Genomic DNA, 144,179 nt, shown 5'->3' with positions numbered 1-144,179 from the left:
TTTCCCCTTTCCCCTCACAAACTCTTATATGTAAATTTGTGTAACAATGAGGGTCTCCTTCCATTTCCATAGTTTCCCTTCTCTCTCCCTTTCTCTCCCCCCACTCGTCTCTGTTTAATGTTAATCTTTTCCTCATGCTCTTCTTCCCTGTTCTGATCTTAGTTGCTCTCTTTATATCAAAGAAGACATTTGGCATTTGTTTTTTAAGGATTGGCTAGCTTCACTTAGCATAATCTGCTCTAATGCCATCCATTTCCCTGCAAAATCCATGATTTTGTCATTTTTTAGTGCTGCGTAATACTCCATTGTGTATAAATGCCACAGTTTTTTAATCCATTCATCTATTGAAGGGCATCTGGGTTGATTCCAAAGTCTAGCTATTGTGAATTGTGCTGCCATGATCATTGATGTGGCAGTATCCCTATAGTATGCTCTTTTAAGGTCCTCAGGGAATAGACTGAGAAGGGCGATAGCTGGGTCAAATGGTGGTTCCATTCCCAGCTTTCCTAGGAATCTCCATACTGCTTTCCATATTGGCCGCACCAGTTTGCAGTTCCACCAGCAATGTACAAGTGTACCCTTTTCCCCACATCCTCGCCAGCACTTATTGTTGCTTGACTTCATAATGGCTGCCAATCTTACTGGAGTGAGATGGTATCTTAGGGTGGTTTTGATTTGCATTTCTCTGACTGCTAGAGATGGTGAGCATTTTTTCATGTACTTATTGATAGATTGTATGTCCTCCTCTGAGAAGTGTCTGTTCAGGTCCTTGGCCCATTTGTTGATAGGGTTGTTTGTTATCTTGTTGTTTAATTTTTTGAGTTCTTTGTATATTCTGGATATTAGGGCTCTATCTGAAGTGTGAGGAGTAAAGATTTGTTCCCAGGATGTAGGTTCCCTATTTACCTCTCTTATTGTTTCTCTTGCTGAGAAAAAACTTTTTAGTTTGAGTAAGTCCCATTTGTTGATTCTAGTTATTAACTTTTGTGCTATGGGCGTCCTATTAAGGAATTTGGAGCCCGACCCCACAATGTGTAGATCAGAGCCAACTTTTTCTTCTATCAGGTGCAGAGTCTCTGGTTTGATATCTAGCTCCTTGATCCATTTTGAATTAACTTTTGTGCATGGCGAGAGAAAGGGGTTCAGCTTCATTTTGTTGCATACGGATTTCCAGTTTTCCCAGCACCATTTGTTGAAGATGCTATCCTTTCTCCATTGCATGCTTTTAGCTCCTTTATCAAATATAAGAAAGTTGTAATTCTGTGGATTGGTCTCTGTGTCCTCTCTTCTGTACCATTGGTCCACCTGCCTGTTTTGGTACCAGTACCATGCTGTTTTTGTTACTATTGCTCTGTAGTACAGTTTGAAATCTGGTATCGCTATACCTCCCGATTCACACTTCCTGCTTAGAATTGCTTTTGCTATTCTGGGTCTTTTGTTTTTCCATATGAATTTCATGATAGCTTTATCTATTTCTACCAGAAATGCCGTTGGGATTTTGATTGGCATTGCGTTGAACCTGTAGAGAACTTTTGGTAATATTGCCATTTTGATGATGTTGGTTCTGCCTATCCATGAACAGGGTACATTTTTCCATCTTCTAAGATCTTCTTCTATCTCTCTCTTTAGAGTTCTGTAGTTTTCATTGTATAAATCTTTCACCTCTTTTGTTAGGTTGATTCCCAAGTATTTTATTTTTTTTTGAGGATATTGTGAATGGGGTGGTTTTCCTCATTTCCATTTCAGAAGTTTTGTTACTGATATACAGGAATGCCTTTGATTTATGCGTGTTGATTTTATATCCTGCCACTTTGCTGAATTCATTTATTAGTTCTAGTAGTTTCTTTGTAGACCCTTTTGGGTCTTCTAAGTATAGGATCATATCGTCCGCAAATAGTGATATTTTAAGTTCTTCTTTTCCTATTTTTATGCCTTTAATTTCTTTTGTCTGTCTAATTGCTCTGGCTAGTATTTCAAGGACTAAATTAAATATAAGTGGTGAGAGAGGGCATCCCTGTCTTGTTCCAGATTTTAGCCGTAATGCCTTCAGTTTTTCTCCATTTAGAATGATGCTAGCCTGAGGCTTAGCATATATAGCTTTTACAATGTTGAGGTAAGTTCCTGTTATCCCCAGTTTTTCTAGTGTTTTGAACATAAAAGGATGCTGTACTTTGTCAAATGCTTTTTCTGCATCTATCGAGACGATCATATGGTTCTTATCTTTAAATCTATTGATGTGGTGAATAATATTTATTGATTTCCGTATATTGAACCAACCTTGCATCCCAGGGATGAATCCTACTTGATCATGGTGCACAATTTTTTTGATATGCTTTTGTATTCGATTCGCAAGGATTTTATTGAGAATTTTTGCATCTATGTTCATTAGAGATATTGGTCTGCAGTTTTCTTTCTTTGAAGTGTCTTTGTCTGGTTTCGGGATCAGGGTGATGTTGGCCTCATAGAATGAATTTGGAAGAGCTCCTTCTTTTTCTATTTCTTGAAATAGCTTGAAAAGTATTGGTATTAATTCTTCTTTGAAGGTTTTGTAAAACTCCGCTGTATACCCATCTGGACCAGGGCTTTTTTTGGTTGGTAGTCTTTTGATGGCTTCTTCTATTTCTTCCTTTGTTATTGGTCTGTTTAAATTGTGTGTGTCTTCCTGACTCAATCTGGGCAGCTCATATGACTTAAGAAATTTATCGATGTCTTCACTGTCTTCTATTTTATTAGAATATAGGGTTTCAAAATACTTTCTAATTATCTTCTGTATTTCTGTAGTGTCTGTTGTGATATTGCCTTTTTCATCCCGTATGTTGGTGATTTGAGTTTTCTCTCTTCTTCTCTTCATTAGCATGGCTAAGGGTCTGTCGATCTTATTTATTTTTTCAAAGAACCAACTTTTAGTTTTATCAATTTTTTCAATGTTTTTTTTTGTTTCAATTTCGTTGATTTCCGCTCTGACTTTAATTATTTCTTGTCTTCTGCTATATTTGCTGTTGTTTTGCTCTTCCTTTTCTAGGGTTTTGAGATGTAGTGTGAGTTCGTTTATTTGTTGGTTTTTTCTTTTTTTGAGGAATGAACTCCAGGAAATGAATTTCCCTCTTAAAACTGCTTTCATTGGGTCCCATAGATTCTGGTATGTTGTGTCTGAATTGTCGTTTATCTCTAAGAATTTTTTGATTTCCTCCTTTATGTCTTCTGTAACCCATTGATCATTCAGTAACATATTGTTTATTTTCCATGTGATGCAGGATTTTTCCTTCCTTCTTTTTTCATTGATTTCCAGTTTCATTCCATTATGATCAGATATGGTGCATGGTATTATCTCCACTCCTTTATATTTACTAAGAGTTGCCCTATGGCATAATATATGATCTATCTTTGAGTAAGTTCCATGTGCTGCTGAGAAGAATGTGTATCCACTTGATGATGGTTGATATATTCTATATATGTCGGTTAAGTCTAGGTTATTGATTGTGTCATTGAGTTCTATAGTTTCTTTATTCAGCTTTTGTCTGGAGGATCTGTCTAATGGCGAGAGCGGTGTGTTGAAGTCACCCATAATTATTGTGTTGTGGTCAATTTGACTCTTGAACTTGAGGAGAGTTTGTTTTATGAACGTTGCTGCACCATTATTTGGTGCATATAAATTGATAATTGTTATGTCTTGTTGGTGAATAGTTCCTTTTAACAGGATATAGTGTCCTTCTTTATCCCTTTTGATTAACTTAGGTTTGAAGTTGATTTTATTCGATATGAGTATGGCCACTCTTGCTTGCTTCCGAGGGCCATGTGAGTGGTATGATTTTTCCCAACCTTTCACCTTCAGCCTGTGTATGTCTTTTCCTATCATATGAGTCTCCTGAAGGCAGCATATTGTTGGATTTGTTTTTTTGATCCAGGTTACCAGCCTGTGTCTCTTGATTGGTGAGTTTAGTCCATTAACATTTAAGGTTACAATTGAAATATGATTTGTACTTCCAGTCATGTTTATTTATTTATTTATTTTAGTTTGGCTAGTTTTTACTTTTTGGTTGTTTTCCTCCCCCTTTACTGAGATACCTCCCACTGTTGGTTTGGGGCACTGTTTTTCCATTCCTCTTCTTGTAGAATTTTGCCCAAAATGCTTTGCAGTGCTGGTTTTCTGGCTGCGAAATCTTTTAGCTTTTGTTTATCGTGAAAGATTTTAATTTCATTGTCAAATCTGAAGCTTAATTTTGCTGGATACAGTATTCTTGGTTGGAATCCATTATTTTTCAGAGTTTGAAATACATTGTTCCAGGATCTTCTCGCTTTCAAAGTCTGTGATGAAAAATCAGCCGTTAACCTAATTGGTTTACCCCTGAATGTAATCTGCCTCCTTTCCCTCGTAGCTTTTAATATTCTCTCCTTGTTCTGTATGTTGGCTATCTTCATAATTATATGTCTTGGAGTTGGCCTATTACAGTTTTGGATGTTTGGGGTCCTGTAGGCTTCCAGGATTTGGCAATCCATTCCATCTTTCATCTCTGGGAAGTTTTCTAGGATTATTTCATTCAATAGGTTGTCCATTCCTTTGGCTTGAATCTCTGTGCCTTCTTCTATCCCAATGACTCTCAAATTTGGTTTTTTGATGAGATCCCATATCTCTTGGATAGATTGCTCGTGAGATTTAAGCATCTTTTCAGTATTGACTATATTCTTTTCAAGTTGATAAACTTTGTCTTCATTATCTGATGTTCTGACTTCTACTTGATCTAGTCTATTTGTAATATTCTCGTTAGCATTTTTAATCTGGTTTATGGTTTCTTGCATTTCTAAAATCACTGTTTGGTTTTTTTTTAAAGATCTCTATCTCCTGGTAAAGCTCGTTCTTTGCAGTTTGAATTTGTTTGTTTAGTTGGTTTTCGAAATATACTTTCAATTCTTGGATTTGCTGTCTCATGTCTTCTCTAAAATTCCGTTCCATCTGAGTTAGGTATGCCTTGATTTCTTTCCCTGTCCATATTTCTGATGCTTCTAGGTCCTCCTGTAGATTTAAGTTGTCCTGCATTATCTGTACTCCTTTTTTCCCTGGTTTTTTCATGTTGTTCACATTACTTTCCAGCTCTGTTTGACTGCTTTGTAACTGCTTTCTCCTATACATTTGTTTTGGCTTTGTTTATATCTGTTGTCTCTCCTTTGTGGTGGGAGATTATGCCTATAGATGTTGGGCTTTATTGTACTTTAGAGCTGATTCATTCAATTTATAAAGGGCTTCCGGATTTTGTATGCATATAGTGATTTGTTTTTTGTTCTTAGGACTTTAGGTTAGGTGCTATGAAATTATAAGGGTTAGTATGTCTTGGCTACTTTAGAAGATTGCTCTACTGAAGGGGGATGCTAACCGTCAATTGGATCAGGGTGTTGGTAGTAGCTAGGTATTTAGGAGCGCTATAGATGGCCTCGAAACATTCACCTGTTTGCATTTAGACAGTTACACGAAATGGAGGATGTAATGCTTGGGATGAAAGTTGGGGGGAAGGGGAAGGAAGGTGCTCTTGAAAAGAAAGAAGGAGGGGGAGTTAGATAGCCTAGAGGAGAATGGAAAGAACAATAAAACTTGGAAGGGGAGAGAAAGAGGGAAAAAGGGAGAGAAAAAATAAAATAAAATAAGGAATAAAATTAGGTCTTAGAGATCCGTTTTCTTCTCTTCCCGTAGGCAAAGCTGTGCCCTCCGGGCTGAGATTTGCCCTCAATGTGTCAACAGCAATCCCTGTAAGGCGGCTCCTGGGAGTCTCTCAATCCTGTTGGTCCAGAGCCGTTTCACTTCTACGGCCCCTCCTCCCCTTCCTCCTGCCAGCCAGCCAGGTCCTGTTCACCGGAGGAGGTTCTCCAAGGATTTGGTTACACTTTCAGCCCCTCTGGATGCTCTATTTCCCTAACGACTGAGCACTCTCTCTGTCATTCATCTAAGCCACAGTGCTGTGGAGCTGTGTTCTGGGAGTCAACAGTTTAATTTTTCCGGACCCCTTTGGTGGGCACACCTTCGGAGTCTGGCGGCTAAGACCATTGGTGTCGCCACTGGTGGTAATGGGAGTTGGGGGTCGAGGATCCCCTCTGCTTCCCTCAGCCCCTACAATCACGACCACTCCGCTGGCGGTAGGAGGAGTTGGGGGTCTGGAGTGTCCTCTGTTTCCCTCCGCCCCTACCGTCACGCCCTCTCAGTTGGCGGTTGGGGGAGTTGGGGGTGGGGAGTCTTCTCTGCTTCCCTCCGCCCCTACAGTCACGCCCACGTCACTGGCAGTATTGGGAGTTGGGGGTCGAGAGTCCTTTGGCCCTTACGGTCACGCCCACGGAGAGATTTTGAAGTTTCCCGGTTGTTTGTATCTGATGCCGGTGGGAGTCACACACCTGCTAAAGTAGATTCCGCTGGGAAGGAATCTCTTTGGCCAAACTTTGGTGACTTCCCCTCTCTGCTATGGCGGGCCCCTGCCTCCTTGCTGGAGTGTCCGAAGAGGGGGGTGGAACTGGCTTGTCTCTGGTCTGACACAATCTCTGGTTTTAGTTCCCAGTTCGCTATTTCATAAAGGCTTGGTTAGATTCCCTTCACGTCGTCTCGGGGGGGGGGGGGGGGGGAGCCGTTTGCCGGGTGGGCGGGGCCGTTCGCAGTGCGGGCGGGGCGTTAGCAGAGCCAGGAGGGCACAGGCCGTCTGCCGGGCCAGGCTGGGACCCTTCTCTCTGCCCCGGGCCGCCGGGGGCCGCTTGCAGAGCCGGTTGGGCGGTGGCTGCGGGATTGGACCTCTGCGCCCGCGTGGCCGGCCAAGATTCACTTGTCTGGGGCCAACTGTCACCTCTAATATAACTTACTAATTCCTGGCAGGTCTCCTTTCAGCGGAATTTTGCTAGAAGTTCCTCAGTAGGTAGAATGTAGCTGTTTTAATGGGTGTTTCTGATCCGGTTAATGTGGAGATACTGAAAGTGCTGCTTCCTTGCCGGCCGCCATGTTGGATCCTGTTTTTTCTTATTGTTCTTGATTTTGTTCCTTCCCACTGTGGTCGGAAGAGGTCAGGTTCCCTGGAGGGAAGTCATTTGTCCACATCCTTGCAAACTGGTCTTCCAGTCAGTGATGGAGGTCCTTTTTCTATGACCAGGTCCGAGACGGCTCCCCTCTCTGGTTCCCACCTCGAACCACCCGGTAGGGCAGCAAGGATTACTCAGGGCTAGCAGGAGAGAGAGAGTCAATTTTGTTTTTTTAACCTATGGCTGTTCAGTACCTCCAGTGCCACTTGTTGAAAAGCCGATCTTTCCTCTCTTTACAGAGCTGCCTTTGCTTTTTTATTAAAAATCACTGGAGCATATTTGTGTGGGTCTTTTTCAGGATCTTTTGTTTGTTTGTTTGTTTGTCTGTTCCACTGATTTCTCTGCCACTTTGTTTATTACAATATCCACATAATACATCTTAAAATTTGATAGAAGGATTCCTCCCACTTTATTCTTTTTTAGTGGGGGGCATACTGGGGATTGAACTCAGGAGCACTTGAGCACTGAGCCACATCACCAGACCTATTTTTATTTTATTTAGAGACAGATTCTCACTGAGTTGCTTAGCACCCTGCTTTTGCTGAGGCTGGCTTTGAACTCGCCATCCTCCTGACTCAGCTACCCGAGTTGCTGGGATTACAGGTGTGTGCCACCACGTCCAGCTCCCACTTAATAGTTTCCATTTTTCTTGTCTTTTTTTTTTTTTGGTCTTTCAAAGTAAACATTATAATAATGTTGTCTATCTCTAGAATTGATTCTTGGATTTTGATAGGAATTGTGATAAACTGGTTCATTGATTTGGGGGAAAGGACATCTTTACCGTTCTGAATGTATTGATCCAGGAACACAGTATTTAGTATTTTTATCTCTCCATGTATTTAGATCATTGGTTTCTTTCAGCAGCATTTTGTAGTTTTCATCAAATATTTATCAGGCCTCTATATGTTTTATTTTATTTATACCTAACTATTTTAAAGTTATTATAAGTGGTATTATAGTTTTAATTTCAGTGTACACATGTTCACTGATGGAAAAGAGAAAAACAATTGAGTTGCATATATTTATCTTGTATTCTGCAACCTTGCTGAATGTACTTGTTAATTCTGGTTCTCTCTCTGTCAATCATCTACCTATCTATCCATACATTCATCTTGATAGACAGTAGATTTTTTGAAATTTCTTCATAAACATCACATCCTGAAGCCAAGGACAATTTCACTGCTTTTCTTCTGATCTATGTGCCTTGTATTTTCTTTTCTTGTCTTATGGCCTTACTTAGATCTTTCAGCTTTATGTTGAATGGTGAGAGAGGGCGTTCATGAATGTTCCCAATCTTAGAAGCAAGGTAATAAGTTTTCATCATCAAGAATAATGTAAACTGTAGGTTAGATACAATTTTCTATCTAATCTTTGTTAAATTGAAAAAGTTCTACTATTTATTTTTCTGAGAGTTTTCATCATGGGTGTTGAATTTTGTCAGATGCTTTTTCAGTCTCCATTGATAAGATCATGTGATTTATCTATCTTTAGCTTGTTACTATGGCAGTTCACACTGATTAATTTTTAAGAATTGAACCGGCCTTGCATCTCTGTATAAACAACACTTGGTCATGATTACTAACAATTTCCATATATTCCATTTGTTAATATTTGATTAAAAATTCTTGGTCTGTATTTACAAGAGATATTGGTGTGACGTTTACCTTTTGTGAAATTTCTTTGGTTTTGATAGTAGGGTAATACTAGCTTTATGAAATATATTGGTAAGTGTTTCTTTTTCATTAACGTTTAGAGTAGATTTTATAATATTGCTGAATCTCTAATCTAAATATCTGGAGAAATTCTCCAGAGAAATTATCTGGGTTTAGAGATTTCTTTTCTGGGAAGCTATAAATTATGAAATTAATTTCCTTAATAGTTGTAGAGCTACTCAATTTATTTACTTCATAATGGCATACAAACTGCCATTAGTTGTAGAAGTTCATATTTTTAAAGGAATTAGTCCATTTCATCTAAATTGCCAAATTTACTTGTGTAGAATTTATAATACTCTCTCATTATCTTTTTGACACTTGCAAGAGTGTAGTGACATCCCTTGTTTAATTTTTAATATTTGTAAATTGTGTCTTCTCTACTTTTCTCATTGTGTGTATTGCCAGAGGTCTGCCAATATTATTGATGTTTTTGAAGAAACAGCTTTTGTTTAATTGATTTTCTCCATTTTTCGTTTTCATCTTCATTGATTTTTTGCTCTGTGTTATTTCTTTTTTTAATAATTCTATGGTTTATTTTGCTCTTATTTTTCTAGTCCTGAAATGGGAACTTAAATGATTGGTTTGAGACATCTCTTTTCTGATGTACGCATTTGATTCTCTATATTTCCCTCTCTGCATTTCATTACTCCTATGTATCCCACAAATATTACATTTTCATTCAATTTAACATATTTTTATTTACCTGAGACTGCCTCTTTTTATTGTTTATATTTAAGGTGTATGTCGACAGATGAGTAGATAAAAATATTGTGATATCTGCATATCGTGGAATATTACTTAGACAAGAAAGAGATCCTGCCATTTGTGATAATATGAATGAAACTGGAGCACATATGTCAAATCAAATAAATTGGACATAGGAAGAAAAATACTGCATGCTTTCACATGTACATGAAATTTAAGAAACAGAAAAGGTTAAGGCTTACTCTTTGATCATATATTATTTATAAGTTGTCAGTTTGGAGATGCTCCTATTATCTTTCTGTTATTGATTTCAAGCTGATTAGATGTGTTGGAGAATATACTGTGTATGATTTCAATTCTTTAAATTTTTTGAGACTTATATTGTGGCCCAAAATATATTATGTCATGGTATACTTTTCTGGGAAATTTAGAAAAATGTTGAAAAGAATGTCTTCTGATGTAGTTTGGTAGGGTATTCTGTAACTGTTAAATATATTCTGTTAGATGATAAGTGTTGTTAATTTCATCTGTATTCTTGCTGATTTTCTTTCTGGTAGTTCTGTCAGTTACTGAGAAAAGGGTATTGAAGTTTCAGTTATATTTGTGGACTTGCCTTTTTTCTGATTTTAGTTTTATCTGTTTTTACTTCATAAATTTTGCAGTTGTGTTTTTAGCTATGTACGCATTTAAGATTCTGTGTTCTTCTTGGTAAATTGACTTTTTATGATTATAAAATGTACCTGTCTGTCTTTGGAAATTGTCTTTTGCTATGAAGTCTATATTATCAAATATTAGTACAGCTAGTCCTATTTTCTTTTGATTGATATTTGCATAATACCTTTTTTTTCATTTTCACTTTTGACTTGCTTATATTGTTATATTTTAAAGTAGGCAGTATATAATTGGGTCACATATTTTGATCTACTCTGTAAATCTATCTATCTATCTTTATTTTCATTAGAGTTTTATGGTTATACCTAGTAGTTGGGTTCATCCCAACAAACTCACACATGCGTGGAAATCGATTTCAGTTCATGATCCCCCTTTGCCCTCCCCCATTTCCCTTCCACCCTCCCTCCCTTCTCCCATTGTTCCTTCCTCTAGTCTACTAGACTATCCTTTAGCTTTTCTATTAATTTGTATTTGATTGGTTCCTTATGTAATCTTATCTTTCCCTCCCCCTTTTCTTTATTTACTTTGGCTTTCGCATATGAGAGGAAACATTCACACTTTGAGTTTCTGAGTTTGGCAAATTTCACTTGCATGATATTCTCCATTTCCATCCATTTCTGCAAATGCCATAATTTCATTTTTTGTTAATGGCTAAGTAAAACTCCATTGTGTATGTATACCACAATGTCCTAATCCATTCATCTATTGGTGGGCATCTGGGTTGCTTCCATAATTTAGCTATTGTGAATGGTGCTGCTATAAACATTGATGTGGCTGTGCTGCTATAATAAGTCAATACAAATCTCTCTAATGATTGTATTTAGGCCATTTAAATTTACTATAATGAATGATATATTGCAGTTTAAGTCTGCTATTCTACGTTTTGTTCATTATTTCTTTTCTCTGTTTTCTATCTTTTATTGCTTAATTGAGCATTTTTTCCCTTCTTTGTATTTTGGATTCCATATGATTTATACATAGTGTTTTTGAGTCTCCCTGAGTATAATCCTTTTAGGTATTACATTGTATCAACATAAATTATCACAATCTGCTTATTGCTTATATTTTACCAGTTTGAGTGATGCGTTGAAATTTTACTCCTCTTATGTTCCTTTAGGCTCCATGTTTATAATACAGTTGTCTTAAGAAGTTACACAGCAAGCACGTAGAACCATGTTAGACAGTGTTATAATTTTTCTTCAATCATAAAACAATTTTAGAATCTTGAGGGAAAAGAAATCCTTATGTATACACCTGTATTTTTACCTACCGTGTTTTCATTTTTTCCCTGCTGTTTCGATGTGTGGTCTTCTATCACGTCCTTTGTGTTTAGAGAACTTCATCAAGCCATTCTTTTAAAATAGGTCTTCTGGTGATAAATTCTCCTTGGTTTCCTTCATCTGAGAATGTCTTGCTTTCTCTTTCATTCCATGGATTACAGAATTCTAGGTTGGAAATACCTCTTCTTCTAGCATTTGAAAAATGCTGTGTCACTTTCTTCTAAACCTGCATGGTTTACAATGAGAAACCGTTGTCATTTGAAAAGTTTTCCCTGCTAGGTAAAATCTAATTTCTTTCACTGCTGGTTAGGTCTTTCTTTTTTGTCTTAGTTTTGGGAATTTTGATTAAGCTGTGTCTTCTTGGTACGGTATTTGCTCAGGTTCTTAAATCATGGGTTCACGTCTTTTGCCAAATTTGGGCTTTTTTTTTTTTTTTTGGTACTGGGGAGTGAATCCACGGGTGCTTAACCACTGAGTCAGGTCCCAAACCCTTGGAATTACATTGGGTTTGCTAAATTGCTGTTACTACTTGTGATCCTCCTGCCTCAGCCTCCAGAGCTGCTGCGATCATAGGCATGCCCCACCACACCCTGCTAAGGTAGGGCACTTTTGAGTCATTATTTCTTAGAGTACTTTTCAGCTCTTTGATATTTCTCCTCTTTTTCTTGGACTCCAATGACAAGTACGCTAGATATTTTGTTTTAGACGCATATGTCCCTGAGGTCCTGTTTATTTATTTATTTTTTCAGCCTATTTTCTCTGTGTTGTTCAGATTTGGTAATTTCTTTCTGTTGTTCTGTCCTCAAGGTTGGTGATTTTCTCTTTTTCTTTTGTGCTGCTATTGAGTCCATATGTTTTTTTTTCTTTTTAAATTTTAGTTGTTATATTTTTTCCAGTTCTGAACTATCCATTTTGTTTTTCTTTTTTTTTTTTTTCATCTCTTTCTTTGATGGGACTTTCTCTTTTCACTGGGCTTCTCTGTTTTTATTTTTTTCAAGTGTTTTTGTAATTGTTCATTGAAACATTTTGATACCACCTGCTTAAAAGACTTTGTGACATAATTCTAACATCTCAGTTATTCTGGTGTTGGCTATTATTGTCTTTATTTATTTATTTCATTCTGATTGAAAGTTTCATGGTTCTTGGATTGTTGAGCGATTGTTCCATTGAAACCTGGTTGCTTTGGGTACTTTATAATGAGAATCTGGACTCCATTTTAACCCTCTTGTTATCTGACTTCCTCTGACACTGTCCAGCAAGGGTGGGAGGGAACACTGGTGTGCAACAGCCAGGTTCCCTACACCCACTCTGTTGACAGCTGTGTAGAGGAGATCTCATACTGCAGGGTGGGGTGGCAGGAGATCCAGCTGGCACCACCCTGGCCTGGGGAGGGGAGACCTCCTGCTGTGAGGTAGGAGTGGGAGTCCTATAAGATCTCCACTGATGAGGTGGGAGGGGTGGTTTATTACTCCATTATGGGTAGATGTATGTGTTGTCTCCACCTTCCACTGCCAGGAGGGAATTTTTTCTTTAGGCCAATGGCATATATGGCTACTGCCATCTGTCCTGACATTCCCCAGTGCTGTAATAACCTCTGGTTATCACATCCAGGAAGGTTACTCTGTGTCTTTCTTGTAACACTTGCTATTTAGTTCTACTAACATTATTTCATCTCTTCTGATTTTTTTAACTGTCCCTAGGAATATAACAAAATTTAGAGGTCCTTTCATAATACTACTGGCTGGGAAACTTGGATGCTTGTTGGGATAGCTTCATAGGAGTGGAAAAAACAAAATTATACACAGAAATCTCAATTTCAGGCCTGCCCAGAATATATGTGGGGAATGAAGGCTTACATAAAATATTCAGCTATGTAAAAGCTATAAAGCAATAACCAAATTCTTAGCATATTCAATTATTTAACCTTGATGAGTGATCTTTGTAATGACAAGAAAGAAAAACATGCTGCATATGTTTTGTCTATGTCTAAAAATCAGTAAAATATCCAAGATGACTGGGTTTAATTATCATTACTATGTGTATCTCTGCATTCTATTGAAAGATCAGTGATGTTTACATAAATAATAACATGAAGGAGTACACAATTCATAAATGTTAATATTTATCTCATAAAAGTTGTTTTTTGTAAGTTCACTTTAGCAACATCATGTTGTTAACATATGTTGTTATTATCAAGATTTTGACATAATCTGTGTTCTACTGACAACCTTTCTAGATGTATATCTGTATATTTATGCTTCCTGTATATATGTATATTTTTTTTAAAAATTCAATTTGGTTCAACTTTGCTGAGACAACAGCAACCAAATGGTCGATCAAAAATTTAAAGCAATACTTAGAGCAGACTTAGATCAGAAAATTAACACAGATTTTAATATATCATCTTTAAAGATTGCAGTGGTTTTGCCTACTGTGAATTATTATGTGGTATATCAGTTGGGGGTGGGCTTATATGAAAAAAAAAAACAAAACAGGAGGTGTGTGTGTGTGTGTGTGTGTGTGTGTGTGTGTGTTTATGGATCTCTCTCTGTCTCTGTCCCTGTTCCTGTCTCTATGGATTGTTCATAGATGGTAGGGACAAATCTCAAGTCCATAATGGGCTTTTTAGAGGCCAGAACTCTCAGACACAAGCTGAAGATGTAGTCCACAGGTCAAGTTTCTTTTTCCTTCTTCCTTTCCCTCTCAATCCTCCTCTTAGTCTTTCTTTTCCCTGTTCCTTTCTTCTTGTCCTTTCCTCCTCCTTTTCTTAAGAGTATTTTACTGATTGAATCCAACCCAACCAGATCCGTCAGATAATCTTTCTTGCTTCAAGAAAACTGAATACAGACTTTAATCTCATCAACAAAATACCTCCAAAGCAACGCTAGAGTGTGATTGAATAACTGAGAATTATAGCCTAGCCAACTTGACACATTAAACTTGTCATTACATGCAGCAAATATTAAACATATTTTGATTTAGTTATAGCATGATCATATATGCTAATCATATAGCACTGTCTCATATTGAAATTGTCACCATCCCTCAAAGCAACAGCTATAGTATATAGGATTAAACATAAATTCACAGGATTTTCATCAGGCCAGAGCAAGCTTTTTCATTGGCACTATTGACATTTTGGGCTGGAAAATTCTTTGTTATGGATTGTCCTATGTGTTGTTAGCAGAACCTGTTTCTACCCAGCAGATAGATGCCACTAATAGCCCTCATCGTTGAGACAAACAATGCTGAAAGTTCTTCAAAGGGTGAAGCTGCCTCTGGTTGAGAACCACTGAACTAGATGAGTTAAACCTGCATATATTTTAAGAATATTCCAGGTGTGGGTGCAAGCCTGTAATCCTAGTGATTAGGGAAGTTGAGGCAGGAGTACAGCAAATCAGATGCCAGCCTAGATGATTAAGTGAGAATCTGCTCAAAACAGAAAGTAAGGGGTGGAGATGTGGCCCAGTGGTAAAACATCTTTGGGTTCAATCCTCATTAACACACACACACACACACACACACACACACACACAAATAATATAAATTGTTTAATATTGCAAAATATCCCTCTGCCTCTGATATACTATGAATTAGAATATGAAGAGAATATAAGAAAAACAGTCACTTTTCAAGTGCAAAATGCAACACTCTGTCCTGAAAAAAAAAAAATCTATTTCATTAGTTAAGGAGGGTTTGACAAGATTATTATTAATGTCTTTTCTTTCCTGAGTACTTTGCTGCTCAGTGCTTTTTTTCTTTTTCTTTATAGAATAAATACTGTTTATCTATGTTAGATAGTTTTCCCCCCCTCTTGACCGACCTCACTTTAGCAAGTGGGAAAATTGAAGATTTTTACTTAGCAAAGGCAACAACTGTTATGGGAACCACAAAAGCCAAAAGAAACTGCTTCTTATTTACAATGGTGTTTAGTTGATTTTCTGTGGTCAGAAGTCCTTGATAGTAGAAAGGATTCTAGAATTCTGGTATTTAGATGGTTATGACATGCCAGAGTCACATATGAGCAATGAAGACGGGTTACCATATAGTCAGGGTTCTCCCCAGAAACAGATCCAATAAGATGTGCACACAGTCATCCCTCAGCATATACACAGGATACCTTACAGAAAGTCCCTTATATAAAGTTGTGTCACATTTGCATGTAATCTAGGCTTATCCTTCCACATACGTTAAATAATGTCCAGATCCCTTATACCTAATATGTTTCAGTACCATTACACCATACTGTTATACTGTATTGTTTAGGGAATAACAACAAGAAAAAAAGTCTACTTGTTCAGTACAGATGCCATGTGTTTTTGAATATTTCTCATCCCAACCCATGGATGCAGAATGGATGGGTACAGAGGGTTGACTGTGTAAAACTTTTGTTTTGGTTAATTTTCTCATGTGATTTTGGAGGCTGGAAGATCCAAAATTTGCAAGGTGGCACACAGGGTAAAGATCAGGGAATGGTCAATGCTCCCGTTTGAGTCTGAAGGCTATCCTCTGGTAGAATTCTCTTTTGCTCAAGAGAGGTCAGTCCTTTGTTCTGCTCAGGCCTTCACCTGATTGGATGAGGCCTGCCTACATGACAGACAGTAATCTGCTTTACTCAAAATTCACAGATTTAAATGTTAATCTCATCCAATACCCACATCCATAGAAATAACCCACATTACATTTGACTAAGTACCTGTGCTTCGTGGCCCAGTCAAGGAAAATTAACCATTATAATAAATTAACCATCTCATAAAATAAACCATCACAATTACCCTATAATAATTTAGTTATTCCTTGTTAACCTAAAGAACTCTGCATTGTGGGCAAAACTAAACTATGGAATCAGAGAAACTTCATTCTGAATAGGAGTTCTTCTGAAAAAAAAATTTTTTTTCAGTAAGTTCTTGGACAACTTCCTGGATCTCATTTCTTCATCTGTAAAATAGGCTTAATAATATTCACCTGCTAGGGCTGTTGTGGAGAACTGATTTTGATAATGTATATAAAGCATTCATCTCCAGCTGGGCTTTGGCCTATATTTTCAGCACTAATAGTTTCCTTTCCTTTCTTTTTTTTTTAATTAAATTTTTTCTAGATTTTTTTTATTGGTTCTTTTTAGTTATATGTGACAGTAGAATCCATTTTGACATAATTATAAAATTATTGAATATATTATGTTCTAATTCAGTAAAACTATGGAATGCTTCACAAATTTGGGTGTTATCCTTATGCAGGGGTCATCCTAATCTTCTCTGTATCTTTCCAATTTTAATATATGTGCTGCTGAAGTGAGAAATCCTTTCTTTCTTGAAGGCTAGGAAATTGAGTCAGGTCCAATGCATGTGGCTCCTGGAATCAACGTGTGCAGGAATCCTAATTTCTAAGCCCCAGTAAATTTACAAAGTGTGTTAATGCTGGTCACAGTGCATGGTGGGCATGCAGTAGAAGCTAAAACTTCGACTAGTGAGGAATGTAGAGTTAGGAGTCCTTGCTCTTTTTTCTTTGCTATGTACAAATGGGTCAAATAAAACATTATGGATATCAATGGAGACCTTTGTAAAAATTGCAGATTTGCCATTGATTTCAATTTAGCAAATTCATTCAACTCTCAGATTTCAAGGAAAATAAGTGGAGGAGGAACTGATAGGACAATTTGACATGCCTTGAGTTAGTAGGAAGCTCAAAAATTTCAAGACATTCCTAAAGACCCACTCCAAGGCAAAATTTTAGCATGGGAATTGCTTAATAATTTTTGACAATAATTTTTAATCTGTGTTTTATTTGCCTTTCTTCACATTCTTTGTGCATTTTGGAAAGCAGGTATATTACATTAGCTAGGTCAAAGTTCTGTGGAGATGAAAAAGTACACTGCATCTCAAACTTTGGGAATAAATTCTATTAGTCTTATTCTTCTGTTTTCTTCACTAATTGCTGAACTCCACTCACTTCAGATACTGAGTCTTATTCTCTTTTGTACTTTCAAGTCCAAGTCTTGCTGATAAAAGGACAGACTCAAATTTTGATAAATGAAAAAAAAAATAGCAATAGCCAACATTTGGTGGATGTCCAGAATATTCTAGGCAATGTTCTAGAAGTTTTGCATATAGTTGATCCAACATCCTAATATGCTTGGGACTGAAAGATTTTCTGGGATGCCATAACTTTGAGGGATGAAATTGGAAAGATCCCACACAAACTTGGACAATTTGTAATCCTATTGCATATCACACACATTGGCTCCAAACAATCTGTAATTTAGAGTCATTAAATAATCAAATAATGTAAATTATTAAAATATTGTCCTTAAATAAGAATATTAAAAGCATTTATTAGCTGTCTTCAGTACCACTGCTTCCTAAGGTTTTTTCTTCAAAATATACCATAGGCCAGGGTTATGGTACACTACATTTACTTTGTTAGTTGGGAATATAGTTAATGTTTGTTGGGGTTTCTCAGGCCTTTACCTACATTATCTTATTTAATTCGGACAACCCCTTTTTAGGGTAAAATTATTATTCTTGTTTATCAACAAGGAAACTGAGGGTCAGAGAAGTAAAATCATCCACTTCAATTTAAAGCCTCATGGAAAGGCAATGAATAGGCTTTGCTCCTTCTTGGGCTATACAAACCTGCCTATTGTCATGTATGTAATAACAGAGAGGACTGACATGACGAAGGCATGAAGGCATATTTAATATGCAGATGCCACGGGTTCTCCATTCAGAATCCGGCCTCTGGGCTTCTCCAGGTGAAGGGAATAAACTGTTCTCTGTGGTCTGAAACAGTTCAGAATTTAGGTTCTTCTTTGTGCTCTGAAAACAGATCTGAACAGGACCTGCATTCTGTAGCTTGGTATTTTAGTCTGTGTTTTTGCTACCGTGTCCAAGAAACATGACAAGAACAATTTTAGAGGAGGAAAAGTTTTTTTTGGAGCTCATGTTTTCAGAGATGTCAGTCCATAGATGGCTAGCTCCATTGCTCTGGGCCCAAGGTGAGGCAGAACATCATGGCGGAAGGGTGTGGAGGAGGAAAAATGCTCAGGAATCTTTCTTGATGAAACAAGACCCTTGGAATTTATATAAAATAATGTCATTATATCCCAAAAGCCAATCAGGAAGTAGAGAGAGCTCCACTCACCAGGGACAAAATATAAACCTCAAAGACATGGTCCCAATGACCCATCTCCTCCAGCCACACCTTCAGTTACTTCCTAGTTAGTCCATGTCAGGGGATCAGTCCACTGATTGGAAGTTAAAGTTCTCATAACCCAATCATTTCTGGGGCTGGGAATATAGGTCAGTTGGTAGAGTGAGCATGCCCAAGGCCCCGGGTTCAACCCCCAGCATCACAAAAATAAATAAATAAGCAAATAAACCCAATCATCTCTGAAAATTCTTGCAATGTCTAACACATGAGTGTTTGGGGGACACCTCATATTTAAAGCATAACACTTAATAGGCATGTAGCTTAGGGTGGGAGGTAAAGATTCCAGTTGCCATTCAATCAGAGTTTCTTTGTGTTGTGTGGGGAGATGAAATGCCCCAGCAGTCTATAGTCTTCCAAATGCACTTTGGGGGTTTCCCTCTAATTAATTTACTGTCTTTGCTTTCAGAAGTGCTTGAAGGTCAGAGTCACTGTGTCTGTTAGCCTGTTTCTCAGAAAATCCTTTGGGATTGTGACCTTTATATATAGAAAATGTGGTACGGTAGCCAAGACCCTTGTGCATGGAGATTTCCCAAGTATGTGACTGAAAGCTCAGCTGCTTGCTCTGAATCTATCACTGAATTTGTGCCAAAATCTTGTTTCCTACCATGGGCTTCCAGCCAATGACCGAGTGTGTCAGGGACACTAAGTACCGTTCCTACCAGGTGGTAAACTTTTCTGAGGAGCGATGTGGGTTCAAGGACTTCCCAGTGGTCTACCCCAAATCTTAAAGTTTTGTTGTAGGTCAAGTCTTCCTACCCACACCCTTCTATCTTCCCTCTTTTCTTTACAGGATGAGAGCAGAACTGCATGCACCCTCAAGGTTCTCTCAGTTTCTAATGGACACTCCCCTTTTCCCTAATAGACACTTCCCCCATGACATCTCTTGCATGTCTACACCCATCTTGGTGTTGATTGCTTCTCTGAAAACCTAAACTAAACACATATTGGTACTTAATACCTACTGTCTCCAGTTTCAAGTACTTAGCCAAACTTTTAATTTGAGACAATAGGAAAAATCCCATTTAACACCCTGTGGTAAGCTATGGGTTCAAATTTTAGAATATTGGGTTCAGTGCCAGATAACTCAAACCAAAACGTATACACACACACACACACACACACACACACACACACACACACTCATGCAAGGCAGGAAGAGTAAACTGGAATCAATAGAACATTTAATGAAAAAAATATATTAGTCTAGATTGCTGAGAAAATTCCACAGGTCACTTTGCCTGTATAAATGAAAATAGTACAATTATAGATGAGGATTTATTTGTGACTGTAAGCTCAGGTTCATGACTCCTGGGTTGATTTTTTCCCCCACTAATGTAGATCTTGAATACACCCCTTCATCACTCTAAATTAAGCTTTTCTCATCTGAAAAAAATATAAAATAATGTCATTATATCCCAAAAGCAAAGTCCTGTTCCTCCCATTTTGCTGATGACGAAACTAAGACTTAAAAAGAAGAATTTAACTTGCTCAGGTTAACCTAGGTAGGACACACATAGAATAAAAATTTAAATAGAAGGTTGGTGGCTAGATAGTGTTTGTTCTTTTCATCTATTTAGAACGGCACCCAGTAATCTTTACAGTATTTCCAATTATTAATTTTATGGATTTATACACTTGGAATTAAAAAATAACACTTTGTCTAAACCCATATTTTAACTGTGCATGGATATTTTCAGTTAGTGAAGGAAACCACCTTATTGGACCATTTTAGTTTATTTTTCATTGGCTGCTTTACTGAGCCTCAACAAATGTATTTGCTTTGCAGAGCCACCATGGATTAATCCTGAATAAGTAATTTGGAAATGTTTTTATTCATTTCTATGGAAACCATCTAGTTGGATTTTCATATATCAAGATCATAGAGATTTGTCCCAGTCCAATTGCAATCTTAGTTACAGCAGTGTTGGCTTACATATTAAGGGCATAGTTTTGCTCTGACGACCCTTCAGAAATCTGTAACTGGTGTGGAACACTGACACTAACAGAATGTGTCTTATGAGGTCCTGTGAGTTAGGCTTCTACAGATTAGTGGAATCTTTCTTGATGAAACAAGACCCTTGGAATTTATGAATACTATTTGCCTTTCCCATGCACTCCTTTTTTTTTCTCACACAATGATCTTTACCTGATTTTGCATTTTGAAGGGTCAAATTTAAATGCAAGAGTCTAATTGATACTGGAGGTAATGGATACCAGAAATATATTTCTTGACTTTTTGATTCCCAAGTAGGGTTTTTTTCCCCCTAAATGAACAATACTTCCTTTCTACAGACATGTCCTGTTAATTTGCAGAATATGTTTTCTGCTTCCAACATTACTTTATACATCATCGTCCTTCTTTGGCTTCTAGGACTTCTTGGCCCAGAGCATCTCTTTTCTCTTCAAGATTGCTCAGAAGGTTGTGTGTTTCTGGGAAGGTGGATCTTGGGGGTCATGCAGTGCAGACTTCCTGGTGATTGTGAACCTTTTTTATTTTTATTTTTTGTACTAGGGAGTGAAACCAGGGGTACTTTACCACTGAGCTACATCCCCAGTCCTTTGAACTTTTTATCTTGAGACAGCTTCTTGCTAAGTTGCTGAGGCTGGTCTTAAACTTGTGATCCTCCTGCGTTAGCCTCCTCCGTTACTGGGGATTATAGGCATGCACTACTTTGTCCAGCTTGATGAACCATTTTTAAAGAAAAATCACTGTAGGGGATGGCCTGAGGGTCTAAGAATCAGGTAGAAATTTAAACCACAGATACATATCCACCAGAATTCATAATAAATGTGCCCCTGCCTCCATCTATCTTTCTTTTTTTTTTTTCTTTCAAGTCAAATGATTTTTTTATACAAAATCATTTCTTAAAACATTGGTTAGCTATACCTGATTTATAACATATAAAATAGCATCTATAATGCCAAATATTATATATTTCCATGTGATACCATAACACAGTTAAAAAGCCAGCCAAGAGGCTTTTAAAGGGAGGAAGAAGTCTTGCCCATTATAATGAAATTTGCTTATGCCTATGGCATGTCTATTGGTTTTCTTTTGGTCATTTTTACATTTAAATTTTGTCTCCCATAAGCATAATAGAATAAGGTTTTTAACACCAGTCTAAAAATCTTATTCTTTTACTCAGAGTGTTTAGTCCATTTATCTTTAATGAAATTACTGACATAGTTGGGAGTACATCTCCCACCTTATCATTTACTTGCTATTTCAGTTGCTTTATATTCTCTTTAAAAAAATTAAGTAATCACAGCTCATTTTCCTCCAATTCATTTATTAATTTTTATATTTTTATTATTCCATAAATGGTTAACCTGGAGATGACAACATGCATGACAAATTATGATGTTTGCCTCTTTGCCAATATTGCTAGAAACTTAGAATAGTTGTATCCCATTTCCTACTCTCTCCTACCTTTTGGATGGTTCTTGTTATACATCTTGTTAATGTATTTTAAATTAACCAGAATTCACCATAATTTTGTGTGTGACCCATAATCAGTTGTCGTTTTGTATATATTTTTTCTTCTTGGGTTTTTTATTCCCTCCTGATTTCTTCCGTGTTTCCATCTGTGAATCATTTTCCTTTTACCTAAAAATCTCCCTTTGGTATTTCTTTTAGTGAAGTCAGTTTTTGTTTAAAATAGTCTTTTGTTTGTTTTCAGTTATGAAAGAATATTTTCTCCAGATACAGAATTCTGGGATGGCTTTTCTTTTCTTTCAATAGTTTAACAGTATTATTCCAATGTATCTGGCTTCCATCATTTCTGCTCAGAACTAAATTGAAAGCCACATTATTGCTACTTTGAAAATAATGTGACTTTTTCCTCTAGCTATATTTAAGATTCTTTTTTTTTTCAGGAATTTTGCTTTACTTTTTTTTTATATGGTACATTTCAGGACCACACTGTGTGGCTTTCTCTGTCTTTATCCTGCTTTGAACTTCTTGAATCTGTGTGTTGATATCCTTTAAGAGCTTTGGAAAATTCTTGGCCAATTCTTGGTCAATAATACTTTCCTATATTTTCTCTCTCAAGCTATAACTGTATATTTGGAGTGTATCTCAGAAGACTCTTTCATTTTAATATATTTCTTCTACTTTATGTTTTCTCTTTATGTTTCATTTTGTATGTGTTCTATCAATTTCTCTTCCAGTTCACCGATCCTGTGTTTCGCTGTGTTTAACTGATGTTAATGACATACAAAAAATTCTTAATTTAAGATATTACATTTATTTTAGTTCTAGAATAATGATTTAATTTTGCTAAAAGATTCTAATTCTGTGATCCAATTCTTTATCCTTTCATCCATCTTTTCCACATTTCCTGTATTTTATTAACATAGTGATCACATATTTATTTATTTGCTTGCTAATTTAAAAATCTGGAGAAACAGTGGGTCTATTTCTATTCTCTGTTTTATTCTGTTGATTACAGATCATGGGATGTATTCTTCTCACATCTAGAGATTTTTGGCTGAATGCAACATTTTGAACGTGAAAGAACTTTAGGCTCCAAATAATTTCATCTTCCACCAGAGAATGTTTCTCCTTTTATCTTTTGTACAGATAGAGTGAGGAGGTGATTGTCTCAATTCAGTTGGTGATAGAGTTTGGTGGTTTGACTTAACCTACCTTTGAAGTGTCCCTATCTTTAGGGTGGGTATCCCAGGCTTTGGGCCAAGAGTCTGCTTTTTGTCTCCCTAGTCCTTTAGTTGGAAGGAAGTTCAGTTATTCCCTTTAGAGGATTTTCAGCTCAGTCTTTTATCTTCCTAACTTACAGAATTTTAAAATTTGCAAATGTCGTAGGGCAATGAGCAGTCCTGCTTTTGAAGCAGTTCTCTTCATCTGTCAAGTCTTTAATTCCCAAATACTATGAGGTTGTGGAAGAGTTTTTCCCTCTGCCTTTCAGAAGTTTTTGGTCTAGGTTTCTATTTTCCTTTGAAATCTTAGAACTCCAAAAGTTTCTTTTGGAGAAAACTGGCTGTGTGTTTGAGTCCTTATGCCTCCATTTCTGCCAATCTAGATCTCTGTCATGGCTAAAGGTTTTGCTGATTTCTCTTTCCCATGGCTGGGTCCTCTTCCTGAGCCAAGGGTGATCAATTTGTGGCCAGAACTGGAAAATGTCTTCAGAGAAAAAAAAAAAAATTGCTGGCCATCGTTAGCTCACCTTGGAACATTGTTTCCCTGGGGAATTTAATAAATTGAGTACTAATTGTTTTCATAACTTTCTAAAGCCTGAAGAAGCATTTAAAAATAACTTATTAATTTCTGTGCAGTGGAAGTCTTGACCTACTATGAACTACTTTATTCCACTTGAACATGAAAGTTCTGGCCCTTATTGCTTTCCTTACCATTTGTAACACTCTTCAGAATATAAATCCTGGAGATGATTATAATAAGACCTTTGATCTAGCACTTTTCCATACGGAAATGGCTTGGTTGTTATTTACTGTGTTTTCAGGAATTAACTTACAAACATTAACAGAAAAAAACCCCTCCATTTATTTTTCTACCTATTCTTCAGAACTGAGGTTATGTGCTCCCTTTGTCTTAGTCTTCTTGATCCCTCTAGGTGGTCATCAATTCTTTCATGATGGAACTCCCACAGCACCTTATTTGTATATTTTGTTGCACATATACCTTGTGTTATATTACTCATGTATACTTATATTCTCCATGGGGCACATCTGAATAAATTAATCAAAGACAGACAGCATAACACAGGGGATACTTCCTGAGGATACTGAGAACATGATTATATGCTCATTCTCATTGCTTTGTGAAGAGGAGGCTAAGGGAGCTATATTTTCTTATCTGAGGCCCAGAATTACACTGGTACTATCCCATTTGTGTATTGGGCCAAAGATTTTCATGACAGTAGGGTTAAAATCCTAGCTTTCCTTGGCTATAAAACAGGAGAAACATAGACAATGTGACAAAGGTAACTAATTTGCACACACTTTCAGACTTTTGTATCAAAGCTATTTATTATAGGGTTTCTTATATTGGTAGCAATCAGAATTGAGAAAAATCCCTGTGCAACTTACATTTTCAAGTTTATAGGTATAAAATTTCTGAGTCAAAAATGACTCTACTATTCCAGGGAGTCTAATACCCTTGAAATCAGCCACCACTCATTTGTTGTGTACCACTGTGAACAGGACCCTGTGGATAATCACAACATTTTAGGCTTTGCCAACTCTATACCAAGAGTTGGGACATAAATATAAATCACCATCATTATAAGAAAATATGTGACATGAGCCATTTGAATGACACAGATAGTAAATATTAAAAATTTGAGGAGATGATGGCCATCCTAGGGGTGGTCTAGTTAGAGACCTGGATTGTATCTTGTCATGGAACCTCATGTAACTTAAGTAACCCTAGGGGATTTGGCCAATAAAGTTCTTTCTTTCTTTTGTGTTGTATTAACATGGTCACTTATGTTGGAAGAGAAATGAATAAACAATGTGGCATCTCATCTCAGATGGCTTTAATAGTCTGAATTGCTTTTAAGAAAAAACTTGCAAGTCAAGTAAAGAATTTCCTGTCAAACTGTATAAATGCCATCTGGCCTGAAGTGGAATCTTGGTGGTCTAAGTCCATTCACAAGGAAAGTACAGTTTACCACAACTATTCTGGAAGAGCCTGGAGGTAGGAGGAGTTGTGGCATTTCTCATCAGAAATGTTAAATGGTGAAAAAAACCAGAGAGGAACCAAATGAGCACTATCTCTGGAGAGACAGAACTTTATTATAGTTCAAAATTTTATGGTGAAGTCATGTTAGCAAAAATCTGCCATCTGATACAACTTTTATCTTTTAGGGTCAGAACTCTTACCAGCTTTTTACATTTGCAGTTTTTACCTCTTAATACCTTGACATCTTTAAATTTTTAGCATTTCATAAGTATGACTTCATGTGATGAGTTCATCTTTGCAGTAGTTTTTAATAACTGCATGAGATGATGAATGAACATTGAGACATTATCCAATTTTCAAAAAATCATTTTTGGGTCATGCATTAAAATTATACATAATAGTGAGTGGGATTCATTAAAACACTTGTAAATTTTGAATTATGTATTCATGAAACAGGTAATCCTAAAAGATATAAATTGTTTCAGATGGAGGGGATAATGAACATCGGGGAGTGGTCTAGCCAGAGACCTGGATTGTATCTTGTCATATGGCTTATTTAACCCAAGAGGATTTTTGAATGTAAAATTTTATTTTCTTCCTTTCCTTCCCTTCTCTTCCTTTTCCTTTCCACCCCCTTCCTTCCCTTTCTTTTTCTTTCCTTTGAGTTGAATTAACAAAGGCCACTTATGTTGGAAGACTCATGTTGGCCACTCATGGTAAACCACTAAAAGAAATAATGTGAAACAATTGTTTTTTCCCTCTTGGACTTCTCGAATTTTCCACAATTATATTAGATTAACAGTTTTAAAATTATAGTACTTCTATTTAAAATATTTAAAATATTCACAAATATTTTATGGCTTTATGGTGGACTCATAGACATGTTCCTGAAGCTAGTAAGAGGGTAAAGACATAAAATCTCCCAAGTAGCATGGAATGGTTAATGTAAGAGAGTCATGGTGAGTTGTGATCATAAAGGCTTAATGATGGCAGTAGAGTTTGAACTAGACCTTGAAGGACAGGATTTTAATAGACAGTGTTGTGCATGAACTGGTGTTCTCTGTGGAGAAAATGTATAAGACAAAGGGAGGTGATGGAGAAGTAGAGCTGTATTTGTGGCACAGTGAAGACTCACAGCACTCAGTGAATAGAGTTGCAAAGAAATATGTGACTTGAAAGTGGAAGTTGAGGCCATAATTTAATGTATCTTGCATTCTAGCTGAAAGTTTGAATTTAGTCATTAAATTGTAATAGCTGGTCTATGTATTTTATAAGCTACAAATATTTTTATAACTTTACATCTGGTCTTTCTAATAATGTTTTGAAGATGAGATTATCACTCCAAATATAGATGACAAAACTGAAGTTTGAGTTTGACCCTCCAAGTTCACAGAGTTAAGTTTTCTCTCTCCCCATTATGCATCCTAGCTGCTCATTTACACCAATCATGTAACATTTCTCACAGTGTGTCACGATTATTCAGTTTTTCCTCTAGCATGTTCTGTTTCTGTATGGAAAAAACAGTCACCAGAACATTCTACATCATTTTAAATGATTGGCTTAAGAAATCTCTTTGTAGGCAGCTGAGTATGATGGTTAGAGAATGGCCTCAAGTTGAAGCCTTGGTATGAATCCCAGCTTTGTTATCTGTAAATTGTCTAACCTTGTCAAAGAGTTTATATTCTTTCTGAGCTTAATAGGTACACTTACCTTCAATATAAGGGGTTATGCAGTTAAGAAGTCACTTGCCAGATGCTGGCACCTTATTATTGGACATCTCAGCCTCCAGAACTATGAGCCAAGAACTTTTCATTATAAATAACCTAGTTTCATGTATTCTGTTATGGCAGCACAGACGGACCAAGACCTTCTTCATTAAGGAACCCCAACTAATACTTGACACATTTTTATTGTGCCTTTAGAGCAGCACTCTACAGCTATAGCTGCACAAACCAAGCATACTATTCGTTGGACGTTTTCTTCTTACACTGATCTTTCTGCTGCTTTCCATCGCCATTTTGTTTTCCAACAAGGTTTCAATATGCCCTAAATCAGGTGCTTCTAGGAAGTCAGGTTTAATGAGTGATGGTCAGTCCTTTATATGGAAAGTCAGTTTATCAAGACACTTGTCAGTTGGGTGTGGTGGCACATGCCTATGATCCCAGGGACTTGGAAAGCTGAGGTAAGAGCTCCACATGTTCTAGGCTAGCCTGAGAAATTACAGAGATCCTGTCTCAAAATAAATAAAAAGGGCTGTGGATTTGGCTAAATGATACAGACCCCTAGGTTTGATACCCAGTATTGCAAAATAAGAAAGGAAAGGTACTTACCAATGTGTATTCATTAGTGTTGAGGTGGTTTGCTAACATTATTTTAATTTTTGGTTTGTCGAGTTTTTAATTATTTATATCCCTGACTTAATGATTACTTGACTTAAGACTTTGGACTTTAAGATGGTACAAAAGGGATATGCATTCAGTAGAAATTATATTTCAAAATTTGCTTTTCGATCTTTTTTCCCCGAGGTGAGTAATCCATGATATAATATTCTTGTGATGCTAGGCAGTGGCATTGAGCTGTAGATCCCAGACAGTCATGTGATCACAAGGGTAAACAGCTAATGCTCTACAGTGTGCTTACATTGCTGGCTTGAATGTTCAGTAGGTTAGATGTATTATTTTCAAGTTAGAATCTTTTCCACTTTCAACGGGTTTATCAGGATGCAACTGCATCATAAATCAAGGAACATCTGTATTTTGACCTAAAGAGCTGAGTTTAATCAGAAGTCTGGCATTCCTAATGATGCCCTTTGGAATATATGCATATTGATGATGATGACAACTTGTTAAGTGATGTAAGTATCAAACAGCTGGAAAAATAAACATTTAGCTAAATAGGGGACAACAAAGGCAGACACTAATTTTAAGCCCACAGATGCAGTTTAAGTAATTAAAAAAATCTGGACATTATGTCTTTGTTCAAATTTTGCCCAACTTTAGACATATTCTTAGAATATTTTTTTTCCTCCTTAGTATATTTCCCCTTCCTACTTCCCATTTTTCATATGTTAAATAATTGAATATAAGATTTGAGATATATTGTCTAGCTTTGGATTTAAACTAGGTGGTTTCTTGAGATTGGACAAAGGAAAAACACGTTTCCTTACGTGCTCATGATGTCTGGCCAGCACTCAAGTTCTGGGGATTTCATGGTGTTTGAAAGCAGCCCTGTAGCAGCTGGACACTGGCTCAGGAGATGGCTGTGGAGGCTGCCTTTGAGACTGGCCTCTTTCTGGTGTGTTACACTAGGATGGAGAGGAGATCCAGTGCAAAAGGAAAGAAACCTCATCAATCTTGCTTTTGTGGAATAGAAGGGAGGATCTAACATTTCTTTGAGTTTAATCATCAGTACCGAGAACATCAATGTAACTTCTGGGAGGCATCAGAGTAAATTCTTCCTAGCTTGTGGACTTTGGTACTGGCTACTGACCCTGCAGAGCTCTTTGCCTAGAGGGCTATTCAGCTGATACATTTTACCACAGGTTTTGATCTTTCCAGAATCTCATATATGTATTATATGTATTGCAAAACTTCTTTGTCAGATTTTTAAAAAGAAAATCGAATCAAATACTATGTATTTAGATGATTGATTTGATTAAATATGTGATTGACTTATTCATTAGAAAGTATGAAGATTTTTTAATATACATGCTACTTATAATAACGTCTATAAATATTTAGTTTTTAGATCTTATTGAAATGCTCATGTAGTAGAAAAATAAGATTTAACTCATATGATTTTTAACTCAGAACATTTTTCCAGAAGCATTTCATAGGTTTTAGCATTGTCCGTACTGTATATATTTACTTATTGTGAGAAAGTAGAATTAACTTGTGAAGCATATATGCAGAGTAAAAACATTTAGACATTTAGGTATTCCAAATCTTCAAACAATTCAATGTTGAGATTTATATGTTGTGCTTTGTGAATAGAAATATTACAGACAGTTGAATTAGTACATAAAGTTTTTATTTAAAGTTTCCCCTTCCAAGCAAGCTTCATTTACACATTCTAATACTGTACAAAATTTACATTCTCTGTGATTTATTTAATCTTTTTTTTTTTTTTTACTTTCTAGTAGTTTATATCTTTCTGAATCCAGAAAGTTTGACTTATAGTTCTCATAAATGCTTTTTATTTATTTTGGCTAGAAATAAAAAATAAAATGAAGTCTAAGGAAAGCAAATATTATTGTATAAACTGTGACTTTAGGAAGAAATGATGACAGTTGACAATAAAAGGTTCTGAAACAGACCTTGTTCTGTTCATGATGTCAGCTGGGAGTTTCCTACAAAATACCGTGACTTTTCTTCCTTTCTATATATTCATATGTTTTTAAGAAAAAAAGAAATAAAAAGTTGATTGCACTGGAGATATATATATATATATATATATATATATATATGTATATTTATATATATATTTTTACAACGGATCCTTTGGATCTGAACATACAAATAAATACAAAAACAAAGAAGATTGCACTTTACTGTAGAAACGGCATTGGATTCCAGTATCCCCATCCATCTTGACACACTTGGCAATGAAAACTTATCACCAAGGCGTTTTTAATCTGGCTTCCCCTTATTGTTTTGAATGTAGCATTTTTTTTTTTTTTGGAGGATTCAATATCTCTGGGTGATTAAAAAAATATTTTAAGCTCTTATTTACTCCTAACAGTTGTTGATCAAGCTCAGGAGAGCTTGAAAGTCAAATTTGTGTTCCTACCAGTTTTGTTCTTTTGATTGGCCACGCTGAGACTACGTCATGCTCCCCTGACCTCTGCTCCTAAATTACCCATGCTCCTGAGGACAAGTAGCAACTGCTTGCTGGACTGAGTTCAGGAATCTCTGGTGCTAACCAAAAATGATGAGGCAGGGAATAATGAGATGAAGCCCAGGGTCTACATCCAGCTGCAGGTGAGGAGGGAAGAGTATTCTGTCAGAGACTATATATAACCTGGTAAGTTTCGTGTTTTAGGAACAAAGATAATTGGGATTGTCCTTGAAAGAAATTATTTTTTCTTTTCATCCCTGAATTCCTAAAAGCAATCTCTTAGTTTTGATCATAGATTAAGTCTGGGTCAGATGTGTTATCCAACAGAATCATGAAATAGTGTATGACTGAATTTGTCAGTCCTATCTTTGGAGGCAAATAGCATGTGTGCTTACTGCTTAAACACTAAAAAGAGAGAGAGAAAGAAAGAAAGCATAAGCCTCCATGAACTTCAGAGTGACATAGTATGTTTTAATTTCCAGATAGAATTCAGGACATGGGAATTAGGACTCTGGCTATCCTAGAACCTGCAGGGCAGAAAGCAACTCCTGAAAGACCCAACAACTTAACTCTTCCATGAGGTACTATAAGGGCAGAAGGTACATGAAATGAGGATGTATAGAAACAAAAATGCCCCTATTTAATCTTCTATGGTTTTCAGTAACTGTGTTGCTTATGGAGTCTGTGAAGTAGCCAAAGGTTAGGAATACAGAATCAAGTGGGAATTTCTGTAATGCAGTGTTAAGTATTTTGGTGGGTCAAATTCTGAATTATTCATGTACAAAATATCCCCAAAACTTCAACATCGATCACATGCAGGTAGAGTACAATGCACAATACTGATCTCAGGTCTCTCTGGGGCCAGTCTTCTGTATTTTATCTTTCTCCCTTTGAAAGTTAAGATCCATGTGAGGAGTTTCTGTAAAGCTGGGACAAATTAAAACCAGTCTGAAATGGAAGAGTCCATCACCACAGGAAGTTGGATACGATCTGAGTTGCAGACACAGTATCTGTTCCATAACAGGTCTCTTTCTTTTGTAGTTACTTGTAAATCATCAGAAACCAAAGGTGGGTTTCAGCAGTTGTATCATGAGAAATGCACAGTTCCTATTAGGATAGTGACGTCACCTGTCACTGCTTCCTGGGATGTGATGCTGTTCCTTCCAGAGTTTCCTGGGGCTATTTGTTGTAGGGTACACAGGCAGGCAAGATTACTGTCGCACAGGCAGGGCCTGCCAGGGGTTCTGCTACATCTCCTTCAAGTTCTGTCCAGGTTCCCTTCTCAGGACAATAGCATATTGTTGATGACTTGTAGGCCCCCTGTAATGGCAAAGTAGGCAGCATTTGGGAAAGTGTTCTGAGAAGTGCAGCAGCAGTCTTATCTATCACATTTATGCTGGAAAGAAAAGATTTATTCTCTGCTCTTGCTCAAAAACTCCAAAGAAAAACTGAAGACTAAACTCTTTTATTCCAAGGGAAAACTTGAAACTGACATTTTAAAATCTTTTTTTTAAAAATTTTTTTGATGACTACTAAATAAATACCTAGTATTTCCTAGAGGCTTAAAAAAATCCCTTAAAATAATTGTATAGAAATTGAAGTTATCCAGTTGGTTTAAATTAAAGGGGAAAAAAAAGGACAAAGTCATTTTCATATTCAAATAAATGAAGTAAATTGGATTTTAGATTGTTACTTTGGTGAATAAGAGCCAGCATTGAAAATCAGTTTAAAGTAAACTGGAAATGAAGACTTGCTGACTTCTTTACACATTGATTTATTTATTTTCAAGAGGCCGCATGAGAAATAAAAAATGTCTTTAATTTTGTTTCCTTTGTTAAATTTAGGGGCTAGTGCTTGTGTAACATTTTCTTCTCCAAATCAAAGCGGCTTTGCTTTTATCACAAACAAAATACCCAATCAACCTAATAATCATTTTCTGACAGCTTACTCCTGGTGCCTGCTTCCAAACATATGTACTTTTGCAGCTAACAATTTGCAAAAGCAAACAAGTACATGTATGCAAATCTAGTTATATATATCAATACATTCTTGCTTTCATATAACAAATAATTTATTAAAGCTCTCCACAACTTTGTATCAAAATCTTATTTGATGAAAAAAAAAGAAAACTAATATTATTAAACTGCCAAATTGCTCTTATAAAACCAATATGGATAAATAAGAAAATATAAAAATGACTCATTTTTTAAGTGAATATGTGTAGGCCACTAGACCTGATGTGTCTCTTGATGTGGTGTAATTTGCATTATCAAGTCATCTCCTCAGGTGTTCTTGTCAAAAAAGAAAAAAGAAAGAGGAAGGGGAAGGAGACAGAATGGGAGGAGGAAGAGGCAGGAGAAGGAGAAGGAAAAGAAGTCTGAACTTAATTAAGCCCTGCCTCTGAGTTCTGGTCAATAGGAAATATGTAGATGAAGAGCGATTTTGAATGATACCACAAGGAAGTTATGAGCTAATTCCAGGATGTAGAATATTCTCTGATAATTGATCCTATTTTGTCAATGAGTCCACCGCATGAAACCGAAAGTGGGCCAGAGGTGATGTTTTACATTGCAAGAGATCTATGAGACAAAATAACCAAACACGAGTGAGACCTGTTGGAACCTGATTTGAACTTGCATCTTTTTTTCCAAGTCAACAGGGGAAATTTGAATATGGACTGAATATAAAGGAATTATTGTTATTTTTCTGGGTGTAAATGAATGTGAATGATTTTTTTTTTTTTTAATAAGAACTGAGAGCTGGGGTTGTAGCTCAATGGTAGAGTATTTGCCTAGCATTGTGTGAGGTACTGGGTTAGATTCTCAGCACCACATATAAATAAAGAAAATGAATTTAAAAGACATTTAAAAATTAGAACTGAGGTATTTAGGGTAAAACAATATGTCTAAGATTTGCTTCAAAATTTTGCTTTTTTGTGTTTGTTTTTGAGATAGGATCTCACTAAGTTGCTGAGGCTGGCCTTGAACTTGTGATCCTCCTGCCTCAGCTTCCTGAGTCACTGGGATTACAAGGCATGCCTAGCTTGCTTCAAATCTCTTCAGTCAAAATTCGTAAAAAGGGGGATCACTGAAGCAAGTTGGAAAAATAAAAAGATTTTTGATGTTGGATAAGGAGTTAATGGCAATCCATAATTTCAAGTTTTGTGTATGTTTGGAAATTTTTATGATATAGAGGGAAAAGTGAAAAGCAAACTACCCCTCCTAGTAGATGGATATTAAAAAATTAATTTTCATGCCTCACTGGTCAGGAACTCTCCTATTCATTTCAGCAGAACATTTGTAAAATTGCTTCATTTTGACCCTTGGTGGACAACCAGAATCACAAAAACATGGGGATAAAGAGAACCAGAAACCTAGCACAGGTCATGAAGCAGTTGACTAAACAGCAAGCCAATTCCACAGTATCTATGCTAATTCTAACTACTTAGAGTAACTTACTGCTTGTACATCAACATGATATTCTTAAAAAGATACATGTATGGATGATGACACATCTGAAGGGAAACAGAAAAAGTGAGCACAGAAAGAAAGGAGAAGGACACATACCATACTCCAGCTGTAGCCTCCCACAAGGTAAATGCTGTCGTCAAGCACAGCACAGCCAGGACCACTTCGACCCTCCAAAATGGGAGTTTGGAGAATGTTCCACTGGTCTCCTTTTGGGTCATAGCATTCCACAAGCATTACATCAAGATGGGAGAAACCTAAGTGACATAGTAAAATGGAACAACAGAAGAATAAACTCTCAGGGGGCCCCATGTAAGTTTAGGACTTTAAAAAAAAAAAGGTCTAGAGTCAAGAAGTAGATAAGTGTGTCTTTGAAGACACAAATGTAGCAGTTTATTGGTGAACTTGGGAGACATGCCAGAAAGATCTAAAATATCCCAAACAAACTCTGGGTAATTAAAGCAAGAATGCCAGAGCAGAGGTCATTAATAAAGATGGATTACGTAGAGGTAGACATTAATAAAATGTTTATTAAGTACATGTATGAAGACTTGAATTTGGTGTCAACATACTTTATATACAAACAGAGATACAAAAATTGTGGAATATATGTTTACTAAGAATTGTAATGCAAAAAAAAAAAAAAAAAACAACAAAGTACATGTATAAGGGCAAAAAAAAAAGAATAGTGTTACCTTAGATTAGGTGGAGGGAAGTGAAAGGAGGGGAGGGCAGGGGATAGTAAGATAGTAGAATGAAACAGACATTATTACTTTATGTATGTTTGTGACTGTATGACCAATGTGATTCTATAATATGTATAATCAGAAAAATGAGAAATTATATCCCATCTATGTATGATATATCAAAGAATATAAGTGCATTGTACTGTCATGTATAACTAATTAAAACAAATAAAAACTTTTAAAAACCCCATATTTTAAAAGGTGTAAGATAATAATTGAAGCAAGCATTTTCATAAAGTACTCATAATAGATTTGTTTTCTAAATAAAATCACTTTATACCCTCCATTCTATGAGATAGCCACTATCATTATTTTCATTTAACAAATAAAGGAATGGAGAGACAGAGAAAGTCAGTGACTTAGTGAGTCACAAGCCAGTGAGTAGATAGGATGATATTTGAAAGGTGAATGGGCTTCAGAGCTCAGATTCTTTTGGAATGTACTATATTGCTTATCTTAAATGGGTTTGAACTCTCTCAAAATATTTTCATTTGTTAAAAATACGTTGTAAATATGCATCTTTTACCTTTTTTAAAATAGTTTGTGTTGATAAATAGCCCTAATGTGAATGGCTTCTAACATCTCCCACAGATCAAGGTTTAGAGCACATCCGAGCACCCTGTATTGGTAAGATTCTCCTCCACTTCTGATAAGGATTCCCAATGGTGAGGGCAGTAACCAGGTTGCCAAGGACAATGTAAGTTCCTATATCTCCTGGAGCCCTGCCTTTAACTTAGGGGAGATACATGGTCACTTGGTAGATCAAATAAATTTTTTTCTCTAGTAAATGCATGCTACAAATATTTGCAAGCTGACACACTGCATCTATTAAATTAACCAACATACTGGATTCTTCAAAATAACTGAGAAGCAAATCAAAAGGAATGCTTTTCATTCTTGAAGAGGTAGACAGGTTATTTCAAGCTACTAGCTTTTTATATAAAATAAATCACACTGATATTGGTATAAAAGAATAATGCACTCCCTGAAATTTTTGAGCGTTATACACTTAGAATGAGCACTTGGGAAAACTCCAGGTTCTAAAGTTCTAGAGGCATCATTTAAAGATATGTGTCCCTTTTTTGTGCCAAGTATATACATAAATATACACACTTGTACATACATATACATATATACACACATACATATACATCTATAGAAGAAAAATAATTTCCCTCTCCTTGATTATGTGTGTGTGTGTGTGTGTGTATAGATAGATACTTATCCCTTTTTTACAGACATGAGGCTAAGTTAACGCACAACCAGGACTCAAACCTAGTCTTATAAGCAAAGTCCACACCCTGTCCTTGCCAGGACATCCCTGAGTTAACCTACTTTTGACGTGTGTTTGTGCTGCTGCTCACTTAGGTTGTCATTAGCCAGTCTTTCTGTCCAGATATAAGTTCAATTGCCAAAATCCTCTAAAACATTTAGGTGATATCTTATGCAAAAGAATTTAGAAGGAATACATTTCAATGTAGAAAGCTACAAAGGTAACATGAAACATTGAGGTTAGAGAATGAAGTATGGATTGAAATGAAGGAGCACCAGCAAAAGTAATAAGGATAAACAACATAGAGATGCAGTAGTGAGCAGAATCCTCTCCCATTGGGAAGAGTATTAAGATCAACAGCAGGCAGACATTAGGGTGTTGGCATTTCTAACTGAACATGAACTTGGGAATAGCTACATAAAAATTACACTTGTGCAATTTTAAAAATTACATTTAGGGGTAAATATGTAGGAAGGAAAACAGAAAAATATATATTTCTAATCTATTTTTAAGATGTATACACACACACACACACACATACACAAGGAATTTAATCCAGGGATGCTTAACCACTGAATCACATTCCCAGTCCTTTATTTTGAGACAGGGTCTTGCTAAGTTTCTTAGAGCCTCACTATATTGCTGAGGCTAGCCTCAAATTTGCAATCCTGCTGTCTCACTGGAATTATAGGTGTGTGCCACTATGTCTGGTTTGGATGCATATATTTTTGTAAAATAAATACATAGATATGCCTCAAGTCTTATAACCCATTTCCCATTGAGTTCCATTTCAAGGATCTTGGAATGTCAGAACTGGAGGTGATTTTAGAGCTCAATTAGACCAATTTCTTCATTTTTCAGATGAGGAAAGTGAGGCACAAAGTAGATAGATCAGGAACATTTTAAACATCATAGATCTCTCTGCTTTTGGGTCAAATTCAGTGTTATATACATACATATAAAGTTATACATATGCATATGAACTACAAAAATTTGAAGTTACATATGAATCTGAGGGAGAAAAGAAGCCAAAAACATGGTTCTAAAAATACTGTTTTAGGATTTTTTTTAATTAAAAAAAGCAACTGAACTCGAGAATCATAGATGGTTTGATATTCAATACTTAAAATAAATAGTTCTAAATTTAGACATGAAATTCTACTAAATGTTTAAAGACAAAATCATGTATTAGCTTTGTGCAGCTATGACTAAAGTTCTTTATGATTGCTGCAAAAAACAATTTTCTGGGAAAAATTTCATTACTACACTTTGGTGATAAGGGATAATTTATTTCACTGGATTTGCTGTTATGACAAATCGTTTGTGCTTTTCAGTTATTAATGCTCCCCTTTTTTATTTTCTGTAGACACCATTACTCATTTCTTTAATGTGTATGGTAACTTAAAAATAATCCTATCTGCAGAAAAGCCAGAATAAGTGCTTGCTCAAGGGTACTGCTAATTTACACAGAGTATTTTTCTTTGGTCAACATGTTTTATACTTGGTTAGCTATGATTATCTAACGAGAAACCCCCTTAGCAAGAAACATGAGTTGCAAATGTTATTGTGATTAAGAAAAAGAAAAAAAAAAAAGACCTTTCAAATGATTTCCTCCAATTGCATACAAGCGATCATTCATTACAGCCAAAGTGTGGATGGCGCGCTTTGTGTTCATATCTTGTTTTCGAGCCCAGACGTCCATTACGGGGTCATAGCAATATAGCCAGGGGACATATTCTCCATTGTGTACACCTCCTGTGAATTAAACGTATACATACAAGTCAGGGAAGTGTCTTTGAACTGAACTTCATTACAGAAAGAGGAGTGGTGACTTGCCTGAAATGTAGATTTTCCCATTGTGCACCGCTCCTGCATGAGCTGCCAGAGGCTGTGGCAAAGAGGACACATAACGCCATTCATTTGTGTCCAGGTTATAGCACTCCACGCTGGACAAGTAGCCGGTTTCATTTCTTCCACCAATAACGTACAAGTGTTTGTCTAACCGACATGCATAGAAACTGGCTCTTCTGCAGTGAAAAATAAGAATGCACCGTAAATCAAAAAAAAGAACAGTGAATTGTTACCTGTGAGATAGGGTGAGGACCACTCATGAGAAGGAGGTACATCATGCTTCAGAAACACCTGCAAACCTGTAAACATTACACTTCCACCTTCTAAATCTGTGACTGGATGAAGTAATCATATGCACTAACCAGTCTGGTGAACATTTTTGATGTCAAAACAACAGTAGAGGAGAAATTCACCAACTCTTTCTTCTTTATATCTTGCTTTTTATACACTGTTAAACTGTTCATTAATGTTTGGGATATTTGGTACCTTGTACAGATATCACAGCTCAGTAAGACAAAGTGAAAAATGAGGTAGATAATGTAGCAATAATAAATTATCTTGACATTCACTTTCTTTATGGTCCTTCAAGGGTCATTGTTCCCAATTTATAAGAGAACTACATCATCAAAAATTTTCTTCAATTATCATTTTTTCTTTTTTTTCCCCTCCTAGTACTACTGAAAATAGAATAACTTTTTTGAACTTCATATAATGTTCAAATTTTGCTCTTATATAACCAATTATAGAAAGTTCATCTAAGTAGCTTTTGGTATTGATTCTCTCAGATACTGCTTCAGTCTCTTTCAAAGAGAGGCTATCAATGATATTTTCTTGCAATACCATCCAAGGCAAGAGATGAAAGCTATGTTCAAAGGATCGGAGACCAGGTGGCCAGTTCTGAGGTAGGCCATAATTTAGGAGTGAGACCTGAATTAGAATCTTAATGGAAGAAATAGGAAAGAGTGAAGCACAAGGTATGTCCAAGGAATATGACATAAGACTCATGACTAATAAAATATAAGAGGTGAAGGAGAATAAAGGTTCAAAGAGGACTCAAAAATAAAGAATTAGAATGACTAGGATGAAACTTTAAGCATGCCCATGATCTTTTCTTTCTTTTTTTTGGCGGGGGGTGGGTACTGGGGATTGAACTCAGGGGCACTCAACAACTGAGCAACATCCCAGCCCTATTCTGTATTTTTTAGAGACAGGGTCTCACTGAGTTGCTTAGTATCTTGCTTTTGCTGAGGCTGGCTTTGAACTTGCCATCCTCTTGTCTCAGCCTCCCAAGCTCCTGGGATTAGGGACATGTGCCACTGTGTCCCGCTTTTACTAGTGCTTTTGCCATTTCAAGTTAACATGTTTTATTGAAAAGAATGACACCTGTCTCAAATAGTCTGTTCTAAAGTGACATTTCTTTGCACCATCAACACAGGGTAGGTCAATATACTTCTTCCACATGGTCCAATGACAGAATTTAGAACTTCTGAAATAATACATTTATTTATTTCAGCAGTGGACTATCTTTAAATAATTTGGACCAGGTGGGCTGTAAGGTGGTAATGGTGAATTTTAGGTGGTACTGGTCTGGAAAATAAAGTGCCGATCAGTCATTACAAAAGTGAAAGCCCCCTATTTAATTGAATTTAGATAGTGAAGAATAAGCGAAGGATCCCTTTGCTAAGGTAAACTCCTTTTATCTAGTCTAAATGTTAATTTTCTTGCTTTTTTCCTGACCTGGTTCCTTCCTGTTTTGACACTGAGTCAGCCTTCAGAAGATGTTCTTTTTTTAGTCAAATCATTCTTAATGTGATGATCCCTGAGTACTCCTAAGCTCTAGCCACACAGTGTCAGTGTTAGGAACTAAAGGGGGAAGAATTAGTGGATTTCACTTCCTAACTTAAAGAGCAATTTTATGTAGAAATTCCACTAGCAAAAAAATTGTCTTTGACTTATTCTCTTGCATGCCCAAAGTGAGAATTCTTAAGACACATTATAGACTGTTAATGGTCTATCAGCAACTACTGTGAATATTTGCTTGAGCCTAAAATTTTACCAGGCCAGATCTCTCTTGGGAATGTTCCTTCCCCTCCATCCCATATGAAGAGCACACTTGATTTAGACTATTTTTGTTTGTTTGTTTGCATTGTGGAAAAGTAAGTTCAAGGTCATTAATGATTCTTTTAGTGGCATCCCACAATTTGTATTTCAGATTGTTTATTTCTTATGTCTCTCTCTTCTCCTTGTCCCCACTGCCATAAAGAAATATTCAATGTTTCTGAGATTCATTTAGAAAGACTAACAAATAACTTCTACAAAGATACTTTAAACCCTACTTATTTGACATATCTTTCTGAGTCCTTGCTGACCTTTGAGATGGTCAGTTTATATCCAGAGCATGAGACTGAATTACTATAACTTTATCCCAGCTTGAGTTGTTGATGTCCATCATCAGGTAAAAAAAACAACAGATTTTTCAAACACAATATTGTCTCCTGTGGTTTCTCATAAGACTCTTAGAACTTTAACTTTGGAAGCATTTTTGATGTATTAACTTCTGGCCTCTCACTTCCTTTGTGAAATAAAAGCTCCGTTCTTCAAACAGCTTTTTCTTTTTCTGATCTTTTAAACTAGCTAGGGGGTAAGATGCCATAAGAATAATACTTAAAATGTCTATTTCATTGAAAAAATTGAAGTGATCAAAGCATTTCTGTTGATCCAAATTTTCAGTCTTGCCCTTTCCTTCTTACTGCAGAATCAGATTCTAAAATCTAAGACCAAAACAATTCCTCAGCCTTACATTTAAATTTGTATTTTCATCCGATGATTTGGCAGTCAATTCACACTGGCAGGCACGAGATGCATGAGCTGCCCACGGTGAAGTCAGCCTGCAGGCTGTGTGCCCAATTCCTTCTGAACTGGGAGAAGACTCAGCAGTTTTATTACCAAAGCTTTGGGACCTCTGATTAGGCAAGATATCCTAGTAATCTATCCACCCAGCTCTGAAAGAATGAGGTACCCTGGAGGTGGTTCACAACATGTTTCTGTTATTCTCAATCAGTTTGGTAATTTCTCAGCATAACAATTTCTCAGTAGTTTGGTAGTATAATGAAAGAGGTGGCAGAGACTTCTGGTTTGATTCATAATCTACATATTATAAAATAAACTCAAGTAAATGTTTCAATAGACTTTTCTGATCTGAAGAGTGTCTCGTATACTTATGATTATTTTTCTTCAACGTTTAATCACCAATTAGTCCACTGATGTTTCCTGCTATTTGAAATGGGAGCCTGGCAATGACAGGAAAATTTCCTTTGAAGTTATGGATTGCTGCCTGGGTCAACCAAGCCATAGGAGAGATGGAGCTAGAAGATTGACTGGGCATTTGTGAGATCTGCCTTTTCCCACTCAGCTCTGTAAGGAGCTCTTTATTTGGTCTATCGAGCTGATTGTTCTAAATCTAAAAAAAAACTTCTTTTACTAGGGACCTGACATGATATACCATAATGACTTGGAAAGAAACGTTAAACAGTCCATCCTGTCAACGGTGGCTGCCGAGCGCCGACAGACCATGGCAGGTCTTTTTATCAGGTCAATGAGCTGCTAAAAATTGTCTAAGTAGTACCCTGCCATGATAGGCCATAGTGCCTCAGAGGAAGTCATTATAGACTATCAAGTAAACAATACACATTTTTAAAAAAATTACTAATTAGGTTTTGCAGCAATACTTCCCCTCCTTAGGGGCTCTACAGCGAGATAATTGACCGCGACGTGAGTTATGCCTCCCAAGCCGAAGGCGTGAAGGTTAATTATCGTGGTGTACAGCCCCCAGCAAAGGGGACCGTGGTGATGAGATGATCACTTTTCAAACATGGATTGACAGTTATTTTTCAAATCAAACTTTTTTTTGAATGGTTTTGATTAAAGGGCATATTGATGCAGCGACAATACCACTAACTAGGGGAAATAACTCCTCCAAGGAGAGAGACAAGGTGCTCTGGAGAAAGACACCAGGAAGCTTCTGGCTCATGAAGTTTGTCAGGATATTAATAGACCTAGAATTATTTCTCCAGGTACCACTGAAGTAGACATTTCTAAAAATGCCGGTGATCTTTAGCATGTGTCTTGTGTATAGCTTCTAGTCTCCTGAAAGTCTTACTCTGTCTGTAAGGCATAGATGGATGTTGAGTTTCTCTAGACCATAGATTCATACTGTCTTGTTGCAGTGATGTACATTTTTTAATAAATGGTAGTCTCTGAAAATTTCTTTTGACTTGGAATTTATGATTAAGGGTTGAATTTGATTTCAGTGCAATGTGCTCGAATGTTAAAAGAGATGTTGAGGAGAGGGGTCATGCAGGAAATATGAAAGAGCAGCAATGCTTTTGATTACTTCTTAAATAACTCAATGGAGGAGACAAAACAGGTTGTGGTTTATTGTGACTCTCATCTTGGAGAATTTGCTCAAGAGGCTATGTCCAGATATTATTTAAAAAGAACCAAGTGTCAAAATCTGTCATATGAATTTTTATATGCATATAAAGACATGGTATTATGCCTGAATAACAGCCAGGAGACACAAAATATGTGCAAATATAGTAGCTATCTTTTCCTTTGGTTGCTAGGAGACTTGGACGAGATAAACACTCTGTTATGTCAAAAAATTAAATGACACTTTGCAAGACTATTTTTTTAAGGTAATAAATGACCTGTTCTTGAAGACATTTGGTGAGGCAAAGGTAAACTATCTGAGTTAATAAGACTTGGAATTACTAGTGAACAATTAAATTCAAATAAAAATTTAAATACCAAATATTTAAATTTCAAACTCTAATATTGAATATTAAATTTAATATTGAATAGTTTAACATTGAAATTGCTGCACTGACATGCATATCATTATGGGAATGGTGTTTTATATTTTGGTTTTAGGATTTAAATATATTAGCACCAAGAAGAGGAATAGGGCCAGTAGAAATACAGCTCTGTTTGCAAAATATCAATCATTACAGAAAAAGAAGACAAGTCACAATTTTTTTCTTCCTACATTAAATAATTGATTTATTTAATTATTTTTCTCTATGGAGTCAACAAGGCAGGTAATCTAAATTGGGTGGGCCAAGTTTTGTATTTTGCCAATGTCTCTCTCATGAACTCTGGTTAGCATTCTTCATCATGGAAAACCCTCTAGCACCCATGCTTCCTGAGAAGCAGTCACACATTTTCAGACATAAGAAATGAACTTACCTTTCTTGCATGGGTGGAAGTTGAATCCAGCTATTGAATCGGGGATCATATCGGCTGACAAAATTTGTACTATGTTTTCCTGTAAAAATACATTTGAGACACTTAAAACTTAGATTTCTTTGTTGATTTGCACATTTAGTAGTTTTTAAATGAGGTCTTGCTGGTCTCAGGTTTGACAGGTGAATTTAGTAGAGGGGCAATGTAACAGCACTTGAAATCATCCTGAATGCATGTGCCTCCTCAAAATGGTCCCTTTTTCTTCTCTTTCCCTTTTATTATTTTTGGAATGACTTAGGATAAAACTAAATCAACCAAGTATGTTTACTAAACTGCTTTTATCACACTGTTAAGGTAAAAATTCTGTGTTTTGATGCTTTTATATTTTAAAAACAAAAAGCTATTGTCTATAAATGATCAGTTCCAGAGACTGGTTTGTATAGTATCTTTAGTTAGAGTTTTTTTTTTTTTAATTTCTTTTCTTTTTTCCTGAAAAAAAATTTAAAATCTTATTTTTTTTTTTGAAAAATCAAATTCACAACAAAATTGAGGAACACACAGAATTTCCCCTCTCTCTCTTCCAGCATATGCCTAGCTTCCCCCATTAACAGAACTTCTTTTATTGACCCCCAAACCATAGTGTGGTATTCTTTTGTCTCCTCGTGGAAATAATAGCAGTCACTACAGTAAGAGCCTGAGTTGGGAAATCAGTTTTGTACCATGCATGTCATGCATGTTCTGCATGTGCATTAGGGGGAAGCACAGTGGCTGTGTCATATACACAAATACATGTGCTGAAATGGGAAGTATGAGTTCCCAAGCTGCTTAACCAGCTCATCCTCTCTGTTGAGCCTAAGAAGCCTAAGAGCCTCCAAGGTATTAAAATGCATCTAATTTTGCATACATATTGGGGATGGGTGAGATGGGCGGAAAGAGAAAGAGAGGGGAAGAGAGAAAGAGAGAGAGAATGAATGTGTGTGTGCATGCATTCACACAGGCAGTGTCACATAACCTAGTTATTAATTGCACAAATATATATTGAGCACTTACTAAAGGACTCAATGACTTGTATGTTCTAGGCTCTGAAAATATATTGGTATACGAGAAAGGCAAGGTCTCTACCCTTATAAATGAATTAATGAACACATTATACAATATCAAGTAGAGTTGAATGTTATAAAGAATAATAAAGCAAGGAGTGATGGAGGGGAGGCCAGTTGAAACAGGAAGGCCATCTGCTTACAGTGTGTGCTGCAAGCTATGCACTTATCAGCAGGATGAACCTCACAGGCAGTGGGGCAGGCAAGTATAAAATCTCTGGCTGGTGATGAGTTCCAAAACAGTGAGCATGCTGGAGTGAGTGGGCAGAAATCAGAGAGGTGTCAAGGTCTAGAATACATTGTGTTTGTGGACCAAAGTAGGATTTTGTATCTTGCTACAAGAACAACAGGAAGTGAAGAACTCTGAGCAAGTGAGAAACATGGATTAATTCATCACTCTGGCTGCTGTGTACAGAAGAGTTGGTAGGGAGACCACTGCAGAAGAAGGAATTGGATGTAACCATTTAGAGAGAGGGTATGGGATTGGAAGATAATGATCCTCATAATCACCACTTGAGTAGAAAAAGAAAAAAAAAACAACAAAGGAAAGGAATTATCAGAGATAAGAGGGAAAGTATGGTGTTTTGAAAGCCAAGTCAAACAGCTTTTGAAAATCAGGGGGTGGGCAACTGAGAATGTACCACAGTACTTGGCAACATGGAAGGTGGCATGGCCCTTACAAGTGCTGCTTCAGTGAAATGATGGGGCTAAAACCCTGTGGGGACTACACAGGAGACACTTAGTTGTTGGAAAATAGAGGTAAGAGGATGGGCAATGCTTCTTAGGACTTTTGCAATCGAAAGATTATAGCTGGAAGATACTGCATTCATGGGAAGGTTGCTTGGTTGTATTTTAAGTTCAGAAACACTGGAAAGTCCTTGAGCAAGCAAAAATAGAGAGTTTATCTCCTAAATGCTTCTGTGTTCTTGAAACTAAGAAGCAAGGCCAGCAACTGAGAGTGACAGTGAGGATTTTGGAAAAGGAGGCATTGAAGGAGAGAAAAGACATGAAATAATCATCAGGGGGGTGTGGCTGAGTGCACTGATAACAGATATTTAGTAGGGTTGAAGAGCAGCCAGTGTGGCTGTGTGGTTTTCTCCTCCAGGTTTAGCTGCTCAGGAACAAGGAAGAGGTGGAAGAGAGTTGGGTTTAACCAGGATCAAGATTGCTAGGCAAGAGGAAGGAGAGAGAGCTGTGAGGACTGTGAATACATACAATAGAGTGAAGGTAGGGGTGAGCCAGAGAATCTAGGCTCCGTAAGAAGGGAAGTAAGGACATAAAGGGGTGATGGACAAGTGGCACGGTCAAGTGAAGGAGGTGGCATTACCAGGGAAGCAGTGGATAGCTGCCACATAAAAGGGGCAGCAGGGGGTATAATCTAAAGATCTCCTTTAAAGTGCATATGATTTTCAATATGTGGGAGCGGCAAAGGAGAGGAAGGAGAGAAGCCACCTGCTCCAATAATATGAAGTATGTGGGGAAAAGAAACAAACACTAGACAGGCTAGGAAAGCAGTACTCTCAGATGATAGCCTGGTTTTGAGTAGAAAGGAAATAGAAAAAAACATTCAGAGAAGTGTTTAAGGAGTATAGACCTTTGGCTAATGTGAGATTAGGAGTTCCAGATATCATGTGAAAGAGTGAATGGTCAGGTTGGGTAATAAATTGAGTTTTTTTTTTTCTGGTGAGGTACACAAAGAGATGAGAACACCAGGGGGGTCCAGAAAACTTAAAACACTGGGGAGGCTCCAAAGTAAGGAGGATTTATGTCTAGAGTAGGCTTAAGTGTAAGTTTTTGTGAAATTTGCAATAATTATAGAAAAATTTCATCCTTGATACTCAAGTTCCAAGGTTAAGGAATGCAGAATGTTTCTCTCTGAAGTTTGGTTTAGAATGTCCCTTTGAAAGAAGACATCTATCTCCTCTGGCAATGGGATACAGAAGTACCTTCATGTGCTGAGCAGCAGAGATAGAAACAGGCAGTGTTCATTTCTGGTTGTAATAGGTAGTGGCCTTGGCTTAGAGAAAAGGTGTAGCAGGGCCTGGTGGGATATGGAATTGTGATAAGAAAAGAGTTTCCAGAGGCACAGTACATGGTATTAAAGAGAGTCAAGGATAGAGGACTAGGAAGATAAAAATAATGGTGGCATTCCAGAAGTGGCAAAGGAGTAGAGAGGATGATGAACCTTAAAAGGAATGATGGTGGTGGAGTGAGGAACCAGAGAGACAATGGAGTTTTTCTCTCCTCCCCTGTGACTTACTGTTAAGACTCTTCCAGCAGCTTAAGAGTGGTGAATACACAATGGAATTTTGAATTATTTTAATTATTATTATTTTGCTTTTTCACTTTCTCTCCAACTCTTCCAGCACTTCTCTTTTTGGGTGATGCCCTATCACCAGACACCATTATTGACTAGCCCTTGAATGAAGTGATAAATGGGTAAGGGGTGGCAGTTCATCGTCAGTGGTCCAAGGGAAGGAAGTGGGAAGGAAAGGAATTTTCTGTGAGTTGTTGGTTTGGGAGGTGGTTATCAGCAAGTGACAAATGTAGATTAAGGCATCGATAGAATATATACATATTCATTAAAATATCAAATGCAATACTATCACTAATGATATGAAGGAAGTTGATGGGAGTTAGTATTTATACTCTACCTGGTAGAAAGATTATATATGTGTCCTGTTTATATTTCCAGTAACCAATTTTTATTTTCTGACTTCAAATTTTGGTCTTATAATCCAGACCCTCAAGAAGTAAAACTATGTTTGAAGAGCATGCATTTGTGTTTTATGAGCATGTATTGAAATTTAGAATTTTGTATTTCATTCAAGGATATTTCATTTCAGGCACCTTTTTCACAAGAACTAAAGTTTAACTTGAGATGATTTTATCTTTGGAGGCACACAAATGTAGTATTTGAAGCCATGGATTTGAAATTTTCTATTACACTTCCTAAAGCACATTTACATGTGATCAAAGGATTGCTATTCTTCATAAGATCTAGTATTAATTGCATGAAGTATTAGAATATGAAAATTTCGTATTTTTGAGATACTTGAGTTCTTTCATAGTTTTCTAAATGTGGAATGATGAAGAGTTCTTTGTGAGTGAGTAAAAGCCACTTCCCATTGTGATATAATAGAGATTTAATTTTACAAGAGAAATAGCAAAAACACAATTGTTTCTATTGTGGTTGAGCACATGAATAGATTTTGATTATGTTACAGGCAGTATAATGCAGTGATGTTGTGTCACCGGACAGCATTACTGACTAGCAGACTTAGAGATTAAGGCTCTGGTGTCTTACCTACTTTGGAATCAGTTCAGCTTCTTGTAAGTGGTGTCGTGACCAGTGTCTAGTCTCTTGAGGCTTAGTGTCCTCATGGTAAACCTTGCTCATAGAACATGGCTCACAATATGGTTGTGATGATTAAGTGAAACAGTGTAGGTAAGTGCTTAGCAAAGTTTCTGGCTAAAATAACAATTACTCAATAAATATTACTACTAATATTAAAGAAGTCTGCTATCATTGACCAGATGAATGGAATATGAAGCTACTTGGAAAACGTTTATGAGATTGTGATGGATGGTGTTGGTGTCCAGCCAGATCCCTTTTATCAAAGAGATGCACCATTTCCTAGGCTGCTAATGGTCAAGCTCCTCCTTCAGCTGAACAGGCTGCCTCAACTTCTGCCCTCATCCTCCACCTGGGGAAGACACTAGCCAATGACTATCTATGACCCAGGATACATAAGACTGCCTACTTGCTGCAGGTGCAACCAATTTTCTTCTAATTTGGAGCCCAAGCCAGTGGCTCATCAACCTTTGCTCAGATCTATGCAAAATGACACCGTGTGCCCAATAAGTCAGGGACAGAATGACTCAGCCGCTCAGCCTTCCATGTGGAAGCTTCCAAAATTCTAAAAGGGATCTTACAGAAAGAGAGAGAGAGAGCTGCCAGGCTTCTATTGAAACTAACCGTAAAATTAAAATGTAGTAATTATAGCTTTACTAAGATTTAATTCTGAGCTTCTTAGTGGCTAAAACAAAGAGAAGAGGCAGTTAGTCACATGATTAGCATTGGTAATAATTTTCAAAAGCACACAACGCCTCAGCCCTTTAGTCTGATGCTTCAGCATGTTGGTCTGATGACAATTTGTCATGTGAGTCTCCACATGGTGCATGCTGAGTGTCAATGGGGAGTGGCATCCTTGAAGTCAATGCCGTTTGGAGTTCAGGTAGCCTTTTCTCATAGCACCTTCACGCAGGGCTTTAAACCCAGTTGCTATTTCTCTCTGGGTAGGGTGGAAGAAATTTGGGGTAATCCAATGTCATAGTTTTATGAGGAGTCCAAATTAGTTCAGAGGTAAAATCTTGATCCTCTAGACTAGAGGGAGGAATATGTCCTTTAAGCTCTCTCCATCCTCCACCCAGTTCTCTCGACTGTGTTTTTTTGATCTGAAGTTCAAACAGCAAGCAGTTAAGGGCTGTGTGTGTGTGTGTGTGTGTGTGTGTGTGTGTCTAAACCCAGGGAGGAGATTCTCTGAGTTGCTAAGGGGTGACTTATAGGAATGGGAGGTTCAGAATGCTTTGTGAAAACTGAGTTGTGGCATAAAAAACTGGGAAACATAGGCCTAACCCATAGGGGAAGAGAGGTGGGCTGAGAGAGTACTATGAATTAGGATTTTCCAGCCTTTTTTGGTCATGTTTTAATTTTAATTTGACCTTCCAAAAGAACATTCTGCAGGTTCTTTGCTTAGATTAATCCAATGGTTGTGCACTGTGTTTACCTCCATTGAATTCTCTCACTGAGGAAGGCTACGTAGGTGAATTTACTGTGGATTGTATGTAAGTCAAGGTCTTCTGGTAACATATCAAATCCATCACTACAAAGGTAAGTTCAAGGAGTAATGTGAAGTATCATTTTTGCTCTTGTTCTAAATCTGTTTCTCATGAAAGCCCAGGAGCTATCTCCTTTCCAACACTGAGACACAACAAGACTTCAGGTCTGGAAAAAAATGTTCCTCCCCTTTCTTAAAAGAAATGTTTTTGGTGGGTGGCCTAGATGGTTTCCCTGTAGGATCTTCTAGAGCAAACAGATGTAACAATTTTTCTGTAATTTGCCTCGGTGCAGATGCTGAAAGAGCATTCACAATAAAATACACGCAGTATATGTAATTTCAGCTAGATGCTCTGGGGTTTAAAAGTAAAAATGTGTACCTGCAAGCTGTTTTATGGTTTCTCAGTCATAATTATCTCTGTTACACAGAAGGCTACAACTGCAACTCCTCCTCCATGTGCAAGCTTTCCAAAAATACCTTGATAATTTTGCATATTCTGCAAGGCACAGTGTTCTCCTTGTGTTTGGCTTGGGAAGTGTGTCAAAAGGTTTAGTTTCTCTTTGTGGTACATTTATGAAGTAATCACATCCAAGGGAGGATGGTGGGGAAAACCTATGGAAGAAGACTTGCATAGGGAACAGCCGGCAGAATGGATCTTCACTTGTACCTGCTGCAAAATAACTTCAGCTAAATGGATGCAACTGTAGATGATGCTGCATTGTCATTTCAATAAAATGGGAGGAAAGTGGAGGAGAGGGTGGTGAGGATTTTTAGCAGCTGCAGCTTGTTACTGTTCTCTGGGGAGTTAGTTGTACTTGGGCTTGTGGTATTGGATAAGGAGAGGGGCTGGGGATCACTGTGAAGCCAAATTCCCAGGCAAAGAGTGAGTGTTCCACTACATAAGCCCTCAGTGAGGTTGATGGGCCTTCCCTCCCATTGTCAGCCAAATTTCCTGACTACTTTATTTGTGCCTGTTGCATGGAAATGCATTTCCCACACCAATTACAAAATGGATCCCTACTAATGCCTTCAGTGAAAACATACTTGTTGAGCATTGATAGGGTTTGGATTATGTGTCCCTCAAAGGTCCATATGATGAAGTCTTAGTCCCCAGGATAGTGCTACTGGGAGGTAAAGGAACCTTTAGAATGTGGGGCCTTTGGGGAGATCCTTGGTTCACTGGAACATGTCTCCAAAAGGGATTATGGAAACACTGCCTGTCTTCTCTCTCTTTGCCTACAATCATGATTGGCTTTTACATGCACTCCTGTCAAGATGTGTCCCATCTACTGCCCTCACCAGACTCAGACAATGTCTTTGGACTTCACAACTGTGAGCTAAATAATCCTTTGCTCTTTAAAGTTAGTTGCTTCAGGTATTTTGTTTTAGTAACACAATGCTGACTAACACAAGTAGCTACAATTAAAGTTATTCAATAATTACCATTCGGATTCCATTGATCCTCTCCACCCAACACGAACAAGAAGTTTTCTACCTCCACAACGCAGTGATGGGCACTGTTGTATGGCATAACTGGAATTAAGAGAAAAGAGATTGTATAATTTTTTCCATCTTAGGACCTCATACCTTGGCTCACCAGTTATTTACTTACCTGAGGTGCATAAAACGTGCGACTCAGTCAGAAGGAAGAAAACAGCATAAGTAGCAGAACGGCTACCCACCAATCCAGCCATCCCCAAACACTGGCTTAGTGATGTGTTCCAAGCAGTTTCAAACCCAACCCATTTTGATTAATTTTACATAATGTTATTCACAAATCAGTCAAGAACAACCTGTCATGCTGTTTTGGATTCTTAAGTCCTCCCCACCTGCCTGATGCTGGGGATGACATTCTCAAACAATGACTGACACTCCCAAATGGTCAGGGCTGGCAGTTACTTCTTGGAAGAAGTAATGCTGAATACACTTGGAGTCACTAAGTTGCTTTGCCCAAAGTTGGCTTGCTGGCAATCTTTCCATAAACAGACTCGGGGTGCTTGGTAGCTCTCTATTCCACAGCAATGAGCAAGCTGAATTTCCATACAGTTTTCAGTTTTTAAATTAAGGTCCTGCTGATTTAATGCCTCCTCCAAATGTATACGCTTAATTTCCTGTACAATGTCATTAGCAGCACAATCACACATTTTCTATCTATCTGCATAGGAGCTCTTCTGTAACAAAGACGAAAACTGTCAGGAACATCACAAATATACCTTCTCCTCACCTCTCCCTGCCCTACTGCAGTGGGTAAGAGGAGGGGGCATTAATGAGAAACCCACGAAAGCAGGTTTTTCTGTGTTTGCTCTCATTTGCATCGCCTTTGGGAAGTCACAACATACAGAAGAGTTTGCCCCTGTCACCTTTTGTGCCGTTCAGTTTTGGTCTCTGCTAGCCTAATATCATAGGGTAAATGTAAACCTATACAGCCTTAGTTATCATATCACTTGCAGTGGTTGGGGCCCAGTGACACCAGTAGGAAAAATGATGTCCTTGTTCAGCTCATCATATGGGCACCTTAAATCTGGTGAGGACAAATGGGGAGGTGATGTGCATGTTCAGGCAGGGAACTTATTGCTTGACACGGATCAACAGAGCACTTAAGAAATCAGTGCAGTGGGAAATCAATATGAGTCCCAGCCAACTCTTATTCTGTGCTCTTTTGCCAATGCAGAAAGGGAGAGAGAGGAGGAAAGAGAGAGAGAGATGGAACCTATCTCACACCTGACTTATTTTGGGTGATATATATCTCTCATTTCATTTTGTTTTTATTATCTTTTATTTTCCTCAGAAATTGCTTATACTGGATAAGGTATGTAAATAAAAAAAAAAAAGGAGGAATTGGTATAGCTTTGAGAACTGTAACTCGGAGAGTAAATTGGATCATTTAAGGTTCTTGCCAAAGGATTGGAGGAGTTTTGATTAATTCATTAATGCATTTTTAACTTCAAATATTCATTGTTTTGTGAAGTTATTTCCATGGGGGAGAAGGTGTTGGTGTTTGAAACCCCCATTTGGGGAGAAGATGGTGTAGATATTGGGTGTATGGAGGTTTGAGTGGTCCATGAATTAGGGTCAGTGGACTTAGAGTCCTAGGAATGTCCTGAGCCCCTCAATCCTCAGTTTGTCTCTTTGGAAAATGCTTTTAACTGTGTGGATCCTGTTGGCTTCACCACTCAGAATTCATAGGGGCAGAGTTTTTTCTGGATTTATTGTGTAACTAAGGTGTGGTGTGTTTTAAAGACTTTTTTTTTTTAAGTTAACTCACTGATGTTTGAATTATGATCTGGTACAAAATACACAAAATCAAAATTTTGTTCTGTGTTATATTGCAAGTGGCTTGTGCTAAATGTCCTCTGGTCAGTGTGAACTTACAGCATTGTCATTTTTTTTTAAAGAGAGAGAGAGAGAATTTTTTTTAATATTTATTTTTTAGTTTTCGGTGAACACGATTTCTTTATTTTCATTTTTATGTGGTGCTGAGGATCTAACCCAGTGTCCCGTGCATGCCAGGCGAGCGGGCTACTGCTTGAGCCACATCCCCAGCCCCAAGCATTGTCATTTTTGACAGTGCAGGAATGGAGGCCATCAGCCAAAACCTACTTATTCTATGACCACCACACTTCATATGTTTATTTTAAACTTTTGCTAAGTTCAATGCACAAATCTTAAAAATAAGGAAAAATTGTATTTCCTCCTTCTTAACTACAAGTCCAGCTTTGTAATATAGTACAATCTCCGAAATTATAACAACAATTATGTTTCTTTCTTGTCATTTATTTGCTCCCATTCAGGCAAGCAGAAATTAAGTGAAGGAAATAATACATGATTTATATTTAAGCCTCTTTCTCATTTCATTACCTCTATTGTTATGTTTTATGCAAACAAATGAAACTATTGTATTAAGCTAACTACTCAACTCTTCAAAATAAGAGGAAAGAAGGTTTTTGAAGTCATAATATAAAGACCACTTGAAGGTATTTTCATTTATTCTACATACATTTACTCTTGTTTTAAAAGCTTGTATACTTTATTTTTTGATTAAACATTTTCAATATTCTCATTCTTGAATTGCCTTTTCTGAATTATTATCATGAAGTGAAAGGCTATACATATACACAAAGAACTCTTTGAAATTATTTTCAATGTAAAATCCTCCCAAATTTATTAGGGAGGGAAAAATCTATATTCAATCAATGTTTGAATTTTGCAAAAGACCTAATTTCTTTGACTTCTGATTAAACAGAAAGCCAAATAGGGCAGTAAGCAAGAGCAAACAATCTGTTTTAAGAGGCACTGGGTACTGAACTTATTGATTCTGCTTTAAATAACACCAAACACATCCCGGCTCCTTTCCAGATTTCTCTAGAGGTGGACACCTGCTTTGCCTTCACAAGGAGGAGGTTTGTACTCCACGTTCCTATACAGCCCAGCGTGAGTTTTTAGCGTGTCAGTCAGTGAGTTAGAGGGAAAGGGGAAAGAGAAGCTAATCAGGATGAAATGAGATTAAAGGCTGTCTAATTTTACAGCAACTGTGATCCATCAGCCACTGTGAAAGTGACAGTGGAAATGAATGATGGAGACAGACAGGTGGGGCTGTACATTTCACTGATTTATCCTCAAATGCACTGGGCCTTATTTTATTGAGTGAACATGACCGCATTTATCATGACTGTCATCTAAAGCCACTTCCCTCCATTTAAAAAGGTCACTTTACTCAGAGGGAGTAGGAGAGAGGCACTTTCAAATCAGATTTAAAATCTAATAACACATGTTTATAAGGCCCTTTGTGAGATTTCCCAACTTTACTATAAACAGACTAGTAGTCCCAGAAGGAAAGAGGTGGGGGGAGCCACAAAATTGAAAAGAAAAAAAAAAGAAAAGAACCCCCCCACCCAAAACCCCAAAATATACTTTGGTCATCTGATGGAGCCCTTTCATTTAGTCTCTAAATTTGAAACAGTCTGTACTTTTTTTTTTTTTTACCTTTCTAGCTCTAAACACCTGATCTACTCTGGTCTGGGGATTGAAATGAAGTATGCACATTGAATATTTTTAGTTAAGAAGGTAGGAAGCAGATGATGTTATAGAATAATAAACTTGGAGCAAGGATAAATCATACTATTTACTTTGCAGTATGACTTATCATCACCACACATGAAATCTAGGGTAGCAACTGCTACAAGCCAAATCTCAGCTACAATTAGCTCATATACCTGTGAATTGTTAATTTTAGCCATAAACATTTCAGAGTTTTAACCTACACCTCTACCAGTGCAATAAAATGTCTTAGAAGGTTATGCACAAAATCTTTCTCTGTGGATGTGAACATAGTCAGACTGTCAGAGTGCTATATGTTGCTTTTCACAATAATAACCACTATTACCAAGCATTTACTATGTGCCATGTATGTGTAAATTAAGTCATTATACTTATATATATATACCTATATTATGTCTGTAAAAATATAACAACACACATGTTTGGTTCATGCTATTCATTTGCTTGCACTCAGGCAAAAATTAAGTGAATGGGAAAATTCACAATATAATACCTGATAAAATATTATTATGATAAAATATATTGATATAAATCTACCTATGTTTGCATGCATATTTCCTTTAATACAAATAGCTATGAAGCAGGCATTACTCATCCATTTTATATCTATAAGAAATACTGAGGCCTTGAGAGGTTAATTCACTTGTTGAAGGTCATATTCAGCTAATGAATGGCAGAGATTGAATCCAAACACGGGAATATCAGGACCCCAACCCACGCTCTTATTCATTTCACTCTACTGATTTTCAATAGGTATGTTCATCCAACCAATAAGTAATTACTGAGTACCTGAGTGTTCAATGATGGTATTCCTGAAATTTGTATATAATTTTTATACTGAATCATATTTTAAATGTGTTTATTAGTTTGATATTTGAAGAAATCCTTAAGTAAAGCAAGTAGACACTGCTTTAAATTTGTTTTCTGTAAATCTGGGTATTTAAATAGTTGACATTCTTAAAATAGTGTACATTTGTTTGATGGAGTCAGAAAAACACTTAGCAAATCAGCCAGTAAAGGTTGGGTAAAGAGTCTATCGGCAGAAGGTTATTCTTATTATTTTTTAAATCGGAAGTCCCCATTTCAATCTTACAATTAGATTCATGAATATCAGGGGCATAGAGGTCTTTTTCCTGGCATAGAAAAGGCCCAGAGGGCTTGTTTGTATTATGAAGGTCTTACTCTACTGAGGATCAACACTGCTCTGTCTCCTCCCTTGTTTTCTCTCTTGCAACAGAAAGCCTAGGTACCCTTCCCATGTATGCACGCATTTTCACGAGAATGCACACATATTCATGAGAATCCAAACAAGAGATTGTGTAGGGCAATGTCAAGTGTATAGGACTGCCCATTCAATGGTTATTGAATGTTTGTCATTTCAATGCAACAGTTATAGAGATCTTCATTTCCTTTTGGACTCAAATACATAAACTTGCAAAACTATCCAAAATGACATGTTTCTTAATATTTTTGGAAAAGTGATTAAACACCCATGGTAAAATACAATCTAAAAAAAAAAGGAGGATATATTCAGCACCAGTAAGTTCCTCTCCTATTCCTGACCCTTAATCTGTCACTCTTCTCCCTTAGAGGCCATCACTGCCATTTTCTTTAGAACAGATGGTAGCAACATACTATATAGATGCATTGTTCAGTATCTTGCACTTTTGCACTAAAGAATATATTCATTTATTCCCCATTAATCAAATGTGTTCTGTGGCTACTCCATGCCAGGAAAGGCTGTACCTGCTGAGAGGTCCTGGGAACAATATCTAGGAGCATCAAGTCAGAGCAGGCGCATTTATACACAAATAAAATAGGCCCTTTTGTTTCAAATGACAAGTGCAACAAAGACAAGTCAATTAGGGTCTGGAAGAAAAAGTGACAAGGGCAGGGAGCTCTGATGGTGGCTGGAGAGGCCTTTCTGATGGGTGACTTTAGAGTAGAGGAGTGACTCAAATGAGGAAGGGAGCCAGGCAGGTGCAGGTGCAGGTATCGCCAAGGCAGAGGTCTTGAGACACAGGTTGGGAATGACTTCAGCTCAGCAGGACCAGGAGCAGAGGTGTCTGAGCAGAGCTCTAGGAGGGAGGTCATGGGTGGATCAGTGTGATGTGGGAGGGAATGATCAGAAGATAACACTGGCACTGTCTTCAGCTGCATTATTTTAAATGTCTGCAGTGTTCTGTTTGATGTGTGTCCTGTAATTTATTCCTTTCCTTTCTGATGGCCATTTATGAATTTATTCAACAAACATTTGACCAAAGACTCATTATGTGTAAACAGTTTTCAGGTTGCTGATAATGTAGCAGGGAACAAAGCAGATAATGTTCCTTCTTTCCTAGAGCTTTTATCCCTACATTATAGGGAGAGAGAAGAACACAAGCAATGAAAAGAGTGAAGAGGAACACAGTCAGATGGCATGAAGAGAAACTGGGTGGGACAGTGGGCTAGAGGGTAAGTCTCTGGTTGCTGATCCAGTTGGAATGGTCTGGGAAGACACTACTGTGGAGTGATAATTAAGGTAGAATTTGGAGAGTGAGATGGAGTCATGTGTTAAAAAATAAGGGGAGAGAATCCAGGCAGAGTGCAGAAGTCGGGATGAGTCAGCTGTGTTGGAGAAGCAGAGGAAAAAACCTGTGTGTGGGGAACACCAAGGGCAAGGGCCAGTCAGGCAGCAGCTGAGGCCAGAGCTCAGACAGAGGCTGCCGAGGGGGTCTTATAAAAAGTGGTGTGCATTTTATTCCAAGGGTGTTAGATAGACACTGGAGGGGTGCAAGCAGCAGGTCAGCATGATCTGACTTGTGTTTTAGAAACATCATTCTGACTACTCTTCATAATGAAGGAGTGAAAGAGAGAGACCTTCCATGCTGAGAGATGATGGAAGATTGACTAAGAAAGAACATTAGGGATACAGAGAAGGAATTTGGGCTGCAAGCGAATGCTATTACGAACAGTCCTGTGTTTAGTGTGTATGTAGACACCCAACACACACAGAGGAGTTTACTGCAGGATGAATTCCTCCAAGGAAAATTGCCAGGCAAAAACGGTTGCATTTTACATTTTGATGGACCATTATGGCTTGGAGATGAAGTGTTCCCTGAAAGCTCATGTGTGAGGCCATTCAGGAATGTTCAGAGGTAAAAATGACTAGATTATGAGAGCTGTAACCTTAGTGGATTCATTCATTTTATGGATTACTAATTTGAATAAACCAACTAGGTGGTAAACTGTAGGCAGGTGAGGTGTGGCTTGCTTGAGGAAGTAGTTGCTTTGGGGATTTATATTTTGTCTCTGGCACCTCCTCTCTCTCTACTTCCTGACCTCCATGAGTTGAATAGCTGTCCTTTGCTGTTCCTCCGCCATGATGTTATGCCTCACCTCAGGCTCAGAGCAATGAAGCCAGAGAGCACAGAGACCTCTGTGCACTGAGACAAGAAACCAGAAGCCCAAAATAAACTTTTCCCCCTCTAAGTTGTTCTTTTCAGGTATTTTAGTCACAGCAAAGCAAAACTGACAACACACGGACCTTCTCACATTGTACTCCATTTTTACATTTATATCTTTGCCAACATGATAGATGAGCAGTTGGTGTCTCATAGTTAAAATTTAAATCTGTGTCCATTTATTATGGTACCGATTGAACATCTTTCCATACATTTAAAATCCATTTGTATTCTGTATATTTTTCTGTTGGGTTTTGATTTCTTGATATAACTTATTTTATGTATAATGAAATGATTTCTGTTTTTAAGGTATTCTTTTCTTGGGAGTTATCTAAACAGGAAAAATAAATGATATTTTGGAAGCATGGTTTTGTTAGAATATATATTTGTGAGATATTTACTCATTGAAGCAAATTCAAATAGCAATTACATGCTGTTGAAAACAAATATAACCTGAAAGAAAGATGTATTTAATAATACTGAATGAATATTCCTTGCCGTAGAATCCTGGAGGGGTTCCCTTCCCAACAATTTATTCGATTTTATAGTAAATGCAATTGAAAAACATAAACATTAAAATTTTTGCTAGTTAGATTAATCCTATCATTTAATCTCTTCGCAAAGATCTAGCAACTTGACTAATACTTTTCTGGAGATAGAAATAGACACATAATAAAACATCTAATACATTAGCAGGTGCTTGATAGATATTACTGAGTAAGTAATCCACATAAAAACTCTGCTACTTTTTTTCTGGGATGTACCATACCCGAAAACTACAAATAAGTGGGAAATTGTGTATGTAGGGACGATTTGATTGTTATGGACAGTTCATTTGGAAACTTCAGCCCTTTAAGAGAATGGTCTGAATGCAATGATGAATTTGTGAACTCCCTGAATTAAAAGTTTGTAAACTCCTCCCCCCCATTTGCTTTTGTACACAGGAAGCCATATTCTCACAGCGAAGACATGGTTAAGTGCGGTTAAGATTTGCAAATCTAAAAAATGTGCACATGTGTTAGGCTTTGGAGGCGGTGCGAGAACCAAATCAGCTTATTCCTCTTTCATAGCTCAAAATTGTATCTAAGACCCTTAGAGGGTCTTTCTGACAGTGAGGTTTCCTTTTCTACTCCTGGCTCTGTGCAACTATTAGATTGAGTGCAGATCTTTACTGTATCACTTGCCTAGTGATGGTACAGTATATTAAAATTACCTGTCTCTTTTTTGTCACCCCCAAAGAATCTATGAGCTCCTTGAGGCCAGACTGTGTCCTAGCTTCAGTTTTTATGCCTTTCATGATAATTAGAGATATTAATGTATCAATAAATGTTAGCACATGTAAGTGAACACTAGCTAAGAAAGAGCGTGGAATTTACTTCTTTGGAAGGTACAGAAAATGTGACGAATGCCAGCTGATGTGAAGGAGGGAGGAAGTGAAGGAAGAAAAGAGGGGTGGCTTCTAGAAGGATTGATGCCATCCTATGCAACACAAATGTCAGTTTTAAGAAAATGAGATTGGCAAACTCTTCAGGGACTGGACATATATTTCTTTCAGGACCTCTCCTAGCACCTAATTGTGCAAAGGGCAAAGGTTTTCAATAAATCCTTGTTGATTTACAGTTTTGGCTCTGAGCATTGAAATTGGGGAAGTGCTAATAACCAGTTAGACTAAGGTGACTTAAAATAGAACTTCTATTAACTATTTAAGCAGAGCTGATTTTCAAAGCCTTACTTTTGTTTTAATTAGAATACTTTCATCAATATGTTTACAAATTACATTTGCGTTATTATAATATCAATTTTATTTTGGATTCATCCTAACAATTCAAATATAGTTTTATTTCAACTTTGGAAAGTAATATATATATATATATATATATATATATATATATATATATATATATATATATATATACACACACACAAAATCTTTGGGAATGAAGGCTCAATCCCTTGCAAAGATGAGTTTTAGTTTTCTTCTGCTTTATGAAGTGTGGTGTGTTTCTTACAGGAATTTTCAGAGGCGTGTTGAAGGAACATGTTAGTGCCTGCAAGATTGTTTTTGCCCACATGCCCCAAGTGCACAATGTCTTGCTGGTCATATCTTTCTGGAGAAGTAGGAAGTAGAAGTTTCATCATTCTACACTAAAAAAGAATTATTTAAAGAATAGTGGATTTCTTAAATAAATTGAGTATTAGAGCAACAGATAGTATTTAAATGTTTGAAAATAAAATCCTTGACAAAGGTCAAGAGAGAGTAAGGATTATTTTCACTATGGATCACATAGCAACATAATAGAAAAAATGATTGTTAAATAGTTTATAATTCTCTTAGATGATTGCCAGAAAGATGCCGCAGATGATTGAGGGCAGAGGGAAGGCAATGGGTGTCATCCATATAATGAGGACAGAAGGGTTTGCTGATGCTGATCACACAGGCTCAGTACTGGGAAGGGAACATCAGCAGTTCACATGAAAATCCATGAGGTTTCAAAAGGTCCATTTAAGAATCATTCATTTATCAGCTCATTCATTCAATCATCTTATTCAAAAATATATACTGTGCTAAACTCTGAATGGTAAAGATTAATTGCATATCATTCCTGTGCTGTAGAGCAGACAGGAGACTGAGGGGTAGGGGCAGAGAGAGAGAGAGAGAGAGACAGAGAGACAGAGAGAGAGAGAGAAATGTGAACAAATAAGTAGAATACAAAACACTGTATGATAAGAGAAATAGATACTCCAGAGAAGAAATAACTAAAACTCCAGGAATAAAGTAGGCTTAAGCCAAATCATAAGGCTAAAGAGAGATTCCTCCCCCCCAGAGTCTCACATCAGCAAAATCATTATCAGTAAAAGTAATATTGTTTCGTCAAATATTAATTGAGCTCCTACTATGTGCCAGGGCTTGGACTAGACTGAATAATGTTATTTTTAATTTTAATTAGCTTATTTTCTAATAATGAATTTTTAAAATTAGATCAATGTTTTAAATATTCTCAATATGAGATCATATTATTACAAATATCAACCTTTATTAAGGCCAGAAAAAATGTGTTTGGGGAAAATGAACAAATCAAAGTGACGCATTATTATCTATGCTGTCCTTACTGCAGCTATCTGTCCAGCTCCCCTGCTCAAGATCCCTTCTGCACCACTCCCTTCTTGGACAATCCAGCAGTCATGGCCTCCACACGGCTTCATTCTCTCCCAACATGTGGAGCCACCTGGTTATCTGGAAGTAGTTGACAGCATCCTTGGAACTGTAATACCTTTGTTTCTTTTAGGTCACCCTCATTACAATTCCTTGTGTTGATTCAATGTGTCATTGCTGCATTTATTGGGCTTCAAAGAATAAATACTTTGCTACAGAGATTCAGAAGGACGTGTGTTACCCAGGCCTCTGATGGCATTTCATGGTGTGTGCATGTGTCAAGGATACCCCATGAGCCATAAAGCAGGTGGGCCAGGAGATCAAGGCTACACCAAGCCAACAGCGTGTAACACAGAGGGTAGATGCCAATGTGGCCCATGATCTCAAGAGAAGAGCTCAGGACTCTTCCTGGCCATCAAGAGTCATCAAGAGCTGCCTTTTGAGAAAGTTCCAGTCTCTCTTGCTGGGAAAAAGTGAAGAACTAAAACTGTGCAAATCAGAAGAGAGAAACATGCAGAGTGCTATGATGCATTCCTATTCTTTTTTTTGGCATTGCTTTTTTACTGGCATAACTAGACATCCACTGAATATTAAGTAATATTTGTTTATGAATAGATTTGAGAACATGAATATTTGGTACTTCTCCTGACTTAGAATTTAGGCTGAAACCTAATGTTGAAGTTGATCTGAAGGTATATACTAGGTTTACTATGCAGGACTTGCTAAAAGCGGCCCCTAAACTGGTTTTGATCAGGTGTGTGTGTGTGTGTATGTTCACACTCCATATGTATTCAGTTTATATATACAATGATATGACAGACAATTACTGACCCAGCTTTTTATTTTTTTTCTTAAGAGAGTGGTTGAGTCATTGTATGAAGTTGTAGGAATCCTGTGCATTTTCTACCCACTAGAGGAACAGAGAATGCTCCTTCCATCCTCCACCTCAAGACGGAGCCAAGAAATCTTGGGCCAGGTATTTCCATGCCTCCAGGAGCTCTGCAGGCGCAAGAAGAGGTCTGGAGTTCAAAGCCAGCAAAAGCAAAAGTGAAGTGCTAAGCAACTTTAGATCCTGTCGCTAAATAAAATACAAAAAAGGGCTGGGGATGTGACTCAGTGGTCGAGGCCCCTGAATTCAATGCCCCATACCAAAAAAAAAAAAAAAAAAAAAAAAGAAGAAGAAGAAGAAGAAGAAAAAGAAAAGGAGGAGGAGGAGGAGGAAGAGGAGAAAGAAGAGGATGAGGAAGAGGCGGAGGAGGAGGAGGAGCAGGAGGAGGAGGAGGTCTGGGGGCAAGAGGCTGATGGGAGCCATCTATGGTGGTAGTATGATGGGAACCTGGGGTTGAAATGGGCCTGTGCTTTTGGATATGGCAGGGTAATGGTACCCAGGGCCTTCTGTGGGCTAAGCCTGTTCTCTAGAAGCCTGCTTAGCCACAGTTGTCTTAAGAGGACCTTCTACACACTACCAAAGAAGGTTAAGTACCAGGTCAAGGAGACCCTAATAGAAGCTATGTAGTAGGTATCCCATGGTGAAGTGGGAAGTGTTCAGAAAGAAGTTCACAACAGAACCCATAAAGTCAGCTCATCCCAAAGCAAAGTCAGCTCTGTGCCATTTATCTCCTGCAGAGCAAAAAAGACAGGTTTTTAAAAGCACCAGGCAAATAAGGGCTTTCCTCCCTTTGTGTCTCCCTCCTCCAGCTCCATCCCTGGTGGGACCAGACTCTTCAGGATTGTTAACATCATTCAGGGCAGGTCAGCCTTGCTCAGCTGCACGTCAACACAGCTGTGTGGGAAAGAGTTAACAGAGCAGGATTGACACTGTCTCCCAAGAAAGGCCTCCTAGCAAAGTTGGACTTTGGCTAGCTTCTGAGAACTTTCATTTCACGAACATTCTCCTACCTTAGCGGATAGGAATAGCTCTCTGAACCCAGGCTGTTTGAACAAATGAGATTCATGTTGAGCACCTGCTTCTCTTCTGGGAGTCTGGAGTTTTGGCATGTTCTAGAAGATGCCCACTTGACCAATAACCCATGGACCTGAGTCTCTAGTGAACTTTCCTGGAAGATAGGTTTTCACATATTACAATTTGACACTGGAAGAAATTCAGGTATGTCTTGTGTAGCCCCGTTGGGACAGGGGTCTTTGAAACTTGAGCTGAGTTTTCTTCTGGGCTTAGCCCCATGCACCTTTTACCTTTGTTGATTTTGTGCTGTATCTTGTTGCTGTAATAAATCATAACTGTGAGTACAACTACAGAAAGATCACATTCGTCCTCCTAGTGGGTAACTAAAGTGGTCTTGGAGATTTCTGGATACAATAGGAGCCAGAGACACTTCAAATATGTTTAGGGAATAAAGTTTTCCTTTACCAACCCCAAATGGCTGGGGACTTTCTGAGGTATAGCTCACAGGGACAGTTGAGACACCTAATAGAGGGAGTATGAAATGTCAGTACTTGCAAAAAAAAAAAAAATCAGGTTGTTTTCTGTTGGCCTTATATATGAAGCTCATTTAATGGACTATGAATGTACACATTGCTGAAAAAATGGCTTCTGTACTCCCCAGAAGCACTTTTAGCTGGGGAAACAGGGATCCAGGTGTCCTCTGGCTGGAATCAATGTGCACATCTCTCCTGAGAATGCACCAGTGACCAATAGTGTCTCTCCAGAAGTGCTAGATGATTGATGAGGGAAATTGACACCATGGAAATTTTTATTTCCTTAGGAAATTTGAACTCTGCTTGAAACACCACTACAGACATATGTGAGATCATTTTGAACTAACAATGCAGAGTGTAAGAGCTCTGTGTCAAAGAAATCTAGAGAAAGGAAGGGTTGTGGGGCTTAGCTTAGTCAGACTGCAATGAACCATCTTCAGTCTCTTCCCAGCCATTACATCCTTCTGTGCCTTCATGGACTCCTCTACTTTATCTTTTTTTTTTTTAAAAAAGAAAGAAAATGCAAACATTTTCTACCCTGTTGGCCCTTCTAGCGACCATTAGAGTCCACTATCTGGGTCACAAAGTAAGCCCATGTGCACAAAAGGGGATACAGTGAATGACTGGTCTAGAGATGGTGTCATGACAAGCTGGGCCTAGGGACTGTCATACTGGAGCTGAAGGGAGATCTTTCTTTTCTGTACACAAGTTCTAGAGCTGCTTATGGAAATAGAGAAGCAGATCTGAGCAGAGAAGGAGCTCATGTTGTGAGGAGAAAGGAGACCTACAGAGACAGAATCCTATGTCATTTTGAAAATTTGGTTCTTAGGCATCCGAAGGCCAGTGCTGCCCTGTCCTTCTCAGCACGTGGCCCAGTAAGTTCCTTTTATCCCTTGCAATAGCCTCCTCCCAAGTCTCTCTGCTTTGGCTTAGTCTTCAAAAAGTACTCATCATGGCCCTCTGAAGCCTGACTCAGTGGATAACATTCACTTTCATTCAGTCTTTCCTTAGTCTTCATCACCCTGGGAATATATTTTAAAGATTTCAAAATGGCCTGCGAGGATCACATGGTCTGAACACTGAATACTTTTCCAACCTTTCTGTACCACTGTCTTGGCTGAGGGTGCTCCAGCCATGCTAGGTTCTGTGCCGTCCTCCAACATTCCCAGTGTGGTTCACTTTCAGGGAACTGGCACTTGCTGTTCTCTCTGCCTCATGCAAAGATTTATGAATGGAAAATCATTCATAAATCTGCATAATTTCCCCCATCATCCAATTCTCTGCCAGAAAGGGAGGCCTCCTCTGAAATCCTATCTAAAAAGTTGTCCTATGTCATTCTTACTTCTTTACCCTACTTTGGTGCTCTCAATAGTACTTGACAATGCTCATAATTACAGAGATTTATTTTTTGCACCATCTATTTCCATACTAGTATGTTAACTGCATAGGTAAGACAAGGATTATATTGCTCACCACTGAATCTCTAATACCTAGGAAAAGGCTTTGCATTAAATATATACCTAATAAGTATTTGTTAAATTTGACACAATAATTTAAGTTATTGAATTGGATTTATGTTCTTTGTAACCAATACTTTAAAATTTCAAATAAAGAAGCAATTTGGTTAAGTTGAAATATAAATTGATCAAGTACATAGTGTTAGCCACTTAGTTCAGTTTTGGAGATTTGGAGACTTACATATATCTTGCTTTTTAAAATGGAAGATTTTGTGTGTGTGTGTGTGTGTGTGTGTGTGTGTGTGTATGCACGCATGCTAAGGATTGAACCCAGGGCCTTGTGAATGCTAAGTACATGCTCTACCCAAATTGAACTACATATCCAGCCCCAGACCAGGGTTGGTATCATTTAACTATGTGAGTTTGAGAATTGTGATTTTCTTCATCAGTAAAATGTTGATTATAATATCTACCTCACAGGGTAATTGTGAGAATCCAATTAAATTGGGTAACTTATGTGAAGCACAGGGCTCATTACAGACAAAGTATAAAAGGTAGTGCTTTTTTGTTCCCTTTCTCTAATTCCTCCACCAAAGATTCCTGCACCATTTAATTTTATAAGGGACAAAAAAAAAAAATCCCCAAATAAACAAAGCTCTTTCAGTTAAGATACTAACTACTTAATAAAAATATACAATTGCTCAAGCACGGATTTGATATACAACTGAACAAAATGCAATTTTGGCTCATTGGGGCAAGAACATCCTAGAAGTTGATTGCATCTTGACATGTGGGTAGGATGAAGTGACATGAGATAGGTCCTCAAATTTTCAACAGTTACGTTGATGACATTCAAAGTGTTAGTTTAAATTCACTTCCCAACACAAAATGCAAAAGAAGAATGAGTGATTTAGTGTGTGTGTGTGTGTGTGTGTGTGTAGGGGGGTACTGGGGATTGAACCCAGGAGTGCTGAGCTATATTCACAGCACTTTTTAGTTTTAATTTTGAGACAGTTTTGCTAAGTGGCTGAGGCTGGCCTTGAGCTTGCAATCCTCCAGCCTCAGTCTCCCAAATCACTGGGATAACAGATGTGCACCACGTTGCCCAGCTGAATTTCATTTAATATTTTTTTAACTGAAATATATCAGATATCTGTTATCTGCTGTATATGAACAGAAAAGGATATACACAAATATATAGACCCTGACTATCAGGAGCCCACAGCTAATGGAAGAAATATTAACATGCTCATGTAAATTTAATACAAAATAGACTGTCATTACTGATGCACTAGAATTCCAATGTACAGAGAAAGATGAGACATGACATGAGTGATTTTTTTAGTTGTCTTGGAAAATAATATTTACAGGTGGGCCTCTGTATTGGGCCCTTGAAGAAATAGAGGGGAAACAGGGCTTCAGGACATTCCAGTCAATGCCACCTGTGAGCACCAGAGCTTGGAGGCCACAGACTGTTAAGACAGCTTTGTGGGCAGGACTGTAAGGCAGGTTTGGGGATCAATAGGAGGTGAAGTGGAAAAGTAGTGGGAGGTAAGGTAGCAGAGGCCCCTGAGTGCGAAACACTTGGCTATTCTTAGTAGAGAGGACCGGAAGGGAGTGAAAGGTGAACCTCAGGAACAGGATCTGTCCTTAGATCTTGTTAACGTTCTTACATCACGTGGGTATGCTTCTACTGAAATAAAAAAAAGCCATCATCTTAAAGTTCAGAAATCTAGCAAAAGAGAGAAAGGGCTCCAGAGGTCGAAATAGGAAGAGTGTAAAACAATATCTTGAAGTGTCAGCTCAGAAAACAGCAAAACAGCTGCATATAAAGACCAAGAGGCAAAGAAAATGGGAGGGTGGTAAGAGAATGAGAAAAAAAAATGAACTAATATGTAACCAGGGGTATATGTAGTATTTGAGGAGAGGGAAGAGGCAGGGAGATTTAATGTAATTGAGGAAAGAGGAAAAGGAGTAATGTTAATAACTAAGAAACTAGATGTTAGGGTCAACAAGACGGTGATTCAAATACCACATCCAACTCTCTTGAATTTTCTTTCCTTCATGTGGAGAAATGGAGAGTGACATTCTATCTATCTTGCAGAATGATGCCTCATCTTTGCATTATCACCCGACAAAACTCACTCTTCAATAAAATAGCTGACCAACTGTCCTCTTTTCTCATGAGAAGTATCTGAGCATCAAAGTCTAACAGCAAGGCCCAGACTCATTCAGCCTGTCTCCTTTATACCATTACTCACATCTGATGCCCTTTGTGTCCTTATTTACCTCCTTATTTGAGACTTCATAGTTTGTATTTAAAATGATTTCCTAGCATACACACTTCAGTCTCTTGTCCCTTTCTGCATTCTTCATAGAGGTCTAACAAAACCAGATCTTGGTTATATGCAAACCCATTCCAGTTTCCGGTTTCCATGGCTGAATATGACTGGAGAAATTGATATCGCTATGTGACAGTACACTATGGCTCATGGCTCAGGTGGCCCACCACCTGCTTTTATAAATAAAGTTTTATTTGCATACAATCACACCCAACAGCTTGGATACAGTCTATGGCTGCTTTCGTGCCACAATAGCAGAGGTGAATTGTTACAATGGAGACCTAATGGCTTGCAAAATCAAAAACATTGACTCTCTTACTCTTCATAGGAAAATGTTTGCTCACTTTTGTCTTAAATGACTATTGCACACTTTGTTCTCTCTTCTCAACTCTCTAACATCTGCTTCCTGATTTGCTTTTAGCCAATAACCTTGTTTTTTATTCTACTAAGAAAATAGAAACATTCAGAAAAGAACTCCCACCGGCTCTCGGTCTCATTCCCACAACATTACCTGCATCAATATACATGTCCTGCTTTTCTTTCTGTTTTTTATGGATGCACTGTCCATGCTTAATTCTAAAGTCAAGCTCTCTATTGTGCACCAGTTCCCATTTCTTCTCGACTACTCAAGGATACTTTTTTCCCCAGCAATTTTATCATGTCTTGCATCATTAACTCTTCCCTCTTTATCAGACGTCTCTTATCAGCAGAGATGCATGCTGTTATACTGCTCACCTTAAAAAAAGGACATTTCTAGAATCAATATTCTCTTCTTCCTACCTATCCCATTTTTCTCTTTCTCTTCACATAAATCATCCTCCAAAAGTTGTCTTTGCTCAAAGTTTCCAATTTTTTTTGTCTTTCAATTTCATTGCAGTCCTTTTTGATGAAGCTATTGGTTTTATCATTCCACCAAAACAAGTGTCCTTAAGTTAACCTCTGGTGGCTAGACCTTGTGTCATTTTTCAGTGTTCATATCATAGGACCTGAAACATTTGGCATGGGAGATTGTTCCTTTAAATGTGTCCTTCCAGGACACAGTTCTCTCCTGATTCTCTTTCTAGCTGGTTGGCTGTGCCGTGTTCATAGTCCTTACTGGTTGTGCCTTGTGTTCTTCATTTATAAACTTTGGCTTGACCTTAAATCTTTCCTCACCTCCATCCACACTCAGCACTAGGGTGATCTCCCAGCCACTTGACTTACACAAATGCCAATACAAGTTCCTCTGGGGTATGTGTGAAGTAGGGTTCTCCTGCATACCATGCTCTCTAACAAACCCCTGCCTGTCTCCTCCAAATGCTCTCCTTTCCACCTACAGCAGTGTCCACCCGTCCTTCAACTAGCTCAGGACAATAACCTGATGTCGTTCCTGACACCGTTCTTTCTCTTACTATGCTTGGTAAAATAAATTATATCTTCCTCTTGGGATAAAATATATCCTCTTACATGTATTTTCTTCACTTATTCACAAATATATAAAATGGATTATGGTTTATGTGCTTTAGTAATTGGTTCTTTTTACCTATTAATATGTTAAACTATTTTTATTTTAATAAATAGAAATCTTCATGTTTACTTTTTAATAATAGTATGCTATTATTTTGCATGGCTAAACTAATATCTGTCCATCATGTTAGATTCCAAATTTTTGATGCTATAAGCAATGCTAAAATGAATGCATTTGAAAATTGATTATTTCCTTAGGACAAATTCCTCAAAGTAGAATTGTGGAAAACAAGATCACTGTATTTCTTAAATTCCATTGTTCATATAATTTATACACATGTATAAATATAAATGAACACGTTTTTGTACATTCCTGAATGAAAGCCATATACTAATATTCATTGATGAAAATTACATAACAAATAAATGATGGGTAATTTAGTAATGCTTTTTATTAATTATATTTGAAATTGTTATAGTGAATCCAATACATGTAGCAGACATCCTATTTTCAATTTATAGAGACTGAGCCCTGTGACTATGGACTTAAGGACCACTCTTGTGTTAGATGCATGGCTTCCTTGGAGTTTATGGACTGGCAACCACTGCTTTGGTGATGATGATTTAAAGATGCAAGCCACTTAGCTGATCATCACCAGTGGGACCTGTTTCCTCTTTCATTCAAGTTGCTCATTTTGTGATATAACAAAGTGTTATAGTAATAATATTAACACTGGTACTAAGCAGGAAAGTTAAAAAGTTCTCATTAAAGCACAGTAATTATAAAAACATAACTGAAGTAAAATAGGATTTTAACTGTGGAATACTTAAATCCAGGGCTTCCTCCTTGGATTCGTGGCAACCACCTAAGCATTTCTCAGGCACTTGGACAAATGCTGAAGGAAGACTAAAGCTGTGAATTGCCAGGGCTATTGACACCCATTAGTTGAACTTCCTGTTCAAACTCACTTCTTTGCTGCAATTTTGAAGTGAGCCACTAGATGGTGTGCACTGTTCTTTGCACATCCCTTGGAAAAAGCATCCACAAGTATGCTCAGATATGGGGCTCCAAGGCCAACAACCACAAAGAAGAAAACTACACCCAGTGAGGCAAAAATTAAAGGCACATCTTTTAAAACTCGGGTGTTTATTTTTGATGCAGATTATACTGATTTGGAAAATGTCAATATTATTTTCTTTACTCTTCTAAGTAATTCCAAATATTTGAGCCGGTCCCAGATCTTTCTTTATTTTATAGCTATTCATAGCAATATGCTTTTGAACTTCATATTTTAGTTCTGAAAGCAACATGAAATAGTTTGTTTTCTTTTTTAAAAAAACTCATATGGACATATACTTAACAGAGATACCCTATGCTAATATTGTTAAAGATGGATTTTTTTAAATAGGCTAGTTTCTCAATATCTTGAGAGATCTGCAGAGAAGTCCTATGGCATTTATATGGCAGAGATATAATGAGTTTGAATTTACTGCTGCCCTTTAGTTTATAAGCAATTTTGATTCATCTTTCAATATAAACTTGGCATTTTATATTTGTTGTGTATGTGGTTGGGAAAATGATCTTGTTTTGTTTTGTTCTAGAAAATAATTCTATGAAAGAGTAAAACATCATTAAATTCAGTTTTTAAATGATAAGTTGCTTTAAGAAATAAACATTTTAGAGAAGACGTTAACAGACTAAAGTCCTATTCCTTAAAGTGGTCTCTCACATTTTATAAAAACATAGGCATGTGTCTATGAATGATGTGTTTTTAGTAGCATTAGCATAACTTTCACTTTTTACTGAATTCATTTAAATTCTGTAAGTAAAGAAGCAAACATTGTAATGATGTTGAAAAAAAAGGTCTTCTTCAACTTAAAGTCTCTCTCGGATTTTTTTTTTTTTTTGCAAATGCACATATATTTAAATATGATCTATTTTGAGTAGGCAGTTTTAACATATATTCCACTCGTTCTTGTCATCTTAACCTAGTCCTATATGAATTATAGCTCATCATCAAGCAGCGGTTAACTCTCCGAATCCTTAACAGAAGACACGGTAGCAAATCAGTGTGCACATCCTTTGTCAGGAAAAGAGCATTCAAGCCAATCAGGGCCTTGCAGCCATGAAGAGACGCTCAAAGTCCATTTCCTTGCACAATAATGAGATGAAACAAAAATGCCTATAGGTAGATTTTCAATTGGAAAATCTCAAAAGTCAGTGAAATTACTGAAAGGTCTTAATGGTGCTTTTGAAAACAGACACTAATTTTATGCTCTCATTCTTTGAATTACATTCATCTGACATTTAGAAGTAATTTTAAGGGAAAAAATTTTATTGACTGAGAACAAGATTTTCTTCAGCTATAATGATAAAGGATGACTATATTTAAAAAATATAGTTAACTCATAATTACTCAATGACCAGTGGTCTGGTTCATATCTTCTCCAGCATTAACCTCCTTTCAGCCTGTCTTTTGGTTATTTAATTCTTCAGAGAGTGGATCAAACCAGAGGGCAGTGGTAAGTGCAAATAAATTGATCAAGTATCAGCTATGAAAAAAATCTTTGAATTTTATTTTGTGTGTGGAAGGAATGGATGATTAAGGTTAAAATGTTATAAATGGTGAGGCTTTTAGCTTCCTTAACTTCATCTCTTTCTTCATCTACTCTTGAAAAGTTGATATTCACGTATTCATTCATTCAAGGAATAATTACTTATTGAGGCCTACCCTTTGCCAGACATCAGACACACATAATCTTGTTTCCTTACAGCTGCCATTAGCCCTCTTACTTAACTCTCCTCCCTTACAGATCTCACTGGTGCTACCTAAACACATGCTGACTTCCGAGTTTGTACTTCTGATCTCTTCCTCTGTCATATTTTTGTGTTCTATCTGTATAATGTCCCTCAAATAACTTAACCTATAATTCCTCCTTCCTTTATTGATACACTCGCAAAGTACTTATTGAACACCTATTAGTGTAACAGGCACAAGGCTGGTTAGGAAGTATAGACCCCTCAACTCAACATGTTCAGGACTAAATCCATTCTATCCTTCTATAATTGTATATATCTTCCTTGGTTTGATTTTCTGATCGATGGAGTCAACTCAATTTGTCAACCACGCCAGACTGTCTTTTACCTCCTAACTCCTAAAATTGGCAAGCATTGTTTAACTCTATGTACGAAATGCATTTTATTTTTTTTTTATTGGTTGTTCCAAAACATTACAAAGCTCATGACATATCATCTTTCATACATTTGATTCAAGTGAGTTATGAACTCCCATTTTTACCCCAAATGCAAATTTCAGAATCACATCAGTTGCACATTCACATTTACGAAATGCATTTTAAATTCAGGATTTTTTGATGATTTCCATAGTCATCACTGTAAATCAGATCCTTATTATCCCTTGCCCTGAGTTATGCAATGAATGGGTAACCTGGCTCCAATCTCTCCTTTTCCAATTCATCCTAAATTAGCTTTTTAAGCACAGATTTAATTATGTTAGTTCCCTGCTCAAAGGTATCTGGTGACTCCCCACTGACTATAGACTAAAATCCAAACAGTTTTCGTATAATCCTTTATACCTGATCTCAGCTCACCTTTTGGCATTTCCCAATTCTTTGCAATTTCCTAAGTTTAAAATGCAATGTCACATTTTGCTCTTGCTCTTGTTGTTCTCTCTTTGCCAGGCACAGTAAGACTGCATCACATTTGTATGTCACTTTCCAGTTGACAAGGGAGTTTTCTACCTATTTTCTGTATGGTAGATGGGAATTTTCCCCATAAATTTAAGGCTGAAACAATCAAAGGCATGACCATAGAAATGAGTTACTGAACAAGCTAACCTTGCTAATGATTAGCAAAAAAGCCTATACAAGTAAACAAAATGGTAAAAACTGATTAGGAAGAGGTGACATTTTTTACTAAATACAATGAGTTTGGAATATTTGGTGTCATGTATCTTAATCTAAGCACTTTTTTTTTTTTACACAGAAAGATAATTTTTAAATTTAAAATGTCTTTTGATTCGTGACACTAATTAGACTTTATAAAATAACTTCAATATTTCATAGCCACTAAAATAAGCTCACACTCTTTTTAATCTTTTTGCATCTTTACAGTGATATAGTCAAAATATTGGCACAGTCTAGAGTTCATGAATATTTTTTGCAAAAATAGCACCTGTGAGTTGCATCAAAATTTGTAATACATTGTGCCAGAATTTGATGGAAACACACACTTTGAGCAGATATTTAGTTAATGCCTATTCTGTGCAATGACAGTAAGCACTTAGTAGACAGTCAATAGGGAAGCATACGTTTTAAAGGCTTCCTCAAGGTTTTCGAACTTGAGCTATAAATAAGATGTCTTTATCTCATAAATCCACTTATGAACCAAAGGTCAGGAAAAATTTATACATGGATACTTCTCTCATTATTAATAGCATTTGTAGACCTTACTCCATAACATTTTATATATATCAAATGATTTGATTATCACTCACTCAATTTCATCACCATACAAGTAAGATGTGAAAGCATACTGACTTCAATGACACTTTATAGATTGTGGGGGGTACTTAACCTGTTTAGGGACTGTTCATTCATTTCTTCAATAATTATTGCATGTACTTGACACAGGGTGGCTATAAAGATTAAAAAGGCATAATATCCTTGCTTTAAGTTTAGAAAATTGGGCATTTAAATAATATGGCACAAAATAATAAGCTTTCTAAGGTAATGATGGGCAGGGTACTGAAACAGCCCCAAGAAGGTGGTGACAATTTGTTAGAGGTGGCTCAGGAGCTACCGTGGTGCTTTGTCAGAAGGACATGCATGATCAGGTAGGTATAACACTATGTGCCCTCTTAGCACTCTGTACCTACTTTTATCCTGGCCTATGGCTTTATATAGAACTGATTCATTTGTGCTTCCTGTGAACAGTGGAGAGACCTTAATAGTACAGGCCATGTCTTATTTGTATCCAAAATTTCTAGCATGAAGCCTGATTGTGAGTGGAATTAAGCAGAACCGAAGAACATTCTGTGCAGAGGAGAGGGCAAAAGATTACATTGCAGGGAATTGTGTGTAGTTTGGAAAAACAGGAGGAAAATGTGTGGGCACAGAGAAATAGCAGAAAGTCGATCTGGGAGGCAGGCTTTAGAAGTCCTGCTAAAGAGTTGGGTTTCATCTTGCTTGTCTGGGATTCATTCAGCGATTCCCCATTTGGGATTGACAGGGTGAATGGAGAAGAGGACATGGAGTAGAATGGGTACAGAAGATCATAGTGACAGCACTTTTTGATGGGCTGAGGAGGGTGTTAGAGGAGAGGAAGGGTCATGGATAACACTTAAGCTTTCAGGCTGGGGAGGTAAAATGTCATCTTTGTCAATGAAGAACAATAAAAACAATGGCTTTGAAGGCTAGATAAAGATTTTAAGGCCAAGTGGAGATGTTCAGGAGGCAGACAGAAATATAGTCATTTGTTGACTGGGAGAGGCTAGAAGGAAACACAGATTAGCATCATCTATTACGGGATGTTTTGGCACAGAAAGAGTATTCATGCTAAGAAGAGGGCTTGGATGACATTTTGCCAAACACTGTTGCTTTAAGGATATATGGGAAAAAAAAGACACTCAAGAGGGTACCTGGGAAAGTGCATTATTTCTCAAGTTGTATTTGATGAGTAAGAAGATAATAATCAGATAAATCTGACTTTTTTAGATATACACTATCAACATCAATATCCTACATTATTAGTACTACGAGTACAAAATGGATTCTCTCTGGGCCAGAAGTCATCGCCACATGAAACAGCACTCTTCACGATTTCTGTACCAGACCCACCAAGCTTCCTCACGCAATTTAATGATGGCCATGACACTCGTTTTCCTCAACTTCTTCCTCTTGTCCCCTGGAAGCACATGTATTTTAAGAGCATCCTTTTCAAGTTGGTTTTACCAACAAAAATAGAGGAGAAGGTAAGATGGCAAAGAGGCCAGATGAAAAGTACACCTGGGCCCCTCTCCTCTCCGTAGAGAGATGGCCTTTATTTGGTCAGTTTTGACAAATAAACTTTGGTGTGGATCTCTGCCTGGTCTCCATCCTTCATTTCTTGCTTGCCTGTCTCTTGCTCTCTCACTTTCCTTTCAGCTCTGAGACTGGTTATTTCTGAGCTTCTCTAGCAATGACACCTTCAGTTCCAAGTCTCTGGACACTAAGATAACATTAGCAGGCAGAACACAGCAAAGGGACAAAAACCCACATTTGAAATCCTGCTGCGAGGAAACCTGAGCTTTTATTGGTAGACTGCAGAGTGACGCTCACCTTGATGCTGTGTCAGAGAGGCTGGGGACATGTAGCAGCTGTCACCAGCCCTGGTGCCCTGCGTCGTAAGAGAGTATAGAGTGAAGAGGTATGCTCCTCCCTCTATTTAAGGGACAAAAGAAAGAAAAAGAATGGCTTTCAATCTAGATTTGATTACAGTTAACAATATTCATTAAAAAATTATTCATTTTGACTTCTCAAATGCTCACTGAGCATTTGGTCCATTTACCTTTCTACCTGTTTTCTGTTCTCTCACGGGAAGGGATGCTCTCCCGCAACCTGGATACATTCTTTGTAAAATGGCTAATTCATCAAACTCTTCCTAAGACATTTTCTTTTTACATGACTGTTTTTCACTTAGTTGCCAATTTGAAAATCTGTATGTGGTGAAGAAGGTTAGAATTTTAATTCTCTAGCTGGTCATGGTGGCACATGCCTGTCATTCCAGAGACTTGGGAGGCTGAAGCAGGAGGATCACAAGTTCAAAGCCAGCCTCAGCAACTTAGCAAAGCCCTAAACAAATTATTGAGACCCTGTCTTAAATAAAAAAAAAGGATGTAGGTCAGTGGTTAAGAACCCCTGGGTTAAATCCCCAGCACCAAAAACAAAAACAAAAAAGAACCTTTAACTCTCCAGTGTGCACAAGTTTGAGGAAACCTTTGTGAAGAGTGATCACAGTGAACCCATTCGCTTACTTGCTGAGATCTGCAAATACCCATCTGACTCAAATAATAGACAGCATGGCTCACCCTGAGAATCCTTCTGGCCCTAGCTTTTCCTTTTGCATTTGGTGGCCATCAGGAAGCCCCAGCTCAAATCTGTATCATTACTCAAGTCCAAGTTGATATGCATAATAAATGGAGAAGGGGAGAGAGAGGAAGAGAGAGAGGGAGAAGCTTAACCAAAAAGAACTTTTTTGAACCTGGACAAATGTCACAACATGTGGGAGAGCTGTGTTCTGCAAATAAAGAAATCATGGGGTCCAGAAGGGATCACACTGAAGAAACAATGGTGTTTACTCTCACGAGAAGTGCCACTTGCTCCTTCTGATATGGTGAAGCAAACCACCCGTGTTCAGTCTATGCTCATTAATGTGTGCACAGCACATGCTGTACCCTAGACACTGCATTCAATTGGCAAAGAAAATGATGATGGAAGAGAAAAGCAACATTGTTCTAAAAAAACAAAAAAAAAACAAGTAGTCATCCTCACTGCACAGGATGGGCCCAGGATAACTTTGGTTACCCCTTTATTCAAGGGCTCATTTGCTGGTGTGGTAGGATCATGCCATCCTCTCTGCCCCTGCTACCTGCTTTCACTCCAGTTATTTTTATTTGGTATCATGGTATCAGGCCAGTGGGACCCAATAGAAAAATCTAGAATGGTTCAGGTTTTAAGGAGCTTGAGTGAGCCAAATAAGATTTTCCTGTTTCCACAGACTGAAAATGGAGATGCATTTTGACACATCAATTGTTGATTTTCGTCTCTCACAAAACACAGTGTTCACAAATACCCATCCAAGTGTGCTGGGCATCTTCTGATTGCCCCTGTGGATCCGTGCTCCTCACCTTGACCCTGCTCTGTTCTTTAAGACACCCAATGGCACTGACCACATTGAGGTGCCCCCTTTCTTCTAGTGTCTTACTAGAAGTATGGGTACTTACTCCCCTGACTTTCTTTTTCTGGGCTAGTGTAGGCTGTCCTCTTTGAATGAAGCTCCTATTAGTTGACACTCTCTGTGACCGGTTCTAATAACTTTCCACCTCCTTTGCCCTTCAGGATTACGATGGTAATAGTGTCTTACAGGTGCTGCCACTGGGGCCAGGGATAGGGAGAAGGGTACACAATACCTTGCAATGTTCTTCTCTGTTGCCCACATCTCTTACTCTCTTCCTATCGCATGAGGCCATCTGTTTCCTGTTGGAACTCCAGGCTATACACCACCAATGTGTTTTATTTTCATATGGCCTATGTGCATTCTCATTTCTGCATTATTTGCAAACAGAGAATTACATTGTTTTCCATTCACAATGGCTAGAGTGACTTAAAAGCTTCTGATATATAAATACTTTTCTAAGTAATCCAGTTGGGAAAAAAAATCATGTTAGAAAGAGATCAAATGATGTCAGTTACAGGTCAAAGAACTCCTAATAAGGTTTCATAGAACATAGATTAATAGAAAGAACACTGAACTAAATTAGGTCAGAAGCCACAGGTTTGAGTCACAAATTCATCAATTACTGTGTGACCTTGACAAGTCACTTAACCGCTCTGAACTTTAGTTTCCTCTTATGTCAAATAAGGATAATAAATGGTGACCTGTTTATCTCACAGGGTTATTATTAGGGATCCAATGAATGATTGCCTTGAAAGTGCTTTCCAACAACGAAGATGACAAAGGGATTTTACCCAGAGTAGTTATGCAGATAAAAGCTATAAATAAACAAGTAAACCTCCTTTCTCCTAGAGGGCCTTCATATGTGTTCACTCTTGACCTTGAAATCGTAGGCATTAAATGAAAGCAATGCAGTACTGGTGGGAGGCAGGCTTTGATGACAGTTGCCTGGGCTCACAATCTGACTCCATCATGAACTATTGTGGACATATCCCTTGACCTTGGTTTTCTCATTAATAAAATGGGGGCATAATGACATTGATCTCACCTTGTTACTCTGAGTATTTAATGAGATATCATGCAAGGCACAAAGCATGAGGTCTCACATACAGCAGTTCTTCATCTGTGTCGGCCTCGAGCCATTGGAGGTAAACAGAGAACCACAATGGACAGTGTCGTGCAGTGGTTAATCTTCTGGATTTTGAAGCACAAAGTTCAGGCCTTAGAATATGAACTCACATTTGTACTAACTGTGTAAGTTTGGGCAAGTTATTGAGTCCTTCTAACAAGTGTTATTTTTTTTTTTCATTCTTATGAGGGTAGTGATATCAGAGTTATGGGCACTAAACAACAAGATGTTTGTAGTGTGTTTAGCAGAATGTTGGACACACAATCATTGCTCAGCTAAAATGTCCATTGCCATTTTGGTGTTGCTAAAATAAAAGTTCCCCTTCCTTGCCTTTTAATATCTCAATCCTTTTGCATTTTTAAGTCCTCAAATATGCTTCCTTTATGCAATAGATATGTACAAGTTCAAAGACAGAATTTAAGGTAAGCAGAACAATCTAACAATACATATTTGGGAGCTGGACATATCTTTGGAGTATTCATGTTGTACCCCCACAATCTGTATATACCTACCGGAGGGCTCCAAGGCTAATGAGCTAATGTTCATTGCTTGCCTCCTTTTGTATTTGTCTGTGGCCCTGGCAGCAACATGAACACTAATCCTCTGATTCAACATTGTCCTTTGTCTTGGGAACATGTCCTATGAGTAGGGCATGGGGAAGTTAAGCTAGCCAACGAAGCACACATAACCTCTGTTTTCACGTTGCAGATAGACAGTGTTCTTTCTACATTCAGAACTGCATCTGTCTCTGAAATTAAAGATGAAGGTCACAAAATATTCTCTGAGCACTGGTATAACTTATGACTTATGGCTTCTAACTCTAGAACAACACTATCTGAGTTCACAATTTGGTTGAGCTTCTTAATCATGGTGTTGGACAAACTATTGTACGTCTTCATCTCTTGGATTTCTCCTCTATAAAATGGGAATCCTTGTGGAACTTGCACCACATGGTTTATGTGAGGATTAAATGAGTTCATATAGGTAAAGGGCTTATCCAATAAAGGTCCATTATTACTGTATTACTACAAGTGTCATTTTACTTTGAGGTGGTATGATTTATGAATATAGATAAATCCAAAGAATGCAAGAGTTTGCAAACCAGGGACTGCTGACTAAATCCAGGGCTTGGCCCATTTTTATAAATAAAGTTTTATTGGAACCTAGCCATGCTTATTCATCTGTGTATTGTCCATGGCTGCTTTTGCTCTATTATGGTAGAGTTAAGTAGTTGCAATTGAGACCTTATGGGTGCAAAGCCTCAAATATTTTCTACCTGGCTCCTCACAGAAAAAGTTTGCTGACACCTGGATAAACAGCAGCTACTAACATATTTTCTCAAAAGGAAAAGTTGGCATAGAAATTGCTTCTGGGAAATATGTTTATACTCATGCATTGTATAAACATATTTTATATGGTACTACTATATGCTCTCTCTGCCCCCATAAGTTCTACTTAAGGAAGCAACATGCATGAGAATTTTGCCACTAACCCACTTTCTGAAGAACCAATGTCGTGTTCCAGTGGTGTTAATGGATTTGCATCATTCTATCCCTTCTCTCAATGGACTTCTGTTATCAAGAGTCACTATGCTTATAAGAAGCTGGTTGAGGTGCAGCCTGTGGCTTGGAAAAAGAACATCCCTCTACGGGAAGCCATTGGAGCTATACAGAGAATGGAACTCTTACCCTTGGCTTCATATAGCCATGATCGGATCAGGCATTGACTATCATATTTATAAATGGCTACTTTTTTTGGGGGGAGGGGGGTAAAAGGAACAAGAGCCATTTCTTTTAAAAGATGAGCATTTTCTTCTTCTTTTTCTTTTGAAAAACAGAGTATAGGAATTTTAAATTTTATCTGAAGGTCAAGAGAAGTTATTCTGTCTAGGGAAGATGCTCCATAGCACCAAACTCAGAGTATGTATGTGTCATGTCTACTCAGACTTTTCAGTGCAGGACTGAAACCAGCTACAGCAAGGCACAGAAGATGAAATCTCAGCTCAGAGATCCACCCATGAGCTGGACATTGGAAGCACAATCAGTTTTAAGAACCATCATGGACTGTACTCTGAAGTAGATCTAGAAATCTACTTGTATTTATTTGTGACAAACACAATATAGTATATCAAACCTTTGCAAATTTAATGATAAAACTGAACACTCAGAACCATTCTACTTCCGCTTAATTCATCTGCACATACCTTTTTTGATTACTATTCAGGTGAGGAAAATAACTTAGGTTTTCAACAAGAATAAAGACAAACCAGGCATGGTGACAGTGCCTATAATCCCAGTGGCTCAAGAAGGCTGAGGCAGGAGGATTGCAAGTTGAAAGCCAGACTCAGCAACTTAGCAAGGTGCTAACGAACTTAGCAAGTCTCTATCTGTAAATTAAATATATAAAGGGATGGGGAAGTGGGTCAGTGGTTAAGCTCCTCTGGGTTCAATCTCTTCTGGTACCCCGCCCCCCCCAAAAAAAAGACATGCCTTAGTTGTTTTTTTTTTAAATGAAAACTCTAACATGGAAGAAGTAATTTAATCCCATAAATATTTATGCACACACAAGAGCTGCTACTGATATTTGGTAAAGTTAGTGGTTATAGTAATGAAAAACTTCTAGCAAATTTATGAATGAACAGAAAACAAAGATCTGAGGTTGACCAATGTAACACAGCAAGGGTACCACTGTGTCATTGGTACAGCATGAGATGGACAAGCGACAGCATAGTGCCCAGCTTCCCCCCTTCAGAAAAATCACATCTGGGTATAAAAATCTCATAGTCACTAGGTTCTTATTGTTGTGTTTTTCTTTTTTGGAGAGAGGGTACTGGGGATTGAACTCAGGGGTACTCAATCATACCCCCAGCCTACTTTGCATTTTATTTAGAGACAGGGTTCATTGAGTTGCTTAGAGCCTGGATTTTGGTGAGGCTGGCTTTGAACCCAAATTCCTCCTGCCTCAGGCTCCAGAGTCTCTGGGATTACAGGTGTGCACCACCACGCCCGGCTACCAGTTTTTGAAGAAGGAAGTAGACCCAGAAAGCAATGGTGTAGGTTGCCAGTCCTCTAAAAGTGAAGATTATATCATCCTAAAATAATTTCATTCAGAAAACAACCCACGGACATAGTCTTTCTTCAATCTTCAATTAATAACCAAGGAGAGAACTAGGATCTAGCTCAGAGGTAGAGCCCTTGCCTAGCTTGCGGGATCTCCTGAATTCAATCTTCAGCACTGTAAAAACTATCAACAAAACAAAAACAAAGTGATATTGGAAGGTTCAACCCATAAACATGCCTATTTACAATATTAGGATATTCTGTTTGTGCAGAGGATATTCAGTTTTATTCTGCATAAAATGCTGAAGTAGCTTATCTAGTCTTGCTTCACCTCTAACTCTTCTTATAAAATGCACTCTGCTATTACCAGAGTAATGAGAAGCAGCAATGAGTACAGACTTTGGAACTCTATTTGGTATATACCGGGGTTCTGCCATCTGCCATCTGTGTGACCTTGAGCAAATTGCTTCATGTCTCTGTGCCTCCATTTCTTCATCTGAAGTAGACTCGATAGTTATGCATGTTATTATTAGTATATAATAATTTTATATTATATAATTACTTCATTATTATTATAATGTATATATTGTGGAAGGCTATTGTGAAAATGAGATGAATAAATGCAAGCGAAGTGCCTAGAATTTCGTGATGCTCTTTTCTTTACGTGTGGCATTGTTTATGTACAGTGAATTAAATTGTGTCCCCGAGAAAAGAAGGAAGGAAGAAGGAAGATCAAATCCTTAACCCCAATATCTGTAAATGTTGTCTTATTTGTGGAAATAGGGTCTCTGCAGATAGAACCAAGGAAAGATGAGGTCATACTGGGTTAGGGAGGGCCCTGAAACAAAGGATAGTTGTTCTTTTAAGAAAAAGGAGGAGAAGATTTAGATGCAGAGACACAGAGAAGTGACACCGGGAAGGAGCCCGGTGAAGATGCAGAGATTGGATCAATGACACTGTAAGCCTCAGGACACTGAGAATTGCCTGGAACCATCAGAAACTGGAAAGAAGCAAGTTGGGCTTCTCTCCTTGGGAGGGAGTATGGCCTTGCCGAGACTCTGATTTCAGGATTTTAGCCTCCAGAACTGTGAGGGAATATCTTTTTGTTGTTTTAAGCCATCTGATTTTTGGTGGATTATTATGGCAGCCCTGGCAAACGAACATACCACGAAAACTAGATGACAAAGATGAAGTCTGTGGAAAGAGAAGCCCAAAGGTGAAAATCTAGTAACTAAAACAAGGCTCATTTGTGATGCGTGGTTCATTGGGTGTTCTTTGAATTTGGGTGTTTCACTGGGGTAGGGGTAGGGTGTCACCTTTCTTTCCTTTCTTTTTTTTTCTTTCCTCCAAGGGAATAGGTTTGGCCCACCAGGCTAGGAATGGCAGGCAGCGCCCCATGTAAGTGTGAACAAATCTCTTTGTACTACTTAGAGCTGTGCTGTTGATAGGAGGCCGCTTGCTATAGCGGGTGATTTAAATTTAAATTCATTAAAATGCAAACCAATTAGACATTCAGTTTCTCAATCCTACTAGCCTCATCTAGTGTGCTCAGTAGCCACATGTGGCTGTTGGCTACCATGTTGAACTGCACGAAGAGAAAACACCTCGGTCACTGCCTACAGTGCTACTGGATAGTGACGAATGACATTTTTATTGGAATAGGATTTATCCAGGAGGCAAGTAAAGCAAGCAGACAGATTGTGTAGAAGAAAGGAAGCTGTCCTACTCTTGCAGTACAGATAAGTGACACCATAATTTATTAATGGAAGAAGAAAAAGTGGATATGGTAGAATTGATACTTTTGACAGCTGCTCACAAGATGCGTCTCACTTGTTGAATGGTCTATTGTTTTCTTGTCAAAGTATTCTATGTAACTGCTTTTCTATAAATTGGACAAAGGGTATTTATTGCATGCAATTCTTTCGAACTGCGAATCTGTACAACTGAGAATATTAGCCCATATCCAAGGCCTGCCATCACCCTGGAGAAGCTATAGCCAAGATACACATTGGTTAGAACTGGTTAATATTTTGATCTCTTAACACCGTGGAGGAGGTAATGCTGCAAAGCAACAAATGAGATCAAGAAATCCATGAGCTACGATCTCGCTCCTCCTCTTCAGATCTAATCATACAGATGAATAAATTGCTATAAAAATACCAAAAATAAAACTAAAAACAATGACTGAATCAATTTTTTTAAAAATCTCATGTACTCTGTGTTCAGGTAGCAAGAAATTTAATTCCAGTCGGACTAGTCTCCTGTGATTTTTTTTCCCTTTCATCTAAGATATTTTTAATGCTCAGAGGCATTATAATAGAAAAGCATGTATTTTTGCCTGGTTTATACCCATCATCCTTACCATTACAACAAGACAAAAGCATTAAAGTAAAATTAATCATGTCAAAAGATTTTAGCAAAAACAAGTGAGACCATGCATAAAGCATCGCTTTGTCTAGTGTGAAGTCACGCTCTGATTAAAAACATATAATGAAAGTGAAAGTGATACATCATTGCCTTAGCAGTAGGGTTTTTTGAAAGTGCTTTGCGGTTCTCAACATAAAAATATGGGAACATTTTAGTCTTTGAAACTCACAATGATTATTGTTCTAGCTAAATAACTGGAATTCAATCTTAATTTTTTGTCTTTAATAAATTAAGACTTAATAACCAAACAAGGCATGTCAGGAGGATTAATAATTAGAACACACTGAGAGGAGCGGTAGCTTGCCTTGACATCCAGGCACAGAGCTCGGCCCCCCTCCTTTCACCAAAGCATCCTAATGCCAGCTAAATGTGGCCAGGCCCTGAAGGTATCTTCTATGAGGCACAGCTGTTTGCACCATGAAAAGCATTTAATGAATATTAAGGTGTGGTTCGCAGAGTGATCATACCATTCCCAGTAGTGCAGTCATTTTGAGTGTTATACACTAAACCCCAAATTTTAGCTAGCTGGATATTCATGAAAGGTAGGTTTGGTTACCGACAACATTATAGGTCATCTCATTGTTTTGGAAAAGAGCAGTATGTTTATTTGCACTTTGCCTTAATTTTTTTTTTTTTTTGGATATTTGCATATAATAGTCACTAGGCAGAATTATCTTCCTTTGTTGTTGCTGTCACTGTAAAGTCACATTCATTCTTTTTTTAAAATTTTTTTATTTATTTATTTTTTAATATTTATTTATTTATTTATTTTAGTTTTAGGCGGACACAACATCTTTGTTTGTATGTGGTGCTGAGGATCGAACCCGGGCCGCACGCACGCCAGGTGAGCGCGCTACCACTTGAGCCACATCCCCAGCCCCATTCTTTTTTTTTTAAATGATGTCTTGCTGATAAATCCATTTGGTTCTATGATAATTGAATCTATATAATTTATATTTAGAATTATATATATTTTATTATATATAGTAATATATATTATTCTGTATAATGGTTTACATGCAATAAGTTGTAGAAGTAGTGAAGACTATATAAACATCTTTAAATTATTTGAGGGGGATCAAAATGTGAAATGATAATAATAGAAGAATTATAAGTCTATATAAGCAGTAACAGTCTCGATAATATTGGGAATGAATTTCTAAACTTTTCCTTTAATGCAGGGGCATCTAATCATGTGAGAATAAATATCAGTCCTGACAATGAAGTCATACCAAGGCAAGAAATGTAAAAAGATGCCGAGAATGCTCTCTATTCTAATAACATTTTGTTGAGGGAATGAGAACATTTGCATGTGACAAGAAGAGTGGACCTAGTATGTGTTGCACCTAACTAAGGGTGCCCTGTTGAAATCATTAGGGTTTGAATATGGGTTGTCTCCTCCAAAAACCCTTTTGAAATTTAATGTTGACATTGGTGTTTGGAGGTGGGGCCTTTGAGTAATCAGGATTTGATAAAGTCATCAGGAAGGAGTCCCCAGGGTTGAACACTGGTGGCTGTATAAGAAAAGGAAAAGAGACTAGAGCACATATGTGCACCATCTCTCACCATGTGATGCCTTGCCCTGCCTTGGGACTCTGTTCTCTGATGGTAAGCAGGTCTATTCTCTGTTGGTAAGAGTGGACTCTTGACCTTGACTTTGGACTATGTGCTAAAATAAGACTCTTTATAATTTGGCTAGTCTGTAATATTCAGTTGCCAACAACAGAAAATGGACTCAGACAGGCTACTAAATAAATAGTTTGATTATCTTCTTTCCGAGGTATCACTTTCCCCATCTACTATGGAGTTAGATGTGGCTAATTCATTTGCTTTTGATGATATGATGTTTTAACTTAGGGCAGGAGCTTCAAGAGTCAGTGTGAAATTTTCTTCTCCCCTGCCGTGGCAACGGTGACATGCCAGATAGTGGAATGCCTATCAATCTGAGTTCAAGAATAAGAAGACATAGAACAGATCCCCAGTTAACCTGCTGAAGACATGTGACATGGGAAAAAACAAAAGCCAATCTCTACTTAAATAAGTTGCTAGTATTTTGAGATTTTTGTGAGTGTTTAACCTGATACAGGCATTGGTACCAAAAAAATCCAGTGGCTGATGACAAAGAGACTGGTATGAGGTGGTAAAAAGATAGACATGCATGCTGTGGTGTGGAAAATCACTTGCTGAAACAATTTTCTCTTCACTTGGAAGCCTAATCAGTTATTTAATGAACTTCCACCTCCAATGGAAGAGGTTGGAAAGCAGACTGTTGATAGTGTAATGGTTGCTGTAGACAGCACTTGGCAAGTTCTGGGGGCCAGGGGGGGAGGAGATGATCTCTAAAAAAATTGCCCATTTGTAAGGAGGATTGAAAGGAAATGGAGTCCAGAAATCTGGGGGTGGGGTGCAACCCTGTTAGAAAGGATGCTTTTTTTCAACCCTACCTGATAAAAGATGAAATTGAGAATTTTGAGCAAAAAGGGTAAACTAAAACTCAACTAGTGCAAAGACAAAATTAAAACTTTGGCTTCTATAAGTAATTTCATACAGAGTTTGAAAAAGTTTCAATTCAGGATGAGATACCCAGGGAATTTTCACTCAAGGAAAAGAATGAAAATGAGCTTTCCTATAAAAGCTTGATACACACACAAGTATATATAAAGATTATTTGTGTGTGTGTGTGTGTGTGTGTGTGTGTGTGTGAGAGAGAGAGAGAGAGAGAGAGAGAGAGAGAGAGAGAGAGAGAGATGGGCCCAAGAAAACAAGGAAAAAGCAACCTAAGAAATACAGAGAAGAAACATGGTCATTGGCCAGGGAATGGATGGAAAAATAAGAAAACAGCTGTTTTCTAGACATAATTTCCAAAAGATCTACCGGCCTTTAAAAGGGTTGGATGACAATTAGATACTTAAAACCACCACTGTTGCCAGGGTTGGCAGTCTATGCCTGTAACCCCAGTGACTTTGGAGGCTGAGGTAAGAGGATTCCAAGTTTGAGGTCAGACTCAGCCCCTTAGAAAAATCCTGTGTCAAAAACAAACAAACAAACAAACAAACACAAAAGGCTGGAGATTTGGCTCAGTGGTAAAGTTTCCCTGGGTTTAATCCCGAGTTCTGAAAAACAAAAAAACCACCGCTGTCCCCTAAACAGTTACATATGTGAACTGTATTTAGGAAATTGCCAAGACTTCATTCATATATTGCCAAGGAAGGTAAAGAAAAATAAAGCACCTTCCATAGGGTGAAGCTAGAAGCCGAACAGAACAAAGGATACGGATAATGAGCAGAACTGGGGTGGTCCCTAGTCAAGCAACACAGCCCACCCCTTGCCTAGGTACTCTTCAAAATGTCTACTGGGTGGGATTGCAAAACTGCCTTCCTCTTTCCAAATCACGGGGTTCATTTTGGCAATTCTGTCCCTATTCTATAACTTCACATTATGTGTGTGAGAGATCAACTAACTCATCTTTTTAGGTTCAGATCAAGACAAATCCTACATGAGCCTAAGGTTGAGATGACTGTCCAATACCCAGAGATTCTTCACAATGAGCCTGATGACCCTGACTGATGTTGTCTTGGGGGAAGGGTTGAGGGTATTCTGAGCACAATGAGGATACTGAGTATTTGATATCTGGAAGGACAGATTATGATAGTCACATTGCCTTGTTTGCCAAATCTCTGTCTCCTGAACCTTGGTAGGATTGTATTTCCTAATCCCTTAGAAATGGGATATGGTCTTGTGACTGAAAAGAAATGATTAAAATCACTTTTAACCCAGTGTGAAATTCTGCAGCTCTTTTCCCCCCTGCTGTGTACATGTCAAAATGGACCCCACATGCCTGGATCCTCGAATGACTCTGTGAAACAGATGTACTCAGCCAACTATGTTGGAGATGAGTGAGAAACTAATATTTTGTTAGTTTAATTCCTTGAGATTTCAGAGTTGTTACCACAGCATACTTTAAGGCCACTTGACTGATACCTATCAGTCTTATACTAAAAACAGAGACTACATTAATCACAGTATATCTTATTTCTGAGACCTTAGATGAATATGAGATTCAATTTGATCTTTTAGTTTTCACTCTGCTTGGTTAGAAAAGTATGCAAATTTAACTAGAATAGAATAAAAATTCATTGAGGAATAACTGGATTCCAGATATCTAAGCTAGAGATTTATTTGTATTATTTAATTCTCACAATAACCCTATGAGATTCATATAATTACCTTCAATTTTCAGATGCAGAATAAAGATCAGAGAGTAAGCAGCTTGCCCAAGTCACAATCAACAAATACCTGGAGGTGTTTTTCAATTTATGTCTATCTGTCCCTAAAGATGTTACTCTGTGTGTGTGCCTGTGTGTACAGTTTCATTTGTTCACACTACGATGCTTCTAAAACACGGATAAAATATCAAGAAAGTTGCATTGAATTATGGCTTTTCAATAAAGATGTAAATAAAAATTTACAAAGATGTAAATTTTGCTGCTTATACATCATTTTTTTTCAGTTTAGTCCCTAAACTTAGATTATATTCTTGACCTTTAAGAGTGGTTTATTCATTTAATTTGACCTATAGTAGTTCCATTCTATGAATGTGTTACTATGCCAAGAACACTGGACCCATTTAGATTATTATGGGAGAAATGGGTCACCACAGATTAAATCCCATTCATTTCTTGGAGTCTTTGGACCACTGGCAAAGTTTGTCAGATGGGTTGGTACATTAGTGTGCTGATGGAAATACAGGGATTGTTGTTTTCTTCCTCGATCAGCCACTAAGTATCCTGAACCACTGGATAAAACACTTCCTCTGTTTGAGTCACTTAAAGAAAAAAACCAAAAAAACCAAAACTGTGAACCTGCCATATGGCTGGTTTCTGCTAACAGCTTTCGCCACATCTCATCCTTCTCTCCTCCTCACTCTTGGAGTTTAACCATGCATCGTCTGTTGCTAGGTCTTTGAGCTTACTGTTAAGCAACCTGGAGCAATCTTATCTCACATTTGCACCAGGGCTATGTCTATCTCTTACTCATCCTCTAATTCTCAGCTCCAATGGCACCTCTTTGGTGACTCCTAACTAGATTAGGTCTTTCATACCCTTCCTTTGAAGCACTATCACATTTCATTATGGTACATTGCTATCTGGGATTATTGATGAATTCTGTTTTCTCCTAATAAACTCAAAACTCCATGAGGATCTAGTGAAATTGTTTTAGCTCAGTTTTGTACCCTCTGTGTGCTTAGCACAATCCCTGTGACATAGGACATATCAATTATATTTTCGGAGTGAATGAAATCAATGTGCAAAATGAAAAGATTAGGCAAAGAGATCATTAAGTCTTTTAGTACTTATATTTAATGATTTGCCAGACTTTTTCTGAAATCTGCCTAAGAATGACACAGAGAAATCTACACAGTCCTCTACACATAGCTCCTTCACACCAGACTCAGTAGCAAATACTACTGCTTATGTGTGGAGAAGGCACTGGAATTATTTGTACATGTGCCATTCTCTGTAGGGAAAGCAATTACTATATTCAAGGGAAGTATAAACCATAAATAAATGAGAGATAGCCAAATAAAGTCAACTGGTTTTTCTAGGAACCCAAGTTAGTTGAAATACAGTATTTGGAGTGACCACCACACATATTTAAAAAAAAAAATCTATGAAAAATCCACTAATGCACTGGTGCATGAATACACAGTGGCAAATAATTCAAGATATATAGCAATGTGCAGCCATGTATTTCAAATTAGAATTGAGCTCATTGAAGGTAAAATTAGATGCTAACATATTTAAAAAGTCAAGACACAATTCTTCCCCTTTCTTTTTCATCCAGAATCATGGGAATAATTGCTCCATGAATTGAAATAAAAGTTACAGGCTAAGAGACATAGACTACATGTTATTGTATATAATTTTTTAGATCACTGTGTTTTCACTAACACTGAAAACAAAAATTAGAGGGGTGTCTCTACTCAAAATTCTTAATTCCCCGCCCCCCCACCGTCCTGGGGATCAAACTCAGGGCCTCACATGTGCTAGGCAAGCATTCCTCCACTGAGCTACATCCCCAGCCTAAAATTCTTAATTTTTGAATCAATCTGTACAATTGTCTGAAAGAGTATTTGTAAGATACAGCTCCTGGCTAACCCCATCAGTTACTACCCCAGACTTTCCTATAGATTGACAAATTTAAGTCAGGTTCTAGAAGGTCCTACATTCTCTCACCTTTTTTTTTTTTAATTCTCAAAACTAGATTGACTTACTAAAATGCTTTCCCATCTACCTCTTTGCTTAGATAATTCCTATCCCTGTTTTTGGAATTAAAATGTCATTTTATTTTCAGTGCTAGGCGTTGAACCCAGGACTTCTCACATGCTAGGCAAGCACTCTGCCACTGAACTACACCCCCATACATTTTTATTTTTGTTTTGAGGCAGGATCTCCTAAATTGCAGAGGCTGGCTTTGAAGTTGCCACCCACCTGTTTCAGTCTTGTGTGTAGCTGGAATTACAGGTGTGTGGTATGCCCTGTTTAAGAAAATCGTTTCTAAGAGAACTTCCTAACCTCCTGTGTTTAGGTTAGGGGCCCATTTTTGCTCTCATTGTACCTTGGTATTTTCTTGTCTATCTCTTAGCTTCCTGTATTATAATTGCCTCCTTAGGTGATTGAGAGGAGAGACAGTCATATTCATATTCTACCCTTCCATCCAACAGAGTGGATATTCAATAATCGCTTGTTCCATGAAGGAATGAGGTCTGTAAGTCAGAGTAAATTCTCTCCAGGCATTTTCAGAGTTATTCTGGAAGTACTTCATTGTTTCTTCAGGTTCTCCTGCAATGAGGAATGTACTGTTTACAAATTTTACCTACCTGTCTGAAAGTTACATCAAATAATTTTGTGGGTTTGGATTCTTAGCAATACACATAATATGAATAAAGGAATCTCACAGGTACAACCCTTCCATTGAACGTACTTTTTATTTCTTTGAGAACAAACAACCATGAGAAATGATCATTAGCTTTTGACTAACTTGACTTTCCTCCGATATATTCTCAAAGAGCAAAAGTGGACTGAAATCAAGAAACCGAAGAACCACAGAAAGAAGTCCAGTCAAATGGGTCAACTTCTAGGTCCCTTATTCCTTGAATAATCAGCAATTAAACCATTCTCCATTGCTCAGATATTGAATATGATCAAGTCTGGATTTATTTTTCACAACTGAAGTTTATTGTCTTATATGAGGTTTTTTCATTACTATTTCTTTGACACTTATGGGAAGTATATTTTTAAAAACATGTATGAAAAGTCCACAAACTTTCTGATCTTTGTGACTCTTCTAAAAGATGACAATCTGCCCCAGGACCCTTTCTGCATGAATGGGATCAAGTGAAGTGTCCTTCATGGGCCAGGAGACAACATAGGAAGCCAGTATACCATGATTGGAAAACACACAAACAGTAGAGCAAATGAACTGAAAGGAAGAGGAACAAAAGGCACTTCCCCTGCATCTAATAGAAGGAAGTGGGAGGGATCAGAAGGAGCTCCATAGCTTTTGTGGTCATGTGATTAAGGGGAAGCCATGATTGGCACCTGGAAGAATAAATCAGTATTTTGAAGTCTTTTTTCTATCGTTGCTTTAGGAAAGCAATGAAGAAGCACCTGATAAATAAAATCTCTTACCTGAAACATAGAAAAAAGGAACGTAGTTCCTGGAAAATACCTTCACCCCTCAGTAAAGACATCAATCAACTCGGAATATAAATGGAATAAAGAGACCTTCAGTGCTATCCCATGGGGAGAAATGTAGAGTGCATCTACCTGTGGTCTTCATAAAAATTTGGGGATGTAAGAAATCTGTCCTAGAGGTACACAGTGGCGATGGGGATTGTTTTGTGTGATCTTTAAGCAGAGGACTGAGGGCCTGCAAAGTGCGAAGGTATATTTCTTGTGTTGACCATTTTATTATTCATGTCTCCTGTATTGCTTTCTAATAAGTTAAGAACGAATCGGCAGACTGCATGCAGGAGTGAGAAATGCAAGAAAAGCAGTACTGTAAAATAAAAATGAACCAAAGTGCGTCTCAACTTCCCTTTGATTACTAACAGGCAAGAGAACAACAATGCCCAATTTTATTGTGATTACTGAACACTTCACATTGACAAAGGGGCTTTACAGTCATTTTTACATGTTATTTCTCAAGGCTTTTTCCAATAGAGGCTGGGGGGGTGGCTCTGTCACCATTCTTAAACATCAATTCTACCGCATCATATTAACTGATTATTTTAAAAAGGACGATTAAAATGCACTTGGTGCCAGTATGTCACCAAAACAGTCTTTTTTAGTGAGAATAATTGTCCCTTTGCTGTTTGAGGGGATCAAACCATTGACTGTTTAACTATTTGAATTATGTTTTCTTTATGTTATACAGAACCACTTTTTCCTTCTCACTTACCTCTACTTGTTCAATGTATTATTACTGAAGTGTTTCCGCCTTGCGTAGTGTTTCCAAAGTCCTTTTAATTCTTCTGTGTTATGTAACATGTGTAAATAGTGTGGCACCCCTAAGCAGGTGCTTGTGCTTCTGCTTGTAGAATGGCATCTCTTAAAGAGGAACCTGTCTGTCAGAGGTGCTGAGAGATGTTTGCTCAAGCAAAACAGACACGGTAGGCTAAGGTTCAGAAGCGCCACCCAACCTCAGGTGTTAGGTGTCTGTTAGTTAATTTGTTAGTCTGTATGGAGACATTCATTCAATAAATAAACAGACCCCAAACTGGCAGGCCATCTCCTACCTTCAACCATCATCCTTACCTCCCTAATAAATTAGCTTAGCACTTCTGGGGCAAGAAGGGCAGTGGGAAGTTTGGAAATCCCTAACGTCTGATTGGATTTTGGGTGCAGTTGGATATTTTCTTATTTGATGAGAAACATTTCTTTGTTTATGATTATGTGGCCCAAATAGTATGAAATTGTGTCAGTTACCTGACTTCCTTCAACTTGGCCAAATAAAGGCCTTACTTAAAAAAATACAAACTACCAATAACAGAAATTATCCAGATTAAAATGCCTACCTTTTTTTTCAACAAATACAAAAAAATAAGCCTTCACTTGGGGCTGTGTAGGCACAGCCTAGCAGGAAATAAACTCAATTTTTTGAAGTTCAAGTTCTAGTGAGATGAAGAGTATAAGAACAGAAATTTATTTCGAAGCTATGAGTTTGTCTAAGTATAGAAGTACATTCCAAGATCTTTAAATATATTTCTATTATAAGAACTTTTCTATATTTATACTAATTTATTTCCTTTTATTTCAAATCTGGCTGGATGAGCCAAGACCCCCATTTATGCTTACTTCCTAATCTGTAGATTATTACATCTGACCTATGAAAACTATGGATAATAGGCTCTCTCCTCTGGAGCACTGGGTGCAACATCATTGCCATTACAGAGTTATCTTTTTTCTCTTTGCACAAAGGGCTTGGGCTGACTGATGCTTCTAAGGTATAAAGATACAGTCCTGTGCTAATGTTGGCAGTGGTATTAAAATAAGAGCAAAAGTATCTACAATTTATTGAGTACATGCTACATGATAGATGATTTATAAATGTAATGTCGTTTAAAAAAATATTCAATGACTGACAAAATAAAGAAATTAGGACTCAGAATATATTTATGACTTGCTCAAAGTCAGAGATCTGGGCTTGATCCAGGATGCAGAGTTCATGTGCTCTTACTATACCCAAGTAGGAAGTTAAATCAGGCAATGGGGTGATCATCTATTCCAGTCTGTAAGTGTTGACCTGGCCTAATTAGTAGACCCCCACTTCCCATGCTCAAAAGTCTCCTAGTTTGGGTAAGAAGTTTGATGATCAAGGTTCAAAATGAACATAAGACTTTGCATAGGTATTGTTAATCAATCTCTTTGCCCTTACTAGAGGACTTCAAATAAGTAGCAAATTGAATGAAGGTTGGTATATTTGGAAAAACAGGTGGGTTAGCAAATGAATGTCATTTACTAGTAGGGTCTAATATCTCCCTGTCCCTTATGCTCCTTTTTTTCTGTTATCTCTCCCTGAGAATATTCTGACCTTCATCTTTTTTCTCTCCTCCTCCTAGTCTCCATGGATCATCCTATTGATCCTATTGATCAAGTGTTCCCAAATTGACTCTTTGGTTTTACTTTAGTTTTCATTTCTGATGAATCTTTAAAATACAGCTTGATCACTCACTCAGATGTTTAAGCCACTGTTAATGGTATTTTCATCCAAAGAAGAACAAATATCTTTAGACATCTCTAACTTATTTTTCCTTTCTTCATCTTAATCTTACCATTACTATTCTACCACTTCTTTACTAGAATCATAGTACAGTGGTGTCAGGGAGCATTATTGTTGCAATTCCTGGATGATGATACTGCAGGTTTGGTTGGGGTGAGCCAGCTCCAAAATGTATTATCACAAGCACCACCTCACAAGTCTTAGCACCTCTTTTTCTGCTCTTTTGGGCAAACTCTGGCCCTGTTTCTATGATTTGAAAGGGCTTTCAGGAAGAGCAAAGGGAATTATTTTTGAAAATACTCTGGTAAAATATCTAACTGCTTAAAAGACACATGCAATAAGAAAATCTGACTTTTACTTTTGTTGGTCTTAAATGTATGGCTTTGATTTATGGATCAAAATTGCTCATTTATTATTTTATCTATACAGCTCTGGGCAATTTTGACAGTTAAAATTTAGTTTTATTGACCAGTGCAGCCACTGTGCCCACGAGGGGACTGGTGCACACAGCCTGCTGCACTCAAGAAAACGATGATTTTTGATTCCATGACTGAGTCAGACTGGGAATCATAACCGATATAACAATAAGTTCCAAATCTCAGTGCCCAAGGCAAGAGGTTTGCTGTAAAACACAATCACCCTTTCAGGAGGGGAGGAGGAGACTCTTGGCTGGAAGTTTGCAAGTGCAATTTTATGCATCTGGGCCAGGCCATGAATATATCTGTCCATCCAAGCTGTGGAGCATCTGAGGGGGCATTTCTCTAAAGACCTGGTTCCACAGACTGATTAATGAGCAAAAATGTCTAAAAAGCAAAATGAATGTTAGTTACAGCAACAGTAAACTCAGCAACCATTTTAAGAGAAAACTTACTAGTGCTGTTAACCAACCTTTCATTTTTCAATCAACCAAAAAAAAAAAAAAAAAAAGAAGAAGAAATTTTAGGGGAAGATCGCTACTTCCCCTGTCTTGCCCATTCCAACACACACAGAAACATAAACCAGTACAATGATTTGAGGCCAGTTTTAATTTAGGCCTATTCAACTACCAAATTGGCCACCTCTGCAATGTTAATTTAGTCTTTTACTCTAAATCCCCCATGATACGTAAATAAACCTCCGCAGGGTAACAAATCAATAAAATGTCTAATTTGATTAACCATGTTTTCGAATTCATCAAGACAGCTTTAACCTGAAATAAATAGGTGAGTAAATAAATAAGTCACTCACTTGTGAGTATTTTCCATGTCTTCTTTTCATCGTCGTAATACTGAACCAAATTGCTGGGGAGCCGGTCAGGTCCGGGCGGCAACCCTCCAACCAATAACAGCATTTTCTTGTTAGAGCGAATTCTTCACCCAAAACAAAAGAGGAGATGAATAACCACATTATTGTAGAGTCTTTTTAGTGGCAACGAAATCATAACCATCAAAAGAATGTTCCTTGCTTGCAGATTTCTATTTCATTTTTTCCTGTTTCTTTTCCCATTCATGTCTCAACATTTTTTTTTTGAACTAAGCAGAAAAATGATCAGAAGAACTGCATATCCCTATACTCATGGAATAATAAGCTCCCTTTATGCAATTTGTTAGAGGTTCATTCTAGAACGACCTTTTTCTTATATTATCCCTTTAAATCATCACTCTTTACAGCTGAGTACACATGGAATGCTCTGGAGTGGTACTAAGGTTAAGCATTAAAGTTGCATGTCAAAAATCGTATTAGTCAAAATCATTATTATAAGCCATTCTCCACTCAAAGAACCTTGAAAAAATTAAGGTTATGCAGAGAGTTTGTGAGCCAACTCTTTAATCACTCAGGCAACTTCCAAAACCAGTCTGGTACAATTAGTAGCACAGGGCTAACTAGGATGGGTTAACCAGTTTGAACATGAACTTTTTTTTTTCCCCATTTGTTTAATTTAGCTTAGACTTCTGCCTCCATCCCCTCTCCCCCACTCCCAGCTCGCCCTCCCCTCTGCTCTCCCCCTGTGCACCACTGGCGATACAGAAGCTCCAATTGGTAAAAATGAGACTGTGATGTTGCTGTGAGCCTCCCCAGAGTGGAGCCCTGCCAATGCTTGCCACTGATCCAGCGGCATGAACCTGCTCAACTGTGCAAAGTCACTCTAATTCCCTCCCTCTGTTTTTCTACCTTCTCCCCCAGGGGGCAACCACTGAAAGGAGTGACTACCCACCCATCAAGAGCTGGCAATTCGCTGCTATTAACCGTGACTGTGATTCCCAGTCTGCCTGGCAGTTCCTAAGAACAGGCCTGCAATGTCTCATATGCAGTAAAAGCTATAAGATGCACCCTGGCCGGCGAGGCGACCTGATGGATGTACAACCCTCAGGAATAGTAATGGATTGAGCACACGTGCCACTGAAGCAGGGAGAGGAGGCCCAGACCCCCACAAGGGGCCTGCTGATTTAACAGTCACTTTACATATAATTGAACTTTTCATTTACCTGAAAGGCTCAAGGTGGTGGTAGGAGAAACAGAACGACCATGATTGAAGGAAAAAGTCAATAAATACAAAAGGGTTCCTCTTACATATGATCACAACCCATAGTGTGGCTCTGAATCTATTATTACCTATTCAGCCCCTTCTGATTCAAGGATGCTTGGCGAAATAGGCCCCGTGGAGAAGCACTGTTTGTTGGTTAAGAACCTAACATTCAGAGAGTTAACTTAATACAGTTAATGACATTTCCATATGAAGAAAGGGAACTAGAGAATTCCTATAATGAAACTCTGGTGCCACTGAATGCTTTGTGTATGTCTCACTAGGAAAATATCTTCTGGACAAACTCCTATGTTCCAGACTCATCAATAGAGGGAGCTGTACTTAAAGAAGAATGACTAATGCAATAGGAGCTTACAATATTAATTTTGCCACTCTGTGGATATAGTTGAGTGTAAAGAAAAACAAGCAAATGAACTAACCAACCAACCCAACTTTTTTGAATTTAATGTGTCCTTGACCTACATCCATATGCCCTATAGACTGCTGGTTGGCAAACAAAAACAGTAAAACAGCAAAGACTCCAAAAACAGTAAAACAGCAAATTCTCCAATGAGAATTTTGGTGACTGGGTAGAAACAATACACATGTAATTCATGTGCCATATAATTTCATAAATGCATGCTCATAGGACTGATATATAGCTGTTTCTTTTGTTATCATTTTTAGTCCAAATAATCAACTGCTTTGTAAGACAAGTCAAAGTGAAAGCAAACAGTCCTTTTAGGTGCAGTAAGTTATCATGTGTAGACGGACCTGTTCACCTGAAGTCATGATTCTGCAACTGCCTGACACCACATGTGTACATGTGGCCAGACTGCAGATAGGAGGTAGAAGACCAAGATGGGCAGGATAGACACAGAGAAAAGGACTTACTGAAGTAATGATCATGACAAAAACATCATAATAGTATCTGTTTTAATTCATAAATAAATGTACTGCTTCAAAATGTACTCGATGAATGACAAGGACGTAAGCATGTGGCTCAAGTATGTTTATAAGTTTGTATCAGTAGTTGATAAAACTGGCTTCCTTGGACCAATCTCACTGGTGATTTGCTGCCCTTGTTTGTGGATGAGAAGAGGATCTTGAGACTTTGCCCTCTCTGCCTAAAAAGCCAGCCATTTCCATCTGTCCTCTGCAAACTGGCCTGAGGCCTTCAACACATAAGCCACTGTATAGTTTGTCAACGGTAAACACCTCCTCCCTGGTAGCAATGACATAATGCTACCAGGCTGGCTAGCCTAGCAGCACAGCAAGACCCCACATAACTAAAACAAATCCCTAAACCATGTGGGTCTCTGCAGGGAATGTGGTAGATTTTATGGAAGAAAAGGTACTCCCACCTACCCTCATGGGTTGTGTTTTCTGTGAAGGGTCCGTGCTTCGAGTGCATTATGTATGGCCTTCTTAGTGACTAAAGACACAGCCCAAATTTTTTGCAGTATTGTATCATCATCCAATTTGTTATGGCATTTTACTTGGAGTCTTTTGTCTCAAAAGCCTGTGTTACACAATTGTCCAAACCAGCATTTCTATTATTTAATTCTAAATAAAGCTTCAAGCTGTATTGTGTGAGGGTGAACCACACAGAAACCCCAAATAGGACAAAGCTTGTGGGAAGTTCGTGATACAGAAGGAAGAACACATAGACAGCGAAACACACTTGAGAGGTTTTCTTGCCATTTTCCCTACTGACTCTCAAAACAGCCCGTAACGTGGCAGGTCATTTTACAGAGGAGTGAGAAAGTTCCCATAGTTGTCATTTAAAACACATACATTTTAGCATTGCATGAAACTATGAGACCCTGGATCCAAAGAAAAAGGAACCTAACAGAGATTATTCCACATTTCTTCTTGCTGAAGAAAAATACAAATGAGAAAAACCATCCCATATTTTACTTTGACAAAAATGCAACGTCAACTATTCAATTACTCCTAGAAAGTAATACACGTGAATAATTCCCGTGGAAAAGCTTTCATTCTTTTTACCATGCACAATTATAATAGCGACAATGACAATAATGACAGATAATAATGAATGTGTATTGGATATCGAACCTCTGATTATCATGCCATTTATTTGCTATGTGTGAACTTCAATCTGAACATACCGTGAAACAATAGCACGTGAATTGAAAAAATAAAATTAAGAAAATCTAACTGTGTTGAAGGGGGTTTCCATTATTCTTTTCTTATATAATTCCAGCAAAGCTTTACAGGTTTAATTTTAGATTAGGCAAAATCTACAAATGTAGCCTTCTTGCCATAATTAGAGCTCCTTCATAGGGCAACATATGCTCTTTATATAGGGAATCAATTTAGTCAAAATTAATATGTACTTTTCATAGCTTTTTATTACTTTAAAAATATTGCTCTCATTCCTCATTTTAGCACCACTGGGACCAAAGTAATGTATTTAGAAGATAAGAAATTAGAGAAATTTAAACATGAAGCTGAGTACAGCATGATCAGTAATATTATTTGTATGCCTTTGACTTGAGTTCTTAGATTTTTTAGATCCAAAAATATAAGGTTAAAATGGCGATGGAATTTGAAGGTCTCCTTTGTTCCATCTCAGTAATTGCCCAACATTTACCAAGTGTCACATTTGGGTATCTGTGCGCATGTGTGCATGTATGCTCAGGAGCATACCTACTTTGGTTCCGGGGATGAATGATTGAAGGATGACCTAAAACCTCCCGGTGTAAACAAATTTTTCATCATACTGGTGTTTAGATATGGTAAAATCTCATTTATTTATATTTCAGTGATTTGGAACCTTAATAGTTGGGAAACAGGCCAGATAAAGTTATCCTTTCCATGATACATGAAGAAAGTTTTCATTCACTAGATTGCAAGAAGGAATTTTAATCTACTTAAGAAATCAACTGGTTAGCAGGCACTTTAGAGCTACCTCTGCGGGGTTAGACCATATTCACTTTACAGACTACAGATAATTCTCATTCATTTATAGATGAAGTTCTTTCACAATGCTGTAAGAATTATCAAATCACAGAGTTAGAGGGAAAAAATTGTGGTACTCTAGTTCAGTGTTGTCCAACTTTGGCAGTTCACTAGAGTCATCTAAGGGGATTAAAATTTTAAAGTTCTTGATAGATTGTCAGTTTCCAATGCTCAAAGATTATGATTCAGTGGGATGAGGCTTTAAAATTGTCCCACAAACTTCCAGTTGATTCTAACACATTGCTGGACCTGGAGCCACTCACTAACTTTTTCCAGTTCTCTGTGTAACGTAGAAATTCTGCTAAGAATTTATAAGTAGTAGTCTTTATCTATGTAGACAAGTTTATAATGAAATGAACCTTAGTTTTTCAAAACCTTAGTCTTATACTCTATTATTAAAGATAATAGAGTTTTGAAGTTTATAATGAAATGGATCTTAGTTTTTCACTCTATTATTGAAGGTCGTTGGATAGTTGAATTAGATTTTTTTTTTCTCCATGTGCTGGGCTGAATAACCTACCTATGTCTTCCCCAGAGAAGCATGCAGAAATTCAAATGTTGGAGATACTTGCCAAATATCCTCTTCTCCATGTTGAAAACTCATATTTCTCTCTGAAAAAGCTTCAATTTTCCTCACTATCCTGGTCACTGCCTTTTAGTACACTTTAGACTATCTCAGTTCCTTTGAAAATGTGAAGGTCAAAATTATACACATTGTAACACATGTGATATGACAGATGACAAATACATTTTTTTTCCTTTTACAGTCTCTTAAAATCATTGTAGTCTTTTAAGGGAGTCACAAAGCATTTTTGCTTCCAACTAATTACAAACATGGATTTTTTTTTAAAAAAAGCAATGTTTTCAAGTCAAAATTTTCATATCTTGTATTTCCTCTAACTAAAGTATTTCCAACAGCTCTGAACAAATAGGTATTTTTAAGGTTTTTATGTTCTCTCCTGATTTAGACATTTTGTTTCAATTCATTTATTATTTAGAAATTGTTAACTGAGCTCTATGTTCCAGATATTGTTGTAAGCATTCATGATCATAGTGAGAACAAGGCCTGAATCCCCTGTTCTTCGTGGCATTGAATTCCCTCTTCCTTTGGTTTTAGGCAAGAAGTGCAAGCTTCAGAGCTAAAGTAAGATGCCTAGCTTCATCTCTTCTGAGGTGAGTGAGTTTTAGCCCATCTCTTTGTCCCTATTTAATCTTGTTTAGAAAATAGGGAAACAATAGTCCTAAGACATAGATGTTTTTAATTTTTAGGTTTAAAAGAAATAACACATGCAGAACATTTAAATCAGTGCTAACCCAAAGCTAGTTCTCAGCAGCAGCAGCAATGCCATCGTCATTGTCACCATCAGTACTAGCCATTCCTTTGTGCAATTTGCAAAATTTATCAGAGAGGTGGCCTATATCCCCATTCAAATTTTATTACTTGAAAATAATAAAGGCACAAGGCACTAATTTAAAAAACCCTATAAGTAAGTAGCAAAAAATTAGTAGAATGGAGGGAAGGGAACAGGGTGGGAAGGAGTGAAAGAAGAGGGGAAGTATTGCATTAGAGCAAATTGTATTCTATGCTTTTATGTCAAAATGAATCCTAATGTTATGCACAACTAAAAAGAACTAGTACAAATAAAATTAAATTTAAAAATTATAAAGAATTGTATTTCCTGTGTTTAGATATTTTTCTAATGATCCTAACTCATTCTCTCTGAAATGATACTAAATCACTGAGATTTTTACTTTATAATTCTCTATATATGGCCTTCTTTTTTGGAAACAAAAATTTAATAGAGAAACAGTAGTTTTAAAGAGGCAAAGTAAACCAGAGTAGATAATCATTACAACATCTTTCAAAATTCAAGCCAATTTCAAGTTAGGAGTCAGTCAGACCTGGATGTAAACTCTCTTTCTACCACTAGTTGTGCTTATATCCTTGGGATGACTCATAGCCTTAGTTGCCTCATCTGTAAAGTGGGAATAATCTTAGAAGAATGTTGTGAGGTCTAATGAAATCATTAAGGTGTAATGGGTAAGTAAGTGGTTACTACTATGACCAAAGCCACCTTCTAGACCCAGGTCCTTTGTGCTGCTGACACCTTGAAAGATGAGTATCTCTACCCAGCAAAAGGAGAAAAAAACCTTGATGATTTCAATGCCATCCAGTAGGGAGAGGCTGAGGAAGATTTCAACAAATTATGGCTCTTTCCCATGACCTTGCAGTTTCAGAGCCCTCAACCAAACTCATGATGGCTGAGTATTTTATAAAAGCATTAATGGGCAATTTCATGTCTGGTAGCATGTCAGTGATGTATGAGAGTGATCTGGGAGGCAGGAAAAGCCAAGGAAACACGTCTCCACCAGTTCACAGACAGGAGGATAGGTATGTAAGTCAGTTTAGGCTGCTGTAACAAAAATACCTTGGACTGGGTGGTGTAAGCAATGGACATTTGTTTTTTATAGTTTTTGAAGGCTGGGAAGTACAAGGTCAGAGTGCCAGCAGATTTAGTTTCTGGATAGGGCCAGCTTCCTATTTATGTGCTGACATGGTAGGAGGAGATAACAAGCTCTTTCCTATCTCATGAGGACACTAATCCCTTGCAAGGGCATACCCTCATGACCTAACTATCCCCCCAAAGGTCCCATATCCAGGTTCTGTTCCACTGGGGATTAGGGCGTCACATATCAATCTTGAGAGGGAAGGACATAAACATTTAGTAAATAGCAATGGGTTTGGATTGCCTCAAGCCATTGGACTGGAGGCATTTGTGACAATAATTCCAGATCTGGGAAGCCCTAATGATATCTAGGCTACATATGGAAAATATTTACGAAGTTCCCATAGTAAGCCATTGACAAATGAAAGCCATTATTATAATGCACAATTATTAACCTTACAATGCTCTCATTTGGAAACAATCATTGGAATTTTGGAATTTTGATCTCTTTGAAGACTTTTAGATACCATATGTTACACTGATTATAAACAGCCAGAATATGTATAAGTAAGTTTAACAAAAATCTAAAATCACTGGGCTTCTTGCAACTGTATTGATCTGGACTTCACTGACAAATTCAAACCATTCACTCTCTGGGCTGCCAGATCTTTCAAGTAAGGTCATCTCCATAACCTCACCAAACTGTAGGGTATGCCGCTCCATTCTGTGAATTTAATAGCTGCAGTGTTTCTTAAATCTCTCTCTTCATTCCAATCAAGCTGCCATCAGCCTGCTCTGTCTGGGGTGGCTCTCTCAAGTGCGTAATGATGGTGTCCCTGCTTTCTATGCCTATTTAATCTACTTTTTCTACTTTTTTTTTAAATTGAACCCAGGGCTTTGTACCACTGACCACTGAGCTACATTCCTGGTCCTTCTCTTTTTTTTTTTTTTAAAGTTTGTAACAGGGTCTTACTCAGTTATAAGACTGGGCTTGAACTTGTGATCCTCCTGACTCAGCCTCCTGAGTCACTGTGATTATGGGTGGCACCTCGACACCCAGCTACCCTACATAATTTGTCAATACATTTTAGCGAAGTCTAACGTTAATGATCCTCTTCTTAAAAATCATTGGCAAATTCTCCATTATCCATCATCTATAAAATGATGTAAACTTTCTTTTCTCTTCTCTCTCTCTCTCTCTCTCTCTCTCTCTCTCTCTCTCTCTCTCTCCTCTCATAGGTAAATGCCCTGTTTGAAATTCATTTAGGGTACAAAACAATTTGTGAGTCAAGATCTGAAAAAATAAAAAAACTTGAAAAAGAAACTTCAAAAGGAAATTTTGCTTACAGCATAGGGAAAAGTATAGAGGAAGATCCTGAGTCCTTGGCCAGGAGAAGACCTCAAAAAGTCAGCTAGCCTTCCCTGAACTTCCAGCCACACTGATACCTGGGGCTCACCAAAGGAGAGCTGCTACCCTGTTCTTAAAATTTTCCAGAGAAGTAAACTCCCTTGAGAATTGGTTCCAGCTGATTTGCTGTTGTATTTAGGTTTCTTTATCATAGCTGTTCTTGGTAATTACACAGCAGCTTTCATGGGAAGAGCCTTTAAATAGACCTGATAATGCCTCTCTAAGGTAGGTAAACACAAAGTATCATTATCCCCATTTAACAGATGAAAGAGTAGAGGAAAGGGGGCTCGGGTACCTTTTCCAGTGCCTCAGGATGGGTTTTATTTCCTCCATTTCACACAGGAATGTCTCTAGAGTTTTCTCACACAACTTATCTGTGACTCTCAGATGTGGCTGAAAGTGCCTTAGCATCCCATCTTCTGCCTTTGGAGCCACCCTCTTCATCCCACCAGAGTCTGGCTGTGTAGCGACTGGAGAATGAACAGTCATATGCATTATCCGGTTTTATTACAATGGATGTAACTGCAAGATTTCCTTGGTCATAATGTAGCGAAGGAGCATGATCACTAAGGAAATTTCTGTCTATAGTTAAAAGCAAAAAGGACTTGGTTCACAGTAAGTACTCAATAAATGCTTGTTGCATGAAAGAAGATATGATGAATAAAAGAACAAACAAATGAAAAAATGTCACTTGTCATTCACTTACCCAGGAACATGTTATAGATTCTTTGTATCTTTTTTTCATATCTGTTTGAAGATCAAGTCAGTGGGAATGGGAGAGAGGTAAACTTTTAAGAGGTGGGACCTAATGGGAAGTTTTAGTTTACTGAGGGTATACACTTGAAGGGAATTGTGGGGTGCCAGTGTCTTCCTTGCTTTCTTTTATTTCCTGGCTACCATGAAGAGAACAGCATCCTCCATCACATGCTCCAGTCCATGATGAGCTGCTTTATCTCAGGACCAAAAGAAACGGGGCTGACCAACCATGGACTGAAACCTCTAAGACAGGCCAAAACAAACCTTTCTTTCTTTCTTTTTTTTTTTTTTTGTTACAGGTATTTTGTTACAGCAATGGAAAACAGACTAACATGGTCATATTGACTAACTCTCAAATATAACCAGTTACTTTTAGCATGCAATACCCCCAAACTCTTATTTTTTTTTATCCCCACTTGAGTATGCCCAAATAATTAGCTTTGCTCTTGTCATGATCACCCCATTCACTGTTTTTGTTGGGTATCTCTGCTTTTCTGTTTGTTGTTTGAAATGTGTTGTCTCATAGATCAGGAGCTAACCATAATAGAGTCAATTTTTCTTTTTTTTAAGTACTGAGGATTGAACTCAGGGATACTTTACCACTGAGCTATACCCTCTGCCCTTTTTCATTTGAGACAGTGTCTTGGTAAGTTGTTTAGGATCTCAATAAATTGCAGGCTTCAAACTAGTGATTCTCCTGCCTCAGTCTCCTAACTCACTGGGATTACAGGTGAGCGCTACCATGCCCAGCTGACCTAGTGCAATATTTAGCAAATTTCAGTTGCTCATCTGGCTGAGTGAGTTCCTGACTTAAGGAAACTGGTACTTGCTGCACAATAAAAAGTGCAGACACAAGATCAGAAATAATAATGGAAATTCAAGTTCTGAAGGATAAAACATATCCCATTAAAATTATGGCATAGGACCTTTATGATTTTTTACCTTATGTATGTAGATACTATGATATTATTTATTTCATGATTTTCACTTAAAATGCTTTTCAAAAAAATATCCCAGCCTACCCTAGTGGTTTCAGTGCAAGCTATAAGAACTTTTATGTAATTTGTGGGATAGAGATCCTGATTTAATGATCTAGGGTAGGACCAAACATCAATTTTTTTTTGAGAACTATTGTTCTAAGTAACTATATTTATGAAATCACAGGTTCCATCAATTAATTGTATTTTATTTCTAACTTGTACTAAACTACAATAATACCCAACCTAACTATTAAAATAAATTTAAAATGATTTCTCCTATACCTTCTGAAATGATCTCATATTTTTCCTGAGGCAGGGAAACCACTGGAGTCACACTATAGTAAATAGAAGAAACCAGGACTTTAACATTGAAAGCTCTGAAATTTGAGTTACATTCCAATTCTGTCACTTCCTACATGTGTGGCCATCTTAATGGCTGTGGCTTTACACACTGCAACTGTAATTGACCATCTCCCCACCCTTCTGCTCCTCATTTTGGTCCCTGTAGCTTACAGGGGCCACTGCAATTCTTCCCTGTCATATACTCATTCCAGAATGGGACCGTGTCCTCCAGCATGTGGATGAGTAGTTTGCTAATGCTTTTGCCATATTCCTGCACTCACCAAAGCTGCAGACTGGCTGATGGTGACAGAGGCAGATAGCACCAACAAGCCTTGAGGCTTTCATCCAACTCCATGAAATCCCCCCGCCGCGGGCTTAGCTCACAGCCTCAATGGCCAGCATCTTCACTTGATGCTCATTCTTGGTCCTTGGTTTCATGAGGAACAATGCCTTCTAGTTGCTTTTATACTCATGCATTTTCCCCTCCTTCCCCACCTCCCAGAGAAAAGCTTGCTTTTGTAACTAGAAGCAGTTGAATATCTTCTCTGCTTGATTACCTATATAATCCCAAATTCTAATACCTAGTACTCGGTGCTTTTCTTCTGAAGAGTATAAATTGCAATGGAAATAGCATCTCATTAATCCTCACCATACCCCTGTGAGGAAGTTGCATGGCAAGAATTACCTCTCACGCTAATCCTCCCACCTGCCCACCTGCAAGTAGCTCACTAGCACAGCTGCTTGCTATAGAGGAGGACAACCAGTATTTGTGTGATAGGAGAAAGCTGTTCTCCTTGATCCAGAGGGAAGCTGTTCTGTGCAGCCTGCCACAGAGGAGCCATTCGGGCTCTGTGTAGCCTAGTGAAGAAAGGAGACAAAGCATCACTCTCGCCCTAGTGATGGACTGGTAAGTAATGCCTGCATTTAAGCCCCTAAGAAAGTCCAATTATTACACTATGCTGCCTCCTGAGGACCAATCTCATTACTGAGACTTCTCTCTGTGTGTCTCCTACGTCTCCTACCCCTCCCATCTGGCTGGTGTTTGGAAGAGATGAGTGACTTCCTGACCTGAAGAAACGCTGGTACCTGCCCTCCTCCCCCCCCACCCCGCAAGAAAAAGTATAGGAATGTACAAGATCACAAAATGATAATAAAAATTCAAATTCAGAAGGATACAGTATATCCCACTAAAATCATGTCTCTGAAAGTCACCTATTTTAACAAAATGACATTCTGAGGAAAGGAGTTCAGTCATTCAAGATGATGTTGAGAGGGACAATGGCCAGGTCTCCACCTCAGGATCAGATCCCAATTTCACCCTACTCCAACTCCAGGGAGAGATTTCTTGAGGGGAAACTGTAAAGCTCCCTGGGAGGAACTGAAGCCAGCCTCCAGCCAAGCAGGGTTTCCACTTGGAGAGTCACTGTGGGAGTGGCCATGCAGGGAGACAGGGGGAAAGTTAGTTTGCAACTGGATCTTATTTCAAGCATCTCCTGGAATATTCATGCCAACAAATAGGTGTTCATCTTTAAGAAAAGGCCTTCTAGAAACGCCCAGAATTCACTTTTAGGGCAAGAATAATTCTATCAAATCATCCTGGGGCTAAGGTAAAGGGAGAATTCGTTATTTGGGGGATAGATCTGTTGCTGGGGAGTGAGGCAGGCCCTGGGGGTTTGTATTGTGGAGACAATGAGGTGTGGCTTGTGGGATCCAGCTTAGGGACCCCTGCTGCTGTGGGTGAAATAGGAATCTCTTATCTTCCCCTTCTTTTGCTTTGCCTCTCCTTGGGGAGTCACTTCTTTCTGTTCTTTGCTGTTTCACCAACCCTGGAGGGGCAATGGTGCCAAAGACAGCCCAAATTCCAGCTCCAGGGCTCTGTGGTGTGTGGAGGTCCTCCCAATGTCCCTGTCTGAAAGGGCTTCTGGAGAGGCCTGGGGACCCACCCACCAGTTAATCAGCAGGAACATCCTTTCAATCATCAGCTCTTTGAGATGCAGAAACAAATGATTTTGGGGAAAGTTTACTGCATTTCCTGAGGGTGAGTTGTGGACTTTATACTGTGGCTTGAAAATCTAGTGCAATGGTATCCGAGTTTTATTTCCAGGCAATAAGTTCCCTAGAGACTGGTAATTCTGATAACTTTCCCAGTACTCATTTCCCCTTTTCTCATGTCTACTAATCAGATTTCTTTTAATTTTGCAACAAATTTTCTCTAAACTTAGAATAAACTGCTGTTAACAGCTTCTCCTATCTTCTACAGATATGTAGCAAATTGGAAAACAGAAATAATTATGTTAGATCTGTGATTTTCAAAGTGTGGTCCAAAACCCACTGTAGGTTAAAATCATCTGGGATTCTTACTAAATATGCAGGTTCCTGGGACCATATTCTAGACCAATTTATTTAACATCTCTGAGATTGGGATGGGAAAGATATATTTTTATAAAACGTCTCTGTGGTTGATTTTTTAAATTTTTATTCTGTGGTTGATTCTTAAGAGAACTACTGGTTAACACAAGATTTTTCTGGGATGGAAGAAAGAGGGAGTGTATCTTTTTTTTTCACTTACAGTTTTGCATTACTGAAAGAGATATTAATATGTTGCTGACTTAGATAATTGCTCACCTGCCTGTATAACTTTGCCTATATAGATATAGGTGAAAAGTAACATTTCAGTTAGTTTTCCTAATCTATTTTTTTTTAGTTCCCAATGTCCTATTTCTGACTTTTGTGATGAATTTAATTGTGTCTGCTCCAAATTCATATGCTGGAGCCATAAACCTCAATGTGACATTGTATGTACCTTTAAGGAGGTAGTTAAAGTTATGAGAAGGGGCCTAATCCAACAGGATTGGTGTGCTTGTAAGAAGCGGTAGAGACAAGAGATCTCTCCTACAAATACCAAGGAAAGACTATGTGAGGACATAGAGGAAAGGCCTGGGAGCCAGGGAGAGCAGAGTGGCCTCCCCAGAAATCAAGGTCTTGAACCTCTGGTCTTGAACCTTGGTCTTGAACTTCTGGCCTCCAATCAATCACCCAGTTGGTGGTATTTTGCAAATGGCAGCCCAGCAGACTAATACAGCCCTCTTTAATAGAACTGTCCACCCAACAGGAACATAGCCTGGAAAGGACCAAAAAGTCTTCACACTCATTTTTGAGAATTGACACTTGAGACAGAACCCTCATGGTAAAACTTGAGAAAAGATCTTAATTTCACCAAATAATGCTGCACTTTACAGCAATCTATCAACCGGGCTCTGTATGGAGGCTATGGAAGATGGACAGAACTATTCCTTATTGACTCCTCTGTTGCTCAAGATACTGTACACATGCAGTAAGTGTTCATGGACAATGATATTGTAAGGGAGGAAGGGAAATTAGGAGAAATAAGAACAGATACAGCTTATGTAGACAAGCGACTCCCATAAACTTTTGTGACAGGCTCTAATTAGCATTTATAAATTCACTGACATGAATTTTCAGAAATCTTAAATGTTTCTCATGCTTTGAAACTAGTTTCCTTTCATTTAAAAAAAAAAAAAAAATGGAAGCACTCTCTAGCCAAATTCTTTCTAGGACAACCAGGACAAGATTATTCTTTCTAGGTCAAAAAGGCTATTGTTTTCTAAAACTTGAACTACTAGTTTGCCTCCATTGATGGAAGCCTTGAGGACCTCTTTTATGCACACAGGATGCCCCTTTCCATAGAATGGATTTTTACTGTAGCTAGACTACTTGTTGCTGGTGTAATTCGCTGCTCCCTAACTCTGGAAAAATCCCAAGCCTTAAATTTGTTCGAATGCATTAAGGATGGTATTTAAACACTTCAGTTTTGTATTGTCTGCTTTCTGTCCTTCTAAATTTTGAAGACAAGAATGCCTGAGCAGCATTGGAAGTTTGTCAGGATTCTAGGTGTCTCAAGAGTCTAGAATTAAGTACCTTCTCTAATAAGACTTTGGCCAAGAGAAGAAGATGCCTTCTAAAAGAAAAAAAGAAAAAGTGATTCATTGAGAAGTTATCTGCTTTCTTGGTATCTGTTGATAATGCATCATAAACACTAGAAATTTACCACATCCTCACTAAAATAAAATCACTACCACCTTGCATTCAGAGCTATGATGGGGGCCCAGAGTTTTCTTTGTCATGTAACTGAGAGGTAAATCTTTTTGTTTTAATTTTTTTTTTTTTTTTTTTTTTTTAGTTGTAGATGGATACAATACCTTTATTTTATTTATTTTCATGTGGTGCTGAGGATTGAACCCAGTGCCTCACAGGTGCTAGGCAACTGCTCTACCACTAAGCTAAATCTTTTAACAGAGAGTAAAATGGAAATGGTTCTGTCCTGAAACATAAGCATGAAGTCTGGGGATCAATTTGCTGACTGTTCCCCATATCCACACACTCCAAACTAAAGTTAGTAAAGTAATGTTACCAAACTTAAGTAGAGGAATACAAAGTAATTTCTTATCAAGAGTTGTAAGATTTTTTTTTTTTTTTTGTCTCTAAGGAAAACTGCAGGGACACTGTATCAAGGGAAAGACAAGCGGCACAAGTCATTCTCATGATGAATTTAGCTTTTCCATGTCTTGGCGATGTGTGTAGTGAAGCTCTCAGCCGAGTCTCAGCCATGACCGAAAATCCTGTGCTTTGCTGTTTCCTGCTGATCCCCACAAGGAACACTTTTGCATCACTATTAAACCGAGAGCTTCTATTTTTTTTTTCCATTTTGTTTTCTTTTGACATATTTCTTTTTATTCTGCAGTGTTTCTTATGAGTTATCACTATCTTGACAGTCAAAGAATTCCACTTCATTTCCCTAGAATAATTATTACATAAGCATTGTTGGAATAAATACTTCTTATGTACCTTTAAGGACATTTAAGTACATAACTTGAATAAAAAATATTTTTTCTTTAAATAAGAGATTTGCTTAACCAAGTCCATGCTACCATTTGGGAGATACAATGCTTTAGTCAACAAAGCCAAGATAATCAGACAAAGAAGAAAACAAACAACATCATCATCAAAATGTTACCAATAGTTTTTAGCAACCAATAAAAAAAAAATGTTACCAACAGTCATTTTCTTATATACCATAGTAATGATTCTCATACCTTGTGCTTCATAGGTCTTTTTCTCTGTCATGCCAAACACCAAGATTTTTAACAGCCATATGTATCACATATCATATGATATAAAAAATCTAGAAAAATATCATATAAAAAATCTAGAAAAATTCCCACTATATAGCTGCATGCATTTTATTCCTAATTTTGCTAAAAAGAACACTGAATTCCTGCAAAAAGTAGCCCCCATTGTGATTTAGGAACCATAAGAAGCCTTACCAAAAACACTTAAAGGACTCTTATAATTCAATAATAAAAAGATGAATAATACAACTTAAAAAAATGGCCAAAAGATTTTTTCAAGAAAACATGGTCAAAACTACTCTAAGATTTCATCTCACTCCAGTCAGAATGGCAATTATCAAAAACACAAGCAATAATCAATGTTGGCAATTATGTGAGGGAAAAGGTACACTCAGACATTGTTGGTGGGACTTGCAAATTGGTGCAACCACTCTGGAAAGCAGTATGGAGAGTCCTCTGAAAACATGGAATAGAACAACCATTTGACCCAGTTATCCCACTCCTCAGTTTATACCCAAAGGACCTAAAATCAGCATACTACAGTGATGCAGCCATATCAATGCTTATAGCAGCTCAATTCACAATAGCTAAATTATGGAACCAACCTAAGTATCCTTCAACAGATAAATGGATAAAGAAAATGTGGTATATATACACAATAGAATATTACTCAACCTTAAAGAGGAATGAAATTATGGCATTTTCAGGTATATGGATGGAACTGGAGAATATCTTGCTAAGCGAAATAAGCCAATCCAAAAAACCAATGGCTGAATGTTTTCTCTGATATGCAAATGCTAATTCACAATAAAAGAGTGTGTGCTAGGGAAGAATAGAAGTATTTTGGGTTAGACAGAGGGGAGTGAAGGAAGGGGAGGGGATATGGGGGTAGGAAGGATATTTGAATGAATTGAAATTATTACCCTGTGTGCCTATATGATTACACAACCGGTATGATTTTACATTGTATACAACTAGAGGAGTGAGAAGTTGTACTCCGTTTATGTATGATGTGTCCAAATGCATTCTACTGTCATGTATAACTAATTAGAACAAATTAAAAAATGACTTAAAAAAGATGCTCAACATGAGTAGTCAATAAGGAAATGCAAACCATAATGAGATAGCACTTCACACCCACAAGGATGGCTGTAAGAAAAAGAGAGCTAATAAGTGTTGACGAGGCTGTGGAGAAATTAGAACCTCAAAGGCTGCTGGTGGGAATGTGAATTGGTGCAGCTACTGTGGAAAACCATATGGCAGTTCCAAAAAATTGTTGAATATTAACTGAGTTACCATATGAGCCAGTGATTCTACTCATAGGTATATACCCAAGAGAAATGAAAGCATATTACTATATAAAAACTTGTACATAGGAACCTACAGCAGCATAATTCATAATAGCAAAATATGGAAACAACCCAAGTGTCCATCAACAAATGAATATTCATATATATCATTATTCAGCCATAAAGAGAAGCAAAGTACTGTTACATGCCACAACTTGATGAATTTTGCATACATTTTGCTACATGAAAGAAACTAGTCAAAAAAGACCACATAATGTACGATTCCATTTATGGTTAAGTGTCCAGAGTAAGCAAATCTATGGAGACAGAACATAGACTAATGGTACCTAATGCTGGGATGGGGAGATGGCAGTGGTGGTGGTGGTGAGGAATGGGGGCTAATTGATAACAGGTTTGGATTTTTTTGAACGGGAATAGAAGGATGATAAAATATCTTAAAATTGATTGTGATGATGGCTGCTTAACTCTGAATATAACAATCCCATTGAATTATATAGTTACATGGGAGAATTGCACAACTCAATAAAGCTATTTGATGTGAATTCACCATGATTTTTCTAACTTTTCTGATTATTGACATGGAAGAAGACAGAAGAGACTCCAGCACTAGCTAGGTAGGCTCTGTAAGTAACTCAAAGGTGGATAAAATGAATATAATACAAAACATAAAACAGTGAATGCAATGCATAATGCTTGAAGCATTATCATTATTAGAAGAACACTGGGACTCAGGGTGTGGGAAGCCCAATTCTAGAATGGACGTATCATATTGAATTAGCAGTCCTGCCTAACAAGTGAAAATAAAGGCATATCAGACATAAATAGAACTATACCTATAAAAATAAAAGCTATCAATTATTAAATCTTCATAGCCAGGTTCTAGACTAGATGTTGTAGATACATAATTTCAACATGTGCAGCTGCACTGAAGTAGATATTATTAGGTGCATTTTATAGAAAGGAAATCTGAAAATAGCTTAAGTAAATTAGCCAAAGAGAGACAGCTTGTAAGTGGTTGAGGTGGCATTTGAACCCACATCTGTCTGACTTTTAGGTCATAATAATTATGCAACAGAGTTGTTTAAGATAGTTGCATTATAACTTAAGCTTTTCATTTGTACCTCCTATTACATCTCTCTGTCTCTCCCTCTTGTTATTTTGGAGTGAATGCTTGTAAAAAAACCTTGAGAGAGGGAGATTACAGAAATTGCCACTGACAGTGATGGTACTGTTGCTATAGCAACCAATCCACCAAATTTGTTTGTGCTAGTAGACACACACTTCTGTCTCTGTAATACACCCATACTGACTAGGATTCCTCACAGTATCAATTAACCCCTGTTAATGCACATGGAATAGCAAGTGCTGAGAGTCTGCTGTACTTCTGACAGCATTAAAGTATCTCCTTCAAAGTTTCCTTCCCTGACTCACGGATTTGGCATTCTTTCTTCCAACCTGCATCTTTCTTTTGCACAGGAGGCTCTGGTGGGGTTGGTTTTGAGGGATGGCTAAGCATCAGGGCCAAACAGCAGCCTGCTGCTTTGTTCTAAGCAAGATTTAGAAATAAGACTATTTTCTTTTTGGCAACAAATGGACCCTCTTAATGCAATAATTCCTCATTCAGTGCCAGATTCTGAATTGATGACCATCCCATCCCCACCCTCATGTACAAAATAGACCTTTAGCCAATGAAAAAAATGTCTCAGAAGTTACTGTACAGCAACCAACAGTATGAGGTTTGTGAACACACACACACACACACACACACACAAATCTGTCTAGCCACATTTTTCAACAACGCTTCTACATTTTCAAGGGCTCTTTCTTCTTGGATATTGATGCTTTCTCTCTTCCTCCTCCTCTCCATTTCACTGGCCTCGCCTGTCTTCAGAGGCACCTGAAGGCACATAAGGCAGGGAAGTGGAACCGACTGTAATTCTTCAGTTCACTTCTCTGCAGCCTCCAGTGAGCCAGTCTCCATACGGTGGGTGGCCCAGCTGAGCTCTGAGAAGTTCAGAGTCCCTGCACGGGTGCAATTTACCAGCCCACTCCCAGGCTCTCTGGGAGCAAAGAAGCCAGACAATTGTAAATGGGAGACCTCTGGAAACAGCAGCAAAGGAAACCTCTGCGCTGGAGGACATGAGATTAAAAAGAAGAGTGACTATTATCTATGCAAGGAAGAAACGAAGGACTTTTAGACCTAAAAAGGCCATCATTCCCCTTTGAAAGATTAAATGTAAGTTGCTGAAAGCCATCGGAAATTCTAATTTTCCCACTTCTTGCTGATGCCCTTGGTTTCACCTTTGAATCTCTTCAGTTTCATTCTTCTGGTCTTAAAAGTCTCTGGCTATTTCTGTGCTGTCAGTGAAATATGCAAATATGCCCTAGAGTTTTCTTAATAGGCAAAGTGTATTCAGGTACATTTTGCTTAAAGCATCTTTCAAAATTAATAATAAATCCATTTTTAAATAGCATTCTAGCTTTAGTTGTTTTCCCCCCCCTCAATATTTCAACTGATATTTGCCCAAACCTTAGGAAGTAGTACTATGATTATTAGCCCATTTTATTGATGCAGGACCCAGTTAAATTGGAGCTAGGACCTGCTTTAGGTTTATGATTTCAAAGGCAGCAGTATTTCCATAATTGTATTGCTTCTTTTCTCAGTTCCACTAAAAAAGCATGCTGATTTTTTCCACTACAGAACTAGTCTACATGGTCATTAATCCTCAGCTGGGTCTACAGCTTCCCCTGTGATTTGGACAGCCCCTTCTCCACTGTCTCTGGCACACACCCCTTTTCTCAGTTCCTAGAAGATACCAAATTCTTTTCTGCCCCAGGGGCTTTTGCACATGTTCATTTCACAGCTTTGGGTGCCCCAATTATATACCCTGCCTCCCCCACCCCCAGACCCTAGATATCTCATTTCCAGGGTTCATCTTCTACATTTTCTGCAGAGGAAGTCTGCTTAGGTCACTCAGACAAGAATACAGCCCTCTGTTATATGATGTCTCTGCCTATGGTCCTTTTCTAGTCTACAGTATGTATTGCTACTGGGATTAACTGGTATAATTATTTACTCTTTCCTTTTTGACTGTAAACTACATGAATTCAGGAATGTGTCTGTGTCGTTCAACTTTGTATCTCAGATCCAGGCACAGGGCTTGGTGGATTGCATGTGTGCAATACAAATTTGGGGGAGATTCCACAGCACAACTTTTTGTTAGTGGCAAATTGCAACAAATCGCCCCAAGTTCCAACCAGGGCATGGGCTTAGAAAACCTGCCAGAGGTTGTGAATGTCTTCTTGCTTCTCACACCTGCTGCCAGCTCAAATTACACTGGCAGTTGAGACAATTTTGTACAGAATACAGTTATATTTTCACCTTCTATTATTGACATAAGGCTCTACCCTTCAAACTCTGACATTTCTGAAACTAGTGCATTACCTAGCACAAGAACAAACCTTCATTAAAAAAAAGAAAGAAAACATCTTATTACTCCAATTACACATTTATAATTATTAAACTGAATTGAATTATAAGGGGTAGATTACTATAATTTACGTTTTTCCCTTGGGAAAACATTATTTCTTTTGAGATCTAACTTTTTTCTTTCTTTTCTTTTCTTTTTTTTTTTAAGTGGAACTCTGTTGACAACTCTGAATTATAAGATAGAATGTGTACTGATTTGAATGCTTCTTGATTTGTATTTTTCTGTCCAACAGATATTGAACTCCGAATCTCCAATCTCTATGACATCCCTGCCCACCTGGGCTGCTAACTCTCCTTTCTTCATTGTTCAGCAAGTTCACCTCTTAGTAATTTCTTTGATCCTCCATATTACCTTGCATTTTTCTTGTTGCTTTTTTTTTTACTTTTTTCACTTTCCTAGGATTTCTTTCTTTTCATTTCCCTGCTACTGTAAGCTTTATGTAGTGCCTTTCTGCTATACTTGTAAAGTTGCAAATTGTTCTAACCGTTTCCATTAATATTATTTGTGAACAGGTAAACCCCTCCAATATTTACAGCAAAATGAATATACTCACTGTGTCATCTACATTACATCTGATAGTTCTTCCTCTGGTTAACACCCTCTTGCCTATAACAAAATGTCATTTCTTTTCTTTTTCTTTTTAAAATCACTATTAATTCATGTATTGTGACATATCTTGGAAGTTAAGAAAAAGGACATGGAAAATACATGCATTTTCTGAAATTCTAGATGAATGACAGAGGCATAAATACTTATGACATAATAATGATGAAAAGGATTTTCTTGAAACAAAATATAAACACATTTACAATGAGAGTAATTTTACTTTATGTTACTAAAATTTGCAAGTATTTTTATGATTCTGATTTATACCTGTTGTATTTATCACCTGAAAGTACCACTAGCGTGACTAATGCTCTATTGTCACAGCAGCAAAGCTGATACCTTCTGGTACAGGGAAAACAAGTTTCCATTCAAATTTAATCTTTAAGGTTTTGTTGTATTTTCATAACTATTTTTCATAGTTAAACTCAAAGCTCTTGTATTTATTTGTTGACTTAAAATGTATTGACTCTTCTACTTTTCACCAGTCAATATCATAGTGACAATTCTCAGCAGCCTCACTATTCAGTCCTTTGATCTTAGAACTAACAACTAAGCGTGGTAGACCAGTAGGATACCGGTCTATGCTTCCAGCATATTCTCACACTTCTTCATTTGTTGGGTAGCTGGGAGAGTAAGAAGGTAGGAACTTTTGATGATTTCTGTGATATGATAAAATAAATATATGGAAGGTGTAGATCAGAGTTGGCTCCTTGGAGAAGCTATATCTATAAGATACATTCACAAGGAGAAGGTGTTCTCCAGACAATGAGGAGTCCACCTTGATACTATTCTGATGATTGAGCAAATTACTTACTTTCTCTGAGCTTCAGTTTTTTCATCTTTAAAAAGGCCTAAAGAATTCTGTAAGGAATATGAACAATGTTAGTGATCAGTCAAGCTTCTGGTAGTTGTTCAGTTAGGGATGCTTCTATCATTACTGGTAATGTGTGTGTGCTTGTGTGTGTGTGTGTGTGTGTGTGTGTGTGGGTGTGTGTGTGTGTGTGTGGGTGTGTGTGTGTGTGTGGGTGGGTGTGTGTGTGTGTGTGTAACCATCTTCAAAATCACCCTCACTTTTTTTCTCATTAGTTTTTTTTTAATTCATGCCAGCAAAGCCAAATCCTTAGGGTCTATCTCAATTATTTTAAAGGCCAATTGCAATGCATATTGAACTTACATTTTTGGATCAAGGTCAGGCACTGAATTATGTGCTTTGGTTACAAATATTTAGAGAAGTCACTATCTAGTGGGGAGATAAAAACACAAAACAAACTTGATGGGGTGAGCACTCCTTCAAGTTTATTCACTTTGAGAAGAGAGGGAGGGTCTACAGACACAGTCCATTTGATTCACTTAGGTGTCAAGCATCCTGACAACATGTGCCCTTTGATCAAAGCAGCTGAATGTATAAGATGGCATGGAGAAAAGTAATTTTTCATGCATTCATTTATATACATAGATTAGAATGTGCCTGTCAGTCTCAGAAAGAAGTGTGTTAAACATACCTGTTGACTCTGATTTCCCACTGGAAATCCTTAAAATACCATATAAACAATATTTAACCCTCTTTTCAATAATGACTATTCTCTGTGAGGACATTCTGGATCTACTTAATGTTTGAAACAATAAGCAACTCATTCATTAATTGTTTTAATTAATCACTATTTAACTTTCAGGGATCACTCCTGAAATTTTTAAGTGGTAATTCCAGGAATCTGAAATTCTGATGTGGCCTGGTAGAATGATTTAGACCTGAAATCTTTCCAAATGAAAGGAAAAAGAATAATGGGGATTCTTTCCTCTAGAGTAAGGTCAAAGTTTTTGTCTGTTTAGTTCACTGATACATCTCAAGTGTCTACAATAGGAGTCGGCAAACCATGGCCCACTGAGGAAATCCAGCTGGCTTCCTATTTTTGCACAGTTCAGTAACTAAGAATTTTTTTAATGGTTGAAAATAATCAAAGGAAGAATATTTCATGACATAGAAATTATATAAAATCCCTGCCTACAAATGGAGTTTTATTGCAACACAACCATGCACATTTGTTGACATATGGTCCATGGCTATTTTTGCAGTACAAGGAAGATCAGAGTAGTTGCAACAGAAACCTTGTGACCACAAAGCCAAAAGTAATTACTATTTTGCTTTTTATAGAAAAAAACATATACTGACCTCTGGAACAACAATTCTTTTAAAGTCAAATACATTAATATTTAACTCTCACAACTTATTTTTCCAAAAGGAAATCGTAAGTCTACATAGAACTTTAAGTTCAATCACCATATAATAGCCTAGTATAGAGAAAGTCAAAATAATCAGCAGGGGGTGGTTGGGGATGTGGCTCAAGTGGTAGTGCATTCATCTAGCATGCATGAGGCACTGAGTTCGATTCTCACCACCACATAAAAATAAAATAATGATATTGTGTCCACCTAAAACCAAAAAATAAATATTTTTTTAAAAAATAATAATAATCAGCGATACAGTATGAGAACACAGATTCAAGCATCATACTGCCAGGAATTGGCTGTGCAAGCATGAGCACAATTCTTAACTTCTCTGTACATCAGTTTTTTTCATCTAAAACGAGGCTAATGATAGCACCCACTCCTTTAGGGCTGTTAAGAGAATTTTGAAAATTAATGTTCGTGAAGTACTTAGAATATCACCTGGTTTACAGTAGCTATTGTAAACAAAGTAACACATTTTCTTACTGTTTTCAAGTTAAATAAATTCAGATACTTAGAAATTAAATAAATGTGTGAACCCTGACATGTTCAGAGAAATGGAAAAAAGTATAAGCATGAAATAAAATCTGAAAGTGTTCACTTTTGTCAGTAAGTCCTCTAAGCCAATAAAATGCATTAATATGTATTCTAATTGCCTTTTGATTGTAGGATATAACTGTTTGGCTTCCATACCTGTGATATGATTTTGTAATCAATGGTCTTGTTTCAGATAATAAACAAATTGAATTCTGAATGGTTGAGTAACTTCTGATACAAAATCTAACCACCTAACAACTTCTAATCTGTGGGTATCAAATTGATATAAAGGGAAGTAACAATTTAGAAAATGCATGGGTACAAGATTAGTTTGCCTTGTTAAGGTGATTATTCAGTTCTTAGGAAGAGAGCCAATAAAAAATACTGTCCTACTTTTAAAGAGACACTTTCTAAGCACTAAAGTCAGGAATCAAAATTATGTGTTATGAAATCTAATGGCTTTTTAGTCATTGCAAGACATTTTAACTACTGATGTTTAAACTGATTTCCATATTAATTTATGTGAAATCTTTGAATATAGTATGTCTTATAGAAAGTAAAATATTTGTATGTTACCCTTCTATCATCTACTAAAATACAATTTCCTGAAACTACACTTCAAAATGGGATTGTATACAGGACTTAATAGCTGGTGGTTAAATGTTTAAAAAGTAAAAATTTTCATAATGTTTTTATTTATAGGTATTTTCCTGGGGAAGGTCCAATGGACTTTTGTTATGTCAAGTAATAATATCAGTTGAGTAATGTGTTGATGAAGTGTATTGTTAGTTTTTCTTATTTCATAATGTTAATTCATTTAACTTTAATAAGCATTTATTTAATGGTTACGTTGTGTGAGCTGCAATGAAAATGTAAAAAAAAAAGTTAACGCTCTGGTGCGATTTGGTTTATTTGGAATAATTACTAAATTATGCATTAAAATTTAGAAACATAAATAAAAAAATCTCTTGGAATTACTTACATTAACTTAGACTATGAGTCTTCTGTATTATAAGTTGTAGATTCATAACTGTTAGTGTGTATTCTAAGAGCATAACTTAGACTACAAGTCTTCAGATATTTACTCTTTAATATACTAGGCATTGCATATCAAGTCACCTTTTAAAAGCCTTTAACATTGACTTTTCCAGAAACCTTTTCAAGGACTTAATTCATGTATTTTCCTGAAATTGTGAGAAAGTTTCATATTTCTTATAATAAAAAGAATATTTTCAAGAAATGACTTAAAATATTCTAATTTTTTGTCTACACACATCCTGTCATCTTTTTAACAAATTTAAAAATATTGACAGGTAAAAATTATATATACAACATTTTGATACAAGTATATATTGTAGAAAAATTAAATCATGTCAATTAACCTATTAATCACTTCATCTACCTATCATATTTTTTTTTTGCAAAAATGTTTAAAATCTAATCCTTTAGCAACTGTGAAATATACATTATTATTAACTATGATCACAATGCTGTTCAAGAGACCACTAAAACTTATTCCTCCTGTCTAAACTGAAACTTTATAGCTTTTTTCAAGTCATGTTATCTTAAACCATATATATATATATATATATATATATATATATATATATACATTTATCCTAAAATGTACTTTGTTAAAATAGAATATGAATCTGAGTGCAAATGGCTTACTCAAAAAAATAAATCAACTTGATAAAAATATTAAAATTGATTTGAGTATTTATATAAAAACCTAATACTTGGGTTGTTTTTATTTTTCTAGACAAAAAAATCAAAATTATTTAATAATATTTAAAATCATGTTTAAATTATTATTACTATATTAATAGCTCTATTTTCTATAGAAATATATTCCTAAATAAGTGAATTTCCTTGGAATTATTCTATTTGCTTATGTTTTGTACTCATAAACAAAGTAAACTGACTGCTCAATTTTAATTTTCCATCTCCTTCTTTGCACTTGAGGAACGCATTCATATTTAGATTTTAAAAACTACAGGTGGATAAAAAGTAATAAATACAATGTCCTTCCATTCCACTCTCTTCAATAAACCTGATGTAATCTCATAAACAATAGGTCAACACATTTATCCTCCTGTTGAATTACATGTAAGATTGAGAAAACATTTTTATTTTATGCTGATGCTCTCATAAATGGGTTCATTTAATACTATTGAGTTGCAACTTAAGAGTTTTTTCTACATTAAAGTTAAAGATCTGGATATTTACTTTTGCATTCTTTCAGTGACTTAAAGCCAGAATGATGTGATTAGTTCCTTAAATTAGGATGCTACAGTTACTAATAATGGAATAAAATCTAAATTATATTACTTTGAGATCAGCAATAGGTTCACATGAACTATTTTCTTTTCTGTATCTTCCTCTTTTAAAGGAAAATACAGTTTTCTTCCTACTGCAGAAGTATCAGATTCTTGCAGCATCCATGACACTTGTAAGCATTCAGTGGTCAGACACCACTACATATCCTTCAAATGATGTGGCCCAGTGAAGCTGGAAGGTGTCGTCATGGAGTCAGGCAGTCTAGTATCTCAGCCATCCACCAGGACAGAGCCAGCAAGCCCCAGCTGGTGTGCTGAATCCAGAGGAAGGTGGGAAATGGATTCTGCATTTTCAAAGTCAACTCTCCTAACAGTGAATTCTAGGACTTACTTACAGATAAAGTGCATTAAGGGCTCCAGAAATTATTTATTGGATCATATTTGTAAAGCTCATCTGCCCAAACTACTCTTAGAGCAAGTTAAATTTTAATTTTATTATCCTTCTGGGTTTCTGAATTGATACTAAATTCTACATCTTTAAAATATAAAAAAAAAAGTATGTTCAGGGTTATAATTGTGTGGTTTGAACTCTTGACTCTGTATGATATATGTTAAATGAAGAATACTTATAGGTCATTTAAAAGTGAAAAAAAATAACAAAATGCTAATCATCAATGTGCACTGGTATGGTAACACTTGCCCATCACACTGAGCTTGCATTTTGATCTTAGACAAATGGAAAACTCTTAAAATAAATAAATAAATAAAGACACATTTCATGTCTTATTTCCACTTGGACTCCTGTGCTCTATGTTCGAGTATAAGAGGGTTTGTATTCTTGCTTCTGCTATTGTCCTATTGTCATCTTTTGATACCACAAGACATTAACTCATGTCCAACAGATATTACAAAAATCAACTTACAGAATTTAGTATAGGTTCAGGATATCTCATGAGAAATCTTGCTCCTGTTGGCCTCACCTTAACACCAGTACTGCTAAACAACTGTGGAGAATATCCTCCATTTTTTAAAACTTTAGTTAGCTAGGTCTGGCAGAAATATCACAACAAATCCCAAACAATTCCACAAGGTTGCACACAGTGGACCCTATCCCTTACACAGCATTCTGTGTGGGAACATGCCATGACAGGTTTTCAGAACATGTACTTTCCTAAAGCAACACTTGGTGGTTTAGGCTGGAGTAGCCCTGCATCTGGAATCATCATGTTTTATCATGAGAAACTGAGAGGATACTGTTTCTCTTTTCTAAAAAGAGAAAGAAACCCTTTGCTAGGGCTCATTAAAAAGGGTTTTAAAATTGGAGCCAATAAAACAGGGCTGTCAATTCCTACAGTCTTTTCATCTCAGCAGCATTTTAAAAAGCCATTATTTCTCTCTCCCTTTTGACATGAACTCCTATTTGCAACACAGACATAGACACATTCTAAACAGCAACAAGAGCAGCACAACTCCCTAATTTCTTTGCTACTCATGTTCAGGCACACAGACCACCAAGAGCTACAAGATTCTGCTCCCTCCCACTCCCCAATTCCCAATTTGCAACTGTACTCCTCTTTGAACTGGAAGATACTAGGCAAGATTCCTTTTGCTTTGCTCTTCTTTAAAAGCGGTAAAGAAAGGTTTTCTGTAAGATACAAAAGTTTGCATGGCCACATTTCCAATAGCAACCCTAACACACAAAGCATTTTGAAGTTCTAATCTCCAAAGGGAGCAGACCTCAATCACAAAACACATAAAAGCCAACTTGAGTACTTGATAGAAATATGAACGCTATCCTCTGTTGGCATGCCTGGGCACTTTTGCTGGCCCAAGACAGGAAAGAGGAATGGAGACTTATCACAGAAACCTTTTCCTTGAGCAAGCCCATCTTGAGATTTGGATGGTAGAGGCTATGGTAGAGAGGCTTCCAAAACTCACTTTTAACTGCCTGGGCCTTTGGCCCCACCTGCCTGTCAATTTCAATGTGAGTCCACAATTCTCACATATCCTGCTGTGGGGATATAGAGAATCTGGGCTTCTGAACGCTCAGGGATGCTGTTAGGCCAGTTGCCTATTGACCTTTCAGGGACTCTAAAATCAACTTTCTCTACACCTTCTGAATTGTTTGCGTTTGTTTTCAGCCTGTCGGAGCCTCCTGCCCAGCCCACCCTTCTCCCCCCTCCTCCCTGCCCCCTCCCCTCCCTCCGGCCTCTCGGGCTCCCCCCACCCCGCCCTCGTCTTTGTTGTCTCCTACCTGCTGGCCAGGCTCTGCCTGCAGTGCTGCCTGAAGGGCATCAGGTGGTAGTTCATGGCGTCCAGCAGCAGCTTCTGGCAGACGGGGTCGGTGCGCATGAAATCCACTGACTGGACCCGCTCCACCAGCTCCGGGGCCGGGATGAGTGCGAAGCGGAGGCGCTTCATGAGGTCGGGCGCGTACTGCATGCGGGTCTCGCGGTCGTGCTCCAGCCACAGCACGGACATCTGGAAGAGCGCCAGCTCCGACTCCACGGGGGGCGGCAGCGAGTCCAGCAGGGCGCGCATCTCCTCGAAGTTAAGCAGCAGCACATCTTCCACCAGGTACTTGTTGGCCAGCTTCTTGGTCTCCTCCAGGCCGTGCAGCGCGGCTATCTTACACACCTGCTTATAGTTCTGCACTGAGATCTGGTCGTTGAGGAACTGCACACAGAGCTTGGTGACCTGGGGAATGTGCAGGATCTTGCTGACCGACAGCACCTCTTCCACAGTGTCCAGGGAGAGGGTCACGTTGGCGGTATAGAGGTACTCGAGCACTAGACGCAGCCCGATGGAAGAGCAGCCCTGCAACACCAGGTTGTTGATGGCCCGGGGGCTGGTCAGCAGCTTGTCGTCGGGGGAGGAGGAAGGAGTCCCGGGCTCCTCCTGTGGCGGCGGTTGCTGCTGTTGTGGCGGCTGCTGCTGCTGCGGCTGCTGCTGCTGGTCCTTGGGGGCCCCCAGGCCGTCCTGACCGCCGACCCCTCCCCCGAGAGGGGGGTGGCTGGAGAAGAGCGATCGGAAGTACTGCGAGCAGGAGGCCAGCACGGCCTTGTGGCAGTGGAATTGCTGGCCCTGGGCCGTCAGGGTCACGTCGCAAAATAGCTGCTTCCTCCACAGCAGGTTGAGGCCGTGCAGCAGGTTGTCGCTGTGGCTGGGGTCGAAGGTAGAGGTCCTGTCCCCGGATCTGGACATGGCGAGCTGACTCGGCGCACCTGGCTTTAAACCCTCCTCCAACCTGGCAGACAGGGGTGGGGGATGGGAGGGGGAACAGGGTGGTAGAGGGATGGGGTGTGGTCGGGGTGGGGAATGGTGTGGAGGGGAGGGGAGGGCAAAGAACAACAATCAAGGCTCTGCTAGGTTCCCTCCCGGCGCGCTCCGGACCCTGACCCTAAGAGGAAGGTCTGAAGGCTCTAGATCCGTGAGCGCCACCCGAAGGGCCCTGTCTGGGGTCCGGGCGCTCTTTTGGCTCCTCGCTACCCTCCACACACTTCTTCCCTCACTTTCTTAAAACCACCCCGGCTCGGCAGTTGGCAGCGACAGCGATGGCACCAGCGACGGCAAAGTGGAGGCTGAGGCCGAGACGCCTCGTGGGCTCGTGTCCATGCCGGGCCAGATGAAGGGAAAGACCGGGATTGGGGAGTCAGGGGTGCCTCAAGAGAGCAGAAGCGACCGACGGCAGTGGTTCCAGGTCAACTCGAGCTCCAAGCTTTGCTTTTCGTAGTTGGCCCAGTTTGGGGGAGTAGGGTGGGAAAGGGGGCCAGACAGGCGTGCGGGTGGGCGATTCTTAGCTCTCCAAAAGCCGGGAACCCCTTCGATTATCCGTGCTGCCCTGAGAAACTCCTAGGCTAATAGTCTGAGGGAGGAGATAAAGCCCTTTCTTCTCCCGGGAAAGTGCAGCGGAGCGCGGTGAGGACCAGCTCAGTGGACTCGGAGAGGCGGGAGCTATCCTTATCAATTCTAGCTCATTTCCCTCACCCCGGCCCTGCCCGCTTCCCTGCTTCGCAAACTGTTGGCTTCCCCGTCACCACACAGTTTTGCTAATTTTCCAGAGACGCCTTTAAACCTGGCAGAAGAATCCTTCCACCCCCCACCCTTATCCCCCCCACCCCGCCTCCGGCACTTAAAAGCACGGAAGTTCAGACATCTATCTCCCCTTCCAGCGCGGGGCGGCACCGAGAAAGATGAGGGGGAAAGTGGGGCTACTAGGGTGGATTTAAAGCAAGAATCTGGAGGCCGGGAGGGACTCCTATGGACGGTTCTCCCTCCAGGGCACCAGGCACAGCCGCTTTAACTCCAGTAACTGTGAGAAGTTCAAGTTAGAAGGCAGGTGTTGGGGGAGGGGTGGGGACTGGCCAATGTGGGGGGGGGGGAGGAACGCAGTCCGGTTCGAGGACTGCTTCCCACCCCGCACGGTTCTTGGAAGCCGCAGCTTCCTTCCCAAACGCCTGGGTGTAGCCCCCAGAGGTCCCCCATTTGGGCACCCCCACTCCCCCGACCCTGGAAGTACTTCTGTAAAAAGTCTGAGCTGCCCGCATCTAGGAGGAGGTGGGTAGGGTGGGGGAGGCAAGGCGAAATCGATACGCCCGGTCCTTAACCTGTAATTGCACCTTCCAGGACTGAGCGGAAAGGGACCCTCTGCCCGCATCCCGCCCGCGCGCCCGCCGGGGAGAGCAGCCGCCGCCGTCGCCGGGCTCAGAGGGATCCCGCCGGACCTGCCCCTTCCACTGCGGCTCACTCTGCCCTGCCTGGCGCCAGTCCTGGATCGCCGGCTTCCCATTTCTACCGGACTGGGTTCCTCTCGACTCACTTTACCATCCGGTTCCAGGTGGACCCTAACCTCCCTCGCGCTCCCTCCCCCGGCAGCACCCCCACCCCCGCCCCCGCCCCCAAAGCTCTGGCTTGCCGGAAACCTCTCTCAGAGTCTCTCTCTGGAAGTGGCCCCGGTCATACCTCTGTCTCGCTCTCCCCGCTTCGTTGTCTCCCACCCACCCCCCCCCCCATCTTTTCCTATTCCCCTTCCTTCTTGTTCTCTTCCCCCCATTTGCTTATTCTTGCAATGAGAGTTTTATTCTTTATGAGCGTTTGCCACACACCTACCCCCCACCCCTCTGAAAGACTCCCTCCCCCTTCCAACAACCCGAAAGACAACAAAAATACACACAAGGCAGACACAAGGCCAGAAACTTACCTGCTGTCAACCAGCTGCAAAGTCAAGGCTCACTTAAGCTCCCCCCCAAAAATCAATTGTCCTTCCTTTTTAAAGGTTTGCTCTCTCCTTGGGAGGGGGGAAAACACCTTCTGGTTCCCAACTCCAGGCAGTCACTCTTTACAATTTATTTTGTCGTACATCATTTGATCACCATGAATTAGCAACAGCAAGAAAATGTAGGAGAGGGAGAAAAGAGAGAAAGAGAGAGGGAGAGAGAGAGGAGAGAGAGAGGGAGAGAGAGAGAGGGAGCTGAGCTTTCTGCAAGAGAAGAAGAAGAAAAAATGTACGTGTGACAAATTATGCTACCAAGAAACAACACATCATTATCCTTGGGCCTGGGGCTCAGTGAGTCGTAACGAGAGTAATAGGAAATCCACGGTTGGGGAGAGAAACGGTCGTGCTTGGCCAGTAGAGAGAGACCATACAGGGGGATGGATGCTGGAGAGACTCGCAAAATTATGGCTCAAGGCTATTGTAAAAATTGTCGAGCGTAAATGACTGCGATTTCAAACATCTTTGGAAGAAAGAAGGGGAAAAAGCGAGCCCCCCCTGCCTCCCTCTCCCTCTCTCTCCCTCTCTCTTCTCTTCTCTCTATAAAGAACCGTCAAGTTTTAGTGCGCATTGCTAATTAGTCAATTTCTCTCTGCCTTCACAGGCTGGCGACTTCGCTGCTGAGCTGAAACTGCTAATTTCTGTGACCAGCTTTTTTCTTAGCTGTGATCTGGATGAATGAGTAGCTGTCTCACAGAGATGACAAAAATAAACTCTAATCCCCCCCAAAATTTCCACTACATCTTTCTCATGCATAGATTTATGATCTTCAAGCGCTCTGTGCAATATGCAAACTTTTTTTTGTGTCTGTATATATGCTGTTGTTTCCAGATTTTACTACATTGGTATGCTGCTTTTCCCTTCCACCCCCCCCACCTCCCCACACACATTATGAAATGCAGAAACTGTCTGATCTCAAAGTATGCTTAGATGCCACTTTATCCGGTGTTGGTTTTCGGGGTTTGGGGATGACTTGGAGGACACTAGCCTTTGCCTAAGAGGTGAATGGCTGAGTACATAAACTGGTGGCAGGGGAATCAAACTGGTAGAATAGAGGGTAGCCCTTTGCTTTATATTTATTTTCCCTTCACTATTCAAGCCTTATGATCTTGTTTGAAAACATGTTTTTTCTATCTTTTTGTCTGGTTAAACAACCACCTCTGAAGTTCTCTGTCAGCTCTTCAACAGATAAGGGTTCAGAAATCACATTTTTTTTCTTTTTTGGTAGGAAGATGATCATATTGTCAGACTTGTATTTCAGTTAAGAATCTTTGATTTGCAGGAGCTAGAATCAGGTGCTAGGCAACCCAGCTACAATTTCACAAATGTAACCTTTCAACTTTGGAGTTCACCTGATATATAAGGGCAATGACATGGTGCTCATATTTCTGACCCTGCTTAGCATGCAAAATGAACCTCAGCATGTTTCTGGAATTCTAGCAGCACCAGAGATTCATGTGCATTTTGGTAGAGGACATGTTCTCCAGACTTATCTCATGATGTATTGCGCCCTTACATTTATAGCCCTGCATTTCAGTTGTCAATGGGGGTTGGAGGTGTCCAAGAAAGAAAAAAGGAAGCAGAAAGAGAAAGGTATGCCCTTGAATAAAATGGACGTGAAAGAAAGCTGGACATGAGTTAAATTGAGTTTTGCTTGCTATTAAATACATGACTATGATTCATTTTAATTTATATATGCTCTGATTAGTCTCCTTATTAAAATACACATCAGGGTACCCCCAAAGGCTGTCTTTTAACCTCCTCTTTTGATTTGTGAGAAAGACACCTGCTTAAGGGAGGGGGGAGCAAACTGAAAATTCAGAGGTTCCAAAATAGGGAATTCCCCATCCAGAATGATAAACATTAACTTGCATGTGGAATATTTACTCTTAAATAAATGAAGAAGGATGAAACAGAAGCATTTATTCCTCACAAAGGCCCTTTTCGGCCAAGGTCCTATATAATCTGAGTGCAAGACTTTTTTATTCAGATCCTGCTGAGACACTGCATTCTCATATTCATATTTATAACAGAAAAGCTCAAATACATAGTAAAATACAAAGGATTTGTTTGTTTTTTTAGGACAGGGGAAAGAAAGCGATCAGATTATTCAAATTCTCTGGTCCTACCATTTTATTTTATTTTTTGAATTTCCATTATTTGGATCTTGAATAGGAAGATTGTGAGATTGTAAAATAGTGCCTTTTGGGGTTCTGTCATTAGCAATTAAAGCTAAGTATGTGGAGTGTCACCAAATTCTCATAGATGCAAAGTACTATTTTTATGTTATTGCTTTTCATGCTGATATTTATGAACTTCCAGTGAAGTATTTTGAACTAAACCCAAAGGTGAATATCAGTATTGATTACTTAAATTGTTCCAGCTTCCCATTTTATCATAAAGGAGTTAAAGCACATTTTGTAGGCCTCAAAATATCTTAGAGTTGAATTTCTTTTCTTTCTTTCTATTTTTATTGATAGAATATATTGGTCATTAATTATGATTACTGGGCTCTTTATTGCTTCCAAAAATATAAAAGCCATATTTCAAACTACCTGAAATTTTAATGCTTATTTAACAACTAGGTAGAAGGGGTGAAAAGCAGGTTTAGGGTCTTGTAATTCTAAAACAGGTGTTAAAATGAAGTGGAATGATCTGTTTTCTTCTACATCTTAAAGTTATCCTATTTGACAATGCTTATCATTTCAGAGAAATAAATTACAATTGTGATTATTTTGTAAGCAATTAAAAAAAGAATATTGATAACAAAAAATCCCTTTATAATCTGAGCATAAACTAGCATATATATCATGTAAATCTCACACCTCCAATATCTTGCACTGGCTTTGACTGAAATTATTGCAGAACTCACAAATGATATGACACTATTTACAATAAATCCCGTTATGAAAGATTCAATTTGCAACAATCAGATGCTAGCTACTAAGCAATTGTAAGTATTTGAATTTTATCCTACTTCACTGTTCAACGTACAGAAATTGCATCTGTGTGTTTGATCTGTCCTGCTGAGCACTATCAGCAGCTCGCATCTCTGCCACTATTGTTTTTAAAATGGCAGGAAGGACGTGACTAGTCAAGAGCACTCAGCAGGATGGATTTCACATGGCAGAAGAGAAGCCAGAATTGTCTTTGAAAAAAATACATAATCGTGTAGTCATCTAATTCAAGCAGTCTTCATACTTCAACAGAATTATCAAAATTATTCATCAGTGAATCTGCATTTAAACTATGTACAGCAGAAAGATTCTGAAACTATCACCACTAAGCAGTCTACTAGTGCTGCCATTAGCTCTGAGCTGTCTGGTTGGTCTTCAAGGTGGCAGAGATTCAGGCGTATGAGTGACTCTAGCTGCTCACAAGCAACTTTCTAAACTGAATGAACTAAAGATTATTCTTAGGGCAGATCTAGAAGTGTTTTACAGCCTAACTTGAAGGAGTAGCCACTCTAAAACTTTATTTTCCTCCCTCTTGACTTTCCAGGTTCAGATATATGAGCTATCAGCAAATTGTATGCATATTTGAACCTGGCCTCACCTGTGTTTTTTTGAGTTAGTAAATACTATTTCCTCATGGCCTGACCTTTAAGATTGCTAGGAGAAAATATTCCATTTTACAGATGGAAAAAAATTAAGTTGAGAAGGACCACACAGCTCCCTCAAACTCAGGCAAAACCTAGACAAAACCCAGACACAGCTCATAGATTTCTAGTTTTGAATTTTAAATGGGCAGTTCTGACCAGAGATATCACAAAGTCATAAGCACTAAGAAGCTTATTGAAGAGTTAAAAACATAAACATAACAACCAACAAAACAAGGAAAAGCGAAAAGCCAGAAATAAATAAAAACAAACCCCTGAAATAATAGTAAAAAAATAAGAAACGGTGCTATTGGCTAACCGTTACTCAAAAAACAATAGTTTAGTATTCCTCTAGGGTCAGGGACAAGGATTTGGGAGTCTATATCAGCTATTCAGATTCTCAAGAACCTAGTTCCAGCTCTTCTGGATAGTCTGGTCTGTTAGCTGTACCTCATGCTTCTGCTTAGGTTGTATTCTTATGAAGGGTTTTGGTTCTTTACACATAGAAATCCCAAGATTAAACTCAGATTTCTTTCTGTTATGAAATGTCTACAAGCAACTTCAAAAAGAATGACAATTGATTGTTGAGCTCCTTACTTGTATGGTGGACACTATTCCAAATCCTTCAGATATTTTGTTTTCTTAATAAAATAAACATTAGTGCCTTGCCAATCCTATGAGAGAGTATAATAGGTTATAAAAATGGATCCATCTTTCCACCCTTCCTGATAAACATACCCCCATTACACAGTGGTTTTGCTGATTTTCTGTCAAGAGTAGAGTCTATTTCTCTACTCCTTAAATGTGAGCTGGCCTTATGACTTGCTTAGACCCAATGCTCCAGAAGTGACTGAGTCAATTCTAAGTCTAAGCCTCAAGAGGCCTTGTATGCTTCAACTCCCCCCCCCAGTTCAATTCTTTTGGAACCTTGACAGTTACCATGTAAAGAAGCCCAGGCTAGCTTGGTGAAAGATGGGATACCACATAAACCAGACATTTCCCAACTCACCTGGTAACTGAACTCAGATGCATGAATGAGCCCAGCTGAGACAGGAGACCCAGTAGAGTCAAAATTGATTATTCACAGAACCCTAAGCTAAATAAATGGCTTTTCTTTCAAGTCATTAGCTTTTGGGGGTGATTTGTTCCACAGTAAAATTAGCTGATATAGAAAGATACTATTATTATCATTTGACTAATGGATAAAGTGATGTACAAAGATATCAGATAAAAATTTCAGAATCATACAACTTGGAAACAAGGTAGAGCTGAGATTCAAACCAACACAATCTGCCTCCAGAAGTTAGTCATTCTACTACACTGTCCAGGGCCTTCCATACACTTTCATTAATTCATTCATTCATTCGTTTGTTTGTTCATCAAGTCTACATTAAGTACTTATCATACACCAAACAACATGCTAAATATTGATGATACAATGATGAATAAAATTGCATCTTTGCCCTCAAGGGGCTAATATTCTAGTACAGGTAAATTAAACATACCAACTGAATAATTACAATTGATAATTGCCCTAAAAAAAGGCTATGTATAAGGAACTATTGGAGTAGGAAAAAAGCAAGTCCCTAACTACCTCATAGTATTTATTATCTATAACACTCTTTTGACATTGATTGTTTACTGCTTTGTTCATTGATTATTTAGGGACATCTATTTTATCATCATAACTAGATTATAAGTTTCTTGGGGGAAAATTCCTTCTTCTTGGTAAAGATTTCCTATGGTGAATAGCTTCATACCTGTCCATAATAGTATTCAATAAATATATTCATGGACTATTAAGGGTGATTTTTCAAATTTATCAGAGAAAAAGGAGAAAGAATGGGGGGGGGGGGTGAATTTCAGAAACTATTTTGGGCATTTGACCAAAGTAGTGTCAGTTAGTCTCCCAAATGTATTGATCTATTGTTTGCAATTAAGAAAATCCTTATAATCTTGTGCAATTCTTGTTCCACAACATAGAGCAGAGCTTGGTGGGACCTTGGTAAAAATCTTTCACCTATGGCAAACATCACCTAGCAAAACTCTCTGAAAAGCTGGAAAATAGTTACTTTCATGGAAATATTAATTAAACTACTAAACAAAGGTAACACAGTGCTGTGACTCTGAGTATAGATCTGGAAGCGGACTCCTTAGGGCTTGAATCCTGGCTCTGGTACTTTCCATCTCTGCACAGTTTCCTCATCTGAAAGTGGGGGTAATTATAGCATCTATTTTAAGGCATTTTTGATGTTAAATTTTTGTAAATATATGTAAAGTGCCTAGAATAGTGTCAGATACAATGAATATAATTCAATGATTATTGAGTAAAAGATAAACAGACATAGCTACAGAATTCCTTACTTAATCTTCCTTTTATTTTTTCTTTTCTACAGGTTATGCCTAGGGTTCAACAACTACAAGGTAAAGGAAAGAATAAAATCTGCTTTACTTAGGCTACAATAATTTGCAATGCTATTCAAAGGGCAACTGATCACTTTAACAAATATACCAGTATTTTTGACTTTGCTCTTCAGATATTTTATGTTGCATTAGTTTATCTGTAATTTTGAAAGCCACTACTCCTTTACCTTTGGAAGTATTGATACTTCATGCACATGTCTAAATAACTGAGATAAAAAATAAGGATATTTAACATTAATTATAGATTGCCAAATATAGTTCTGATTTTGAAAAGTAACTTTTTGGAAATTCATATTTATGCAAATGATTGAAATGAGAGAGGATGTAGTTGTACTTTGGCTTCTGTCTCTGTCACTACTTGTGACTCTAGACAAATCATTTTGCTTTTTCAGGACTTAGTTTTCCTGTACTTGGAGAGAGAGGGCATTTTCTTCATTTAACTACTGTATAGGGGTGTAATGAAGAGAAGTGACTACAATGAATGTTCCCCAAAGTACAACTGGGAACTTTCTTAGTGACTGTGGGATAAGCTGAAGGTTTAAACAGTGAAATAAGGAAAAAATATATTCTTCTCCTCTTGGATATTGCCCAGAGTCTCGGGGCCCTAGATACTTATCCAGTAATCTTTTTGGAAGTAGGTCAGATAGAAAAATGAAAATAAAAAATATTAACATTTTGAGTGCACTGATAAAAATTATGCTTGGTATATTCATAAGCTTCAATAAGCATCAAAATCTTTCAAAATATTAGAGTTTATGGGAGAGTATTTGTTTTGCTATAGAAATGACATATTCTGAATGCTCATTAAAGAAAGGCATGAGTGTCTTTCTCTATCAGCAGGACAATGCATCTTTATCATAAAGAATTATCATACAAATTTGCAAATTATTCTAATCACCTCCACCCTCAATTTTTTCTTTCATATGTGGCAATACATTTTTCTTTACCTTACCAATTTCTAAAAATGATTAGTGTTACTGTGTTTGAATATTCACTGATTTTTTTAATAGTTACTATAAAGCAATGATTTATATTTCTTAGACAAATATCTGTGTGGTTAATAGTCAAATATTGTATCATTACTAGAATTTATCATATTGATTGAGGTGCAAGATTCCCTCACAGGTGACCTATTGCTAAGGTGTTTACTGATTACTGCTCTTACCTGCTTTAATATTAGTGTAAAGCTTTTTTTTTCTTTCTTTTTTATTTATTTATTTATTTCTTCATGCATGACAATAGTGGAGTGCATTACATTCATAATTATCCGTTCACAGCACACTTTTTCATAACTGTGTATATAGAGTATGTTCATGCCAAATTAATGTAAAGCTCTTTAATGTACCTTTTTCAGAATAATCTTTGTTGCTCTGTCTTATCCTTTTCACTACATCCTCCATTCCACCCTAGCACAGTCTGATTCCTATTTTAATTGTTTGTTTTATAATGCTTCTTTCATAAAATTTCAGTGATCATATTCTACAAAATAATATTTTCATATTGTTGAAGCACTGTCTGAAAGTTTGGATAAATTTGGGTAGTTGAGGTGACAAAGAATTCTGTTGAGTATTGCATTTTACTATTTTTAAAAGGCAACATACTGACTAAAGGATATATTTTTACAAAATCCAATAGTAACATGCAGCCATGGCTAACACAACATGACAGATCTGAATTGGAATCTTTTCATTTTTGTCTTTACCTCTTAAGGAGCTGAATAATAGAGGAAAACATGGGTCAAGATAAGGACTAAGTCCTCTGTAGAGATTTAAGTTTTGGCTGTAAGAATATTTGGCCCTGTTTGATCCTGTTTTATGTGTATTAATTTTTTGGCTTTCTAACAGTAGTCAAATGCTTCCAGAGAGATTTTCAAGAACACTCTTACTATGCAAGATGCAGATCTTTAGAGTTCTCATCTTTAAGACATTCTTCCACTTGTAACTGTCTTCATAAACCTGAAATGTATGTACTATTAATATAAATTTCAATAGCACATCCGAAGTGGGTAAAATTTGTCAGTTGAATCTTATCTGGAGGTACTTACTTGCTCATTTAATGAATGTGCACTTTAGATATATTTTGGGGTGAAGTCAAAGCATAATGATTTTAGGTTGTATGCACAGTATGTAGTTCTGAAGGTAAATTTTTATAAGTGTGTTATTATTATTATTGTTCCCCCCCCCAATTACTATTTCTTATCATGGATAGTACATGTTAAGTTTATTTTTCCGAAACTGTCATTAACATAAAATTTTTATGTTTTCATAAGATGCAGAATACTTCTAGAATATACTTTGAAACATTTTTAGAACAGAGTAAGATTTATAGGAAAAACGAGGAGACAGCACAGAGAATCTCAAGAATCTAGAGCATGGTGTTATTAGTAATATCTTCCATTAGTATGTATGGTGCATCTGTTACAATTGATGAATAATATTGATGAATTATTATTAAAGTCCATAGATTATTCAGGTATCTTTAGTTTTTATGTGCTGTCCTTCCTGTGTTCCAGGATCACATCCAATGGACCACATTACATTTGATTGTCATGTTTCCTAGTCTTCTTTTGCCTACACAGTTTCCCACACTTGCACTGCTTTTGATGACCTTGATGATTTTCAGGGGTATTGGCCAGCTAATTTGTAAATTGCTCCTTCACTTGAACTTGTCTCATCATTACACTGAGGTTATAGATTTTTATGAGGAGCACCACAGTGATAAAGACTCATTTTCTTATATATCAGTATGAGTTATCACTCTTTTTTTTTTTTTTTTTTTGGTACCAGGGATTGAACTCAGGGGCACTTGACCACTGAGCCACATCCTCAGCCTTATTTTGTAGTTTATTTAGAGACAGGGTCTCACTGAGTTGCTTAGTACCTTGCAGTTGCTGAGGCTGGTTTTGAACTCGCAATTCTCCTGTCTCAGCCTCCCAAGCCCCTGGGATTGCAGGAGTGCGCCACCATGCCCAGCTAGAGTTATCACTCTTGATGTCAAACTTGATCACCTGGCTGAAGTAATGTTTGTCGGGTTTCTCCATAGTAAAGGTACTCTCCTCTTTTGTTCTTTTAAAAATAATTTCCCCATATTGTGCTTCCTGCAAAAAAGTCACTATGCACAGCCTGCACTTAAAGAGTAAAGAGATATGGAGCAGCTCTGTGAGGGGGAATTTGTCTGCAAAGGAGGTTTGTCTCTTCTCCTCCATATATTTATGTAATCATTGATTTATATCAATATGGACTCCAGTTATTTTTCACTTTGTGTTATAATCCAATACAAATTTATTTGTTTCCCTACTCAAACTATTCCAGTTTTGACCATTGGGAGCTTTTTAGATGGTGCCTATGAACTAAAAGAACAAGAAAATGTATGTATGTATAATAACCCTATATGTACACATATCTATCTATACATGTTATGATTTGGATGGGAGTGTCCCCCAAAAGCTCACATGTAAGACAGCGCAAAAAGGTTCAGAGGAGAAATGAGTCTTAAACCAATCAGTGATTTAATCCCCTGAATGGGATTAACTGAATGGTAACTGAAATGGTAAGGTGTGGCTGGAGGGGGTGGGAATTAGGGTGTGGCTTTGGGACATATTTGTATCTGGTGAGTGGCTGCTCTTTCTCTCTGCTTTCTGATCAGCACATGAGCTGTTTCTCTCTGTCACACTCTTCCACCATGATGTTCCGCCTTACCTGGAGCCCTGAGGAATAGAGCCGACCTTTATGGACTAAGACTTCTGAAACCATGAGGCCTCAGAAAACTTTTCCTCTTTTAAAATTGTTCTGGTCAGGTCCTTTTGTCACAGCAGCCCAAAAGCTGCCTAAAACACATGCTTATATATGTTACCAGATATAGCTGTATTAAGCTAAACATGAGTTCACACTCAACTCTAGTGCATTACCAGTCAATGTTATTTTATTTAACAGGAATATAGGGAGAAAATAAAAGGAGAAGGAAAAATAGGCAAAACAGTGTTCCTATTTTGGGGTTGATGGGACCATAGACTACACTGAGCTCTCAGAGGATGTAAACAAGTACTTCAACAGAAAAATAAGCTACATTCATTAGTAGCAATTTTCAGATTTAGTATTTAGTAGGGATACACTTCAAAGGCTTTTGGTGTAACATGCAAAAAAAAAAAAAAAATGGATACCTTGTAATTGAAGTCCAACATTTTCAATAGGATAAGAGAGATGTGAGGATCCTGTCACCTTAGAGAGAAATCTCAACACAGGCCTATTGGGAGGAAGTTGCAATAAAAAAGGTCCCAGCCTAGCCTAGCCTCATCTTCTTCCTACAGGCCACTACTCCTGATGACCACTGGAAGTTCCTCTAGGACAGACTGTCATAGCTATTATTCCCCTAAAAGCTAAAGGTCCTGTAGGAATAGGAGGACAGAACATAGGGTCTAGAACAGAAAGAAATTGGATTGGAGGATCACCTCCATCATTATCAGTAGTGTAAGTATCCTAAGTTCTTTAAACCTTAGTTTTCTCATTGGTGAATAGGGAAATAATTCCTGCAGTATTTAGTGTTTAGGAGCAGTGTTACGATCAAGAAAAAATGTGAAATGTCAAAGTAATTTGTGAACTGATAAAAATTCAATAAATGTTATTCCTTATATTGTCTTCAGTGGGAGGAGACCACTGGTACTTGGAGGGGGCATACATAGCACAGTGGTCAAGAATGTGAGCACTGAGCTCTGGGGGACATCAGATAACTCTATCCCAACTGAGTGATCAGAGGAGGCTGTCCACTGGGAAGACCTCTCCTAAGGTTCTGGGAGAGACTCTAAAATGCATGAAATTTACCAAATAAGACATTTTACTACAATCAAATTAGCTTACTTTCTTTGTCTGTTTTGACTTTTCTTCATGTCAGATGGTTGTTGGAGGAGCTGTGGACATTTCTGAGATGTGGCTAAGGAATGTAATTTGGGAATTCAATGAGGATTGATGTAGAAGGATGTATGTATGTGGTTCACCATTATTTCCATGTGGAGTTAATTTGTTGCCTAATACTTTGAAGGAATACCAGGAATATTCTAACTCTTCATTTGTGCTGACTTAAACAGCATCAAGACATAAAAATAAAGGACTGGAAGTCTTCTTATGATATGAATGTGTACTATGGCAAAATTTTTGAAGACTGTCGAGGTATTTATGGAGGTTTCTTGTTCAGGAAAACTTGCAATCTTATAGTTCATATGAGAAAGAAACTTGGAGAAGTTTTTCCACATACATCACATTACTGAAACAAATTGGGAAACCAAAAAAAAAAAATGTGCTGAAGTATTAATAATAAAAGACAAATTTTGGTTAATCATATTGGAAGGAAAATTAACTGATCTCAATTTTTTTCCCCTAGAAAATAATATTACAAAATCTTTGTCATTGTGAAATTGATTCAAGACCATGAGGACTATGAAGTTAAATTTCAGGAAAAAAGATAGGTACCAGGCAGCTAGTTAGTTAACATTATGTTGTTTTCCTGGATTTTGTGATGTTTGTGGTCATGCTGGCTTAAAAAAAAAAAAAAAAAATTAATGTTAGGCACCAGGGAATATGTGCCTGCCCACATGCCTACCCCATGTTTGCTTCTTTGGGAATCCTGCCAAGTCTGTAACAAGTAGCTGTGGAAGGAGATGGATTTCTGTGATGCACAAAAATGTAGGACTGAATATAGATTTTCTTTTAGAGTCTTTGTATTTCAGGAAACTTCTCTTGTGAAGTAAGGCTATACAGCTCCAAAAGTCATGCTTTCAGAGTTCTCTTCCTATCAGTTCTGGGCTCCTAGAGCTTCCTTCTGTTTGGGCAGCTTCCTCCCACATTGGTCTGGAAGAACATATGACTCCTGGGGACCCAGCTTACTACTTGGAGCCACTTTGGCAGTTTGTCACTACTGGAAATAGGAGACTTGGACTTGCTGGTTCCAGTTGTGCTGATATGTAGAATCCCCTGTGCAGTCATCACTCATTCATGTAATAAAGCATTTCATGTTATGTGTAAAATAACTTTTATGCTCATAGGTTGATCCTTGGAACAAATGTTTTGAGGTTTCTGCAAAAGAACTGGCAGTGCTAGAAATCTGAATCATGTGAGAACTCTGTCACTCACTAATTCGGTTCTGAAATCTATAGAAACCTGCAAATCATTCCAGTATTATAATTTCTTTTTCTTTTTTGGTACTGGGGACTGAACCCAGGAAAGCTTAATCACTGCACATATCCCCAGCCCTTTTTATTTTGTTTATTTTGAGACAGGTTCTCACTAAGTTGATAAAGGCCTTGCTAAATTGCTGAGGTTGGCTTTGAGCTTGTGATCCTCCTGCCTCAGTCTCTCAAGCCGCTAGGATTACAGGCATGCCCAGTATTATAACTTCTAACCTGGTTTTTCTTCAAATTATTCACGTTCATGATGGCAAATTAACCATTCCTGTTCCTAATTTCTTTATTTCAATGGTCACATGTCATTCACCTTCATATTATGAGGGTAGATTTGTTGCATGAATCTTCTGATGAAAGTGAAATTTATTAAAATAATTTAAAAATGTCCAAATAATTTGGAAAATAGTGTATTATCAATTAAAACATCTGAACCACAGTTGAGGTGGTCAAGTTATCTTGTAGACATGGTAATTTTATTTTTTTAATGCAAATGTATATGTGTATATACATATATGTGTGGATGTACACATAAACTTTTATGTTTACATGTATATCTATGTATATGCATTTGCACACATATATAGTATAGTAATTACTGTGTACATAAAATTTGTAAACCTTAGGAGTTAATTTACCACCCTTGAAGAGTAGTATCAGTCAAGGTATTGTTTAGCCCCTATGTAACAGCTTTAGTGGAGCAAATAATAATAATAATAATAATAATAATAATAATAATGCCTCTCTTAAAATCTGTGTGGATTCTACTATGTAAGAACATACAAACATACTTGCTCAGTGGCTTTCAATATTTCCAAAGAACGTGGCACTAGGTATCAGATGCCAACATTAAGCAACAAAAATATTTTGTTATGCTCTCTAAATATTTCAACGACAGCAACATCCATCCCTGGAATCCAAATTTCTGTACAGCTCTGCCAAAGCATGGACTGAACAGAAGGAACCTATACTTAAGGTAAAAGGACTTTAGGAGACCATCTCTTGTATCTAGGCAGCTAATAGTGGCAAATGAATCTGAGCATCAATCAGAGTCATTTAGAGTGTAGTTGATAATTCTGCCTCTAATGATTGCAGACAACACCAGCCAGTCAGAAATTAACTGGAGGCCATGCCTGTCTTCCAGTGCCTCTTGAGTGTTGGGGTGCTGTTGTATTCTCGCTCCCCCATACCCTGCTGAGAACAAAATACAACTCTACCATAAAGGCCCAAGGGTAGCTTAAATAATTTCTGAAGTTATAGCTTACTGTAAGCTTACATGCACTGACTCTGCTGAAGAAAATGAATTTACTACATGGAATCACACTCCTCTGAAAATATTTCTGAGTCTCCACAACCTACAGATATATAATAAGCCAAAGAATACTTATAGACATTGATCTATTAAGCCGTTTTCCTAAAATACCTACAGTCTTTTCATATGAAACAGAAAAAAAAAATCATTAAAGCTATGGTTTGCCAGACAATTACTTTGTCAAATCTCAAGAAATTGCACAATAAATTGTATACATGCATCAAACATGAGCAGCAGAGGACTATAACAAGCTATGTGTTTCCAGTCCACTTGCTCTTTCATCCAAACAGTAGTTTTTGTTTTCAAGAACAATTCTATATCCTCTTTGAAGGCTTTCATAAAATATGGCTATACATTTATCTATCAAACTAAGTAGAAATAATTGAAACACTTAATATGCACAGTAATAGGGAAACGCACGAATAACTTCATTATTAATGTCTATTGATTATTTATATTTTCAAATAGGCAGTGTAGCTGTGAGTATTTTTATCATGTAAATCTATATGTGTGTTTTGGTTTTACCTGTTTATTGGCAAATTTACAGTCCACATTATGGGGATTTTTATTGCTTTACACATTTATTTGATATGTGCATAACCAAGGTCAGTTTGCAAACCGACTAGTGTTTACTCAATTTGATTACTGTGTTACATTTCTGAGCTTATTTTCCCTTTGGAAAATTAACTGTACAAGAAAGCCTAGTAAATCTTTACTTAAAAATTCCAAACTTTAGATTGATTTCAGCAGTGAGTTTGTATTGATCTCAAAGGCTTTGCGTTCCTAACTAAAAACTAATCTTTATTTCACCCTTTAGTGACTGCAGTCATAAATATGCTCACTCCTACCAGTGTGGAGTGGATTAATGGTTATTGAAGATTGGGGCTTCCAACTGAGCCTGGGAACCCTAACCTTTGGAGGACAACACGAAGGCATTTACCCCTTGTCAGCTATAATCCCTAGGTCCATTTTTGACATTTACCTGAGTGTTAAAGAGGAGGCAGAGTAGGGGTTGGGGAATAAAACTCCACAGATTTCACTCAGCTATTAATCACTCACTGTTAGATTGACTGTTGTACCTGACCCTGGCTTCTTTTGGCCATTGAAGTCATCAGAAGGTATAGCTACTCAGCTTGGAACTCAGGTCAACTCCTCCTGGGTCAGCACCCTACTGTCTGTCTTCCAGGTGGAACTTATTGTGTTGCTAATGTCCCCCTGTCATTGTTGGTCCAACTTTGCTGTAATAATGGAAAAAACACTTGGCAGAGTTAAGTTCAACCAATTTACAAGATCTAATTATGGAGAAGAAAATAGTAAAAAAGGAACAGAAAAGATTTGTTATCAAGAATGATCAATAATGTGCCAGGCAGTAATAGACAGATGACTGACAAATGATAATAAAACTGTAAAATAGCATTTCTCAAAGTATGGTCCCTGGCATCTCTTGAAGCACAATATCACATGAGAGTGCTAAATTAAACTCAAGGGTGCCAGGACTCTGAACCTTAACAACCATTCTCCGAAACTCTTTTGTTCTCCAAAGTATGAGGTCGACTGCATAAAGTTGGTGTGTTTGAAGGTTCTGCTCCTTTTAACTACTTTCTATGGTTGATAGCAAGAATTTTAATTTTCTTGGATCTGATGGGCAAAGTTACTACTATTTGCTCACCCAATATTCATATTTTTTTCCTCTGTAAAATAAGAACTATAATTTTTATCTGGGTTCCTTGTTGCCCAGTTAATATTTTCCAAGCTTCCTGATGGCCAGATGCAAGAGGGGATTTTGTATAGGAATTACAAAGTCTTCACTAAAGGGCAGGAACATGCCCTCTTCCTTTTCTCCAATATGCTGCTTAGAATGAGCCTGTATCACCTGGACCACCAGCAGCATATTCTGGACCACAAGGACAAGGCTGACACTTAGGATTGGTGGGTCAGTGAGCTGGAAGGGACCTGGGATCCTGATGATTTCATGAAATCGCTGCACCAATTTGGGATTGCCTATAACTGTAACACTTTTACATGAGAAAATGAAACATTGCATGCTTTAATCCCTGTTGAGGAGGGCAGATGGTCATTGTAATTCATGACCGAATGAGATTACCAGCTGGCATGGACACCATTTAGGAGCATGAGTTCATTTCAAGCTAAATCCCCCAGCCTCCCCGACGTGTGGGGAGGTGAGGATGAAAGTTGTAGCTGAATACTAGTAGTGATTTTGTGAAATTTCTGTGGGTTTCGGAGTCCTAGGAAAGCTCCTGATCTTGCTTGTAATTTCAAAAATGTATATGTGCCTCTGACCATTGTTCACAGAAAAGAGTTGGGTCTGTAGTAGCCAGGTGGCCAGAGGGGATACAGGTGGTGGGGCAGAGGGGACAGAGGCACAGGGTGGATAGCAGCACTAAGAACAATTATGCATACAAGAATCGACATTTTCTTTTATGGCAACTGATCATTCAGAGGCGCCTTCCTAGCTTCATAAAATTAACCTTTATAAGACTTAAGGCTCTAACTGTTACATATGGATGAAATGCTATGTCTTAAAGACACTTGAAGTTTGCCAGGCCTGGCATGGTGGCGCACACCTGTAATTCCAGTGGCTCAAGAGGCTGAGGCAGGAAGATTGAGAGTTCAAAGCCAGCCTCAGCAATTTAGTGAGACCCTAAGTAACTCAGTGAAACCCTGTCTCTAAATAAAATACAAAAATAGGCTGGGGATGTATGTGGCTCAGTGTTTGAGTGCCCCTGGATTTTTTACTCCCCAGTTAAAAAAAAAAAGAAAGAAAAGAAACAACAACAAACAAAACAAAACAAAACCCGAAAAGAACAAAAACCAATAAAAACCCTTGAATTGTACATAAAGTGTTCCTTTAGCTTGAGGAAGAAAATAATGTATCTCTTGCTGCCATTAATATTTTTATTCATTCTGTATCCAAAGTTGATACTGTTAAGTCATTATCTTTGTGTAGGGATTATACTTCTAACTCTTACTGCCTTGACTCTTAAGATGATTGTACCAATGCAGAAAGCCAAGTCACATTCTCTTATTTCCTTCACTCATGTTTGTTCAGTTATTGAAATAATTTATCAGAGGCTTTCCCTTGTTTTCTTTTCTCTCTCCTTCTGCTATAAATGCAGTTACAACCTTTAACACAGTTACCTTTACTGATACATTGATTAATAGGATGGCAACGGACTCACTTGCATAAATCATTTGTTATAAAACCTCACATCCCAACATATAGTGTGGCTCTGGTAATATTAGAGTAGAGATTCTCAAAATTTGTTCCCTGGACCATCAGTAATGGCATCATCTGAGAACTTGTTAGAAATCCAAATTCTTGGACTTCACTCCAGATCTACTGACTCAGAAACTCTTGATATGGGGCCCAGCCATTTAAATGACTACAAACCTCGGTTATTCTGATGGCTGCTCATGTTTGAGAGCTACAGTGTTCTAGAGTGAGGCTAGTCACATCTTCATATCTATCCACAAAGACTGCTGAAAAGTTAATATTCCTTAATGTATCCACTCAAGTGAAATGCTAGAGATACATCCAGATGTTGGCTATTGACCATTTAATTAGATTACTTTTATCTCATCCATCTTCAGTCTTCAGAATAACTGGGTCAAGGCCATATGGTGACTCAATTTTAACATTAATAATACTAGCCACTTAAATTATATAACATTTTTTCATTCTTCAAAGTTCTGACATATATAAAATTTCATTTGATTATACAATGGAATTAAATATATCATTCATTTGAGTCAATGCAATTTAATTACAGGAAAAGAATAATAAACACAAACTTTTGCAAAGCCATGTGTTAATCTTTTTTTGTCTCTATGTCTCTGGTTATCTTGCATTAAAATCTATACTTGGTAAAATAAATATTACACAATAAAAGAACACTTAAATGGATAATATTTAAGTGTGATTTGCTAGTGAGGGAGAAAATCAGTGGGAGTTTTGAGCCAAATTCTTTCACACAGAGAGGGGACTTTATGAGATACATTTCAACTTTCTAAGTATCAATTTGACACTAAGACATTTGACAAAGGTTAATAATCACTGACTTACAGATGAACTGCTAGAATTGACTTATTGTCTTCATTTTAATGAAAAACACAAACCACATAGCTACTAGGTCATACTCATGAGGCCAGTATTCTTTCTGTATTATTTTAAAATACAATTAGGTAGGAGGGTAGGATTTTTTTAAGAATGTAAGTGTGACATTTAGGAATTGCTTGAAGGGATTCTTAAAGACTTTTTTTTTTTCAGTGCGAAGGATGGAACCCACAACCTCAAACATAATAGGAACGTGCTTACCCCAGACCTCTTAAGCACGTCTTTATTATACCTGTAATGTAATAATGATAGTATATTCATTAGTTAACTAAAATGGCTTGAACGGTATTTTTTAAATTTTATATTAAAAATAAAAATTAAAATATTCTTTGAAGATGGGGAAAATAAAACGGAACCTCTAAAAAAGCGTAGCACCTAGATAAAGAAACCTAGATAAATGTTGAGTTTATTAAAAGCATTAACCAAGTACTTTTCTAGGATTGTCATCCTAACCAAATATTTCAGAGTTTGATAATATTCTTTCTTAGCTCTGAGACTCTTAAAAAATAACATCAATCCTAAGACTCTTAATCTTTTCATAAGCTTTCCAAAAACAGCAAATCCCAAACCACAGTGTTTTGAAGCAACTTCTGATAAAGAATTTGGAGTATTTTCAATAAGAATAACGTAAAATTAAATTTCCAAGACGTGTGCTTTAGTGGAAAGGATTCAAGCATTGGAGTTAGAAAGCTGGGTGCAAGTTCCATGACTGTAATTTACTAGCTGTGAGGCCAAGTTCTGCATTCCCTGAAATCTCAGTTTCCTCATCTGTAAATTGGAAGTAATGATATTTACTGACAAGTATCATTGGCATCAAGCAGAACTCTGTGTGTAAATTTTTATAGCCTCGTCTCTGCAAATAGAATGCCCTGTATATACAATAGTTCTTAATCTTATAAAAGAAAATGAGAGTGTACATGAAATAATTTGTAAAATGTAAAAGGGTGCATAAATACTAGTTGATTTATTAGCTTTTGCCTGGAACAAAGGAAGACATATTATAGCTGAGAGATCATTCTTTCTAAGCACACATTTGGACCTTTAGTTAGTGTAGCTAAAGCTCACATAATCTGGGGAAAGGCTAGGTAGCCCAACAAATTCTGTGAGGGAAAATTATATACATCTCCTAGTAACCCAAAAGAAAGCTGCCCTTAGCGAGGCCCTAAGCAACTCAGCGAGGCCCTGTCTTTAAATAAAATATAAAAAGGGCTGGGGATGCGGCTCAGTGGTTAAGTGCCCCTGGGGTCAATCCCTGGTACTAAAAAAAAGAAAAAAGTAGAAAGCTGCTCTTGAAGTCTAGTATGCTAAAGGACAAGGATCTAGATAGTACATTCAGATAGTCTGCAGGTCCCTTAATAACATTAGTGTGGCAGTGAACTTTTAAAAGAAAAGTGTAGTTGACAAAGCAAGTGAGTTATA

General features: G+C 37.8%; 1 protein-coding gene and 1 non-coding gene across 2 annotated transcripts; both read right to left on the bottom strand.

Annotated features, from left to right (window-relative positions):
• Positions 1 to 16,608: 16,608 nt before the first annotated feature.
• On the bottom strand, positions 16,609 to 16,715 carry LOC114093067 (U6 spliceosomal RNA). Its single transcript, XR_003582850.1, has one exon. It is a non-coding gene; the product is annotated as a U6 spliceosomal RNA (small nuclear RNA).
• Positions 16,716 to 30,564: 13,849 nt separating this feature from the next.
• Positions 30,565 to 123,102, bottom strand: Klhl14 (kelch like family member 14). The gene is made up of 8 exons (XM_027935690.2): positions 122,105 to 123,102; positions 94,058 to 94,179; positions 50,085 to 50,174; positions 42,704 to 42,782; positions 37,442 to 37,632; positions 37,202 to 37,360; positions 33,686 to 33,843; positions 30,565 to 31,439 (listed from the first exon to the last, which is right to left on the bottom strand). The coding sequence occupies exons 1-8, from the start codon at positions 123,052 to 123,054 to the stop codon at positions 31,299 to 31,301; spliced, it is 1,890 nt and encodes a 629-aa protein (XP_027791491.1). The 5' UTR covers positions 123,055 to 123,102; the 3' UTR covers positions 30,565 to 31,298.
• Positions 123,103 to 144,179: the final 21,077 nt, after the last annotated feature.

This window comes from Marmota flaviventris, chromosome 16 (assembly GCF_047511675.1).
Source record: "Marmota flaviventris isolate mMarFla1 chromosome 16, mMarFla1.hap1, whole genome shotgun sequence".
Taxonomy (NCBI): Eukaryota; Metazoa; Chordata; class Mammalia; order Rodentia; family Sciuridae; genus Marmota; species Marmota flaviventris.
Note: the sequence above shows the minus strand (reverse complement) of the source record. Positions and strands in the feature narration are given on the sequence as shown.

Excerpts from the sequence above, each read along its gene's own strand:
- Klhl14 (XM_027935690.2), bottom strand. The coding sequence starts at position 123,054 with ATGTCCAGATCCGGGGACAGGACCTCTACCTTCGACCCCAGCCACAGC. Across the intron at positions 94,180-122,104 it reads AGGCAGAGCCTGGCCAGCAG|AATTCGCTCTAACAAGAAAA; the intron begins GTAGGAGACAAC and ends TTTTGGGTGAAG. Across the intron at positions 50,175-94,057 it reads GACATGGAAAATACTCACAA|TTATGCCATACAACAGTGCC; the intron begins GTGAGTGACTTA and ends TCTTAATTCCAG.